This window comes from Lycorma delicatula, chromosome 1 (genome assembly GCF_047948215.1).
Source record: "Lycorma delicatula isolate Av1 chromosome 1, ASM4794821v1, whole genome shotgun sequence".
Lineage (NCBI taxonomy): Eukaryota > Metazoa > Arthropoda > Insecta > Hemiptera > Fulgoridae > Lycorma > Lycorma delicatula.
Genome location: NC_134455.1, coordinates 399,839,727 through 399,952,985, shown reverse-complemented (window position 1 = coordinate 399,952,985; position 113,259 = coordinate 399,839,727). Strand labels below are relative to the sequence as shown.

General features: G+C 30.1%; 2 protein-coding genes and 2 pseudogenes across 2 annotated transcripts; 2 read left to right on the top strand and 2 right to left on the bottom strand.

Moving 5' to 3' along the window:
• Positions 1 to 6,419: 6,419 nt before the first annotated feature.
• LOC142318012 (T-complex protein 1 subunit alpha-like) lies at positions 6,420 to 27,096 on the bottom strand. Its single transcript, XM_075354543.1, has 4 exons — positions 27,064 to 27,096; positions 26,409 to 26,537; positions 20,992 to 21,089; positions 6,420 to 6,537 (listed from the first exon to the last, which is right to left on the bottom strand). The coding sequence occupies exons 1-4, from the start codon at positions 27,094 to 27,096 to the stop codon at positions 6,420 to 6,422; spliced, it is 378 nt and encodes a 125-aa protein (XP_075210658.1).
• LOC142318011 (fatty acyl-CoA reductase 1-like) lies at positions 26,421 to 73,250 on the bottom strand. Its single transcript, XM_075354542.1, has 12 exons — positions 73,143 to 73,250; positions 69,276 to 69,478; positions 65,774 to 65,943; positions 54,256 to 54,394; positions 53,229 to 53,286; positions 52,093 to 52,235; positions 49,862 to 49,971; positions 41,206 to 41,401; positions 37,789 to 37,998; positions 36,987 to 37,244; positions 27,077 to 27,161; positions 26,421 to 26,537 (listed from the first exon to the last, which is right to left on the bottom strand). Exons 1-11 carry the CDS (start codon positions 73,248 to 73,250, stop codon positions 27,098 to 27,100), a joined length of 1,659 nt encoding a protein of 552 aa, XP_075210657.1. The 3' UTR covers positions 26,421 to 26,537; positions 27,077 to 27,097.
• Positions 73,251 to 75,071: 1,821 nt separating this feature from the next.
• Positions 75,072 to 76,903, top strand: LOC142318546 (uncharacterized; annotated as a pseudogene).
• Positions 76,904 to 77,107: 204 nt separating this feature from the next.
• On the top strand, positions 77,108 to 77,888 carry LOC142317414 (uncharacterized; annotated as a pseudogene).
• Positions 77,889 to 113,259: the final 35,371 nt, after the last annotated feature.

Sequence of the window (113,259 nt, the reverse complement as noted above, 5' to 3'; positions counted from 1 at the left end):
GGCTCAGAATTTATTCCCGAAAGCTAAATTTAAGAGTTCACAAATTTCTGAGCAGATTTCCTCATTTCAAAGAAAATTTGGCACAAACTCTTTCAGTTTATCAAAATCAATAAACTGGCGAGAACCAAAAACACATATTCACTAACCACAATGCCACTCTAAACCGAACAAAAATATCGTAAATTTTTTCGGGATATTTAAAGAACAAAACAAGCTTTCCCTTTCATACCTGTGGGCAAACCTACCTCCCTTTATATTGAGCAGTAGTGTCAATTGTCTTAAAACTTTCCAATCGCCCCTCATAGATATTCAACATTGCTCTGTACATGGTATTTTCCTCCAAGTTTTAACACAATGCGATGCCACAATGCTACATTTAGAAATAAATATTTTAAATGATGTGACAAAAAAATATGCTGAATGTAAAGAAATTTAGACTTTAACTGTTGAACACAACAATCAAAATGAAAAAAAAACTACATTATTTATGGCAGTAGAAAAAATCTCTAAAATTTATTCTTGAATCATTTCCATACAAAATATTTTGCCCTTTACTTTGAACAATTCTTGTTTCCTTACTACTTTTTTCATTATGCTATTAAATTAAATTTTTTTTTTAAATTAAAGATCAATGTATTTTTATTAAATTTGAGACTGTATCACCACTATATATTGACGTGTAGTTATTATCAGCCAATTTTAGAAATACTACTAATTGTACTAAACACAAACTATAAATCTGCTTTTATACATAAGTCAGAATAACACATACGCTCACAAACTATTATAGCTGTTCATTTCTAAATATGATTCCATTATACAGTATCTTTCATAAGTTTAAGGACACCTTAGAAAAACTGTTTATGTCAGTTTGTCTTTAAACTTACAAACTACATACAAATATTATATGTCTGTGAGAAACAGCTTTAAAAAATACATCTTTTGGTAAAAACCGCAAGCTTCTAAGTTAGATGCTTCAAATTTTATGGAGTCATTTAAATATTTTAAATGAGCTAAAATTAGCCCGTATTTTTATAAAGAAATTACAATTTCTCGTAAAATATGTAACCTAGGCTAATGAGTGTGATATCATTTTAAAACTCTGTTTTAGATTTTTTCAATAGAGTAATAAGAAAAATTCTAAGAAATTTATTTGTTGAGCTAAAAGGGCTTAAGTGATTTTAAAATTTTCATGAAATTTTTGTTTTTAAGAGACTAATGTTCAAAATGTACAAATCACTTTAAAGTGTCCGGTACACCGACTTAGAGTGTCAGGCGTACCAACCGTAATTAAAAATGTCAACTTGGCACTATTATCAGCTGTTTCCCACCAAAATGTTGATGAATTAGCATTTGTTTCTTTGAGTTTAGGTTGGTGAAAAGTTTTTTTATTAACAACGGGTAAGAAAAGTGTTAATGTAGAAGTAAAATGGCAAGCAATCGGTCTCTGGAAAGCGAATAAAACATACAGAGACATTGCTGAACGATTAAAAATATCAAAAACATGTGTACAGCAAGTCGTTAAAAAATATCGTGATCAAGAAACTGTTATTGATCTTCCACGATCTGGTCGACCACGAAAAACATCAATGAGTCAAGACAGACCGATTATAAAGGTATCAAAACTTAATCGGTCTGCTCTTTTGCCTGATATAGTGACAGAAGTAGCACATAATCATGGAATTCATGTTAGTACTGCCACTCTTACTAGACGTTTAAAAGAATCTGAAATGGAATCGCATTTCGCATTAACAAAGCCTCTTTTAAGCGCTGTCCATAAGTCAAAACGTCGTCAGTTTTGCAAGCAAACGAAGAACCGGTTGAAAGAAGCTTGGCCAAGGGTTGTCATTTCTGATGAAAGCGGATTCCAGTTGTATTCAAACAGAAAAATTAGGGTCAGGCGAACAAAAACTGAAAAGTTTCTACCGGCCTGCAGTCTTGGTGTGGGGTTGCATAACTTCAGAGGGCGCTGGACACCTTAGAATAATGGACGGGGCAATGAACAGCATACAGAACATAAAAACAACAGAAGAATTTGTGCTTCCTAGTGTCCATAACCTGTCTGGTGAGAATTTCATCTTCCAGCAAGACAACGCACCTCGTCGTAAATCACGAGTTACCGAGGCACGGTTTGATGCAAATTATGTGGAACTTTTGGAATGGCCTGCTCGTAGTCCTGACCTAAATCCGATTGAGAATTTATGGAATCGGATGGCACTGCAACTTGCTAAAAGAAAACCTAAAAATACGGCTGAGTTACGACTTCAAATCTCAAGTCTGTGGCAACAGGTGACGAATGAAAAATGTCTGGAATTGATTGAATCAATGCCTGATAGAGTAGCAGCACGCCTAAAATCATATGGAGATCATACAAAATACTAAACATTTAAAAAATGATGTAGAATTATCTCTTATTTTTATTTTTACTTGTATAAAATAAAAATTTTGTCACGAAAGACTGATTTTTTGGTTATTTTTAACCTGTCCTTAAACTTCTGAAAGATACTGTAGTTAAAAGTGTGAAAAATATTGTAGATTATTAAATTATCTCAACAAAAAAAACCTTACGAAAGGCCTAGTTAGAGTAGTGAGAAAAAATTTTGTTTTAGAATTTTCGTAATTTTCATTTGTCAAAGTAAAGTATATTTATTCATGACATTGAGCCAAGTTTTAATTATTGTTAATTCAAATTTTCCATTAAAAACTTAACACACCAGTATTAAATTTTGAAACAAAAATATTTTTTTCAGATTTTTATTCGTTATAAAAATGAAAAGTAGAGCATATAAAACTTGTGTCAAGGTTACAAATTCAAACTCGGCCAGCACTGGAAGTTTATTCATTACCTTACAAATCCGGTATTGAAATGGAATGCAAAGTTGGCGGGAGTTTGCAAATTCTCCCTTCGGATTGCAGAGCCTGGACAGTGTCCCTTGCTGCTGGGTGATTCTATCGGGCGTGTTTTTAAAGGTTTATTTTACATGACGGGTCTAATTTTTCAATTTTTGTCTTTATTTTATATTTTGATTTTAAGGACGGATTTAATTGCATTCCAATCCGTTGTTAAACCAGCGTTATCGAACCCATTTCATGGGCCGACCGCTGAAGGCCAGGCTTTTGAAACCTGTCCTCCCGACGTAATTCCCCTTCAGACCGTCCACTGAAGTCCTTTCGGTGCTAATGCTACATAGGCTAGTAGGAATACGCCACAACGGGGGACTAATTATATGGAGGCAGCAATTGCTGATTCGGTATTGAAAGAATTAATTCATACCATTCAAAATAATAATGTACTAAGTTGAAATAAACTAATATAAACTTTATATCACAGCCGACATAGTCCTAAATTTTCAATTCGGTTGTGGATATTTCAACAAAAAATGAAGATTAACAACAACAAGCCTTTTTATTTAATATTGGTAGAAAAGATGAAGAATCGATTAGAAAAATAAACCGGCAGTTTAAGTCAGATGTAACAATATGAAAATGTCGGGAGAGAATAGAATGAAGGAATTTAAATTACAATTTAAAATTAAACCGGAGAAAGTATAAGAAAAGTAGCAGTTGGAAGGGAAGGGTAAATAAAACCGATGAGATGCATGTGCCACCGATGCAAAAACGAAGCAGATAAAAATGCGATTGGATTTAAAGAAGTTTGTTCTTTTAATGATGTAATCACGAAACAGTTCTCTGAGGGTTTAAGAGGTAAAAAGTAGGGTATAAAGATAAGGGTTTCGACGAACAGGAAAAGTTTTACTGGAATGGAGATTAAGAAATGGGTAATGTACAGTGGAAAAAGAATAAGGTTGAAAAAAGACTTGTAAATTATTATAATCTTGCTAATTAATTACTAATATAATTTAATAGCACATAGGAATAATATGAATCTGAAAAACATTAATTTCGGCAAAATAATATATATATTAATATGATCACAAATATTTTTTTTCATTTTTATTCACCACCACATAGGATCACTTTATTCAATTCATTATTAGCGTGAAGCGAGTGTTTTTGTCTTTTGATTTTTTTCATTTAATTTTATCTTGTTTGTGATGTCTTCTGGTGTAAGGCAAATTTCCTTCAGATCCTCTCTTTATTTCCATCTGCATCCTGTCTTGGTGTTTTTCAAGTCGAAATTGTACTGTACCAGCTGTTTCAGAAGTCTCAAATCATGCATTCTCACAAAGTAACCAAAAAATCCTGTCTCTCTTATGCAAGGTATCAGTGAGCAGTTCTAATTCTAGAGTGTATAAACACTACTTTGTTGGGCACAATTCACCACTGCCCGTCTTTCTCATACTTTTTGTTGACGCAGGTTCTTCTAATTCTTCTTTAGGTTTTCTGGAGTCTACAAGTCTTTGATTGTTCGTTCAGATGGAAGAGTGTTTCTGCTGCATATGTGGCTTCTGGTTTTTATAACTCTGTTGCAGTGTCTTGGTTTTTGCAGACAAAGTGTGTGATTTTGGACAAAAACTTTTTACTGTTTATGTACAAGGTTAATTCTTGTGCTTCAGCTAGTTTGTTTGTAATGAATCTTTTCATTTGGGTTATTAATCATTATTTCACAAAGTATTTAAATTGGGTTACTATTCTGACTTTATTACCATTTACAAGTACTTCTTTTAATTATATTGATTTTTTGGACATAATTTCTGTTTTTTCGAATGATATTTTGAGGCCAATTTTATTTGTGATGTTTTGAAATTCTAATATTATGTTTTAGTTTCATCGATGTCGTTTGCTAGCAGTGCCAAGTCGTCTGTAAAACCAAAGCAATTTTTTATATTTTTTGGCTTACTTTTATATTTGGGAGACATTTTTTTAAGCCATTCCCTCATTACCATTTCCACAGCGTTGTTGAATAGTAGTGGTGAGAGTCCATCGCCTTGGCACAGTCCTGTTTTGATCTCAAATAGTTCCAAGAGTTCATCTCCTAATTTAACTTTTGACTTGTGTTTGTGAGGGACAGTTTTATCATGTTGGGATGTAATTCATCATTAGCTTAAGACTCATGATTTGATCAGGGCAGCTCCTTCAAAGTCTGAAACCTCCCTGGTATTCTCCTAATTCTTTCTCAAGTTGTAAATCGATCCTGTTGAGGATGATTATTGAAAGAATCTTGTATTGTTGTGTCTAGGAGTTAAGATTCCCTAGTATTTGTTTCATCCTTCATTGGTAGGGTTGGGGTTTGTATTTTTTGTTGTTTTTTGAAGGTTTTGTGATATCTAGACTGTGTTTTGTGGAATTCTTTTATTGATTTCCAATGTGTCTATATGGTGTTTTTTTTTCTTAGGGTTCGGGTGGTTTCTTTGTTTTACTAGATTTTGAAAGGATATGTTTCTGATTTTTGGGATCAGTGTAATAGCTATGCTTGTTGTCTCTTCTTCAATTTTTCATGACATTCACAGTTACATCATTGATGCTTTTATGGGGTAAATTCTTCTGTGATTGGTTTTAGGTTATTGATTAGGTTTTCTAAGTTTATCTGTGATTAATTTTTTGGTAATTTTCATTCTTGATCAGTTGGGTAGGGTCTATTTTTTTTTTAGTTTTAGCGGCCTGGTTCTTTTTGGGGAGTGAATTTAATTTTGACTAAAAATGTACTGATCTGAGCCAATGTCTACTCCTCAGAGTGACCTTTACATGGTAGATTATTTATATGGTGGTGTTTGTCCATTAAGACACGATCTAGTTGATATATAAAAAAAAATGAAGTACTAAGCACTTTAGCTGTTATATTAAATTTCATAAATACGATTTTCTTTTATAATCTAATAGTATAAATTTTAATGTTCAGTAAAAACAAAATATCAGTCATTGAAAAGCAAATGAAATTGTTTCAAATATGATACAGCTCATATTTGTGTTATTAATTCGCAAAAATGTGATTCTGTAAAATTTAATACTTAGTTCAATGATGTCAAAATAGACTGCATTAATTCCATCATAATGGGGTTGAATTCAGATTTAATGAAACAGAAACATGCCACACTACGGTCGCACTTGAAGATGATTGAAGGGAATCTACTATAATAAATGTTAACTCAACATATATAAAAACATTACTTATATATTAATAAATACATTTAACAAAATGAGATTAAAACTAATATTACAGTCTTCTTAATCAAATGATATCTGCTTTCCAAATTCAGTTTGTAGCTCTGTTAACATTCTATCTCCTTTTATAATGTACATTAGAAGGCAGAAGCTAATAGTTGTCAAGTAGTGCAAACGGTAATTTAATTAATAGCTAAATAAACATAATTTATAAAAAATTGGTTTATCTAGGCATTAACTTCAAATGATAATTTTCTCAATACAGATGTTAACCTTCCAGCTCTCCTGATTCGTAAGCATTTCTATAAGATTTATCATCCTTATGCTCAGGATCTGGACAGATTGTGTCATCAATACTAAAACACTACAGCCTCTGTAGCAAACTTTAGTGACTTTATTTTGGACAATGCCGGTTCCAATACTCCAGCTATTTTGTTGTTTTTAATAATTCCTTCATATAAATAAAGTCCATCTCTGAAACAAAAATGTTACCGCTATTTAAACAACTGAAATTTACTTAATAAGATAAAAGTATACTCTTAAATCACGAAACAATACCGGTAATATTTTTATTAACGACGACAAATTTCAAAACTGTGAAATTATTTTAAAACGGCATTAACTTCATTAACCGCATTAAGTAAATAATGATGGACAATTAATCGGAATCACTAGATTTTAAAATAAATAATTTGCATTAGAAAAATTACTATTATTACACAGCAATTCAAAAAGTTAACTACACAACTATAGAGACAATTATATGTCGACAGATAATCAGTGAGCTGCACTTTGCTTCTGCAAGCCAGTCAGGTCGATGATATTGAGACAAGAATGTGTATCTGGTTCTTTGCTGTTCGTTTTGTCTTCATTATTGAGGTTGTGTATTTTTATTTGTGCTCAGAATAATGTTTACTTTAGTATAGTGAATATTTTTCCTTGAATACATATACTGTAAGCACACTAAGTAAACAGACAACGTAAGACAAATTTTCTGTTAAGATTTCCAGGTTCACCGGTAGTTAATCAACACATGTAACAGTGCTAATTGACAAATTTAAGGAAACTGAAACAAATTCAATGGCTACAGTGATTTAATTCACCGCTCACAGGAGAGCCGAACAAGAACAAGATTAATAATGTTTGGATTCAACGAGACTGTGAGATAATATATATAGCCATAGACTGCCTGTCCATGCAGTTACTGCAAGAGATTTTTGAAGACAAAGTCATTTCTAAGGGAGTATGGCCATCGTGTTCAAAAACTAATGTTTGTCACGAAAATCCCCACAGCCTTCGGGAAGTTAAATGCAAGCAGATATATATGAATTTTCACAGGGACCATTTCCAACAACTACCATAAAGTCGATGTTACATACTGTTACTACTACATGACAGGTGTTATAAGACCGTTATTCATTCAAACACAGTGGAGCAGAAAGATAATCATAAACCTTACCTACTTTCAAGTCAATTTAGTTTTTTCGGCACTGTTAACCGGTTTGTTAAGTTAAGAATGCCTAAAGAATTGTCTTTCAAGTTTTTTAATTAACCTCAATAAACAACCTTTCAGCTAATGTAGTATAACCAATGCGCAGACAAGATTTTCAGCCTTTCAGTTTTAAAAATAATATAATCTAGGAATTAATCCCTGCATAGGAGATATATATATATCTGGACATAGAAACAAGAGGTATTCACGGTCTTGACTAACTCAGCTGAGGGGTAATTTAACTATGTACATAGCAACAGGGTCATAAAAAAAGTCAGCACCCGAAGATCTTTTACCTCTAGAGATGGCTGAACAGCAATCGCAGGGAACTGTGATACAAGTAGACTCGGTTCCTGACCGGTCTGTAGCTTTGAAGCACATCAGAAAGCGTGGGCATTGAGACCCTCTGTTGAGTACGATTGCAGAAGGGAGATGACACTGGTGTACAAATGTGACAAACTGTTGCAGCACAGGGACTATGCCCGAGAGAATTTGGCATGCTTACATCATGCTGCAGAACAAATCGGTGTGGCATGCGAATATCAAGAATATCAGTAACAATCGTAGAAGACAGCAAAAAAGGTTTAGGGATGAATACTCCCTGCTTTTCCTTTTGGGCTGTGTTTGTAATTAAAGCAGCCCTGCCTCCAAGGAGAAGTAACAGAAAAATCCCCATCATAAACAAAATTTTTCGTTTAATTATCTATCCTGTGCGGTTTTCTTAACCGTTTCATTAGCAAGTTATCTGCAAGACAGAGGTTCAAAACAAGTTGAGATTTTTTGGAAATCATTATTTTCATATTAGTTAAATAAATAAATACATTATTTTTCTTGCTACTCAATTACTTAAATAAAAACTTTCAATGAAATAGATAGAGATTTCCTAATATTTTTTTTCAAATGAAACTAATATTTTTAAATAACAAGCTACTTTTAAGTGATCCCAGTATATATACACCAATATTTACGTAAATATACAAACCAAACTGAACCAAATGACATGAATCTACAAACTTAATGTAATCGATCAAAAGATAAGATTACACCGATGTTAAATAGAGCAACTGGTGCTAGTAACACAGCAAATAAACTTTTTTCCCATTATACAATATAATCATCAAAATTTTCTTTGTAAAAAGGCATAAAATTTCTTAGCATCAAACTATATTATTGAATATATCGGCTATTCAGATGAACTACAGCGCCATCTTTTCTGTTACTATTAATCATATGGTTAAACAATCTATAATTTTTTAATTAGCCATGAAAAACAAGGCAGATACTTCTATTGCCACTCGGCCAACACTTTCAAAGCCAATCTTTCAGCACTGAATGCTTTCTGATAATTAATGTTAATATATAAAAGTTATTATTTGCAAGCCACAATTTTCTGAAACTTTAAATTATCTTGTCAAAAAACTCATTTTAATAAAGATAACTGGATTATATATATTTCTCTCTCTCACTCTCTCTCTGTCACTATCCTAGAATATCAATATTTATCAACCTTTAAATTTCCAGATTGATAATCTCACCCTATTTTTCATAATTACATTCCTCTGGGCGGGTTATAATTGTTAGTTCACTTTTCTCTAAACAGGGACTTACAAGTAACCCGCTAGAGGTCGGTCTAGCGGTGAACACGTCTTCCCAAATCAGCTGATTTGGAAGTCGAGAGTTCCAGTGTTCAAGTCCTAGTAAAGGCAATTACTTTTATACAGATTTGAATACTAGATCGTGGATACCAGTACTTTTTGGCGGTTGGGTTTCAATTAACCACACATCTCAACAACGGTTGAACCGAGACTGTACAAGACTACACTTCATTTATATCACACTCATACATATCATCCTCATTCATCCTCTGAAGTATTATCTAAACGGTAATTCCCGAAGTGTAAACAGGAAAAGTAAAAAAAGGACTTAAAAGTACAAAAAATGCAAAATTTAGTTTTTCTTTTCTTGAAGATAAATATATTTCATTATTCACAATTTTTGAGAAATCATGTATAATACTTAAACCTCCAGAATTCTAAGTTACAAAAGCAGTAAAAACTTCCATTATTTTTATGTACTATAAGTAAATTATGCAGTACAGTAGTACTCCAGTAAGATTTCTTATTTTTGAAAAAAAAGAATTCCTATTCTTTCAGAAAAAGTCTTAATTTCTTGTGGAAAATATGTAAATATGTTTAGTTTAATTCAAAAATTACATTTTTTGTAATTTTTTTACTTACCTTAATATTAGAGTACGGCAGATATATATTATTTTGTTTCCAATTCTAAACTATAATTTTCATCCACAACAAAAAAGACTTTCATTTTCACATTTGTTAATTTCAACGTCCTAACTGACATTCGTAAGAAACTGTAAAATTTCTATATCTTCAACTACACTAAAACTAACCATTTTCAAACTGCACAAATCGAATATAAGCATATAAACATAGAATTTAATAATCTTTTGAAATAAAAAAAAAATGTTCAAAAATGTAATAACAGAGCATTAACAACAATAAAGTAAAAATAGTTGTAATTTGTAAGTATTTAAATAAATCGCTTTCTTTTAAAATTATATTACATTAATACTGCTGTTTCTACTAGTCTTTTCCTAGTCTTTCTCTTTGAAGTAGATCAATAGCAAGAGTAAATTAGAAAACATACCATTGGTATGTGTTTAATCCATTATGGAAGTTAACAGATGTACTAACTGGGAAATTTGTAATTCTCAAAAGATCAACATGGATATTCAACCAAAAGCTTTGCTTTTATTTGTTCAAGCAGCAGCCTATAGCAATTATCAAATTAAACTACTGGATACATTTTATACAGTTAAATATTGAAAGGAAACCAACCAAAATTTAGGAAGAAAAAAGCACCTAACTAGTCAGTACATACCATTTTAGATAAGCAAGTTCCTTCTCTGTGTGACTTAAATTATGGTGTGTACGCAGTTTAGCGACAAGAATTGTGCCATCTTGGGCCGTATTAACTGCTAATGTCTTTGGTATGACCAACAAACATTGAGTAAATTCTGCAACTGCAAACTTCTCCCCGGAGCTCTGTAAAAATTGTAAAAAAAATCCTCATTAAAGAGCAATATACATAAATCCAATTAGAATTACACCAGTTTAGAAGCTTCATTTAAATAGATAGTTTAAGCTTATATTATAATTTTTACATATTTATAAATGATAAGAGTGGAATAATTTGGAGAAGCGACCAGTGTGATAATTACGGTACAATATGCAATTCAAAAGAAAGGGTCGACGAGTTATAAACGGTGAGTGGCAATACAGATTGGTTCGTGCATGAGCAGTAGCTTTTTAGTGGTCAGCTGGGTATGTAATTACCACATTGCCGTCAGTTGATTGTTGATTACCTTTGCAAAAACAGCGTGTTAAAATTAATGCGGTAATATCAAATTCTGCAGATTGTGAAGTTCAATCGATGATTAGATTTATAAACACCAGAGAAAAAAATGCTGCTGAAATTCACAGTTAATTGTGTGAAACATACTGGTTTAACACAATGAATAAAGGAAAGGAAAGTGAGACAATCACGTACCAGTTTCAGAAGAGTCGTTCAAATGTTCACAGCAAACAGAGATGTGGCCAGACTAGTGTTTGTCCACTTTTCTGATGATCCTTTGTGACAAGACTGACGATCTCATTCTGTATGAATGCAAAGGTGAGAGAAAATTGTCATTTTACAATCTTTCTCTAGAATTTCCTTAAGTTTCAAAGAATTCTCAAATTGTAGAGAATCATAACCCTAGGCTATCGTAAACTGTGTGCTCGATGAATGCCAAAAATGTTAAAAAGTACTCACAAAAATCACAGAATGACATCTGTAGGTGCTTATCTTGATTGCTTTAACTGTGAGACAAATTTTTTCCCATAGCATCACTGGTGACAAAACTTGAATTTTGTATGTCAATGCCAAAATGAAACAACAATCAGTGCGGTACACACTCTAATTCATGCACGTCAACATACAGCTACATGCACAACAGAAACAATTAAAAAATTCAGATGGGAAATTTTTCATCCAGTCCTGATCTTGTTGCACCCACTGACTACAATCTCTTCCTACACCTGCAGAACTGGATTGCACCTCAACGATTCGAGGAAAGTGAAGAGTTGAAAATCTCTGTATTAAAGTGGCTACAATCCCAGGGGTTGGACTCATTTATGCAGTGGTTTGAAGAAGCTTGTTTCACGATATCAAAAGAATTAACAAAATTATGATTATGTAGGAAAATATAATAAGTATTTAAGTATATGAAACCATTATTAAATTTTTCATTTTTCCAATCGTTCTTATTTTGTTACCGATCAGCCCTTACTTTTGAACCATGCCGCATATTACATTATAGAATGACATGGATACTACTACAGGTCTGGATATTCTATCACAGTAATATGATTTAATTAATAGCCTTAATTAATAAATGACATTGTAAATGATATATTCATTTCAATCACTATTTTTACTACCGAATAATTCAGATCAGAGAATCAGTTTTATTCTGGCTTTCAAAAGAACACCATTTTGAGTCTGGTCTTTTGTTTTCCTTCTACTTTTTCTGATGCAAACAGGTATTGTTTTACTGTATAGTTATTTTTTTTTTATAAAAATGTTTCGTAGTTTTATAAATCATTCTAACAATTTTGGTTATGTGCGAGGTGAATTAACTTTAATTTGCAGAGAATATTACTACTTTGGTTAAAAAATCACAATACCTCTATTTTGGGAGTAAAATAGGAGACCAGGACAAGTCTTGGGTTGCTCATATCTGCTGTAATTCTTGTGTAACTACTACACAACTGGCTAAGTAGATACCAAAAACATATTCCTTTTGCTATTCTTGTTATATAGAGATCCTATGGACCACTCAACAAGCTGTTTCACAAAAATCAAAGGTATTTAAAATTCCAGAAATCTGCTGTAAGTGAAGTGTTCTTCACTTATACGACCTATTCCACACCGTGATGGTTACCTGTTCCAGTTTGCCAGAAACATGCAGTTTAGAAGAAAATGATGAAGGCTATATATACAAAGTAATGAAGAAGAGGAGAATCCAGATTACTAAGGTGAAAGCAATGAACCTCACAAAATCACTAGAGCAAAGTTTATTGACCTGGTTTGTGATTTTAATATGTCTAAAATGCAGTCAGAGTTAGCTGGCTTCAAGTTTAAAAAACTGGAACCTCTGAAAGTGAGACTAAAAATATGTTTTTTTACATGTTAGACAACGAGAATTTCAACACCTGTTTTTTGCCTATAAGATAAATAATACTGCAATGACCAATGATGCTAAACACTGTACAGGACATTCCAGAGGCTGGATATAAGAGAAATCTAAAGAAAATCAGATATTAGGAAAGATATCTTACTATAATTCCTTAATGTCTCCATACTATCACACTACTACCATAATTCCATACCATCTCCCTCTATGAATCATAAGACCTTGCCGATGCTGAAGGGGCTTCAGTGCTCAGTGATATAGAGTCTGGATCAAAGGTGCAACCATATCGGAGAGGTGTCTGTTGAGAGCCTGATTAAGGAATGATTCCTGAAAGAAGGCAGCAAATCTTTCAGTAGTTGTTAAGGGTGTAGGTCAGGAAGATTTAAAACGGCCATATCAACATCACTCAATCTTCTGAGTACTGCACAGCTGAAAGCAATGGAAGACTACAGCTATCTTTTTTCCAAGAGAATGTAGCTCTCTGCATTTTCATACAACAAAAATCGAGGCACCTAACTTGGTAAAATATTCTGGAGGTAAACTAGTCCCCTGTCTGGATCTCCGGATGAGAACTACTAAGAAAGGGATTACCAGAAAATTAAAAAAATAACATTCTACTAGTCGGAGCGTGGAATGTTGAAAGTCTAAAAAAGGTTGGAGGTTAGAAAATTTAAAAAGGCAAATGGATAGGTTAAATGTAAATTTAGTAGGAATAAGTGAGGTTCGATGGGAAGAGGAGAACGACTTTTGGTCAGGTGATTTTAGAGTAATTAACTTAGCATTAAAAAAAGACAGGCAGGAGTAGGTTTCATAATGAACAAGAAGATAGTAGAGTACTTCAAAAAGCTTAGCAATGGAATCATTGTAATGAGGATAAAATCAAAACCTAAGCAGACAATGATTGTTAAACAAATATATCCCTACAAATGCGCATAATGATGATGTAGAGTGTGTATACAAAGAAACTGACGAAGCAATTAAACACATAAAAGGGGATGAAAATTAAATAATAGTTGGAGATTGGAATGCAAGCATCAGAAAAGGCAAAGAATAAAATATTGTGCGTAAATACGGGCTGAGCAAAAGGAATGAAAGAATGGATCAACTTTTTGAGTTTTGCACAAAGTAGAATTTAGGAATTGCAAACACCCATTTTAAAAATCATAATAGAAGAATTTATTCATGGAAAAAGCCAGGTGATACTGCAAGATATCAGATAGATTATATCATGGTTAATCAAAAATTTAGAAATCAACTCGTTGACTGCAAAGTATATCAGCCCACATTGATAGTGACTATAATTTAATGATAATGAAATGTAGATTGGTATTAAAAAACCTGAAGAATAAAAAGGTGTCGGATGAATCAGTGGAATTTAGAGAAGCTTGAGGAAGAGGAGGTAAATATTTTTGAGGGCATCACAAGAGGTCTGAGTAAAAAAGATACGGTAGAAAATATAGAAGAAAAATGGCAGGAATGTTAAAAAGGAAATTCCTAAATCAACAGATGCAAACTTAGGCGGAACAAAGAGAAGTGGTAGAAAAACTAGGATATCAAGAGGATATATATATATTATATTGCAGCTGATGGATGAATGTAGAAAGTATAAGAATGCTCGCGATGAAGAAGGTAACATGAATTATCGACCAATAAGAGATAGTATACACAGGGAAGTGCAAACTAGCAAAAAAAGATTAAAGAAAAGTGTTCAGAACTGGAAAGAGAAATGATCATTCGTAAAATGGACAGAGGATACAGGAACGTTAAGGAGAATTTTGTGGTATATACATTACAATTTAATAATGTGTTAAATAAAGATGGTACACCGATTTATAATAGTAAAGAAAAGGTCCATAGGCGAGTGGAATATATTGAAGAGTTATAATGAAGGAAATGAATTAGAAACTAGTGTTATAGAGGAAGAAGAGGAAGTCGAAGAGGATGAAAAGAGAGACAATACTTTCAGTCAGAAATATAATTTTCTTACATCAAAAATTAATTTAGACATCAGGAAAACATTTATGAAAGTATACATTTGGAGCGTAACTTTATAAGGTGAAACTTCAAAATCGTAACTCAACTTTTAAAACAATGTAAAATTTAGTTGAAAACTACTTTTTAGGAACGGGTGTATTACAAAAAAATGATGTACATCCTTAACTTATTATTTTTATGTGACAATCAGATAACATTTTTTTCACAAGACAAAAGTTGTATAAGAGTAAATCTGCAGAATAATTTAAGTTTAATAGGTCGGTCCACAGAAATTTCCACGAGACCCCAAACTTTGGTACAAGATTTATACTTTTAGACACCTCTACTTTCAACAGATGAAAACAGTCAAGTCAAAAGCAGAATCATTATTATAACAGTCATAATCCTCATGAAGCGATTGAAAATTACCGACACACTTCTTCACTTTTGTTATCTCAAACAAATTTTTTTTCTCCATTATATAAAAAAGCAGAAATATAAGATCGATGAATGTAGAGAACAGAACAAGTGATTACTTGCATGTGTTCTTAACAGCAAAACATATATTTAAAATAGAAACAATTTTTTTTTTAAATCATAAATCATTTTCATTTATTTATTATTATTTCATTGTATTTATCAATTGAAATAATCGGATTTTTTCACTGTACAATTATTTTCTTTTAATTTGTTTTGTAGTTTATAAATTTTATTTTTATCAATTATTCAATTTTTATTACAAATTAATTTTATTAGTTATATCATTTTATAATTTTATTTATGTTATTACTTGGCAAGTTAAATTTAAATGAGTTTGCAATTATTCATTTTTCTTCATCTTGAAAAACAACTTTTGTAAGATTCACTAAATTATCATTTATATTAAATTTATCTGATTTTCTGTATATTATCAATATCTGTACAAACTATATTATATTTATTTATTTAATTGTTTAATTGTTTGTTATTTGATTTATATTATAAATGTTATCTGTTCTGCACTTGGTTTCTTCCTACCATTTTTCACTTTTGATCATCTATTTTTTTGTAATTTGTTTTTATTATTTCTTTTTTACATATATTAATGTAAACTTTTATAAAATCAAATGTGTAATTGAATATAATATCCTCCAAAATTTTTAATAAATTTAAATTGTATAATTCAATGTTTATACAATTTCTCTTGTATTAATATGTATATTTTTTCATTCTTGACTGTACAAATATTTGTTCTAATTTATTTTAATGTTTTTAAGAAATTTTTATTTTAATCAACACTTTTTACAAAATGTAAAAAGCTAATATAATAATGGGTAAATGTAAACAATCTAAAAATTTATAAAAAATATCACTGAAGATGGGCTTAGGCCTGAAAACGTTATGATAAAGTAAAAAAGTAAAGGTAAACAGTGTTTCTCTAATTCTGTGCTTTGCAGAGGCTGAAAAAATATTATACATAATATAATATATATAAAATATATATATATAAAACACTAAATTAACTTTTGAGAGGATGCCGAGTATATCAAACTTGTAGCATGCTAAACCGACTGATCAACCTTAATACTTGAATCTATGTGACTGAAAGATTACAAACTAATTAAAAAATTAATTGGAAAATTAATTACAACTAGAATCTTTTTGATACTTTCAGGGGTTATTCGCACTTTAACCCTCAAAACTCCCAAACAAAATTTGATACATACAAATTTTCCAAACCTTTATATTGTGAGAAATCTGTTATTCATTAACAATATAACAAAACATAACTGTACAAGCTTTTCTGAAATTATTAAAAAACATTATATTTTTATAAGAATTTATACATTTTAAAAATTTGTGTAGATGCATCATCCAAAAAAAAAAAAAAATTGCTGGTTAATAAAATTTCAAATTCTTACAACTAACAATACTTCAGAAATTTATAAAACTTACAAGCTGATGTAAAATATTTTTTTAGAACTATTTTTTAACCGTTTTTGCAAGTCTCATCTTGAAAATTTAACTGTTTTGTTCTAATGTTTTATGCGTATTTGTAAATACAAATTTTTATGTAAAAGGTTTTTATAAATCTTTGCATTGACAGATCAACCTGAAATAGTATTAAATGATATGAACTGCTACATTTATCAGTTGCTAAAACTTCTTTTCACTACTACTAAATTGATTTTTTCATCTTCAAAGTTAAAATAATTTTTTCTAGCATCTTTTCATGTTTTTCTTCATAATTTGACTGTTTCTTTCTCCTTTCTGGCCTTATTTTTCTATTTTTTGAAACTCATGACTATAAAGTAACTTTCTAAAGAGATTACTGTTTAAAATACATTGTTCTGCAACTGTGACCTCATGGAGATCCGTCTTAATTGCTACAATCAGATTTATTTTTTCCTTCTTAGAAATCTGTTAATTTTTTCAGTGTTCTATTATATATTTATAAAGGAGACTTTATTATAATTATTATGTGTTAGTCAATAAGCATTCTCTATTTCATTATCTTTTATATACGCTCTTTTTATGTTTTCCATTTGGATGTGTATTTTATTTTGCCCAGATACTTAAAACTATTTGATCTTCTTAAGAGAGCCACTAAAGTTAAGGGAAAAAATTGATTTTTCAGTAAAGTTTATAAAAGCATAAAGCAGAAGCCTAGATTTTACTGTGTAAAAACCCACAAACAATGTCCCGTGGGAATAAATTACTGCACCTTTTTAACAATTTGTTTAATCTTTACTTATTAAATTTAACACTCGGCTGGTGCTTGTTAAATTAAATTTGCCCACCAGGCTGCTGGTGTAGTAATTAACTCATAGTCGCAAATCAGTTGTTTAACAGTTGATTTTCAAAGTCGAAAGTGCTGAGGTTTAAATCCTACTTTTATACAAATCTGAATACTAGACAGTACTTTTGTGGTATGGGTTGCATTAACCACACATTTCAGGAACAGTCAGCATGAGTCTGTACAAGACCACACCTCATTTACATGTCATATGTATCACCCTCATCTCATTGAGCCATGGTGGAGGGGTTGCTTATTGTTAACCGATCAAACAAAATGTAATGTATACATTAGCCGGTGGTAATTTAATAATTTTTATTCACTTCTTGCTTCTGACGAACTTTTCGACAGTATAGCTTTTCACACCAATTTGTTTGCCCAACAAAGTCTCAAAACTGCAATACTGAAAATACGTTCTCGTCTGGATCAGTGGAAAGAAACGGATAAAGCTGAGATCAAACATTTTTTGGCCGTATTTTATTAATGGGTATTGTAAAAGTACCTAAATTATGCGATTACTGGTCTAATGACGACATGGTAGGGCAAAATTATGTAAAAAACAAAATGAGTCGGAATAGATTCGAAATGCTTTTACGTATGCTACATTTTGCAGACAACAATTCTAGTGACAAAAGTGATTGATTGTATGAATCTATTTGTGTTGACGAAAGCACGATGCCATTTCGTGGTAGAATAATATTCAGACAATATAACAAACAAAAAAGACACAAGTATGGAATTAAGGTTTTCAAGTTAAGTAGTATTCCGGATTATACATATAAACTTCAAATATATTCTGGTAAAAATTTTGACACTGTATACAATACTCCGACAAATGTTGTTTCAAATATTTGCCAGTCATTATTGAATAAGGGACACACATTTATATACCGACAACCGGTATAAAAGTGTGGAATTAGGGGAAAAGTTATTGTCAAATGAAACTCATCTGGCGAGTATACTGTGAAAAAATAGAAAGAATATACCAGAAGAAGTAAACAATGCAAAATTGAAGGTTGGAGAATACAAAACGAAAGAAAATGAGAATGGAATAACCATAATGAAATGGAAGGACAAAAGAGAGGTTTTGTTACAAAGCATTCAACAAAATTTGTTAAAACATCCAACAGAAGGGGGTCAAGAAAAATACAAACCGAAAATTGTACGAGATTACAATCAAACAAAATCTGCTATAGACTTGTCGAATCAGATGAGTGCCTATTCATCACCATTGAGAAAAACAGTCAAACGGTTTAGAAAGTTAGACATCGAATTGTTGCTAAACACTGCTGTTCTTGTAAATGCAATGATTCTACATAAAATAACAACTAAGAAAACAATTGTCTGCGGTAGAGTTTAGAAAAGCTCTAATTCCAGAGAAAGTCCAGCAAGGAAATCTAGAAAATGGTGCCAAAGTTGCTATAAGAAGAACGTGATGACACGTGACCGGAAATATGCCAAAAATAAAACAATTAAAGTTGCAACATTTTGTTCCGAATGTCCAGCTCAGCCACACTATTGTTTGCCGTGTTTCAATAGAGAACATCATTACTGAGTTTTATATAGGATTTATTTTACATAAGTTCTATGAAATTTTCCATATATTTTTATATAGTTCTTTACGACTTTATATATCATTATACTACATTACATTTAACATAAATTTAATCATATATATTCAATTTTATTGTTTATCAATGTTTATTTATTGTCTTTGTATTGCATACGTATTTTGCGTAATTTTATGATGTATTAATACTGGTATTTTTTGTTTTTATAAATACATATTGATAATTGTAGGCCTAAATGTAAACGGTGTGTGTTTTGAGGTTTAATTTTATTATCAATAAAAGCTTATCTACGTGTTGTATTATGTATTACTTTATTATACAGAATTGGTGTCTGCCAAATTTTAGGCCTCCAATTATTAATGAAGTTAAAAGTTTCAAAAACCAAACTGATAAACATATCAATTGGACCGCGTCGGGCACGGTAAAATAGTAAAATACATAGTGTTCATGACCGGCAATGTTGCACGATAGCATCAAGCAAGGTCAGTTTTGCCGGTCACGGGTGACCCCCATGGCCTAATGAAAGAAGCCGGTTCTGGTCACCCCATGGCGGTTAATGTGTTAAGAATAGTATGACTTTCGATAACATAGCCATATTTTTTTAAAAAATATTTCTGATGTTAACCCAATTTAACATTTCCGACACAATCCAAAAGGATGTGGTGTATTGTTAGTTAGCAGTTGCAGTTGACAGGACAGTATCCTTGATGTACATAGTTTATTATCTACTGTAGTAGTCCAATCACCTTGCCAGCATCTTCAAACAGTGTATTTAACAGAATTAATAAAATCAGCAGTAGTAATACGAGTGGTGAAATGACGGTTAGCTACATCGTCTTCAGCAACCTGTTAATTCTGTCAGAATTATAAATAACACCACACAATTATTAAGATAAATTCAAACACACCGCTATGGAATATTCATAAAAGATGTCGCTCTACACGACAAAATGTGTCCCCTCTCTTAAAATCAAACTTAGGTTTACTTAGCATTTTTTTTTTTTTAGTGAAAATTGCTTTTGTTATCTCCCGAGCCAAAATAATAAGAGAATATTAAAATATTCTCTTATTATATAATTCTTGAATATTAAAATATTAGCAAAATTGGGTTAAAACTGTGATGAAAACTAAGATAATAATTGGAATAAAATTGAAATGGTAAACGAAATGCAACAATTAGGATAATATATGTAACACAAATAACAAAATAATATCAAAATTTAAGACTGGTTAAATCTTATTAAGTATATTAATTCTTCTGAGAAGTAAACTAAGAATTTTGCATACGGTATGTGTATGTGCATGCATGTACATGCATCATACATCAAAAATACATCATTATTCAAAAGTATCTAAGAACCTCAATGACGTTAAGGGGGACACTGATCTCTTGATAGTAGAAGTTTTCAATTAATGACTTCCCATCTTGTAATTATAAAAATGAAAAAATGTATTTTTTGGTAATCTAAACATTAATTTTTAAAACTTCTCTAGCAAGATTAGTACTTGAAAAGATTAACGGGTACTTGTACATTAACCAACATATACAGCTACATATATATATACATGCTACAACATGTACATATACAGCTATTATATTACCATAGGTTATATAATTTGTATATTTAATATTAATTAGATGAGGTGAATAAAGTGAGTGTAGGTTATATTTGGTTATGTTGATATGCAGATGATTCATCAGTACACGTAATCGACATAACCTATACTTGCTACCCTTGTCTAATAATATAAATAATAACATTATGTAATATATAATAGCTATATTTGTGTATGTATTAACTGTATATGCAAAAAAAATATGCGTGCCGGTTAATACATTTTAAAAATAAAACATACTTACTTGCAGGCTATACGATAACCATTCATTATAGTTATCGGATGTAGTTTTTGTTTAACCAATTCATCAGCATTTTTTAATAACTCTGCTGCAATAATTATCTGCAACATAAAAATTAAAAGATAATCCATAAAAAATAAAACTTTTATAAGTTCATTTGCAACTACAAAATATATAATCAGCCCCAATTAACAGAGCATAAATTACTACTAAACTACTATTAAAGATCGACAGCCAAAAATTTCAAATACACAGTACCAATCCACAATAATAATAGGATATAATAGTCTGTTAATACAATTATTTTTAGTTATACTAAATGTATTATTAACAGGTTGGACCAAAGAAGTGGTAATTTTTCTTTGTAATATCAGCAGTTCGTAAAGCATAAGTATATACCACTGCCCAGCTATATTTCTGCCATTAGTAAACACGAAGTAGTAGAGTAGATGTATAACTTGTATTCTGTGTAAAATCATATTATAAAGGTGGTGGTAACTGACTAGGTCCAAACCAGTCATTCATAGGAAGTTTATTTAGCACTTTACTTCATCAATCCTGTACCATCTGCTTTTCCAATAAACACTGAGTCACAAATTTTGAATAAATATCCTCACAAAAAAAAAAATCTTTGTCATGTGGCAAGAACAGTTCGCACAATTTACACCTTAATAAACTGCTACAGTTACTATTTTGCAGACTCTGGCGTGATCAGCCCAACTCATATAAGATCACTTAACAGATTGCATACACGTTTACGAAGAATATTCTCAAAAGATTTGAATTATCATCCATATAAATTGCAGTTTGTTCAAAAACTGAAGTTTCAGCACTTGAAAAATTGTAAAAAATTTTATGAGAATCTAGATACATAAAAATATAAATGTTCATAAAGTTCTTCACAGATTGCTTTGAAGTTTCAACACAATGTTGAATTCAAATACGTGCATGTTTCTATATACCTACTATTTATATACCTCAGATGTCATACCTGTGACAGGTAAAAACGTGCTTTTTTTTAAAACAGTGCTATCTGTTGGACATAAAATATTTATACTAATTATTTTACTATTCAATTTCAATGTTTCCGATATATGTCTGCTCTTGAACAGACCGATTTACACGCAGGGGAAAAGGGAAAATTTGAAAAGGGAAAATGGTGAAAAGGAAAAATTGTAAAAATGAAAACGGGAAAAAGAAAAGGGAGAAAACGAAAGGGAAAACACAAAAGGTTAAATTTTGTGAAGTTCCGTACTGTTAATTTTGTTAATGTTTTAATCAAACTTTCAATGATGTACATTTAATCTACATATATACTCAAATCTAGCAATAGTGAAGCATTGCCGGGTACGCTAGTTTGAAATAAAATTAAAAATTACCAAAATTTTTTCCCATTTATGGATGTCAGATGAAGCAAATTTTTATTTAAATAATTTTTAAATAAACAACTTTTCCAATACTACCCATTACAATATCCTAAGCATCTTATCTTCACATGTAATCTCTTTACACAGAAAAGTAGTAGTTTGGTTGATGAATTTCCAATCTCTGGAAATTATTGGACCATAACTTTTAAAAAAAAATAAAAACAAGTCATGCAATAACTGTTACTGCAGTTCAATATCGATATAATTTAACATTTTTAACTGATCCCTTAAGAAAATATGATGGATTAGATTGTTTTCAATAAGATGGTGCAATAGCAACAAACAAATCAATAACATCTGTGGCCAATAACATTCTATGGCCAGCACAATCTCTATTTAAATATGTGTAACTACTTTTTGTGGTATTTTTGAAAAGTAGGTTCTAGAACAATAAACCTCAAATTACTGATGAACTTGAAGGGAACATCGGTAAAGATATCGCAAATATTACAATGGAAATGTCGCACAGAGTTGAGAGATGCTTCAAAAATATATATATTAGAGGCTTTAAAAATATATCCCAAGAGAAAGAAAGTATATTTGAAGGGTATAATTTTAAACTGCAACAGTCAGGCTTGGATTTACCAGGGGCAACATGGGCCATGGCCCAGGGTGACAAATTTTCGACTTTTTGAAAAACTCGAAAATCGGTTAAAACTGTTTGTCATTTTGTTGTGTAGCGACTATGAATCAATTCATATTCCAAACAATAGCATTATAGATATTCATTTGAGATTTTACTATTGTATGGCTTTATTGCCATCGCCGAGTTTTCATGTATTCATTATTTTCTTTATCTCCAGGATTTCTTTATCTTTAGGAGAATAGCAATTTCAGACAGCTTCAAATTTTATATGTATATGGTCACTCATTTTTGTGCATTTTGTTTATTACTCCCTATTGTTCAGGGTTTGAGAGCTATTACCTGATATTCACAGCTAGGATCGGACCTTGCCCTCTCTCCAAATATGCACCCTCAATTAATTTACCATGGTTAAGTGTGGAAATTGTTTTTCCAAACTCTTGCATTTGAGTACATCGCTTAGCTTGGGAAACAAGTCCTCCTCTATACGAGTAACGTGCTACCGTTTGAGTTGAAAATTGAAACTTCTACAACTTCGTAACCGATAATTGTTATTTGGGAGTGTTAAGTGAGCCGTTTTTCTTTATGTGTGTCGCATTTAAATATATTTTATCCTGCCATTAAAAAAGTTTCATCAAATTTATGAATATCAATGATTGAAAAGGTAAAAAATGAAAACATGTTAGCGCATACCAGTTACATATATATTTTTCTAATTCTTAATTTTGATTACAGATAGAACACTATGAGTGACTATCGAAAAAAGTGTAGTGGAGCTGCTAACAGAAAAAGGGCGGCGGAAAAATTACAAGCAGAACAACAGGTGTTATCGAAAACACCAAAACTTCAAACATTCTTAGTTAAAACTAAGAAACATTAGATTCTATCTATTTTTATTAATTTCATTATTGGGTATCCCGGATGTAATAACACTGGACAAAATAGTACCGGACAAAAATACACTGATCAAAACAAAATTTGGACAAATTAGGATACGGACAAAATAACTTTCTTTTTCATTCTTCAAAATCCTATACAAAAAAATCCACCGCTTACTGACATCATAATCTTTAAGAACTCAAAATTCGTGATTGGATGATTTTAATTAGTGTATTGAAAAGGTAAAGCTCGAGATCTTTTATACCTGAACCTAATTAGGAAGGTTCAAACAAGATATATTAGTTTTAAACAAGATATATAACTTTTCAATATTTGGATCGGTCGGTAGACCAAAAAATTTTTATAATTTTTAGTTTTTTTAATTTCTTAAATTTAGTAATGAACTTTATTTTTGTGTGCAAAAAACAGACTCACTGAGCATGTAGCGTGCGTTTGACGCTAGTAATAAAGCTGATATTCTTTTAAAACTAGACTGTGAGCAGATTATAACAGATTTTGCTACAAAAAAAGTAAGACGAAAGTGTTTCTAAACAAGTTACTATACATGTGGAAAATGATTATATTTCTGATTCAATTTGTAAATATATTATTATATATTAAATAAAACATTTCAATAAAGATGTAAATGCTTATATTTCATTTATACCAATTATCAAAAAATGCACATGGTTTTAAAAAAATTTTGAAAAGGGCGGCATTTTTGCTATTGCCCAGGGGCGGCACTTGTAATAAATCCGGCCCTGGCAACAGTTAAGATTGTAACAGTTTGTAAGTGGCATATCTTATCCTCAAATATGATGTAAATAAAATTAAACAAGTTTTTTAAATTTTAATTTTTCTCTTTAAATTTTCCAATTCTTTGGCCAACCCTATGTTACGACAGTAAGGCAAGGTTTCCATTACTGCATTTTCATTCAGAAAGAAATGGTTTTTATGATTAAAAAGAAAATGTTAATTTTATGGGAAAAGGCAGAATTGAGTTTTTAAGTACAAAACAAGTCATAATCAAAATCAAGTAGTAAAGGCAATTCAAGCCAAATATATTTTGTGTCTTTCTTAAATAATAAATCAATGCTATACATAAAAAGTATTGAATAAAAGTATTAAGCAACATCCTATAATTTTGACAATAAAAAATGAAAACTTATAAAAAATATGATGGAGAATTTAATGGTGGTGTCAACCACCTTTCTCTCTCTTTTTCCGTTTAGCATCCGGAACCACCGAGTAAGGTATTACTTCAGAAGATGATATGAATGAATATAAATGAAATGTAGTCTTGTACATTCTCAGTTCGACCATTCCTGAGATGTGTGGTTAATTGAAACCCAACCACCAAAGAACACCGGTATCTATGCTCTAGTATTCAAACCTGTATAAAAGTCTTTGCTAGGATAGTTGCGTCAACCAACTAAATTATTTTTATAGTAAATTGCTACCAAACTTGAATTGAGATTAGGTTTACAATTTGACAATTTACAATTTAAAATGTGCACCGATAGCATTAAAAAAACTTCTAACAAAAGATAACAATTTTGAGACTTAACTGGTAATATTTAAATGCAGAAAAAATTAAAATGCTAAAGGGCAGGTTCTGTATGCATCCTTATTCATAATAAAGTATTTTTTTACAGAGCTTCAAACATTAAAAATACATAATTCATTAAAATTTTTAAAATTTAATGAAATTTATAAAACATCTCTTCGCTTTTTCAGATTGACTCATTACCCAAAATCTACAATAAATAAGTGCAAATTTATATTGAAGATATTAGAAATATATTAAAGAGAAAAAGAGTATGTACAGGAGGATAAAAAATAAGATGCATAAGGTTTGCAACGTATACCATATCTGATGATATGGTAATTCTAGCCGATACACATGCTCTTCAAAGATTGTTAACAGCCCTGGAAGAAGAAAGAAAAAGTATGGAATGACAATAAATATAGAAAAAACTAAAGTAGATAAATAGAGGATTTATCAGTAAAAGAAAACGCGAAGGAAAAACAGAAAGAAATAAACAATTATACATATTTGGGGTTCTACAATGACAAGAGTACAATGGAAATAAAAGGAAGAATAGCAATGGCAAAGGAAGCCTTCAGTAAGAAAAGATTTTTACTAGGCAGTAAAAATCTGGACCTTAAGAGTTAAGGAAAAGGTTAGCCAAATGCTATGTGTGGAGTCTTTTGTTGAGGAAGAAAGGAATCAAAGAAGAAGCTAAAGGATGAGGTGAAGATTGAAAATTATAAGGTAGATGAAGAAGAAGGCTTGGGATAAATGGATGGAGAGAGTGGTGGTACAAGGGCCCTGCTGCCAAGCAGAACACCAGTTAATGATGTTATTCATAAAGAAATTGTATGTTAATTTTTAATGAAATTTTGTGTATGTGGACCAAACAAAATACACCTCTGTTAAATTTATCTCTCTTATAGAGATAGTTTAGTTCTCTTTTAGATAGATATTTTATTTTAATAGTAAAAATAAGGTCTTGCTTGAAATTTCCTACCACAGAAGTGGTCCCATCTCCAACTTCTTCATCTTGCAATTGAGCCAGGTCAACTAACAGTCGGGCAGCAGGATGCTCGACTTCCAACTGAAGAAGGATTGTCGCACCATCATTAGTTACAGCTACATCCTTTAAAAAAAACAACACACTTAATAAACAAATTAATTTTTTTTTTAAATTCAGAATTACATTACTATAAAGCAAACAACATTCAGAAAATTTTTCACTGAGGCCTACAATTATATAAATAGAGGGGAATTACGTCAGGAGCACAGGTTTTAAAAGCCTAGTCTCCTGCGGTCGGACCCAGAAATGGTTTGAGAATGCTTGTCCAAACGGATATGGGATTCTATTCACACATCCGTCCATAAAATTATAACAAAACTTTAAACTTTAGACCCGACATTAAAATAAACCCTTGAAACATGCCCGATTAACAGAATCATACAGCAGCAAGGGACACTGTCCAGGCTCTAAGATTCGAAGGGAGAAAGTTGTGAAAATCCCGCCACTTTTGCGTTCCATTCTGTTCCATATAAATATCTAACTTAAGGTAATTCAGAATCTAACATATGTTACAAAAATTACTTACTTTTAAACCGTCATAAAAACAAAGACAAAATCTACAATATAACTTATCTAATTGAGTAATAACAGTAACACTCAACCCAATATCATCCACAAGCATTTTATCCAAACCAATAGATCCCAATGAGCTTTTTATGATATCGGCAATTACAGCTGCAGCCATAACTGAAATAAAAAAAGCAATTATTTAACAATGCTGACTAAATCTCCCATAATTTTTCAGAATGATTTAAAGATCGAATATTAAAATCATTGAACCAATGCACAATGTAAATTATGTGAATTTTGTATTGTGACATGCCAAAAATGGCGGGTTTTAAAACACTATGTTTGAATTTAAAATAATATCAATTAACAGCAATAACAAATAATGCAAATTTTAAGCTTAAGAGATACATAACGAAAATAGTGTACGAGTTACTTAATTTTGTTGCAATCAATCCAAACATGAAGAGAGTTTTTTTTTTATAAGGACAATTTGAGGGCAGGGGATCTTATCAAAGTTTAAAAACAGTTTTTAATTTTTCAAAATTTTTTTAAAATGGAACTGTCAAATTATTCACCACAATTGTTAGCAAACAGTAATTTAATTTTATAAATAAAAGTTCTGTAAGTATTATTTATTTAATAATTACTATTAGAGTTTTAACTGTTATTAAGCATTTTTTGGGACGATAATTCATTCACTATGTAGGCATTAAAAGCTTGTAAATTGGAATACAGAACGTAAAACTTTATAACACATGAAAAATGCTGTGCCTAATTGGGATTCACAGCCACAAAGATTGGTTAAACGCAATTATTCAGCATCTAGCATTATTGTTTTCCAACAATACAATTTATTTTGAGCAAATAAAATAATTTCAATTATAAAAGATTAAATTCAGTTATTTTGTAACTAATTTGCAAATAGTAAAAATTAGGTATCACTGGACTACCTAAATCAACAAATACATATTTAAGATATTATGAAAACACCTTCTTGGGAAAAGTATTTACACTTACTTCATTTTGATTAAGTAAACAATGTACTCAATCCATGAATCAGCAAAAAGCACAATAACATCAATCCAGGATCGTTCGCACATTTGATAAAATCTAACATTTTGAATACTTCTGTATTAAAAACTTAAACTTCGTCACTGCCTCGGCAGGACATTTTTAAGCAAGTGCTGATGTTGGATGTTGTTATGGGTGACCTGGTGGTGGGGTCCGAAGGTCAGGAGTGGGGTGTGCATGGTCTTTTAGTTGTAATCTAACACACGAGTGATCATGTCGGTTTACTTATTAGAAAAAATATCTAACGTAGAAGTTTTCTGGTGACTTCTATAATTTGTGACATAGTTTTATTGAGTATTTATTTTTTGTATCTATTTTTTTTAAATTTATTTTATTGAGTATTTTGGAATCTGATAGTTTGGTTGTCCCCTAAGAATAATGGAACAGGACAATGGACTTTCATATTCTGGCACGATTGGAAGAGGACCGAGTCCACATATAGTGAGACTGATGACAAAGCTGAAGTTGCTTTTGAGTTACAAGCAGAAGTTTTTCTGACACTAATGCTGAGCCCGAACATCAGGAAGAAAACACAGATTCAGAACAATCATCAGTTAAAGAAGATAATCTGCAGCCTGCCAACGTCTTGTCACATCAACAAACACCAAGTGCACGCTCAAATCAAGGAACGACTAGTGGCACCGACAGTCCGATCTTCCATGGTAAGGATGGCATAAATAATTGGTATGTGCACAATCCAGCATCGTTATGACCTACCCGAACAGCTAGAGAAAACATAAAACTAGATTGCCAGATGTAAGAAATGTGGCTAAAGAAAAAATATATGTATGCTGGAGTTTTTATTTTCCAGATGAGATAATTGAAGATATCGCTTGCTGCACTGCACAAACCAGTAATTGTTGCTAATGAGCCAATCATAACGTGATATCAGGGATGTACCACAAACCAATATAATTGAATTTAAGGTTTTCTTGAGAGTACTTTATTTAGCTAGTGTTAAAAAAGCTACTCACCTAGATATTGACAAGTTATGGACCAACGATCAAACATGCCCAGAATATTTTTTTATTCTCCTTGACAATATTGTCAAGGAGACAATTTCAAACATTTTCTAGCTATACAATTTGATGAAAAAATACCAACGCTGCTAGAAAACTTATTGATAACTTAGGCCCAATTAGGCAGGTTTTTGAAGTTTGTTAAAAATGTGAAGATGGTTATTCAGTAAGTGAATATGCCACTATCAATGAAATGCTGGACACATTTCGCGGTCACTGTAAATTTCAGGTTTATATCCCAAATAAACCAGCAAAATATACAGGATAAAAGTATATGAACTTGTAGATGCTTGTACTTTTTACTCAAGTATACTGGAAGTATATGCTGGGCAACAGTCTTAATGAACATATTTTATTCAAAATGATGCCAGCCATACAGTGAAACAACTTATTCAGCCATAGACAATACAGGACATAATGTAACTATGGACAAATATTTTACTAATGTTCCTCTAGCAAACGATTTAATTCTAAATCATAGATTGACTACTTGTAGGTACGATTCACATGAACAAACATCAATTCCCGATTGAACTCACTAATATTAGGGATCGTCCTCTGAAATCCTGTTTGCATTTGGAAAACGCCCCAACAATTGCCTGCTAACTTCATTTGTCCCCAAGAAAGGAAAAACGTTCTCCTACTTTCAACGATGCATAACGATGATGACATTGATGTAACTTCAGGAGACTTGAAACCATAAGTTATAACATTCTATAACACCACAAAGGAGGGTGTGCACATTGTGGATCACTTTAAAAAAGAGTACAATAAATTTCTAGAATCAGTAAACAATGGCTTCTAACTTTGTTCTTCTCCCTGTTGAACACTGGTGCTATAAACTCTCAGATAATGTTTAGATCAAATGCAATAGCCATGTCACAACTGAGTTACCTCACCCAGCTGGCAAAATCCCTGGTGCATCCACACTTCATGAGAAGGGCACCCCATCCTACACCTTTACATGAGCTTCAATAAATAAAAATACAGCAGATAGCAAAACTTCCCCTACCACCGCTACCAAACCCTTGACGACTAGAATGGCAAGCCACTCTGTGTCTACTGCCCCGTGCGCAAAAACTAATTTATGCATTATCAATGTGACAGCTGTTCATCCCCTATACGTAAAGAGCACACAGCAAAGACTGTACTTTCTTTTTCCCAGTGTAATGACCATGAAAAAAATGAACAAAATAAAAAAAGAAACATTAAAATAAATTCATATGTTGCAATATTTTTTTTTAATACTTTTATTTATAGTAATTAGAGACTTATCAGTGTAATGTAACAGTAAATTTGTAGTCTCACGCCAATCAACCATCTAGTATTCAAATCCGAAAAAAACGTTAACTACCACTACCTTTATTGGGATTTGAATCTGAGAAGTTCAACTTCGAAATCTGCTGATTTACGACTCCGAGTTTACCACTAGGCCAACCCGGTGGGTTATGTTGCCACACTGATTCAGTCAATTAACTAAATATTTAAATATATATACAAAAATTACATATTTTATTATAATTTTCGTTTTTACAATCATAAAATGTTAATAAACATTTTGTTCTCATGATTATAAGAACACATTTTCGTTATTTTGAAATGTTCTTTAAATTTTCAATTTTAATAATTTTTTTAGTAACTAGGTTATTTCATTTATATATCTAAGTACTAAGATTTAGCAGGTTTATCTTTTTTTAAACAATAATAAATTTGTTGCCACTATAAGTTGTGTATTGAGAAAAAATCTACTTTTATTCAGGAATACACAATGCTAAATAAAATCTAACGCACGAGTAACCACATGAACTTCAGACACGCTTGATCCCGCGAGTGATACTTCACTCGCGAAAATCGTTCCAAACGTAAATTATATAAATCAAAAGGAAATAATTGGCAAATATTACGTAAAACTTTTATAAATAGCATTTTGCGTCCTCACTGATGTTTCAGAAGTACGAGAATCTGCAAGCGAAACAGTACTAGGTACTGTAGACATTTTGAACACCAAGATAAAATTCTTGCAAATCCATAATGCAGCAAGAAGACAGTACTGCTACTACGATTTCGTAGGCGTTATGATCACGTAAGTAGAAATTCATAAGAAGTTTATATTCACACAAAGTTCATAAGAAGTAGGTATTCCGGTAGCATACTAATTAACAAATTAAATTGTTAAAGCTTCTAACAGCGTCAACTGTCGATATGAATATTATTTAAAAATTAATAACATTATTACTTGTCATATATTTTTTTCAATTTCAACCTACATAACATTTAGTTTTTTTTTTTTTTTAAGAAACGATAACAATCTTTAACAAAAATATGCTATGCAAAATAAATAATGATAACCGCAGAAAAAAGTAATAACTCACGTCACGATCAAAATTCAAACGTTGGTACTTCTGGTAACACTTTGAAATCGTGATATCCTGGAGCTTATAATTTAATTTTCAATGGTTTACTACACTTCCAGATAATAAATATTTTATTTTAAATACTTTCTTATAGACAAAATATTATGTTATGATATATATTTTTTGGGGAAAATTATTTATGAAAATAATACGCCAAAAAAGAAATTGCAACTTTTTACTATCACGTATTGGTAATATTAGTTTACTCTTAAATAATATTCATAGTAATTTTTTCACTCAAGAGTATATTTTTGTGTAAACAGATGAAAAAATAATTACAATTTTAAAATGGCAATTAGAGATCTGTTCCTTTTGTAACAAAAATATTATATGTTGCTGAATTTAACATTTTTCTAGTTAAACAAAAAAATTAATTTAAAATAATTTTTTTAATTGGTGCATAAATTAATTGGAAAACATGTAGATTAGATATAAATGGCTGAACCACAGTACATGTTTTTACTTCTTGTATGAAGTAAAGGAAATATTTTATATTAAAAAACTTCCCCTGAGAATAAGAAAAACAATTTTTCAGCATTTCATTAAATAATACCATAATATATGTTTTTAACAATGAATTATTTTTCTTCTTCTAAATTAATAAAAGCTTATTTTTTGTACAATAATTTAATAAAAAATGTTTGCCTCTTTACCAATTATGAATATCTGTCAAGTAACTTTTCAACTAGAGGGTAACTGTTAAAAACTTATGTACATACATATAATTAATAATTTTGTTATATAAATTTTTTAAAAACTTGGCATTTCTTTTAAAATTGTAAAACGTTTGCTGTATTGAAAATTTTCAACAATAAAGTTGTGAATAAAAAATTACTGCTTCTGCAATGAAAAACAATCCCCACCAGATCCTATAAACTCTGTGAGAACTTCTCCAAACACTGACTGGATTGCAATGATGAGCAGCCCTCAGTGCTCAACCAGAAAGCATGATGCAGCCCAATTTCTCATAGCAGTATCAGGAGAATTCTACACATGTATCTGAATTTTCATCTGTGTAAAAAATATGGTGGTGAAATATTTAAGTGAGCATGATAAAGCAAATTGGGTTGATATTTTGTGCAAATTTTTAATTTGTTAACCGATCATCCTTTTGAGTGACATAAATGATATTGCTAAGCACAATAACATTTATAGGATATAGTAAACAAACAAAATTTTTATTACTGATCCAATACAAGTCCTAAACTGGTTCTTACGCTTCTTTTGTAATATAATCCCTACTTATTTGAAGAGAAATGGCACATGATTTTAGCTAATTCTGATCAGTACACAAAAGTGGGTACTTACGTATTAACGCCACTGCAAAATAACGCCACGTTTTGTTTTTATTTAAAAACAGAGTAGTCAATCTGATTTCGGTGGAAAATCGGCCAATATAGAGTTTAACACTTTAAGTGCCACGTGAGTCCAACGTGGATTCACAGAGTTACAGATCTAATGGCCGCGTGAGTCTAATGCGTTAGGTTTAGTTATATAGCCGTGTAACTTCGCTCTGGATTCACAGTTCCTATTAAAACACATGGCAAGTAAAAGAGCATGGCCAGTATGTCATGAAACTGTTATTGGCCTGTTGATAGGGAGTCCACACTGGTGTCACATGGCTACAGGTCACAAGCCGACAGGTGGTCTCCGTACGCATTAACTCGTACTTTGAGCACTCATAAAGATCATGGTAGGTGTCCAATTGAAAACAGAATCTAATTGTCCACATTGAGGACACATCCCAGAATCTACCAGGCCGAATTTCTGGTCTGTCTCTAAAAGCATCATGGCCAGAAAGAAATTGCAACATATATTTATTAGGGTGCACCCAAGAACCATCCTGCAAACAAACAACAACATGGAGATAATAATAACTCATCCATCATTCAAAAAACTGAACTACCATAAGACTTGTGCAAGGTGGGTTTCCAGAGAGCTTACCGTTCATTACAAACCTGAGAGATTTCACGCCAAATTAAAAAAGAGTTTCACCAGACTCAAAAATTGTTTCAATAACGAAGGCGATGCATTTTTGGACAGGATTTTAAACTGTGATGAAACTTGGATACATCACTTTGAGCTGGAGTCCAAGCATCAAAGCATGCAGTGGAAACACCCTGAATCACCTGTCCATAAGAAATTCAAAATGCAACCATTGGCTGGTAAGGTCATGTTAACTGTCTTCTGGAGTGCCCATGGTCTGATTTTCTGTGATTATTTGGAGGAGCAATGCACTATCAACAGCCTGTACTACTCAGCCATGACTGAGAACAAAGTCAAGCCCATATTGAAGAGGAAATGTCCGGGATAGCAGAGAAATGACAAGCTTCTTCAAGACAACACTCGACATCATACGGCACAACTGATGCTGAAAACTATTGGCAAAACAGGTTAGGAGCTCCTCTTCATTATTCCTTACAGCCCTGACCTTTGGATTTTTATCGGTTTGGTTTGATGAAATAAGCTTTGCATGGCACAAAGTTCAAAAGAGGTAAAAAAAAAAAGTAAAAAACTGGCTTCGAGATCAAGATAAAGAATTTTTCATTGAGGGGATAAGAAGACTTTAAAAAGATGGGACAAGTGCATAGAAGTTGGTGAGGATTATGTGGAAACGTAGACAGAAAAAATTGTATTTATTTAATAAACCAGTTTTGCTGTACAGTTATTTGTTTGTTTAACTACTGAATGACCCTTGTATTTGAAGATAATTTGAATGATTATGAGGTTGCTGCATGGAAAACATTTAAAAAGGTTGTAAAAGAACAGCTTCTTTAATATAAAGCATTTGGGTCACTAAAGATCCAGTTCTTAGATTCTCATCTGGATTTTTCTCTACTAATTGTGGAACTGTTAGTGATTATTATAAAGAATGTTGGATACACCTACAGCAAACTATACCAGAAAATTCAAAAGAAGAATATTTTAGGCATTTAGAAATTGCAGGTATAATATTGTTGTACTATCATCACAATGATTCTTTCTTACAAAAAAAAAAACATAATTACAATAAAACTATGCCTGAGAAAGAAACCAGTTATTTATTTAAAATCAGCATCAAAAATACTATAAGATTCAGCTATTAACATTCTTGTAACGAACAAAAAAACAAAATTTTATTGTCCAGTGTTATAGAAGATTTGTAATAATTAAAAAATGATTTTAACTTTGGCTCTTCTTAATGCTATGAGCATTTTAGTTTATTATTATTTTAGTTTAAAATCTCTTTATTGGAATGAAAATACTACAAACAGAGCTTTTAGTCATCCACATTTTCATCATGTGGAATTGTCATCAAATGTAAACATCCCACTTCTTAAAGAAATTTACCCTTATATTTATAAATTTTCACAGTTATATTTATTTAAATATTTTTTAATAATGTATGCGATTAAAACTGATAATAAAGCTATCTTTACTTTCTTCACTTTTATAACATTTAAATACCTTTCATACCTTTAATATATTTTCATACATTTTACCTTAAATACATTTATTTAAATAACTTCTCTGCAGAATAATTGTAAAATAAATCAACCAAATATTTTAAATGAACAAATTGTAATCCATGTTATGCATCCAAACACAAAAATGATTATTAATAACAAGTAGTGTGACAAATGTAACCTAAAAAAAATGTATATATATATATATACACCCATACAAAAAAAACAAATTTATTGAGTCAAAAAATTATTAAAAAAATAATAATAAACAATAAATACTTATTAAATAATTTTTAATTATAATGATGTTATTAATTAATGCCTTCTTCAACTACTAAATATATTCTTTTAAATAAATATTCTTACTGCAATGCAATTAATCCATCAGTGCAGGTTTTTACTATATATTATAAAAAGGAAAGATGTTTAACAAATATCATTTACAGAAAACATAACAATCATCCACTAAAAACGGCTTAAGAATGTGAATAAATGAAACACACACACATATATATATATATATATATATATATATATATATATGAAAATTCATATTAATTATTGTGCTATACATGAAAAAGTATAGAAAAGTATTGCCTAGGAGGCCATGTTCTGTTATAATAGCATCTTGGTCCCTTGATTGTTTCAATTAAAAAAGACAAAAAATGTTGAAAAATATAATTAATTAAAATACACTCAATGTATTTTGCTTTTGTATATTAAAATGAAAATTGTTTCATAGAGTTTCACTGTAATGATGTTGGCCTCTATTAACTGGTAATGACTGTAACAGTCAATGATACACAAAATTTATTTCTTTAAAAAAACACTCCATATATAATTTTATACATTAGTTAACAAGGTTTTTTTTTAAATATTTGTTAAAATCTGCAGCTCAGAATTTGGTTTCATGATGTACTGTACTTATATTCATTCATTAAATTTAATAACTTGCCTTTGATTAAGAAAATTTCATTGAAAAGTATGTTTCGTTTTAATGATTTCTAAGCTTTATTTTCTGTTTCAATTTAAAATAAATAAATATTACTACTTACACAAGTTAGAGAATAGTATTTGGCATATATAAACATTATTACTGGTATGTATTCCTCGAATAGCGATTATTCTAAAAAAATGTTATGTTGAAGTCTTTGTTCTTTACTTTACATTCATTACTTTAGTAAAGTTTTAAACTCACTCTGTTGGGATGCACATCTGCCATTTTTTTTGGAAGGTATATTCAGTGTATTGATGTAGAAAGAATATCTATATAAAAATTATATTTTAATATTTATATGTAAAATGAAAGTTGTAAACTCACCTAAATAATTACAATAATATGAAATACTATTGACCATCATCTTCATTCTATTTAACTCTGTCCATAATTATTTTTAATTTGCTTTTGTAAGTTAAAATTAAAATTGTTTCATGGAGTTTCAGTGTAATGATGTTGGCCTCTACTAATTTATTATAATTTGTAATGACCGTAAAAGTCAATGCTACATAAAATTTATTTTTTAAAAAAACACACCATATAATTAATTTTATACATTAGAATTCCTAAAAAAATTGCTTACAGAATATTAAATGAAGAGCAAGCAATATAAGAAATCTTGGTGCACTGTTCATTCTTGAGGATATTTTAATTGTCTAACACACCAATGTTTCTCTGAGAAAGTCATGCCTTTCTTCTAATTTATAATTATTTATTTTTAGTTGATTTTATTAATTTACTTATTATAATAATAATCAGTTTACGGTATGAATGATCACACCAAATAAAATAAAATGTACGGGTAGGTTCTGCAACACAGAGAAAATAATAATAATTTACTGAATATTTGTAATTAAGTTATTACAAGAAACTCTGGAAATAAGTATTAAATAAATAAACACACGGATAATTTGAAAGTGTAATATAGTTTTTCAATAGTATTTTCATATAATTTAGAATGTAAATATTTTGAGATTATAGGATTAGCACAGAATAATAGAGAATAAAATCTAATGTAATGTCTAATAAAAAAAAATTAATTCAGCTGAACTAACCATCTAGACCTTTTCTTTGCAGCTGGAATAGTTGACAAATCATCTTTTAACATATATTGTCTTATTCCTCTCATATAGTCATATAAATATTCTTCCCAATTGATATCTTCAATATTAAATGGAAATATTTCTTTATCTTTTTGATCTAATGATTTCCACAGATCTTGAGTATTCTTGTTAGATAAATCCCATTGTCTTATACAGAAAAATGATATTGACTGTAAAAGTTTGTCAACTTTTTCTGATACTTTTAGCAGCCTGTAAGCATATCAATAAAAATAAAATGAGCTGAAGATTCATATTTTTAACATATTTTTTGTAATGAAAAATTCACCAAAACTACTGTAAATATATATAGTTGTTTTCTAAAACTTTTATTAATAGGGAGTAATTTATTTGAAATATAAACAAAGTGTAAAGTGAAAGAACATTTGTAAGGGTTTACAGTGAAGTGATGTAATTATTGAAGCTCATGTATTCAGAAAAGAATAATCTTTAAAATATTACAGAAATTATTCATGAAAAGTGAACAATTCTTAAATTTTCCTGGGGAAATTATCATATTTATATGCAAATAGTTTGTGTCTTTTTTTTAATAGTATAGGCAATAATAATTAAACTTTCAAATTATAATTTTAACTCCACCATTTTGTCAATTTCTATGACAAAATGGTAACATCTTGTGTGATACCTTTTCTTAAGTGGATAATAGTAATATTAAAAAAGTTAATCAAGCAATAAACCCTGGGCAGTCTTGGCTTAAGTTTACTGTGGTAAATTATCATTAAAAATAAAATCTTACCTTTTTTCTTTACCAAAAATTGGTGCAATGGTATCTATGAGTAATGCCGGTAGATAATGTAGAAAGAACTTAAAAATACTCAATTTTATTTTGTCATTTTCTACAATGATACTCGAATTGGTGTAGGCAGATATATTAAACCATGTGATTGGATTTTGTGCACTTGAAACAATATTGTATATTAGTGGATGTTCAATACTGTCCTTTCTTCTGTAACAATTTTTTTTTTTTTTAAATTCTACAACAATATATGAAAATTAATATAAGATTAGCTCTTATTTGAGATAAAAGAATAGACCTCATTAATATTACAATAATTATTGTCCCTCAGGGTTCTTAACTTTTGCAATTGTAAGAATCAATGAATCTGCAAAACATAATGTTTGTCAAGGAACCACAGCATCCAGGGAGTTCACAAACTGCTGTTCATAATTACATCTACAACACTACACATGAACAACTTGTGAAAGTCTTTGAGAACAAGAAGAAAGGTATGCAAATTTACCTGGATATTCATGGAAATCATTTTCAACAATTACAGTGTATTTGATAACAAAAAAACAAATTCACTGCATATAAATTCTTATGTACTTTACAACATAAGCATCTGTGATGAACAAAACAGTTTTTTCCTCAGTAAGCTAAACTTTAATGCCATCTAAAAGAAGATCCTAATTAAGTTGTAGAAGTTTTTTTAATTTATGCAGGCAGAATAAGTTGGGTGATAGTATTTTAAAATAATTAAATGATGAATAATATTAATACAAATTTTTTAAAAGTACATTTCTTTTTAAATTCTCATTTAATTTTCTGATCAGTCTTTGTTGTCTCCGGTTACTCAGAATTCCAAAATTCAGAATTTTATACTGTCATTTACAGTAAAGTTAAGGGTTTAAAAAATAACTTTATTGTAGCAAATTGGCAAATATAATATCTGCTACCTTGAGGAAAAAATTATAAAAATAGACCATAATTCACAAGCAACTTGATAATTTGTCTCTGAACAAGAATGTTGAGGCACCTCTCATTTAAATTTGGAAGAAACTGAACTGTTTTAAAAGCATTACAGCCGTTTTTGATTTAGATATTACCTTTATACTACGCTTTATTCTCTGAACATTGTCCAATTCTTTAATATAAGGAAATACCAGGAAATCCTACCAGGAAATGTTAATACTGCGCACAGCACTGTCAAATTTTAACAAATGTTAAAATGTGAATGGAAATAGAACAACAGTCATACAGCAAGATTAGTAGTGAATAGTAAAATGAATTTTTTTAGGAAATTGCATTCAAAAAGTAACAATACACCAATCACACACTAGAATAACAATATGTAACATAAACTAACAGTAGTTGCTGAAAATGATTTCCATGAATATCCAGGAAAGTTTGCACACCTTTCTTCTTGTTCTCAAAGACTTTCACAAGTTGTTCATGTGTAGTGTTGTAGATGTAATTACGAACAGCAGTTTGAAGTCCCTGGATGTGGTTCCTTGACAAACATTATGTTTTGCTTAACGAAATATGTAAAGATCTGGTGGATGTAAGTCCAAAGAATGAGGTCTTAGAGAAGCCCTCAGAAATGATTTGATCTCTGAAAACTCTTTAACAGTAACTTCATGGATTGCCTGGCATGGTCTTCAACAAGTGCCATCTTGTTGAATCCAAGCATTATTAATTTTGTCCTTGGTTAGCATTCCTATCAACTGGTAAATGATTTCGCACTGACAAGCTGAATTTATTGTTTCTCTGAAGAATATTGGGCTAACTATTTTCTCCTGGATACTACAATCCGCACCGCAATCTTCTGGACAGGTTGTGAAAATTCATGTGTGGCATGTGGGTTTTTAGTAGACCATAAACATGAATTCTGTGCATGCACATACTCTGATAAATAGAAGCATGTCTCATCAGTATAGAAAAAAAGTTCAAAATATGCATATCATCCACTAGAAATTATTAAAACCATTCATAGTATTGAAGTAGTTTTTCACAGTCTGTGATCTTTCATTTTATACAGAATAAGACTGAGCTTCTTATGAACTGCCTTGTCTGTAGTTGCTACATTCTTTTTCTGTTGTATCCATGGACTTGGTAGCACAGCAGCCAATATGTTTGAAATTTTTCATTGAGTACTGAAGGTTTATCACTTCTCTCATAGTTCTTTACCTATCATATCCCCTATATCCACGATTAGAGCTCTTACACAACATGATCTGCTGTACTAACGGAAGACTGGTCTTTCACTGTTAGTGTAAATTAATTGTGCTCTCAGAAGTGGAATTCGATAAGAAATATTTGTTGCTCTAATATTAACTTCATCCTGAGAGTGCACATAGAAAAGCACAGTCTCAATTGATCAACAAAAAGCACCAATTAAAAACAAAGAACCAAACTGCACACATGCAGAATTACCAACCTTTGGAGAAAATATATCTTGCAGCACACAGAATACAATCCCTCAACATATAATTGTTTTTATGTAGGTATCTAGTTATTTTTCAAATACAATGATTTTTTAAATTGTTAGGACATGCATACATATAATTTTCTTTATTAAGCATTCCTAACCTAAAAAAAAATATGTTTAATAGTTATTCACCAACAAAATATAGATTACGTAATCTCATTTAGATTATGAGATCTAAGATTTATTTATCTATTTTATGCAGGCTCAATAATCAATTGTGATTGGTAGGAACTAACATCTAAAATATGAGCCACTACATAACTGAAAAGATATAAATGCTGCTAAAAGTGATAACTTTTTGTAGCAAATCTTCTGTAAAGTAATTATTCTGATTTGGTAGGCCAAATTATGTGTTTTGCTAAGAACAGTACTTAAAGATTCAGAAAAATAGGAGTATACAGAAAAACCTTTAAGCTGGAATCTGCTTCTTCTTAAATTTAAATGTAAAATAAAATCTATATTAAGACTATTTTTAGGTATTGTAACCTTTTGAAGAAAGGTAGTTAAATTTAAGGTACATTTAACTTTATTTAAACAAAAATTCCTTCATTACACATGGATTTTCATCATCCATGAATACTTGATTTTAATTAACACAATGACAAAAATTTCTAGGAAATTAAAATTGAAAAAAAAAAAGTACTACTAGTTGATTAGCAGTGTGATAAGTAAAGGTGAAATTAGATCCAAAACGTGTATATATATATATATATATATATATATATATATATAAAGTTAATCTTTATGCTTTATCCAGCATTTTTGGTGCTAATTACATACAATGGAAAATTATAATGCTGGATAAAGCATAAAGATTAACTTTTTTAGTTGAACCCAAGAAGAAACTAACAGTAATTAAAACAAGGTGTATGCAGAGAATGGGACAGAAAATTAATAAAACTAATAATACAATTTAATAATTTTTATTAAAATTTTAAACTCACCTGCAATCTAAATTCCATGCTGAAGCAATTACTGTGTTAGGTACCATATCAACTGGTATTATATCTGCTATAGCATGAGGATTACATTCCATGGACCTTAAAACTCCAGTTTCATTTCCAATTAAAACTCCAGTAAGGCATATAAATTGTACCATATAAATCCAACCTGGGACAGGTTCTTTATTTGAAGCTGTGACTGAAAAATATAAAACAAAATTGGTTATTGCATTAACTTTTTCATAAACATATTTTATTTTCGTCTTTATTCATTTGTTTTTTAAGAGTTCTTTACAGACTAATTTAAATTAAGCCCACTTCTAATGATAGCATTTAAGATATATATTGGTGATGCAGCCAGTCTTGATGCTTGGTGCTATGGCAGTGAAAGCCGCAATTCAAATCATTCTACTATCCTTTTAGCATAACACATTTACTTCATTACCTAACAACGAATGGGCCTTCGTAAGATGTATTATGGTGTTAGTATCGGATTGCAGAACACAATTTTTTGAAATTTTAATCACCTTAAATGTGCAGCTAATACTTTGAAGATTATAATGTTTTTAAATTTAATTTTATATATATATAAAGTTATGTCAAATTTAATTGAATCAGTGAAAAACGTTTGATTAATATCTGACCATTTTCTGAAAAAAAATGTTACTATGCATTTTACAAAATGGTAAACATGACAAGAATTACAGAAGCACTTACATGAGGCTGAGAATTGCAGAATAGCAGCTCTAAAATAAAAAAAATAAAAAAACATAAAATAATAAAACATGCAAATCAAAATATATTACCTTCATTGAGTGCTGGTGTTACATTTTAATAATATAACAGATATTAAAAAATTAATGTAATACGATTAAATACACTAAATAATAGGATCGAAAATTCCAGTAGAAACTAATTATTTTAAATATAAAAACAAAACAAAAACTATTTTAATTAAAGAGGGAGACGTTCATTCAGTTTGAAAGAAATATTAGAATTTCTGAGGTTACTGTCATCAGAATCATCATTGTCACTTTTAATATCTTCTTTTAAAGAAATAATAAATGATTCCATATTATTATCAATATTGTGTTCTTGTTGCATATATTCATTCAGCTTCTGTTTCGGTAACCTTATCACTTTATACCTTCCAACTTTTTTCATTCATGTCAGCCTATTTTCACATAGCCTTTGAACATCTTTGATATCAAAAGTTTCAATATGATTTGCTACGTATCCTTTAACTTCTGACTAAACCATCTTGATAAGATTTAATTCTGGGTGGTATGCAGGTAGTTGCAGAACGTCTTGCCCTTTTTTTTTTTGTAAAAGTTCATCAAACACATAGACAGTAAACTTTTCCCTGATTGCTTTTATCAATTCATATAACTGTGATTTCAGCATCAAGGAAGAATGAGGAACAGAATGCTTCTGTAACCACTTTATCATATATTCTTTTCTTTTAGTGGAGATTGGTGGGTTTTCTAACATGGCATTGTAATAGGATGCGATGTCAGAAATTATCACAGAAATTTGAGGAAATTTGGAATTAATATCTCTTCTGTCCATTTAAAGTAATTTTCTGCTTTCATCTGACCTCTGCAATTGCCACTTTTTAATCTTGCTTGTGAAGTTAGTAAGGCGTTTGGTATAAAACCCATTTCTTCTTCAACCTGTACTTTGAAATAGGCTGCCTTTTGAAAAAGGAACTTTCAGCCCATCACCTAAATCACTACACCACGACCTATTTATAGTGTGAGAAGATAATATATATGACTCGTCAAGGTACACCATCAGCCTGTTTCCAGTTCTACATTTTTTTTTATGGCAGTGACTACTTTTTTTATGGCAGTATTGACTACTTAAACCTTATGTTGCTCTGTAAGAATCTTTCTGTTTTTTCAGATTTTCTCCATGTAAAGCCCAAATCTTTTAATATTTTTTTTCAAACTTGTCTTTTTTCTTGAATAACCATTGTCATCTTGAGGCGCTAACATTATTTTTTTCATGGTTTACAAATTTTGCGAAATTCATGTATAATCCATCTCAACTCACACTTGTCGGTCATCTAGTCCCACTGCAGGAATTTCATGGGGTTTGTAGTTTTTTGGAGTAGAGAAAGAAGTCTCTGCCGGATTTTTGGCTAATTTTTTTAGCAGCTACTTTTTCTTGCTCCTTGGACTTTTTTTTCCTGTTTTAGCCTCCGGTAATTACAGTTCAGGTATTACTTCAGAGGATGATATGTATGAGTGTAAATGAAATGTAGTCTTGTACAGTCTCAGTTCGACCATTCCTGATTAGTATGGTTAATTGAAATGCAACCACCAAAGAACAATGGTATCCATGATCTAGTATTCAAATCTGTATAAAAGTAACTGCCTTTACTAGGACTTCAATGCTGGAACTCTCGACTGAAAGAACTCTGTGATTTGGGAAGACACGTTCACCACTAGACCAACCTGTTGGGTTTGCTCTTAGAACTTGGGATTGTGATACCCCATACACAGCTGCTGTTCTTTCTTCACATTTCTGATTGTGAATCAGGAGTTTATCTTCTTTTTTCGGAAAATGATCACCTTCTTGTTTCACAAACTCATATACACTATTTATTATTTCCCAGGCCTGCCGCTTTAGTTTTTTGTAGTTTATGGTAGACTTAAGTTCACTCATAATTATAAAACACTAAAAATGCATAACAGATTAAAAAATATGATTACTCTCAATCAAAACTCGAATAAAAAGATGCAGAATTTGCACAAATGCTCTTACAGGATCAATAAATAAAGGACGCTTAGTAATTAAATTATATTCAAGCATTAAATAACATAGGATTATGGGTAATTATTTATTTTTATACTGGCCTGGCTGTATTTGAAAACTATGAAACCATAGCAAACAATACAGCTACATTGTTTCTTGATATTATTCTAAGAAAGGTGACTTATTTCCTGAGTTAAAATACTTGGCTTGTCCATGTTTATTTTTACGATAAATAAAATCATGATCCATTATAAACTATGTTTATATATGTCAGACAATTATAATGGTAGTTAATTATCATTTAGCTTTTGTCTGCTGATGTAATAATAATATTTGTTGAGAATAGGCCTACATTATTGAAATATTTAAAAGTTATAATATTTCTTTTTATGGCAAAATACTTAATCATTTATAAATAATTAACAGCAGAATTAGAAAGTATTTAAAAGTAATACATAATACCATCCAGTAACATAAAATAAGAAGTTTTGTTTACAAGAAAAGCAATTTAAAATTTCTGCACTTTAAAACTAAACTGAATGTTTTCAGTTTGGATAACAGGCACTGTACTAGCCATCATAATCCAAGCTTCAAGATTAATTGCGGGTATATCTTAATGACTTGCTTAAATTTAAATATGTAAAACGCAGTTAAGCAGGTCAAAAAACAACAGACTGTTTATCTATTATACAATGGTTTAGTAACCCACAAGACAGACATGAATTTCTTTTTTATTTATTTTTATTGCAGATTTATTCAGTCACTGAATATTTTTTTTTTTGAAAATAATGTCATCATTTATAAAAATGAAAATTCTTAAAATATTAGATTGCTGAGCAGATGTTCTGATTTCCAGCAGACTGACATTATTTTGCAGAATTTACATGTAGAATAATGATTCACGAGGTTTCTATTAAAAGTTTTTAAAAAATTAATTTAATACTTCAGTTTATAGATATTAGCTGTTATATACAAAAAAACTTCAATAAATATAGCTCCAATTTTCTATTACTTCACTAATAAAAATTCATCATGCTAATAAAAGCATATATAAACAAACCATTTGTTTTGTTTCAAGCTAATCATTACACACAGAAAAATATAACATGCACACCCATATCCATATGCACATTCACACCGACACCCACACATTTTTATTGGTCACTATAGGACTACGTTCAATAGTTAATTACCATCTAATTTCCTATTGTTCCAACTCTCCTTTATTTTCAATCTGGTATTATTTCTTTCTCTTTTCTAACTATGTCTGGATTCCACTTTCTGTTTCCTTTCCTGAATTTCTTCATAGTCTTGTACCTTCTTTCCTAAGCAATCTTTGTACAAATACTCTTATATAACCTCCTTTCTTTTTTCCTGTTTAGCCTCCGATAACTACCGTTTAGATAATACTTCAGAGGATGAATGAGGATGATATGTATGAGTGTAAATGAAGTGTAGTCTTGTACATTCTCAGTTCGACCATTCCTGAGATGTGTGGTTAATTGAAACCCAACCACCAAAGACTCTTATATAACCTAGTTTGACTTTTAAGTACAATTTGCTTGAAAATTTTTCTCCAGTATCTAATGAACTTTTTTAAGACTGCATCAAAAGATGCTTTTGATGCTTTTTGATGCATCTTATATATATTTTATATTACTAAAATAGCTTTTTTGATATTTTTGCATTTTTTTTAGTTACTCTCAATATAATTTGATAAATATAATTTGAAACTTTATATGTCATAGTCATGTATTTGGCCAAATTAAATTATTTGTATATTCAATTTTATAGTAAATATATAGCCAACTATATTAAATAGTGTATTAAAATAAAATTTCACCAAAATGATCTAACTCGCTATTTCATACATGTAATCTAATATAATTTATATGGAAAAATATTATACTTCTATATTAAACATTTCTCTTTTTATCTTTACATCTCTCTAATATACAGAAAAAGAATTGGACCACCTTTTTCTTATTTGTTAAAGATCCTACTTTTTTTATTTTTTTAGCCTCCAGGAATTACAGTTCAGGTATTACTTCAGAGGATGATATGTATGAGAGTAAATGAATTTTAGTCTTGTACAGTCTCAGATCGACCATTTCTGACATGTGTGGTTAATTGAAACCCAACCACCAAAGAACACCAGTAACCACGATCTGGTATTAAAATCGTATAAAACTGCCTTTACTAGGATTTGAACGCAGGAACTCTTGACTTCCAAATCAGCTGATTTGGGAAGTTCCGTTCACCACTAGACCAACCCGATGGGTTTAAAGATCCTACTTATATGTCTGTAACTGCACTTGATAATTCTCCTATGCATACTCTAATTAACAAATCTTTCCATTTTTGGTTAATTTATTGTTTTCTTTTCTTTTTATTGTTCTTTTATTTTAAAGCTTAGGTCTGATTTAATTTTGTTGACATGGCATACAAATTTATCAATTGCAAGTAAATTTTGCATACCACAAAACTTTATGGACCTAATGAACTAAAGCAAAGTAAAATTGATAAACACACTAAATTTAACAAAAATAGCATATTGAATATAAAACACAAAATTGATTAATTATATTATTATCTTAAAAATGTTTTCTAAACATTTCAATGCTTGGGACACAGTAATACCAACCACCTACAACTGATTTTTTTTATCAGCATCAGGAGCAATAAAAAATACAGAGCCATGCAATAGCTCCAAAAATCGTTTCTGGAGTACATTCCCACATTTTTAAAAACAAAGATGTTTTTTAAACCATATTATCTTTCAAAAATTTAATGGCATTTTGTTAGCTTAATCCAAGATGACAAGGCATTTTTAGTAATGCACAGGAGCAAGGGGGGCTCAAAAAATCTCCACACTTAAAATACCTCTTACCATGTGTTTATATTAATTAAGAAGTTTAATATTTACAGATTTGTTATAAAGTATGAGTTTAATATTTATAGATTTGTTATAAAGTATGATTTATTTAATAAAACAAAACAACTAGATTGTGATGAATACTAAATTAAAAATCTTAAAAAAATAATAATGTTCGTTTATCATCAGTAGATTTCAAACATTTTTACTAAACTATTCGATTACTTTTTTTTAATTCAAAACAAATGTTTCATCTTTCTTAATAGTTTCCACATACATATCCATTACACTCTGCATAAACAATAGTTATTTTACTCAATTTGTTCTGTTTTTCTTTCCTTAAAGAAGCTTCACTAAACAGGTATGGCATCAACCTTTCCACAACTCAGTTACTTTCTGTTTGGAAGTTGTTGTTGAATGCATATCCTAAAATGCATTCTATTGCTGTGATTATTGGATTTGTACTCCAAAAATACTGTTTGATCATTCTATCACAGCAGGTTTGATAAGGTATAATTCAAGTTCTGATAAAGATTCTTTTTCTATTTGTTTTACTTTTATTCCATTCTGGATAGTTCTGAATGTATAGTGAAAAAGCATTTATATATACAACATAAATTAGGAGAATAAAAAACAGAAAATGGCCACCTTTGAGCACTCCTTTTGTTGGGTACCCCTTTGGTATTTGATCGATTAAATACATAGCACCTTTTGTAGAATTGTAAAAGAGGGTTATATTAGATTTCATTTTTCCCTCATTAGACACATTATGTTGCGTAGACAAGAAGTTGAAGTACTTTTTAGGCTTTTCTTATAAAAGCCTAAAAAGTACTTCTTGACTATAAAATCAGTCGTAAAACTGATTTGTATGACTATAAATCACAGGAGGCTTATTAGATTCTGGATCTATGAATGTAAACATACTTAAATGCAATGGCTGGTTCCCAGTTTCTTTTAACTCCTTTGGTATGGACTTCCTGTTTGACTGCAAGGTTCCTTCCACTGTTAGATCATGTTCTTTGTAAAGCTACATAAAACCGATTAGTAATTACATTTCTCCCTGACTTTGTAGTATAAGTATCCAGACAGTTTATGACTGATATTGTGTCAGCAGGTATACCCGGTCTTTTTCCACAATAGATATCCATTTTCAGTACAAAGTGTTGATTACAATCTGTTAACAGTCTAATTAGAATACCATTACTTTCCAGTTTTTTTTTTAATTACTTTAAACGGACATCAACCTCTGAACAACATTTCATCATTAGCTGTATTTTCTGTTAGTGTGTAATGTTTGGAAAGATCGTTATCGAAAATTTCAAAGTGTTCCCTTACTGGAGTAAATTTGTCATTCTGTTGCCTAATTTTTCTTGTTTGTTAATCATCAAATCATGTAATTGTGAGCTAACCACGGAATCTATTACAACTCATAGGAGTGATATATGCTGCTCTTCTGAATTCATTTGACCACAAGTCATGATATCTAAGTTATTATCATTATATGCTCTTAATAAAATAAGTATTTTTAAAAAGCCAAGCATTTAAATTTCACAAAACTGCCTCTTCATTCGAATGTTTCACAATAAAAGAAAGTTTCCTGGAAAAAATCTCAAAAAAAAAAATCATAAATAGTAGTTACTATATCAGTATCCTTTAAATCTGGTTTTTCACAAAATATATTTTCTATGATTCTATGAGTAACCCTCTAACTTTATGAGCTAAACATTCTCGAATTTCATTACCTGATTTCGCTATATAATTCCCACGGTTATTTTCTGGAACCGAATCTAATTCTTGTTCATCTTCAACATTAGGATCTACTAAACCATCAGCATGAACTTCGTCAATATCATTAGCAAAGTCTTCTGTTTCACTTGAATTGCACAACTAATCCAGATTAATATTGTCAATTTCTAAATGTAATATTCTTTCTATATCATGATAGAAATATATTCACTCATTTTCAAGAAAATGAACCAGCAACCACTACACAAAACTCAAATAATAAAACTAGCCCTGTACAGAAATATCATCAACTACACACACACTGACCTATCAGCTGATTGGATATAAAAAGGCATGCTAATTCAAGATAACAAATTATATTCTCATTTAGAAAAAAATAAAAATAAAAATTTTAATGTTTGTAACACCTATCCCTTCATGTTACAAGGAAAATACATTTTATTTTATACAATATTTTCTTTTTAACAATAATGAGATGGGTTCCTTGTTGAACCAAGGGAAGGTTAAGAAGTATCCAATATCTAATTTTTGCTACGAAAACAAAAAACCTTAGAAATCTGAACGTGATTTTTCAAAAAACATAGAAGGTACCTTTAATGACAGAAATTAATATTTTCTTATTTTTTTACTGTACAGCATTTATTAGCACAACATTTTTCTAAACTGTGGACATTTTTTGACTCCCCTTGGTTAATCTAGGGTTAATGTATGAATTTATTGGTTAGTAATACACTCTTATACTTACAAGAGGAAAGGAAAGGAGAGTACCTCCTAAAATTCTTGGCTTAGCAGTATATCTCCAGTGTTGCTTAGCTTCATGTAGTTATTAGTACATGTAGAGGTTTTGACAGTAAACAGGCTGTTCACTATGGGTAGACATTGAGTTATTTAAAAATTATATACAACATTTATCTTGATTTCTGCTTTTTTTGTTTGTTAAGCTTATATCACAATTTAGTTTATAATATTCAGTCACAGGCCAATTATTTTTGGGTACTGAAAATAACTGTTGATTCATCTTACGTCAAAACTAATATATGTATTCAAATCCATACAGTAGTAATGCACATTTAATTGGTTTTGAACCTGGTTCCAACAACATTATGTGAAAGATTGTGGGCTATGACATTGATCACCCTATCACCCAGCAGCAGATCATTAAATATGACGAGCTACTGATGCTATTCTGTAGAAGATTAAGAATCTTGATATTTTTATTTTGTCTTGTAATTATTTTTTACTAATTAATATAAATGATTATAGAAATCGAGTACTTACTTATGCTGGGCCTTACGATAACGACAGGAAGCCCTTTACCATATTTATTAAAAACACTTTCAGCAACCCTCTTGGTATATATGTATGTATTAGGACAATTCTCTAAAAATCTGAAAAAGCAAGAGTAGTTTTTGATTAATACATTTTTAAACAGATTCCATTAGGAGATCTGAAGAGTAAAAATTGGAAAGGAAATACCAACCACATAAGAAAGTATATTAATTTACCCTAATTTAAAAACTATACTGTAAATTTTATCTAAACCCTACATATGCCAGGTGCATTTAAGCACATTTGTATTTGATACAGTATTTACTTTATTGACAGCGCTGGTTGTAATTAACAATCATGAAGTATTCATATGAGTACTGCTTCTGTAATACCATGTTTCCTTTCTAAAATGATCATTCTGAGGAAAGTAATGTTCTACCCTGAACATAATTGAGTGAAATCAGGTTTTTCTCCCATTTTAACTTTTAGAATTCTTAATAACAACATGTTTATTACTTAAAACAACCTCACAGTATTAGTACTTATATTCAGGTAAGCTACTTTCTTGGTTTTGCTTTAGTCCCCCAACAGAAGGGGTGCAGATTCTACAAAGATCAGATATTCCACTCATTTATGAAGTACATGGAAGAAGAAACAGATTAACTGATTGATTAATTTATTTATTGTTTTCTATAACTAGTAGTTAAAAAAAAATTCCAATGTACATATGAAATGCAGAAAGTAGAATAAGCAATTACAAAACAAAAACACAATAAATGAAATAATGAATTAATAAAAAACATTAAATAATAAGATTAATAGTACACTGAAAAATTAATAAATTAATAAAATAATTAAATATATAATTTAAATATTACACATAGAATCAGAGTATTGAATTATATATTTTAAGACCACGAAAAGAAGCAAAAAAATTTTTTTTTTTTTAAATAGCAGACATATTAGACCTTTTGCTATTGATGACTGTGTACATACTTATCATAGTTTAACAAAAAGCCTCATAGTTAATAAAGAGACTATTGGAATATAGTTATAACAGGCAGAATATTTCAAATATTTAAAGCAATAACTAAAAATTTAACTATTAAATGATATGAATTACAACAATTTGCATTACAAAACAAAACTTATAGGCTAACACAGACATGAGAAACTTCCTTTGTTTCTCAAGTTTTAACTGTATTAAGTATTTAATGTTGAACATAACATTTGATGTCAAATACTGAATATCTGAAAGCCATCAGCAGCATCCTCCAGCCCTAGAGTTAGATTATTATAGATTATAAAGCAATAATCAAAGTTAAGAACAACAAATTTCATGTTACGAGTTACATAAAGATAGACTGAAATAAATCATTTTCATCATTTAAATTAGCACATGGCTGCATAAACACAATCACATGTATATGTAACCTCAACAAACTACCTCAAGAACTCGTCAAAACAAATTCCAAGAATAATATTGTCTGTTCTTCAATCTACAACCATTCATGGAAACATACAGCAGAAAATATGAAATGTTGGTGTTACCAAGGAGCTGAGAGTAGCCTATCAATACATGTTTTGTTTTATCCATGTTTAATGATAAATGATTGAATTCAGCCCTAGCAGCTAAAGAAGCAGTTTCTTATTAATAAGAGCAAAAATTTTTAAAAAATTTCGGATAACAAAAATGTGATAAGCTGCATGGAGAAGAACAAAGGCCATATTAACTATAATTATATTATACTGCATAAATACTGCCACAGAAAAATTATGTTTTTTATTTCATTTAAATTCTGAGTATTACGAAGAATATAGTAAATGCTTTAAAATAATATTAGGAGAAAGTCATATGTCACTCATCCATTTGTTACACAGTTATAATTTAAAAAAAAATTGTATTTGTACTAAGGTGTAGCTGCATTCCATATTGATACTTATGAAAGAATTTAAAACATACATCTATACCTTTAACAATATAATTAAACATATTTAATATGCTTGTATGTGAATACAAGCATATTAAATATGCTTGTATATTTATTCAGTTATAGAATAAAATGTTTATTTGATTAGCAGAGATGTTAAATAAAATTAAACATAATTAATACCAAGTATTATGGATTAGTTTAAGTACGTAGATATGACACACACCGATGTTAATACTATTGTGTAAAAATTTCTTACTAAAAGTAGAAATTTGTTTTAAAAAATTATTTCATTGTTATAAGATTTACTTGGGTGTAAGTTGATCCGGCTGCTGATCATCAAGGTATTCAGTTAAAGTGATTAATTTGTCATCAATGATTGTTTCATAAACTTTTTCTTCAATTTTATTTAAATGGCAGTTTGAGAAAGCTGTAGATATATGTACAAATGCCTGGAACAGAAAAATTAATTATGGTTATAAATCTCTATTTGTTTGCAGTTACTGTGTTAAATTTGAAATAAAATTAGATTAAAATAAAAATAACTATCCTTGAACAATTAACAACCTCATGCACACCTATGTCAAGTGCAGATATTAGGCTATTTGGCAGTTCTGTCTAGCGTTATAATTATGACTAGTAGTCGTGTTTGACTACATGCCTGACATTATAGGATTTTTGGTGTGATCGTAAATTTAATAGCAATCTGTGATGTTGTACAATACTTTTATCATCAAAATTTCTAGTTCAGAAGTACTGACTGGTTAATTTAAAAATACTATTAAATAGTTAACGTATCATTGACAAGATCTAACACGTCTGATGTCATATGACATCACAAGCAACAATATGTTGGGTGCTGTTGACGGGTATTGTGAGTTGCATCAGGAATGAATAAAATGGTGCTATAGGAGCAATATCAGATTCAATGTGTAAGCCTACTATTTCAATACAGTTCAATCTCTTGACAAAGTCTACACCAAAATTTAATGTTGAAATATAGCAATACAAAAACCTTACTCATGATAAAACAGATGATCTCATTTCTGATCGTTATAAGTGAAGACATCAAAATTTTGCCTGTTGATTCGATTAAAAAGACATGCCGCATTACATTTAGACTGTACTAAATGTAAAACAGGTTTTGTACAGAAAATGAATGTTATGTCAGAGAAGGTAGACAAAGTACTCTGTAGCATTCTCATCCCATTGGAGAAGACACCCTGCGTTACGGTTGCCAGTTCACCCCTTCTGTACCTTGCTTTGAGGGTTTTACCGGAGGTCATCTTCATTACCTCAACAACAGACATCTTCCACCAGTCTCGACTGCCTCAGTCAGAATGCCACGAATGACATTCCCATCGGTGTGATACACTAGCCTAGTTAGCAGTACAAATACTTTCATAGTATTAAGTAAGACCGCCCCGATTGAGCTAGTAACTAACACTACACCTACCCAAAAATGGGAAAAAGCAATTACCACGTGCAACACCAAGCAAGACGCTAAAACAACAAATTATAAAATAACTTTTGATTTGTTATTTTAAAACATAACTTGAAATCCATAAAAATATGCAATAAAATAATATTTATTAAATTAACACCAAAAAATTTTATAAAAATAAATAAATAAAAACATAAATTTGTAAATAACTTAAACACAAAATGAAATCAACAACTATCTAAACACTATAAAACTAACAAAAACATAAACATAAACCCAATCATAACCATTACATATAAAACAGGAATACAAAATAATAACAGTACTAGATTAATAAGGGAAACTAACAGATACCAGAACATTAAAAAATCAACTATCTAAATATGAACTATCTATTTATCTATTTGACTGCTAAGAAAGTCCCACGCACAATTGTACGCAGGACATTCTTCTGACCTACAGTTGTGTCTAGCCGGCTTCGTTACACGAGAACTATTTATACACACAGGTGGACCCCCTTCTTTTTTGACCAAACAACCTGTATTACGATGCTCTTCATTACTGTAGTAGGAGCAGAGCTACTTTTCTTTGCATGATTTGGCTACAAGCCCAACCTTAAACAGTGAAACCTTTATGTAATTAACATTGGGTCATAACCATTACAATTATGTAACGGTTACATAACCATAATTTTGTAATTTAACGAATGAATCACCTTTATGTAATCTTTTACCCTACAAGATCAAAAGTCTATGAACAAATATCCATTTTCTACAAAAGCTTTCTGCAACTCCTTTTTGCATTCAATAACGTAGTGCACTTCACTGCTACCTTTCCTTCCAGTCCGAAATACTATTTTACAAAGCTAATTAAATTTCTCTAATGCATATTTAATGTTTTGAACTCAAATGGCATCAATAAAACCCTCCTCACCTAAATTCCGCGGAACATCATAAAGTATCATGTGTGGTTCCAAAAGCTTGTTAACAACAATGTTGATGGGATACTGACGTATCCCCTCATTTTACCGAATACTATTTTCTGTCTTACTATCATTTGTGACTATTCGTTCATCTTTAAGATTATCTGTAAAACTTATCTTTAATTCCTGTAACTTCTTTATAACTTCATCCTTGAAGGCCTCTGGAGTAATACCAACAGGCTTTTCTATCAAGACCTTTTGTTTTGACACAACAGTGATATGAACATCTAAATAAACTTCTTGGTCATAGTCGGCAAATCAGATTTTGCTCTCTCACCCATCAGAGGGGTATATAGAGGCCCTAAAGCCCTCTACATACCCCTGGAGTCTATCATTTCACTTAACAGTTAAATAAAAGTCAAAACCTTAATTGTAACTTTTTGCAGATTTTGCAGTGAAAAGTAATAAAAGTTTTGCAAAAACGTAATAAAAAATTACCATTCAAAACCATTAAATGCAGAATAAAATTATATAAATGATGGTGTGTTATTTTTTAAATCAGACTTTATAATGCTTTAAAACTTATACAACAAACTGCTTTAAAACTTTATAATGTATGTTATTTCTGTGTTGATAGTAGATTCCTATTTTCGGTAGATTAATGTAAAGGCATCGTAATCAAGGTAACGATTTATTTGAAATAAAATGAGAAGTTAGTAATTTTTTGATCAACCTCGATAGTTGCCGGCATCCGTGGCACAAGTGGTAGCGGTTCGGCCTTTCATTTGGAGATCCCGGGTTCAAATCCCAGTCAGGTATGGCATTTTCACACACTCTACAAATCATGCATCTCTCATTCTCTGAAGCAATGGCTAACGGTAGACCCGGGGGTTAAAAAAAAACTTTGATAGTTAATCTTATGTTTTTCTTAGATTAAATGAGATTTTTAAAACATATTTTAAATGTTCTTTATGCCATATAAAGTATTTATTTTTTAGCTTCTTATTACACTGCCTGCAAGATAACTTAAGTGGTTATAAATGTATAAGTAGTTGTTTATAAATGTGATAAGAGAATTTAAAAAATGCAGACATACTGCATGTTTAAAAACATTATATTTAAAATTTTTGAATATTTTATTGATATGAAAAACTAATCTTCAAGTTTTCTCTTCCAATTTTTTTTTCGAGTAGGGCCCCTACATTTTTTTTCATTGTCTCCTCACACCCACAATTCTTCCATTATATTTTTCTTCCGATTCCTCCCTCAACCGCTCATTTATTTTGAATTTTTGTCCCTCCTTTTTCGTTAAATGTAGATCTTTCTACAGAATACTTTCTACGGAATACCTGTAGAATTACTGCGCAGCGCAGGTGAGGAAGCGATTGATAGATTATACAAACTGTGTGTAATATTTATGAAAAAGGGGAATTTCCGTCAGACTTCAAAAAAAGTGTTATAATCATGATACCAAAGAAAGCAGGGGCAGATAAATGTGAAGAATACAGAACAATTAGTTTAACTAGTTGTGCATCAAAAATCTTAACTAGAATTCTATACAGAAGAATTGAGAGGAGAGTGGAAGAAGTGTTAGGAGAAGACCGATTTGGTTTCAGGAAAAGTATAGGGACAAGGGAAGCAATTTTAGGCCTCAGATTATTAGTAGAAGGAAGATTAAAGAAAAACAAACCGACATACTTGGCGTTTATAGACCTAGAAAAGGCATTCGATAACGTAGACTGGAATAAAATGTTCAGCATTTAAAAAAAATTAGGGTTCAAATACATAGATAGAAGAACAATTGCTAACATGTACAGGAACCAAACCGCAACAGTAACAATTGAAGAACATAAGAAAGAAGCCGTAATAAGAAAGGGAGTCTGACAAGGATGTTCCCTATCTCCGTTACTTTTTAATCTTTACATGGAACTAGCAGTTAATGATGTTAAAGAACAATTTAGATTCAGAGTAACAGTACAAGGTGAAAAGATAAAGATGCTACAATTTGCTGATGATATAGTAACTCTAGCCAAGAGTAAAAAAGATTTAGAAGAAACAATGAACGGCATAGATGAAGTCCTACGCAAGAACTATCGCGTGAAAAAACACAAAAACAAAACAAAAGTAATGAAATGTAGTAGAAATAACAAAGATGGACCACTGAATGTGAAAATAGGAGGAGAAAAGATTACGGAGGTAGAAGAATTTTGTTATTTGGGAAGTAGAATTACTAAAGATGGACGAAGCAGGAGCGATATAAAATGCCGAATAGCACAAGCTAAACGAGCCTTCACTCAGAAGTATAATTTGTTTACATCAAAAATTAATTTAAATGTCAGGAAAAGATTTTTGAAAGTGTATGTTTGGAGTGTCGCTTTATATGGAAGTGAAACTTGGACGATCGGAGTATCTGAGAAGAAAAGATTAGAAGCTTTTGAAATGCGGTGCTATAGGGGAATGTTAAAAATCAGATGGGTGGATAAAGTGACAAATGAAGAGGTGTTGCGGCAAATAGATGAAGAAAGAAGCATTTGGAAAAATATAGTTAAAAGAAGAGACAGACTTATAGGCCACATACTAAGGCATCCTGGAATAGTTGCTTTAATATTGGAAGGACAGGTAGAAGGGAAAAATTGTGTAGGCAGGCCACGTTTGGAATATGTAAAACAAATTGTTAGGGATGTAGGATGTAGAGGATATACTGAAATGAAACGACTAGCACTAGATAGGGAATCTTGGAGAGCTGCACCAAACCAGTCAAATAACTGAAGACAAAAAAAAAAAGGATGAAGAGAAAACAAAATAAAACCTTAATACAAAAGTTTTTATTTATGAAATAAAAATATACATGTTATTAAAAAGTCCATATTAATTATTTAAAATATAAACAAATGAAATAAGATTGAGATAAATATATAAGGAAATGAAATATAAAACAATTACAAATTAATTAAAAATACAGAAAATATTAATGAAAATTCTTTGAGCACATATTTATTGTTATTATCATTATTTTAATCAGTCCATTATCCAAGTCTCTTCGATGGGACTGTTTGAGCCTTCTAGTCCTCTCAGTACTTTTTCATACATTCCAATCTTTGTGTCCTATCTAGTGTTGAAAGTGTGAAGTGAGTGCTTTTGTTCTTCATTTTTTTGTTTAATTTTTATATATGGTGTTTTCTGATTAAGACCAATTTCCTTCATATCCTCTCTTAATTCTGTGATCCATCCGCATCCTGTCTGTGTTTTTCGAGTCGAGATTGTACTGTACTAACAGTTTCAGAAGTCCTCTTATCCTCATGATATGTCCAAAGAACCTTAGTCTTCTCTTATGCATGGTATCAGTGATGGGTTCTAAAATCTTTGTACAAGACTTCATTGGGCACAATCCACCACTGCCCGTCTTTACAGTACTTTTTATTGATGCAAGTTCTTTCAATTTTCTGGAGTCTGTCTGTCATTGATTGTTCGTTCAGGTGGAAGAGTATTTATATATTTATTTACATATTAAAATCTCTGTTTCAGAGTGGTAGCATCTCTTCCTTTCATCCGGAGTCCTGGGTTTGAATCTCTGTCAGGAATGGCATTTTTCTAATGTTCCAAATTTCATTTCCATATTCCCGAGTACAAACTTTAAGCTTCCACGGTTAATTAATTCATTAAGCAAAATATTAAAAAAAAAAAATGAAGATGAAAAATATTAAGGATTTAAACAATTTTTTTTTTAAATTATTCATTTAAAGGTAACATTTTTTCAGTGAAAAAAAAACACTTTTAATTATATTTTAAATAGATTGCTAAGAAGATTTTTTTTAAATGATTCGGAAATTTAATAAAATTGGGAACAGAAGCATAGTAAGGCACTTTCTAATAACCCAAAATTGTGTTGAATTACATGAAAACAGTTCTGGTGTTGGTTTGATAGATGTGAAATCATCATTTTTTAAAAATAAATGACTATTCTCAGTAAAGATTGTACATTCATAAATATAAACAAATGGATGGTTTCTAATTAATAAAACAGATTTTCTAATTTGGCTGAAAATAAGTTTTCAATGCTTTTAACCCCACTATCATCAGTAACTGCTGATATTATAAAAGAAAGGAATAACTTTCATAGGATAAACACAAATCTTAGATTTATTGAAAAAATTACATTATGAAAGATGAATTTATTATTAAATTTTTTGGTGAGACTAAAGTAATATTTATTTGACAGATTTAAATTTAAATGCGGTTTAATTTTTTTAATTTTATGGAAAATCAGTTTTGTAAACTAATTACTTATTAGTATGCTTATATTTTTGTTATGTAGTTACAATTCATATACAGTTTTGTATTACATATTACAGTTGATTTTTTCTTGTATTTGTTATTTTTATATATATTATATTTTTGATATAGCCAGTCAATTTATTATACTATATTGGTAATAAATATAAACAAATATAATAGTTTTGTCTTTCGTACAGAAATTTGAGGCCAATAAATTTCTTTTCAATTCTATTAAACCTTGTGAACTTCCTGCTATCAAAGTAATACTATTTCCCATCTTAGCAAAAAATATTTTTGCAGCACACAAAATATTCTTACTGATAATGAGCCCAAAAAATAACATACTGATACAGATGCGTTATTCACACATCAAGTGTTGTCTTAACAAGGTAACAAGATGATATGAACAACCAATTGTTTAATTTTGTGGTGTATTTTTTAACCAAATATATCAGAAAATTAAACTTTGTTGCTGATTTTTGTTTTGTTTTGTGGTCAATGGTCATTTGAACAATTTGATGCTACTCTCAATTTCTTTCTGTTGTGTTAATCTTTAATCTCAACATTATTATTAAGATCCTATATCATGTTACCTTTTGTATAAATTACAATCTTTGTATGCGAGTTACATTTTTAACGATTTATTTTGTTGCAGTCTGCCTTTTTTTGTTCTCTGGAGCCACCATAAGGTATTACTTCAGTCGATGAATGAGGATGATATATATGAATGTAAATGAAGTGTAGCCTGGTACAGTCTCATGTCAACCATTCCTGAGATTTGTGGTTAATTGAAACCCAACCACCAAAGAACACCAGTATTCACAATGTAGTATTCAAATCCATATAAACGTAACTGCCTTTACTTTGTCATTTGCCTTTAGATATTCAAAAGCAAGGATCATTTTTATGGAGACTGATTTTTATAATTTAGGTTATATCTGTTATGTTAAAATAAAATGTAGGATGGCTTTAAGTTAAAACAAATTTTATGTGAAAGGACAAATTTTTATTTCTCTAAAAAAGCAGTATCGTTCAGTACCAGTGCATCTCTGCTGAAAATATACACACTACTAAAGCCACAACTGGCAAGGAACGGAGGGGGTGGTGTAGCGACCGGACACGCTAAGAGGCAGGATCTTCTCCCCTTGGGAGGGAATTGAGATGAAGATATACACAGTATAGCGCTGTTTTGATGAGGGCAGTTTATGAATGAGTAGCAGTATTGCTCAGTGGGATGGTGTTGCACTGCCAAGGGCATAGTTGTCCTTGCAGCTGAGAGATGTAGCACTATCTTGACGAGGGTAGTTTGTTACACGATGAAGTAAATGTCCTATGGGACTCTGCAATGGAGCCAAGTGGAAGAAAGAGGTCTGTCCTCTACTCCCTGGTAGACCAGACCAGAGTCCGTGGTGGCAATTAAGTTTAAGACTTGGAATTGATCATATTCAGATCACTAAGGGAACTACGTCTAAATTTCATTGTTGCGATCAACATTTCTTCTGGTGTGCATTAATATTACTGAAATAGGCTCATATATTTATGAGACAATTACAATCACTTATAGCTTGTTTAAAGTATTGAACTATGTTCAGGGTTCGTGCTTCCGTGAACTCGGTTAACTAGTTCAGAGAGCAACGATGCAGGACAGAGATGTGCGAAAGAAGCCTACAACAAAGGCTGAGTTAAAATTCACTGATATAAATGTTTACAGAGGCATTTACATCAGCGGCATCTCAACTGAGGGCCGGCTGATGACTGTGATATGTTATCAGTAAGAGAGTCAAAAGACAATGTCCATTACAGCCCATCAGGAGGGCTAGGAACGGCGGGGTGGTATGACAACCACAATTGTCACAAGGTTGGTATCTTTCCCTACAGGGGTTGGAACGATGAAGATACACACAATTATGAATGAAAATGTGATTTAAATCTTTAAAACATTACATTTAATAAATTTGATTTATCAATAAAGAATTGATTATTTTAACATAAATTTACCGATCTCCTTGGCGGAGCGGTAGCGACTTTCATCTAGTGGTCCCGGGTTCAAATTCCAAACAAGCATAGCATTTTTCATATGTTATACAATTCCATATCCCACGCACAACCTTCAAGCTTATGTGACGATATCAAGAAAAAAAAAATGCAAATAACTGTCATAAAAAGTAAACAATGCAACTTTATATTTAATTTGTTTAATTCTTTATCGCATTAAGTACATATGAATATTTGCATTTTGTTGATATATAGAGCCTGAAATCATCAATCACTTTTTTTGGATTATCATAACTGAATTGTAATTATACATCCCATTAATATAAACATTTTAACATAAAATATTAGAAATTCAGTTCAATTACTCTTGTATTTTTCTTCATGCTTCATTATTCAAAAATATTTTTATCATTGAATAATATTACACATTTTTAAAAGTGTATTGTCATATTATATTTGAGTGAAATATTATTGTGATCATAATTTAAAGAGGGAATAATTTCATCTTTTTGTTCTAAGTGATTTCTGAGTTTAAAATATTTTACTTGTAAAATAAATTTTTTCACAAAATTATTCATGTAGAAGATACGTAATGTGTACTAAGGTAAGAAAAAAGAAATGCTATAAAAATAACGTCAAAATAACTAAGTAAAAACGTGATACTTTTTCCTGTTTCATTCAAATTAATGTAACTGATTACAAAGGTAATAATTTTTAGATTATTAAATAATCCATTTCTCAAGATTATCAAAATATATAAAACTAAATAAACATAAAAATTAAAGGCATAAATTTATTATAGTAATACACACTCTTCATAATCAGGTATTTCCATTGCTTTCAGTTGTAATGTCTGTATATTATCACCTCCATCACAAAGAAGTCTTGACAATCATATCTTACGTATTTCTGCAAGTTGCTCTGAAAACAAATATTTTTTATTAACGCCCAAAATTAATAATTAAATAATTTGCTTTTTAAAGTATATAAAAAAAAGAAACGAGAGAAAATGAAATGTGACAGTTTGAGACTTAATTACAAAAAAACATTGTCCTCGTTGGATACAATAATAAAAAAGGTGTTTGATTGTTAAAAATCTGAGATTCAGATTTCCACTTCAGTTGTTTTTAACTAGATAGAAATGAGGCTGAATATCTATTTACTTTCAATTTACCTAATTTGATTAACAAATTAAACTTATTGATAGATCTTTAAACCAAGAGGCCGGTATTTACAATCACTCAGAATTAAATCTGTATTTGATAATGATTTTTGCCAATTCGTCTTCATCTCTTGTGATTGAAACTGTAAATAAATAAGATTTTCTCACTCTTTACTGTTTCTGGAAACAACATGCGTTTTCAATAATTACTTTTGGTACTTACATATTAACGCCACTGCAGCTACAGCTTTATTTAAAAACAAAGTAGTCAATCAGATTTCGGTGGAAAATGAACATTCTCTTTATTAATTTTAATAAATGGTTATTTATATTTATTTATTTTATAAATATAATTTAACCAAACTTAACCTACGCTCGCTAACCTTGACTAATTAACACTGTAATTTTTTGAGTATTTATTTAATAAATTCAGTAATTATTGCAATTATTTATTAATTTAAATAATCAAAACACTCCTGTTAATTTGCGTTAATACGCAAGTACCTTACTTTTCAATTAATAAAAATATTAGCTATGTAACAGTATAATAACACTCCAATTAAAAAGTTGCTATATATGAATACTAAGAAAGTAGAACTGTATTTTTCCTTTGGAATTGTGAATATATTTTCCATCAATTTTTAAAAATAATTATGGTTTGGCAAGAAAAGAATAAAAGTTATCTGCAGAAAAATAAAAGTCATCCTAGGAACGTAATATTAATGCTATTACAGATATTTGCATTATTATGATGCCTACTTACTATGGTAACTTCACTACCTCATGCATACTTCAATTTACAGGTTTCAAAAGAAAAATTTGTGTTAAATTGATTTAATAAAATAATTGATACTAATAATATAAAATGTAAATTGAGGTTTTACATTTTAGTTAATGTAGTAATGTAAACTAAAGTTAGCATTTTTATTATTTAACTAGCTAGGCCCTCCGGGCAGGTGCCATCTCTGAATGCATTAGGTGTCAAAAATTGATTAAAAAAATATATTATTAATATATATGCTATATATCTATATATTAATAATATAACACTATAATAATATATATATATATATATATATATATATATATATATATATATATATATATATATATATATATACCTGATCACTACGAGATATACTCTTTGTTCATTCTAAGAAGTAGATATTTATTGCAGTTTGTAGGCTCCTGCTTAATCCTGAGAGAAATAATGTTTTTACCAATGTAACTGTAGTATCACACCAAATTCTTGAAGTGGTGTGGCCTTCATTTACCCACATCTCATTCAATAATTAGCTATTTTTTTTAAAAATAATGCTGCCAAATTATGATCTTTCGATCAACAATTACATTTTATTTCTTTTAATAAGTTTAAAATCCATCAACAACAGTACTTTGTATAAACTAGTGCGTCCAATCTTTGGTAAACTCTGTCACAGTTTATCATAGCCAGTAATTTTTTAAGGTTATTTCATTTTGAAAAATGAAATTATGTACATTCAATATTATTATATTTTTGTCAAATTCATCGAATTTTTCTAGAACAGGTTTTTCATGTTTTCAGTTTTTAACAGGAATTTTTTCCTTTCCTTTACTATTCATTTCAGTTTGTAATCTATTAATACTACTAACTGACACAGCATTTAGTTCAGAAGCAAGTTTCACTATTTCCTTTTTAATCAAAATTTTTCTCCAGCAGTTGACTGAATATATTTAACTTTTTTTTTTCACCACTTCGCAAATGTTTCCCTTTTTTATGCTTATTAAAAGATGTTCCTGAATTATCAGCCATATTGATAAACTATTCGAATACACATATGTGTAGGCTAATCAAACCACGAAATCTCACAATAATCAGTAATAATCGCACAGTAAATAGATTGCAAAATAATCACACAATAACCGAATACACACACATGCACATGTGTGTCATAAAAAGTACTGAAACACAGAACTATAATTAAAAGAAAATTAAAAATATCCAGTATGGAATAAGAGAATTTATACTGCAATTTGAAGGTGATGATAAACAACGATTTTTGTTTATAAACATTCAAGAGTTACAACAGCTTGGCGCATACATTAGTGTGCTGTATTACACACACTACCACAATCGCAGTTTGTTTATTTCATATCTCCTTCCTAGAATGAACAGAGAATATTAACATCCACTAGTGATTGGTACATTCCGGTGCTAAGATAAGGAGGGTGCACACACATACAGACACATGTACAAATGCCGTTTAATAGGGTAGTATAACATTATTATTTTAGCTAATATTTTTATTATTTTTTGTTAACTGCGTTTTATTAAATTTAAAATCTCATTTAATACACATTAATTATATTTTATGGTGCTCAGGTATGGGCATATAACTTATATGATAATATCAAGTCATTGCAAAATCTCTTAAATTAGTTTTTTAACTCCTAAATTAATTATATGAATATATTTTGCATTTAGAAGCCGGTTTACAGATCATTTTTTAAATACTTTGAGGATATATTTAATTTACAACCAAAGATGTTTGGACTTATTAAGAAGGAAATAATTTTAATTTGAAAGATGGATAAATGTTACCTTTGATATTCTTCTCAGAGAGTAACATAAATGTTTGTTTTTGAAGCTATTGCTGTTAATTATAAGTTCGTGTGAATTTCATTGAAATAATAATTGGAATTGTTTTTAACATAGGAAGTTAAGTTTATACAGTGACTATATATATATATATATATATATATAGTGATGAAAAGCCCACACTAAATATTCTTTACTTTTTGAAATTATTATAGTAAAAGTTTGAACTTGGAGTTAAGGAAGAGATTAGCCAAATGCTACATATATGCCGTGTGGAGTATCTTGTTTTTAGAAGTGAAACATGAACAACAAGGAAGAGGAGAAAACTGGTTGAGGCTTTTGAGATTTGATATGCAGAAGGGTGGATAAGATGGACAGATGAAGTGAGGAATGAGGAAGTAATGAACAGGATTAAAGAAGATAGAGCACTTAAATAGAAGGTTTAAAAAAGAAAAGGAAATAAGTTAGTTGATGTGATTAGAGGAAGTGGAATCTTAACAACTGCATTGGAAGGGTCAGTAGAAGGAGAAAGGAAGGGAGGAAGAAGAAGGACAAAGTTAATAGATGAGGTGAAGATTAGAGGTTATAAATGGGTGAAGAAGAAAGCTTTGGACAAAATGAATGGAGACAGTTCTATACACAATGGACAATATATGGAGATAAAGTGTTTCTATGTACAATTATTATTTTCTTTTTTGGCAAACTTTTCAGTTATTTTTTACTTATAACTACGTAAAATATCATTGTATTTTTTTGTTTTTATAAATAACTAGCTGATCGGCCCGGCTTTGCCAGACCTCCCGCCAGGCCTTGCTTCGCTCGGCACTTTTTTCAACTGGAAAATTTTGGACATTATCAACTTTACTCCAAGTTGAGCTTAATGTTTTTAGAAAAAATTTCATGTAATTTAGATACGTTATCTGATAACAGAAAATCCGTTTTTTTTATTTACCAACACGGGGGCTGCGCCCCCAAACCCCCTTCAAAAAATAACTCCTATATAACAACTGTGAAAACATTTTCGGTAGATAATTTGGAAAAAACAACGTGATTTTTAATTTTTTTTTAAATGAGGGAGGTTTCCCCCCTCAGTTAAAAAATACCTGATTACTTTAAAAGTAAAAAGTAACTTTAACGCTGATAACTCTCAACCGTTATGTCAGAGGTCCAAAAAAATTAGCCTATGTTCATCGCAGGGCTTCAAAGTGTAGGTGTGCAAAATTTTAGACAAATCTGCCTGGTAGATCTTCTTGAGTTAAGTTGGAACAGACAGACAAACAAACATTGATTTTTATATTTATAGAGAAGATATTATTATTATTATTGTCAATGTGTAATATAACCATTTAATACAAGCAGCATTTCGTTTTTTGATTATTTTTATTTTATCAACTGAAAATCAATAAAAATTTTTAAATAAACATAAAAAAAATATGACACAAAATTTAATGAACAACTTAAGTATTAATAAATAAGCATAATTCTAGAATAAAAAATTTCTCAAAAGTCTACATCTGATATTTTACTTTATGATTAGTTCATTAAGTTTAGTAGATATATATATATATATATATATATATATTTAATATAATGTATCTTAATCTTTTATAATACCTGGTGTGAAGGAACTTGGCCATCCTCTATTTTCATACCAAAATCTATCACCCCTTTTTAAATCACGAAATGTTTTTGCTATTATACAAGTGAAAGTTGGTCCCACCATGCTCCCCTTTTCAGGAACCTCTGCTACACCAGCTGACCACAGATCAATATCTTCTGGATGGCTGAAATAATTTTTTTTTAAATTTAAATCATAATTCAATAAAATATGGAGAAAATAAAAGTTTATTGAAAAATTATATGTGATTTTAAAAAGTTAAAATTCCAGAATTAATTAATGCATGGAAATGATTAAAGTATCAAAGTTAACAATAATTTTTAAGATCTAAAATTTTAGAAGGATTGTAAGATTTTTCATATCTTTATTGTATCGGTGTACAAAAAACATATTAGTGTTTCAATTGGAATAATATCTCTTCGTTGAAGTGTACATCTCGATTTCCCCCCGAGGGGAGAAGATCCCACCTCGTAGCGTGTCCGGTTGCTATACCACCCCCTCCGTTCCTAGCCAGTAGTGGCTTTAACGGAGGACATCTTCTCTCCCTCAAACTGATTGTGCCACACAGCTTTCAGTCCAGGCCCCGCAGAGATGCCACCGATGCAGATGCCCCGAGGGACATCTACATCGGTAAAAATTCACTCCGAGATAGATTTACGTGTTTATGCCTTCAGAATGAAGACAACGGACACCTGCAGCTACCACGTCGCCCTCAGGAACTGAGCTAGAAACCTAACCGCGGAACGAAGGCCCTGCGCCTAGATCTAACTATTAAAGAGCCACTTTCTGAATGTCTCAGATCCGTACTAACAACCTCAACAATAAACTTTCCCACTAAAGTCGTTGAAGTGTACAGTAAAATCAAAGAAAAAAGACAATTTTAGTTGCTCTCATGGCCGTAGATTGATTTTCTATCTCTCTGCTTGACAGCACCACTGAAGCCAAAGAAAGTGACTTCTAATCAGAAACCTGTGTTTTACAGTTTGCTAAATGTGAATCTGTCATAGTTCAACATACGTTCCATAAAAAGTTTAATTGTGGCCCTCCAGGTGACAATAACATTCAACAAAAGCATAATCAGTTTAAAACGACTGAATATCTGTGTAAAGGCCTTCATCTCGGTCTTTTGTCGGGTGTCCCGGGTTTGAATCCTGGTCAGGCATGGCATTTTTCATACACTACAAAAATTACTTTTCATATTCATGTGCACATATATGTATAGTGAATTTCATTATAGTAGAAAAATAAAAATAAAAAGTCTGTTATTAAGGCTGGCCATAAGCTAGCAATACCAGTGATTATATATTTGAAGGAAATGCTTAAATATGAGTTTTTATTATTTACAAATTTAAAAGTTGTCATTAAAGATAAAAGCTTAAAAATATCTTTTAAAATAAATAATGAATGGTTAATTAAAAGAATTAGTGAATTTGTTTTTACAAATGTTGCAATCTCATGATGATGGAGGTTGTGATTACAAATTCATCAGAGATGCTGATGGAATTCCCATATGTACTAAATGGTTATAATTTTTTATAAAACCTGAATATTATAATATATTATTTTTTATTACCTGAATTATTCAATGTCTAGTTCCTGTTTCATATTCTTTAATAAAACGTTATTAAAGGTATGCTATCGATTATATATTAACCTGTAGCAATGTTTATGATGATAATTTCAATTAATACAATATCAATAAATGTTATTTTGATTTCTATTGAGCATTTGATGTTCTAAAGAATAAATGAAAACAAAAGAATTTTTTGATTGTGAGCTAATAATCTACCGTGTGTTTAGAAATTTAGGATTCAAATGTTCTCTTATTGATTTTAAAATAAAGAATATACATATACCTATGTGTGTATAAGTGATTGATAAACTCGGTTGGGAAAATATTCTTCTGATGTATAATAAAGATAAAATGGGAGAAATCATCACAAAAAGCTATGGGATGAATTCAACAGTCAGGTGGATGAAAATGACAATATGCTTACATAGATGAAATAGTTGATATTTAACAAATATATTAAGGGATTGAGGTATAACAAAGATATGAAACCTATCAACACAAACAAGAAAAAATATAAGGATATAAAAAAAATGGAAATGTTCTAAACTTATTATTATGTCATCAGTTATGTTTTATGAAATTACAATAATAATTAGTGTTATCAAAAACACAATTTACAAATAATTAAAGATGTATTAAAAAAAAAAAATTAGTAATTGGAGTTTATGAATTAGTTATGTAAAATTATTTTCATTTTATATTTATAAACTTTATTTAATATAAAATACTAATAATGGAACTAACTTGACATTTGACACTTTAACAATGAAATTTTAATAATGTAAATACATTGTTCAATTACCTAATATCTACTTATCCTTATTAATGGTACAATGCAATCACCTTTTTTTTTACTGTATTTTATTTGTTCAATAATTTGTCCTATTTCATAATTTGTTGTCTACAAGATACAAATATGATGAATAACCTTGTTTTTGCTACAGAGAAATATAATTACTTATTTTATCTTGGTTAAAATAAATACTGCACTAACTAGTGAGAATTTATATTTTACTATAATTTTCTCTGCAGCTGGGAAAATATTATAGATTATAGTTAATGTAATATCTGTTTATTTAATGTCTATTGCACCTCAACATTTTTTTTCACTTTTTATAAGTAGGAAAACAACATTAGTCAATAGAGTATCTATTTGTAAATCTTTAAACAAATTATACACACAAAACTCTATTCAGTATCAATATGGCATTACAAACTATAGTTTAAGATTAGATAAGAATTTTTTTATATTTAATAAGTGTACAATATTTTATATTTAAAAGTTCAAAATAGAAAATTTATATTTTCTTTCCCAGGGACTGTTTAAATCAAAGTAACAGAAAAATCAATACTAGTAACAAAATAAAATCTGAGAATAATACAACTTGGTAATAAATTTAAATGATAACTTTGAATAGCTTTATTTAAGATTTATGCCCACCAGTGAACATACTTTATATGCAGGGACATCAAATTGATTCACTTTCAGCAAATAGGGCTACCTTCAAAGTAAAATATGTGACCCCTATGATAAAAGTGCAATTGTCTTTCAGTAAAATATGCTTTTCTAGAAGAAATAGTCATTTATTAAATGTATTTCTTTGTATTAACATCTATTAAACAAAAGTTTTATTAGTTTTATTGATTGTGTATATGAATATGATTGTAATTATAAACAATGGTTGGGTTACAGACTGTTAAGAGAAGATTTTTACAAGACTTACAGCAGTTTAACAGTATTTGAGTATTTTAATGTACAGTATTTAAAACAATGATGTTTTTTGATAAAATTTATTGTATAAAACCAATAGTAAACCTGAAAATAAGTAGGAATACAAAGAAAAAAAGCTTTTGTTTAAGTTTAGTAATTTAAATTAATAAAAGTTCACATATAAAATAATTTAATTTTATATGTTTTACACTACCTGTAAAGATCTAAGTAGTGGTTGATAGTAGAGTTTTGAAAATTAGGAATCATGTCGATCCAATCATTCATTAAGTCTAATCCACATAACTGACGATATTTATAGAAGCTTGGCACTCCATGTTCCCTTGCTCTCACAATGTTGATTGTTGCAAGATCTTTCCCAAAATGTTGCCTTGGTTCTTGAAACAAATGGTTTATTACCTGAATATTGTAACAGTTTATTCTATAATCAATGTAATTGTACTCACAACTATTTTTTAAATAAAGAGATATGTTTTTTGTTCAAAATTTGTATGAATTTACCACAAAAATGATGATTCTTTTTAAAATTAATTTTCATGAACAGTAAGTTGGTGAAATGTTGAAAATTTTTACTGTGTTACTGTATTAAAAAAACACTGGTTTTAACAGCCTACAATGTGAGTGGTGTTGGATATGTTTGCATTATATGAGATAAAAAGTGAAGGAAGTTTAAAAATTTTGTGATTCTATCAAGGAGTCAAGTAGGAATTAAACAAAAAAGCTTATAACCTTACCAATATGAACCTATTAAACTCTATAACTCATTAATTCCATAATTTGTAACATTGGACCTCCAAAAATTTATTAATACACCATAAATATGCAGGTATAGATACAAATATACTGTAGATAGTAGAAACTCAATACATTAAAACTGTTCGAAATGTACAACTACATTTACCAGTAGCCTAACAGTTTTTTAATATTCCAGTTTATATTAGATATCCTATTTAATTACAAAATAAAATCACAATGACTGTAAACATTTTTCTTCCCAACTACATTTAATACATTTACTTTCTTGAATATCTCTCGCTACATGGACATTTACAACTGTTTCCTAACCTAGTCTATGAATCATTCATAATTTCACTTTATTCATGAAGCTACTTACTTTTAACTGTTCTTATTAATAATGTGTCGTATGAAATGAATGATAATAATAAAATATTACATATTATTTTTATACAAAGAATCGGCTGATTTTTATAAAGTTATATATAATGTCAACTTTAGGTGGAAAAGACAATGTCTTTTCATTGACAGACAATGGTAAATAATCATGTACTTCCTTTTCAAACTGCATATGCTTGTTATGTGTAGATCTGTGCCAGTTTAGCTTGTACAAAAATTTGTTAGTCATCCTCTTGTGATAGTCGTACAAAACCATTTGTCATTATTACTATAAAACATTGAAAATGTACTGCACTAATGAAAAATTCATCTGCTTATTATGGAAAAACTAGTGCTGCAGAGAGTATTTTAATAAATTTAAATTTATTAATCATAATTAATCCAATGGGTTTATTAATGTTAAAATCATTATTTCAAATCAGCTATTTAACAATTGATTTTTGAAGTTGAAGGTTGTGTGATTCAAATCCTAGTAAAGGTAAATTACTTTCATATGGATTTGAATACTAGACAGCAGATACAAGAGTGCTTTGATGGTTGAGGTTCAATTAACTATACAATCTTGGTTGTATAAGTTTGTATAATAATAATTAATTTACTTGTCACATTTTATTCTCATGTTATTGGGCCAAAGGATTCCTTATTGATCGCAGGTTGAACATATTAATAGATTAACAGTAAAAAATAAATAAAAATTAATTAAAATTACAGTGCAAACAGAAAATCTTTACTTAATAATTTTTCATAATCTGTAATCTATATCTCAAAAACAAATCAGCAAAGATTTGTATAACTTTCTTGGCAAGCAAGGAAAGTTATGTAATTCTGGGTACTGAGGTTTCATGTTTGACAGATACTATTTAAGAGGAAAAAGTATAAAAAAGGAAATTACTCTGATATATGAAAATGAAAAAAAAATAGTTTTTTATCCTCGTATTTTTAATTTAGGGTTATTTTTAACTATACAGCAGGTTCCAAAAGTTTGCAAGTAAAGAATTATATAAAAAAAATTATTCTATTCTTTGAGTGAAATTTTATGATACAGGAACATTGATGAACATATCTTCCCATCCCTTAGACTGATTGTAATCAAAATTAAACAGCATCAATGACCTGCATTCAGAAGTTATCATACAAAATTTCCTAAAAATTGGTTAATCTGGTTGGTTTAAAGTTATCAAGCAAAGTGATAACTGATGAAAAAAGCAAAGAAAAAATAGGCTTATTATTTTCTATCTATGAATACAATTGCATAACTACAAGTGAATAAAATTGCACTTAAGTGAATAAAAGTAATATTTTATGGAATCATCTAATTAGTATAAGAATATGACTTTGGGCCCAGAAATTACAAAAAGAAGAAAAAAAACCTTTTTTTTTATAGAGGTTAGAATATGAAGAAAATTACTTATCCTTTGAGAAAAATTTTGAAATATGGGCTATATAAAGTTGGTATTTCCCTAATCTTCTTTATTAACTGTGACAAAAATTAAATGACATTAATGTCCTGTAAAGAAAAATCAGTTTGCTAAATTTCATCCAGATTGGTTCATCCAGTAGGGAGATATTAAGTAAAAAACAGAACATACTTATATGTTCATTTGGGTACATTCTTCTGGAATGCTACTATTATATGCACAAAATATCAAGATCTGCAAAATCCTAATATTCAAAATTAGGCCTGATTAGTAAACTCTTCCTTATATTGTACACTATATAGTACAGCTATATCATTTGTAATATACTTCATGTACTATTCTTTAGCTATATAACTATGCAACTGGGAAGGTAAAAGTTGTGTTAAAATATTTTAATATATTGCATTGATAATAATGCAATAAATGTATGATAATTGATTAATTTGTAATAGCCAGAGAGTTCTATGACAATGAGGAATGCCAACTAGGGAATGATACAGTATTCACCAAATAAGTAATTACGTTTTTTTAATATTTTTAATGTATACATAGGAAGAGTAAAATAAATGTTGCCCTGGTAAATTTTTAGTTGGATGATTGATCAAACATTTATGTGTGTACTGGCAAATGTGGAATTAATGGTTGTTATTTGTTACATTAGTATTCAACAATGATGATTTAGAATATTTCTAAATAGAGTGCAGTAGGAATATTTCAAAAAGAGTGTTGTAGTCATGATAACAAAGAAAGCAGGAGCAGATAAATGTGAAGAATACAGAACAATTAGTTTAACTAGTCATGCATCAAAAATCTTAACTAGAATTCTGTGCAGAAGAATTGAGGAGAGAGTGGAAGAATTGTTAGGATAAGACCAATTGGGTTTCAGGAAAAGTATAGGGACAAGGGAAGCAATTTTAGTGCTCAGATTAATAGTAGAAGGAAGATTAAAGAAACAAACCAGCATACTTGGCATTTATAGACCTAGAAAAGGCATTTGATAACGCAGACTGGAATAAAATGTTGAGCATTTAAAAAAAAAATTAGGGTTCAAATACAGAGATAGAAAAACATTTACAGGAACCAAACAGCAACTGTAATAATTGAAGAACATAATAAAGAAGCCGTAATAAAAAAGGGAGTCCGACAAGGATGTTCCCTATCCCCGTAACTTTTTAATCTTTATATAGAACTAGCAATTAATGATGTTAAAGAACAATTTAGATCTAGAGTAACAGTACAAGGTGAAAAGATAAAGATGCTTCAATTTGCTGATGATATAGTAATTCTAGTTGAGAGTAAAGAGGATTTAGAAGGATCAATGAATGGCATGGATGAAGTCCTACACAAGAACTACCGCCTAAGTTTATACTAATTACTTTTAAACAAAAAGAGAAAGATTAATTTAATTTTCTTGAGATATATACAAAACAAGAGTACAATTCTTATTTATTTATATCTTAATAATAAGCATTATGATTATTATGATTAATATATATGTTATATTTACTTACTTCTTCTGTGACTGAATCATTCATTGCTTGTGCTAACTGATCTGACATTCCAATAATATATTCATCAGTTAGACCTGGTTGGTATAAGTCGTATGGCTGCTGCAACATTTCGCTCAAACGACGCTCGCCTTGAACAAAATGTAAACGCTTTATGCCATAAAATTCTTGCCAAATCTATAAAAATTATTTTTATTTTTTAATCACTTAATAATAAGTTACTGGTCTTCTAACTGTAACTAATTTCTCTACATAACTTTAACTTTTATTTATCTAGGATCTTTGAACATGTACAAAAACTATTAATAACAAATTTAAGATATTGTGGTTTTGATGAAGTGTCGTGGCAGTTTATTGAGGTATATCTTGACATAATCCAGAAAGTTGACCATAATATTAATTAACCTAATTTGAACACTGTCTTTTAGATTACATAGTAATTCAGTCTGAATCTGATTTTAATTATAACTTATTTAAAAGTGATCGTGTAATTTAAATATAAATTAAATAAAAAATTACTAAGTACATTCTGAAAACACTTTCAGTATGTAAGACTTTCATCTCATTAAAATGTACCCTGTCAGTTATTAGCAGTTATAATTATTTGACTAAATTACACAATAAAAACCACATGATAAAAAAAGAAACACATATAAGTTACAAGATTAAGTATGAATTCATACTAAAGAAAGTTAACTACTCATTGTTTTGCCTATGCATGTTTAATTTGATATGCTAATCAGTGTATTAACTCAATGACAATTTATGTCATAGGAAAAAAATGATTAATAATGTTCATTAAAAAAATACTAACAATTCTGTATATATTTTACAAGTACATATTAAAATTATAAGTTATAACACACAATTTTAGGTGGTGATAACTTGAAATATGTTGTAACAGAATACTTTGGAACACTCATTCTGATTTGGTATGAAAAGTACTCTATAAAAATCCACTTTCCCATTTCATGCTAAAACAGTGTTTTAGCATGGAATAATACATAAAGTGGATTTAGTTATTTTTTGAGAATGATTTTTGTTTCACTGTATATGCTCTACTAATGTAGACTAGTTTGGGTCAATCATCAAGGGTAAGAATAAACAAACTGTGAATATTTTCTACTAAATTTAAAAAATCTGAAAAATTTAAACAAGAAACTGATGAAATTAAAATTTAAAATTCTCTAACTGCAAATAAATTATTAAGTATAATTTCTTTGCCAAACTTTTGTCAAATCAAAGTGCTATAACATTTTTTAGTGGGTTGTAAATTTATGTTGCAGGTTTCAAAAGTACAATTAAAATAATATTACTAAATTTATACGGTACCAATTTTCATCAAATATTTTACCTGATTATGTTTGTAAAAGTCTGTTCAATCAACATTTATTCAACGGCAATTAAAATGTAGGGAAATTTCATTTAACAATCTAATGAGAATTTGGTAATCACAGGGAATTTTTATGTTTGGTACTACTGGCAATATGGCTGCTGTATATGAGTGTCACAACTACATGTATCCAAAGTAATAAACTTTTAATATCCTCTTGCATCCACTCAATATTTTTTCATTTTGACTCTGAGACTCGGTGACTCTGTATGATTTCCTATACTGAAAAATTATGGGAATTTAATTGAAATAACTGTTTTTTAAATAATATTAATAAAACAAATCTTACAGCATGGTTGGTTTTTTATCATTATTATTATCTCTGCACCAGTACCCGACCAGCTGGTCGAATATTGGATCTTTTTATTTTTTTTGGCTGACACATTATTTGGTCTGGCTTTATTATAAAAAACATATGACTGTCACTCTCCCAACACAACACTTCCTTGTTCCAGTATCCGACCAGTGGTCAGGTACTGGTGTAAAATGCTGGTTGAAAATTGATACAGTCAGCTAATCCTTACAATTATTGGTTTCAGATGCTGAAAAAGTATACAGTTGATGATTTAGTTAATGCCATCAATGAAGTGCGAAATGGACCTAAGATTCGAGAAACAGAAAGGAAGTACAACATTCCTTTTGCCACAATGATGGATAAATTAAAAGAAAAAAGCACCTTAGATGCCAGAAAAGGTCCTTCAACAGTTTTAACAATAATGTAACTAGGGCTCAGGTGTTTATTATTATTATAGCTCAGCAATTATTATATGTATGCATGTTTAAACTTTTAAGTCATGTAAAGTTTTTTAACTAGCCTATTGTTCATTTTTTTCAGTAAGAAGAGCTTCTTTATCTCTGGCTAAAGGCAATAGCTAAAAGAGAAAGTCCAGATGAACCAAGACAGCTGGTTGATGATGTAGAGGAAATATTGAAAGAAGATGGGAGACCCAGCCCTTTCACCAAGGAAAGACCCAGAAGGAAGTGGTTAGAAGTTTTCTTCAAGCACCACCCAGATATTTTTATTCGAAAGCCAGAGGCTCTTGGCATTGCAAGATCTCTGATTACTGAAAGAGCTATTAAAAAATGTCATGATAATTTGAAGCAGCATATTATTGAGCCAACAGGAAATATTTATTTGTTAAGGGCCTAGTAGAATCATAAATGGGGATGAGAGTCAGGGTTCCAAACTAATCCTGTAACGTCATTAATAATAGGCCTAAGGGTTTTAAAGATTTATATGAAGTATGGGGCAGTAACAAGGAGTGTATAATGGTAATGGTGACTTTCGATACTGTGGTTAATATGACACCTCCTTGCATTGTTTTTCTCTATGAAAGAATACCAGCTGAAATAAGTCAAAATGTTAACCCTGACTGGTCACTGGGAAGATCAAAAAAAGGGTGAATGACTTCACCAGTATTTTATGGATATGTAGCAAATAGTTTGTTACCTTATCTAAAAAATAAAAATATTACCTTTCCAGTTATGAAGTTGCAATGCTCTGTAAAAAACGATATAATTTTCATTGCTCCCCAATGCCATGCATATTCTGCAACCAGCAGATGTGTCTGTTTTCAAATCTATTAAATGTGCTTGGAAAAAGATTGTTTCTGACTGGCAGAAAGAGATTGGGAGCATAGTAGTTACAAAGGCCAATTTTGCTTCTTTGATAGAAGTTACTTTACAAGAAGTAATAAAATATATTTTGCAGAAGGGATTTGAAAAATGCAGGATTTACTCGTTTTAGAAAGTATCGACTATAGCTAATGTTTAAGTCATGATTTTAGGGTAGTCAACAAACTATGCCAGTTCAAAACTAAACATTTATTGTTCCTAGAGTCTATGACATCCTCTTCATGCATTCAAGAGTACCAAAGCAGTGGTGAAGGATGGTGTGGAGACAAATTTGCAAAAGAGCTTTTTTATGTATTTGAAGAAAATTGAAAATTGTATTTGTCACAAGTCCACTAAGACAGTTGGACATTCTAGCTCTAATAACCTTGATGTTCCGTAAAGCAGTAACCATTTTGACCTCTTTCTCTTTTTCTGTTTAGCCTCTGGAACCATTGTAAGGTATTATTTCAGAGGATGAATGGGGACGATATGTACAAATATAAATGAAGTGTAGTCTTGTGTAGTTTCAGGTTGACCATTCCTGAGATGTGTGGTTAATTGAAACCCAACCACCAAAGAACACTGGTATCCATGATCTAGTATTAAAATCTGTATAAAAGTAATTGCCTTTACTAGGGTTTGAACCTAGAACTTTCAACTTCTGACCATTTCAAACCATTCTGACCTGCCCGAAGGAAAACCTACAGAAATTCCAAACACTTTCAATCTTGAAAAGCCAATTCTGTCAACCACTAACTGTCCTGATTCGAAACAAGGATATTCTACTCAACTTTTAACCTTAAATAACCTTGATGTTCTATCAAGCAGTAAGCTTCCTGACCTTTTTCAAGATGGGCCTATAACTGAAAAACTTTCTTTTTTTATTAATCTTGACATTTCAATAACTAGTTACCATTCTGACTTAATGATGACTGATTTCTGTCTGGGTAAAGTACATCAATTCAGCTTCGATGATGGTTCAATTGAAACCAACCAGCAACTAATAATAATCAGTCAACTAAACAGGTTGATCAACTTCAAGAAGCATCCCTACCTAAACCAAATATGACCTGTGTCACACCTAAAGCTAGTAGGCCTTCAACAAATTCAATCAGCCCAGCCTTTCTGACTGCATGGTTTGGCCTTCCCAGTCACCAGTAAAAAAGGAAGGAAGCCTCGCAAAAAAATCAAACTTCCAGATGCTATAGGGGCTGGAGCTTGGGTCAAATACTAGGGGAATCAAAACAAATTAAACTATTAAAAGAAGAAAATAAAAGGAAAAGACTTGAGAGAAAGAAACAAAGAAGAGGAGTTCAAACAGAAAAACAGAGAAAGAAGCAAAAATAAAGAAAGATAATGAAGAAAGAAGATATTGATTTGTTGGAGATTGAAGACCACTTGGACTTGAACAATGAATTAGCTGGCTTGTTGGAACCTAGAATACTTACACCGATTGAAGAGCTTGAGAAAGCTCGATTGAAGGATGATTACACTTTAATAAAATCCCCATTTGAAGCAGGAAACAAAGAAACTCATTATATTGGAAAAATTTTAAGTGTACAAGGAAGTGAAATTTCAGTTTCCTGTATATGAAAAGTTAAGAAATGTGACAAAAAAATCATTTTCCACACATTCCAGACACATAAACCGATGAAAGACACGAAGTAGTATACTTGGTACAACCTAGAGTTTTTGACAGAACAAGAAGGCAGAAATCTTTTGTTTCTTTTGATGTTAATTAAAAATAAAAAAGTTTTAATGTTCAGTAGTAAGCTGAATACCACGATAATTAACATATTATGTACCTTCATTTACATAAAAATTTAGTTTCATGAAAGTGTTGTTTTTAAAACCTTTATATATTACCTTGTGTTGCGTGAAATTATAGTTTAAAGGCTTGATAGATTATATAAAAATATCTTTTAAATATTAATGTGAATATATTTAATTCATGAAAGTTATTTATTATTGGTTAGTAACTGGTACAGTTATGGTCGGTAACTGGGGAAAGAGGTTGATTATTGGTGATTTTGTAACTTTTATAAAATCAAATCAGAAACCCAATTTCAAGCAATAATTTAATACAGAGTTTGCCATAATTTAGTATAAAGATAACACCTTAGAATTATATTATGAAATTTCTTTATAATTTAATTGCTAATTTACTACAAAATTTAAAAGTTAAAATAGTCTTAACTGGTTGGAAATTGGTACATTTATCCTATATGATAAAATTTCCTTCGTACTGTTTTTAATACCCAGTAATTATTAACTTTCAAAATGTATTAACATCATACAAACACCCACTATAATAGATATATACTTTTTTTTTGTCTTCAGTCATTTGACTGGTTTGATGCAGCTCTCCAAGATTCCCTATTTAGTGCTAGTCGTTTCATTTCAGTATACCCCCTACATCCTACATCCCTAACAATTTGTTTTACATATTCCAAACTGATTGATAACAGTAAATGCTTTTAATAAAAGAAACTCACTGCTTTCCAGTGATGTCAGCTGAACCTCATCAAAAAATCACTCCAGTAAAATGAAAATAAATTAAATGTAGGTTTAATTGAATTTAGGTCACCACAACCTAGCCCATCATCTAGTCTAGTAGTTAACTTGTCATTGTAAATCAGCTGATTTCAAAGTCGAAAGTTCTAAGGTTCAAATCCTAGTAAAAGCAATTACTTTTATATGGATTTGAATACTAGATCATGGATACCGGTGTTCTTTGGTCGTTGGGTTTCAATTAGCCACACTTCTCAGGAGTTGTTAACCTGTGACTGTACAAGACTACACTTCGTTCACATTCATACATATTCTAATTCATCTTCTTAAGTAATACCTAATGGTGGTTCCAGAGGCTAAACAGAAAAATAAAAAAGAAGGTCACTACAACCTCATACAATTGTTAAGCGAGGCTGAAGATGAAAAAATCATAATCTTTTATGAGGAATGCTTCTTATTACTGAACATAATAAATATTATGCTACTGGAAATAAACAGTGAAATTGCTAGTAATCAAGATGTGGAAATTCAAATTGTTTTTTTTAATTATTGTCTCTTAGGTAAGTTTTTCTATATTAATTGATAAACTGTTGAATATCTGTCTATATTGCAAGTAAGCTGTTGAATTGACAATTTATTATGAAACTGTTTAATTTATTTTAGCTGTTATTAAAATCTATGTTCATTAAATATGAAATATTTTTTGTTGAAGTATAATATGGTGATTTACACTGCGACGTTCAATTGATTGGGGTAATAATGAGTGTCCAAATCGAAAAGCAGCTGTAGCAAATGATGCCGGTATACTTACATCTACTTCAGGATCATAATCATTTGAATAACCCTGAAATAATATAAATAAAATACCATTTTATTATTAGTTAAAAAAAACAAAACAAAAATCAATTAATTTAAAAATGTAATTAATTTTTTTTTATAGTGAATTTTATATAGCTGTATCTTGAGTACCATAACTAAACAATTCTAAAGAATGTGAAATGTGATACAAATCACTAATGAAAGAAGTATAGCCATTTCCAAGAATAACAAGTATCCTACACTAGATTTCTCTGAAAAAAATGTGAGTGTTTCCAATTATGTTCTTTTCTGAGCCTACATAAATCTATGTAGGCTATATACCTATATATATATATATATATATATATATATATATATATATATATAGGTGATATACATCAGCCCTTTGAAAAGCAAATTTATTTATTATAGGGATTGGCTATATAATAATCATCATTACTCTCAGAGAAGCAACTTCAACTATTGCCACTTTTAGCTTAATGTTTTACCAGCATCAAAGCATAAGGAAGTATATAGTATCTCTATAGTCGTAGTAAGTAGTCATGATAATAATGAATTATTTTGGAGATATGCTAATAATTAAAATTAAATTTTCTTATAAATTTTTAACAATTTCTTACAATTTAAATGAATAAATAAATCTATTCATGAACATATTTCTCCCTGTCTTAAATTTAATTTTTCCTGTAAAACTTTAATTTTCAATCTCCGTTGCTTTCTCTCCATCAGCTTCCCTTTCCTCACTCAGCTACAAATTGTTTAGCAAAACTGGAACTTTGAAGAAGTGATGATAAATTTTTGTATATTAACTATTTCTGATGATAGTAATAGTAATATTAAGGCTATATTATAAGAAATGTGCCATCCATGATCTATAAATAGCTTTTCTTTGTCATCTCTCTTATTCTGCCTATCACTGTATTATTGTATCTTTGTAGTTTATCATGCACACACACACACACTTATTTATTTATTTAATATTATTTATTAAAAATTGCAATAGAAACAAAATAAAACTTTATCATCAGCTGTAGTTTTGTGTTGAGTTATACAAAAACCAATTCTGTTTTGATAAAAATTGTTTTTTTTTTTTTAAAGTAAATTACTGTTCTTTTTAGCAAAATTCATTCATAAATACATGTAAGGTGTAAATAATTATTTTTTATTTTCTAAATTTTTATTTTCAAGATTCACTTTTATTGAATAAAAAAGTAATCTGTAGCCCATTTTAGTAGTTTGTATTTTCCTGTACTTCAGACAGGAGTATATGTAAGTGTAATAAATATTTATTAATAATGAAAAGCTTAATCATTTTTAAGCATAAGAATTTGTTTTGATTTTATAATTACAAACAAAATCAGTCTGGTTGTTCCAAGAGAATTTATCATCTAATAAAACACCCAGAAATTTCACTTAATGGGTGGTCTTGAAAGCTCTTTGTAACCTTTTAAGAAAGTACCGAGAGATAATTTATAATTCAGATGTTAATATACATAAGAAGAATAGGTATTCAGTAATGATGGGAGGCTTATAATTCTATTAAGGCTCTTTACAAACTACTAAATTTGTTTCTACTATAAAATTTTATTGAGAAATTAATGACTGACAAGATTTAAAAGAAAATCTCAAGTTATTTAGACTTATATAAGACTTCTTGAAATTAAAGTTTTATAAATGCAGTTTTGCATGATACGTTAAAAAAATATACATTTTAGAACAAAATTACTTAATTTTTAGATTTTATATTAACGTTATTTTAATTAATTTGTCATTCTTGAAAACAAATAATTTCAAGTAGTAGGAATCGACATCCGATTTAAAAAAGATAAAATTTCATTTGTAGTTTTCTGTAACAGTTAACCTGTTTTGTAAATTAAAAAAAAATGATTATTTCACAATTATACATTATTATATATATGTCGCTGGCAGATGATAAAAATGAAGATTCGATCAAATCCTTACATGTTAAAATTACAACTCTGTGGGGTGATTTCCTTAAAGAAAGTAAGTGATTTGATAAAATTTCTTAACTGTTTTAGTGAAAAGATGAAATAAACAAGTCAAGACTCAAATAACATCAAATAATGAAGGGTAGAAGGTGTGACGACTTATTTATTTGGTAAACCATGCATTATTAAATGTATGGTTATAAGTATGTAATACAACAATAGTCATTTAAACACAAATTATTTATTCAAAACTAATTGAAAAAAAAAACTATGGAAAAACCTTATAACTTAATTAGTAATTAAGTTAAAAGTTATTTTAAAATTAGTTTTGAATAAATAATTTGTGTTTAAATGACTATTGTTACATTACCTACTCTACATTTAATAATGCATGGTTTACTAAATAAATAGTTTTAATATCTAAATAATATTCTTTCATCTTTTCACTAAAACAGTTAAGGGATTTGATCAAATCACTTACTTTCTTTAAGGAAATCACCCCACAGAGTTGTAATTTTAACATATTCCGTGAATTTATCATCAACTTTAGGGATTTGATCAAATCTTTGTTTTCATCATTTTCCTGCGACATATAAACTTCCTATAAGTTCAGTTATTTATTTTTTTCTTTGATTATTTGTTTATTTATTTATTACACAGAAACAACATTCTAATGCCTAATAACAGTTACTGATGGAGGATAATTAATCTTACAGAATAGAAAAAGCAATGTTTGAATGGCACAATTCTGCCATGGAGATCAGCATTATAAATAGTGTTTTGGTATTATTAGTCTATAATATTTCTAATTTCTCAATATTTAACTAAAATTGTTTAGTAACAAAAACCAAGATTAAAAAAAAAAAAACAGGTATAAATAATTATATACTAGCCTCATATTTTAAATTTAATCCATATCGTTCCATAGCAGTAGGTCCTAAAAGTCGTGGCAAGAATTATGTGTAAGTTATATGTTGTACAACAGCAGCCATAATATGTCTTGTTTCCTGAAAGATAAATAGATAACATCGCTGAATAAAGTAAGGATTTAATAAAACTTCTTTGTTGTTATTAGTGTATATATATTATAAGGAACGCAAGGATACTGGGGGATACATATTCTATAAATTGCAGAAACTGGACAACAGTTCCATGCTGTTGGGTCTTTCTTATTATCAGTTAGGTTTGTTTGATGATGGTTATATATTGGTTTTGTTTATAAATGGAATTGTGAGATTGTTATAATTTTAAAGTTTATTGAAAGTCAACAATTTTGACCTAAAACTGTTCAGGATATGACAACTCTAACCAAAGTGGTAGGTATTTAATGTTTAACACAACTATTTTCAAAAGTGTAACAGCTAATTAAGAGATATCTCTTAAATAACTGCTCAACAGTGAAATACAAAAAATTTAAATTTAAAAAATGTTCCTTTCTCAAAACAATCTACTTTTTTTGGTATGAGACTGGTACTTGACGTGTACTGTATTACTGTAGATAACTGTTATTTATAAAGAAACTATCTGTAAAAATATTATTAAATGGCTATATTTTGGTTAGGATTGTTATAGCCTAAAGTTTTATCCTTCAAAATTTTTATTTTTCAGTGCTCTTAAATTGGTGTGTCACAACTGTACATTTTCAATTTAATTTTTTTTATTTATTCCCCATGAGAGCTTGGGGATGTGGTGGTTTCACACAAAAAATACATCATTTTGCGAAAGAAACATTTGATAAATTTAATCTTTGTTTTTTTTTGTATTTCACTCTTGAACAATTATTTAAGGCTCGCTGAATTACAATGAGCATAATTACACTGAAAGAGAGTTACTAACATAAATTTTGAGAATATGAAAAAGAAATTTAATTTTGGATTGAAAATCTATCTTCATACTTTATGAACACTCATATGACATATATATGTGAATAAAATAACTAAATTACAACTTAGATAGCTAATTATAATAAATAGCAGCACTGTGGATATTAACTAGTATTAAATATTAAATTAGTATTAGGTAAAAATTAGTGTAATATTAAGAAAGAAGCTGTAATAAGAAAGGGAGTCTGACAAGGATGTACCTTATCCATTACTTTTTAATTTTTATGTAGAACTAGCAGTTAATGATGTTAAAGAACAATTTAGGTTCGGAATAACAGTACAAGGTGAAAAGATAAAGATGCTACAATTTGCTGATGATATAGTAATTCTAGCTGAGAGTAAAAAAAGATTTAGAAGGAACAGTGAACAACATGGATCAAGTCCTATGCAAGAACATGAAATTAAACAAGAACAAAACAAAAGTAATGAAATGCAGTAGAAATAACAAAGATGGACCATTGAATGTAAAAAGAGGAAGAGAAAAGTTTATGGAGGTAGAAGAATTTTGTTATTTGGAAAGTAGAATTACTAAAGATGGATGAAGTAGGAGCGATATAAAATGTCTAATAGCGCAGGTGAAACAAGTCTTCAGTCAGAAATATAATTTGTTTACATCAAAAATTAATTTAAATGTCACGAAAAGATTTTTGAAAGTATAATATGTTTGGAGCGTACCTTTACATGGAAGTGAAACTTGGACAACTGGAGTATCTGAGAAGAAAAAATTAGAAGATTTTGAAATGTGGTGCTATAGGAGAATGTTAAAAATCAGATGGGTGGATAAAGTGACAAATGAAGAGGTTTTGCGGCAAATCGATGAAGAAAGAAGCATTTGGAAAAATATAGTTAAAAGAAGAGAGGCCATATAGTAAGGTATCCTGGAATAGTCACTTTAATATTGGAGGGACAGGTAGAAGGAAAAAATGTGCAGGCAGGCAACGTTTGGAATATGTAAAACAAATTGTTAGGGATGTAGGATGTAGGGGGTTTATTGAAAAACTACTGGCACTAGATAGGGAATTTTGGAGAGCATCAAACCAGTCAAATGACTGAAGACAAAAAAACAGTGTAATATAAGTTATCCATTTATTGCACTTTTATACTGTTGCACATTTTCATTAACAGTAGATTCGTTTTTTAAATTTTCAATCAAATCATTACATTTTTATACAAAATTCAATAAAAAATTATTTAAGTTGCACGTCAGATTGTTCTCCAAACCATGTACGTGCCAGAAAATTTTATAATGTCCCATAGAATTCATGAATAAACCGTCTCCAATGACCTTATTTTAGAATATTAGTTGTTTTTAATGGCTATACCGACTGTTAAGAATGAGCGGTCTCTGCCAGTGGTTTTACTATTACCAAAATCCTAGTAAAACAAATGATGAAATTTTTATTTCATCACTTTTGAAAATATGAAAAAGAAATTTCCTATTGAATTGAAAATTTATCTTTTCTAACTATAGAAATTACTACTGGAATTATTTAATTTAATGATATTTAAAAATTTCATCTTATAAAAAGTAAAAAATTAAATTAAAACTATCTAATTGTTAAGGCATCACACTTTAATGACTCATACATCTTTAATGAAACTTGAAGGAATGATTTAGTCTAGATCTGATTCAAACTTAGACTACTCAGCATTTCAAATTAGATGGATTATTGTCATTGGGTTATTGTTGTTATTTGACCGAGGTTTAACATGCCATTGCATAATTATTTCTCTACTGCTACATCTACAATGTTCGTTCTCCTGAATTTTACTCACGGGTCTCTTCATTGTTTCCAAATTATTAATGATAATAAATGTCATTCCCTGACATATTTGTTGGATTAATAAATTCAGATAACATAACACATATGTATTAAATATATATAAAAATTCATTCAATATAAATTATTTGACTATTTTATATGTATAATTCAGTATAAATTTAAAAACACTTTGGTTTATTGTTGAGTTAAAATATGTCTAAAATAGCCTAGGAATATATTTTACAATTACATTTATTCAAGTATAATAACTGAGGATTTGAAACCTCAATTCCCATGCTGGGTGGATATGTTAAGCTGGAACAATGATGGGCTTCTTGCTACTATGATCTGTTGCAGCACACTATTCCTTCCACTGTACTGTTAGCAGTGTCAGTATTACTTCAGATGGCTTGAGATAAAACTACTGTGCATTTATATATAATTTTTTAAGCTTTATAAACTTAACAAATAAATGATACATTAATTTATATCAGCATTTAAATATAAATATTTCATTCTGATTGGTAAATAATAATACATTATATACTCATAGACCAGATTATGAATACTTGAATTAAAAACAAGAAATTCCTGTAGTTTTCCTGGATGAATCAAGGGAAACCATGATGATAGAAGCATCAAGAATTACACAATATTTATGCTATAGCTGCAGATTGTGAACTAAGGTAATTAGTCCAATTTGGGCTAAAGTGGTTTTCACTGGATTTTTTCATTTAGACTGGATGGAAGTTTTCCAGCTTTTCGTATGTACATGGGTTATGTTTGGGGTACTGGCCTCTAAATCACCTTATATCTCCATAACTACTTGACCGATTTTGAGTAAACTTTGTCAGATTACTTCTATACATGGGGCATTGATGCCATTAAATTTTCAACTTTAATGGTCAAGGGGGGGAGATTGTACAGAAAGGTCACCCATAGTATCTCAAGATGGTCTTATCATTCTTAGGCACATTTGCTAAAAATTAAAAAATAATAATATTTCCAAAAAAAAACTTTTGCAAATCACACCCCCACCCCAAAAAATGCTCTAAATAAACTAGTGACTAAGTGTATATAGTGCGTTATTAGTACCACTTCTCACCACAAGGAGCCCTAATGTAGCAATGACGTAAGTGTGCTATAGTTGTCTTTTACGTTAACCCACCGGGTTGGTCTAGTGGTGACCGAGTCTTCCCAAATCAGCTGATTTAGAAGTCGAGAGTTCCAGCGTTCAAGTCTTGGTAAAGGCAGTTATTTTTACACGGATTTGAATACTAGATCGTGGATACCGGTGTTCTTTGGTGGTTGGATTTCAATTAACCACACATCTCGGGAATGGTCGAACTGAGACTGTACAAGACTACTACAACACTTCATTTACACTCATACATATCATCCTCTGAAGTAATACCTGAACGGTAATTTCCGGAGGCTAAAAAGAAAACGAAATAAGAAGAAATTTGTCTGCTACATTGTAACGTTACACGTGTGCGGTAGAATTAAATAAAATAAATAAATAAATATTTAAAATGTAAAGAAATATTTAAAGTGACCGTCAGTACCACCAACCTGCGCAAATGAAATACGGTACTCGCGTACACATTAGGTAGAATCAGTGAATAAATTAAACAAAATATTAAATATTTAAATTAAATGATAAATATTTAAAATTAACTTCTGTGTGTAAGCCGTGCTTCAGAAAAAAGCCTTGTGGCGGGAAAGTCCTAAAACTGTGTTGTTACCTTATATAAATTTTTATACACATGTTGGAGATGGTGAAATTGAAATTTTTTCAATTTTTTATTAATGAACTTATTTTATGTGATTCTATAATAACATTGATTTATTATAATCAATTCAGAGTCTACTGAAGATTATAAAGCCGTACTCTAAGATCTCTGGGCATTTGATGAATTTTTTCAATAGCATTATGAAATTTTAAAAACCGGTACATTTAAAAATATACAGAATATTTTTAAAATGGTAGGCTGGCTATACTTTTTCGGATTCTACTTGTAAAACTAAACAAAAAAATATCCTTAGGAAAAATGGCAATTTCTCCTTAGTTTTCCCGCTGTCCACCATTTTATTTTTATATAAAAATTTATATCTCAAGTTCAGATAGAGGAATTAGATTAATATTTAGTAAGCGTCTTCATAATAAAGTTTTAAAATTAGCAAAAAATCAGGACTTAAATATCTTCGCAAATTAAAAAATGGCGGCCATGTTTATTTTTCAATCCGTTATATCTCAATAAATATTAGTTTTATTAACATTTATATTATTTGCTAAAATATTAAGCCTTTTATTTTGAACAAAATTACATTTTATTTTTTAAAATTGGTTAACAAATAGTCCAGTTATGACAGAAAATTTATATTGTAATTTGTTGGCCCTAAAAATAGGAGCATTCTTATTTGCAGTGACTCGTACAGTGCTCTCCAGGCGTTGGAAAACCTTTATTCCGGATATCGTCGTTGGCATTTATGATAAAATCGCTGAGTTAGATAAACGAAACAGGGGGATAGGTTTTTGCTGGATCCCTAGCCACGTTTGAATTCTAGGTAACAAGAGGGCAGATTCTGTTGCGAAAGAAGCGTGTATTCATCCTCCTTTCACCACCCGAGTTACTACCTTTGATTTTATCAATCATATAAAACAATCACTGCGAGTAAGGTGGAAAAAGTTGCTGGACGGCTGCCGTCGATAATAAACTTCGACGGATTAAAGATTCGGTGTTGCCGTGAGGCTCCTCTTGCAGGAACTCTCGTCGTGAGCAAGTGGTCCTCTGCCGGTTACGGTTGGGGCATACGAGGATCACACACGAATATCTAATGTCAGGAGAAGACCCACCCCTGTGCACACGATGCGACTGCCGCATGACTGTACACCACATTCTCGTGGACTGGATAATTTTACTCTCGTGTTTAATTTTACTATCCGGGGAGGGGATTTTTGCACAACCCATCGGAGTTAGGTAAGTTTTTATACTGTCTTTATTCTATTATTTTATCTTTTATATTTTATCAACTTTGTTTGTGATATTAGTTTTGGGTTTTATTTTGCTTTCTTGGCTTGTTTTAGTAAATCTTTATTATATTATTAATATTACGTTTACACCTTGTATGGTTTATTATTTTGGAGTTATTTTACCCTTTTAATAATAACTACCGGGCGATGATAACGCCCAGGCGTTTTTCGCCCACAAACAACAAAAAAAAAAAAATTGTAATTTTGTCTGTTTTTATTAGTAAATTAGTATCAAATTAAGGATATAATTTTCTCACAATAATAGAACTAATAATTAAAAAAATAAAACAACTGACTGTGATAATCCTTCCGTTAATTGTAGAACATTAGAAATACTTTTTTTTTTAAATTAATAGTTAACAATTGTTAAAAGTTATAAGAGATGTTCAAAGTGTCCACCATTAAAAATTACTGAAGTTTTTTCTGAGAGATTGTCTTAACCGTTCAAACATTCCAGGAGTATTCCTAATTTCTTGAAATCAATTTTGGATCGTATGTTGAAGATCCTCAATGTTGAGTTGAATATGTTTCAAATGGCCCACAGGTCAAGAGGATTTAAGTCAGGTGATCGGGGAGGCTAGGGAACTGGCCCTCCCTGGCCTATCCATTTTCCATGCAGGAAATCTGACACTGACTGATTAAAATGTGCTGGAGCTCTATCCTGGTGAAACCACATATTTCCTCTTAATTATAGAGATAGGTCTTCCAAAAAATATGAAAGATTTTCGATCAAATGAGCAAGATAATTTTCCCCATTTAAATGATTTGGTGGAATGACAGGACCTAAAAGATAATCATTAAAAATACCTGTCCATATGTTCAGGGAATATCTTTTGTCGATAGCTATTTTGGAAGGGACCATCAGAATTCTCCTCGCTTTAGATACACAGTTTTAAAGTTATGTGAGATTTTTTTTTTTTATATAAAAAATAAAAGGATTTAAAACTATTCTAAAAGATGAATAAAACTTACAACTAATATCACAGGTAAAAACTAATATAAAATCAAGAGTAAATAGAATTTTACTAAGTCCAAGATGGGTGTAAAGGGCCCATTCTTGGATAACTAAAAACCATAAAGGGTCTAATATAAAATTTAAAACTAGGTTAAAAACTAAAATAATAAAATTAAGTAAAACATTAAACTAACACAAATTATATAATTAAAACTAGGTTAAAAATAAAAATTAAAAAGTTGAAATAAAACATAAAACTAACATTACTAAAATCTTACAACTAATATCACAGAGAGTCTTTAAAATATAAAAAAAATAACTATATAAAATTTAACAAATTCCGATAAGAAGTGTAAAAGGCTCCTAATCGGATAAAAAAAAAATCAAAAACTCAGAAAAAAGAAACTTTTTAAAAACTCTTCCAGCATTAAAAAATATACGCAATGATATTAAATCTTTGGATTAATCCAGCACTACGCAGAAATAAAAACAACTGGGTTAAAATGTCATTATCATTGGACAAGACACCACGGATGTTTCTAGGTAGATTAAATTTACGACGCAATGCCGCATAACATATGCAATCCACGAGTATATGGTGCACAGTCATGGGGCAGTTGCATCGTGCGCATAGGGGTGCTTGTCCTCTTATCATCAGGTAATTGTGTGTGATCCTCGTGTGTCCTATCCGCAATCGACAAAGGACTACTTCCTCACGCCCAGTTTTTCTGTATGAGGAGTCCCATGGCAACACAGAATCTTTAATCCGTCAGAGTTTATTATCAACGGTAGCCGTCCAGTCACCTTGCCACCACGCTCTCAGTGATTGTATTACACAATTAATAAAATCAGAGGTAGCAATTCGGTTGGTGAAAGGAGGCTGCCAAAGAAGCATGTAATCTGCTTCTTTGGCAGCAGAATCTGCATGTTCATTACCTGGAATCCCTACGTGGCTAGAAACCCAGCAAAAAGTTACTTCTGTGTTGCGATTATTCAACTCAGCGATTGCGTTGTAAATTTCAATGACAGTAGGATGTTTGGAATAAAAGTTTTTTAAGGCTTAGAGAGCACTATACGAGTCACTGCAAATAAGATTTTTTCTATATTTAGGGTTAATGATGCGAGATACGTGCATACATACATACATATGTACAGACGTCACGGAAAAAAAAGAAAACTAGTGAAAATGGATTCAGTCATGGTCAAAATGGTTATTTTCGATGAAATCTGGTAACCGAAATTCTTTACGATCATATTACTTCCTTTACTTCGTACAAGCAAGTAATAAATGGTAAGATAAGCATGTACGAAGTATTAAGCTTAATTTAAAGTGGAGTTACGGTTTCCAAAATTTTGAGAACATTGAAATCAAAGAAACTATTTACGCCACCCCCGTGAAGAAACTGACACTAAAATTTTACTAAAAAATTGACCCATATACACTAGTCTCTGTGTCAAATTTCATTTAAATCGGTTTATCCAGTCATAAGTTATTAATCTGCAAACACACGCCAAAATATCTACGCACATACAAAACTTACCCCTACTTTTTTTATTTTTTGAGGTTCCCGGGTCATGAAACGTCAAGAAATGCTGGAAAAAAAATACCTCATTTTTTGTCTGATTACCGTACTTTCGTTCTTGCAGTATAGCTCTAGAGCTATTATTCCAGGAAACTAAAAAAGTGAATAAAATTTTGGTACTTTACAAGAAGATTCTTTGAATATTTGAAATAATGAACTGAAAACAGATGACTCTTCACATCACACATATTACTTTATAGGTATAGATAGGTGTTCCTATCTTTGGAATGGAATGGAATGCAAAGTTGGCGGGAGTTTATTACTCCCTACTTTATCGCAGAACCTGGACAGAGTCCCTTGCTGCTGGGTGATTCTATCGGGCGTGTTTTTGAGGTTTATTTTTAGTTAGCAGGTCTAATTTTTTCAAGTTTTCTTTATTATTATTTAGTATTTTAAGACGTATTTAATTGCATTCCAATCCGTTGTTCAACCAGCGTTATCGAACCCATTTCATGGGCCGAACGCAGAAAACTAGGCTTATAAAGCCTGTCCTCCCGACGTAATTCCCCTTCAGACCGTCCACTGAAGTCCTTTCGGTGGTAACGCTTAATAGGCTAGCAGGAATAAGCCACAACGTGGCACTAGCTATAAGGAAAGAGCAATGTGTCCCCTTTTCCGGAGGAGTCGCAATTGCTGGGTTATTTTATCTTTCTTGTAAGTTTTGAAAAGGAGAGGTTGTGTAGAAGCTCTTCATCCGCTTCTGGTATGGCTGCCCTTCAGGACGCATCTCTGCTGGGCTCTGTTCCGGACTCCAGTCCGTGATGTTGAGACGAGTGGTTGGTCTTCCTTCTTCTTCTCCCTCTTCTTCTTCCGAAGACCTCTTCGTTCTTCTTTGGCCTGCACTTTCCTCCTATCTTTGGTGTACAATGCTCAAAACATCTGATAACAATAGCTGGATTAAACAAACACGTCCTTGCGATTTCAACAGCAAAAAGTCTAGCTTTTAGAATCTAGGATGTTAACTCTATTAGATCCAGAGCTGTACTAGTTTTGATGGTATTCTAACATTTAGATAATCAAAGCTGTGGCGGAATATGTTGCTACTGTACAGCAAGTGCTATTTATTGTAAATTTAGCAAACAAAGTGTTTACCAGTTCTTGGAAGGACTGCTACTTAGAATAAAAATCATAGTTCTATATTTTATCAACATTTTTACTTTGAAACTTTTATTATAATTCATGGATCAAAGTTCCAAAAACAAAAAAGCATATAAAACATAAAACACATCATAGATTGATATTATACTTTATAACAAATAAAATATAAAAATTAAAATAAAAAAAAGGAAAACATTTATTGTACTACAACAAAATTATTTAATGAAGAAGGGTATCCCTCTTAAAAGTAAATAAGTTTGGCATAATTTTCCAAATAATACATGCAATGTGATCAAATGTTTTACAAATTAATAACTAATATCAAATTAAGAATTTTTATAATTGTAGTGTACATTTCATTAAATAAATTTTATGATGATGTTTTACTTTTATAACTTTTTATAGATTTTATGATTTTTTTCAAATTTGAACTTTAAAATTATCATATTCAACTTCATACAATTTGCTTTCAAATGCTTCTTCAGTACTGAAATTAAAAAAAAAAATATTTTTATAACAATATACAAACAATTAAAACCTTTTTACGTAAATACCAAATATTAAGTAGTGTTATAAGAAAGTTAATATAAACAACGAGATATCTATGTCATCAGAAATTGTCCTGTAACCAGCTTGGCATTGCATCACCCGAATTTAAAAAATTACTGAAATAACAATTTGAATATTTGAAATAATGAACTGAAAACAGATGACTCTTCGCATCACACATATTACTTTATGTGTATTGCTGGTAATTAATAAATATCTATCTTGTATTCATATAAATCGTAATAATTTTTGTGATTGCATTCATAAATTAATTACTACTAAATCTCCAAAAAGGAATGTTACTCATTTTTTAAATAAACTCTATATTGGTAGTCAGAGCACTAAATCTCACATACTTACTCAAAAAGGAACTTACTGACCTAGAAAGGTTTCAAAAGAGGCACTACCACGTCAATCATCAAAGATAATATAGTTAGCCTATACTGTGATAGAAATTCTTTATATTGAATATATTAGAAAACCATCACAATCCCTAACCCGCTATATTACAACTACCTCAGTTTACTAAGTAAACTTTTCTTTTATGCGAGTGGGCTTACACCTCATTCCTCCTCTATTTCGATCCTAATTATGACCTTACATTACGATAAGTATGAAACAAAGAATAGCAATTATTATTACTAGAGTACTTTTGTAAATAATAATCTATTGTAACGATAGGTTTATTTCATTACTAAAGAAACTTTTATCATACAGCTATAAAATTACAACGTGCCATCTTCTTATAAAACAAAGTGCAATTTCACTAACCTTTTTTTCCCCAAATTAAACACTTGATTTTTCACCGATAAATTTTAATTTAAATTTCCTTCACAAAGTAGAATAATTTATAAAATGTCTTATGCCCACGTTGCTTAAATAATATTGTTAAAAATTTTGATGCCTGTAAAACACAAAGAATAGTAAAATTAGAATGATTGAATGTTAAAAATAAAATAATCTAGAGTGTTAAATTAAGCATGCAAATTAATCCAGACAAGGAAGTTATTCAATAATAGTTCCAAATGAAACCATACTTGTACAATCTGTGAATATCTAATATAATTAATATGTTTATCTTTATTCTGAATCACTCAACGTACACGATTTGGCATCCATGCAACAAGTGTACTAAACATTTTTTTTTTCATTTCTCCATCATGATACCATACCAATATTATGGATTGATGACGTCAGTTTTTGTGTACGGGTTTTTGTGCCTCAACTTTTTAATAACAACACAATGCTTGTGATGTTTGTCGTTTGTTATTGTTTGTCCTACATTCATAGTACTATATTTGATAATTGCAAGAATAACTAGTAAAACCGTAAGAATGTTTCATCAAGTTATCTGTAAAACTTAAATTTGTCACCTAATGAAAATTTCATTATATTCAACATATATTTCTCGACTTATGGGTGGAAAATTAAAAAAAAAAAATTAAATCGTACAGATAAACAGATTAAATTTTAAAACCGATATAAACAGAGTACTGCGAATTAGGGGCGGTTTTGAACATTTCACCTCTCATTTTTACGTAAACTATCATTATATATAATATATCATAAATAATGAAAGAAAAAAAAAGAAAATGCAAAGTTTCACATACCTTTATACTTTTAATAAATATTTATTTCAAATTGTGTCCATTCACGAAAAATTTTGAAGGCTGTAAAATAGAAAGAAAATGAACATAATTAGACAAAAAAGAATATACCTAAAATTTAGAAGAAGAGTTACACCGTTTATAGTTTAATCTAATATTTGTTATTTCAATACATGAAACTTGTGGAGAAATTTATCACCTAAAAAATTTGAAATAATACTTAAGGAAGAATATGGCTTTTTTTATCATTAATTATTACTATTCAGGCAGGCAATATGATTCCTTTATATTTTTCACGTATACCAAACTGAAGATTAGTATTTGGCTCCACCTTCTAGTGAAAATGATTTAATAACCACCTCCTCATGTGAATGACATATTATCATTAAATTGAATTAAAAATTTTGTTCATAAGCGAAAACCACTTAAGACAGGTCACAGCACTTAACCCTAATAATTTACAGTTTTTTTCTAGTTTGTGATAGCAGAAGACATATGATATATGCTTTAATAGCTACATCATCAAATTAAAAATAATGTAGAATAGTAATTTCTATAGAAGTAGTTATTGCAGGATTACAGTGTAAAGTCATCATATTTATTATCATTTCAGTTTCAACACATTTTTCAATTCACTTATCTGGTGATAGTCCACTATTCCTATTGGATAACCGCCACTGGAATACTTTACTGATAAGCTCTGCGGTATTGCCATGTAAATTTAAACAAGCATAATGAAAGAATGAGAATAACATGTTAGAGTTATATATATGATTATATGATTAAACAAAGTTACGAAAAACAAAATAAACATCTAAAGTAAATAAGCTTTTGTACTGGCATGTACAAGGTTAGAAGCATCATGTACACCCAGACCTTCAGAGAACAATAACATTATACTTATACTCATTGAAATTTACTTATTCTTAATTATATTAATAATTTTCCTCATAATATGATATTATTTAAATATTATTAGCTTACCGTTTTTGGAAGTAAGCTAAGTATAAACTAACTTCCGCCTTTTTACCCAGCAGTTTACCTCCTTGCATGCAAGGCAGGTACCCACTGGATAAATTAATGGACGTGGACGTGGTAGACTCGGAGGTGCTTGGGGTTGTGATGCACGGCGACGTTTCGTTCTGCAAATAATACACATGAATTAAGGAATACACATTACTAAGAAATTACAGAATCTTATTAGATGGTCATAAAATTACAATTACTTTTTTTGTAATTAAATATTTACATACCGCCACCACTGTGCTGCTACATAAACAGCAAAGACAGATGCCAATATTAGTTTGCCTTTCATTTTATCAGTTATCAGTTATATTATTTATACTATTTATAATAGCTTAAATCGTCTGAATGTGTTTTTACTGTTAGTCACAGTATTAAAATAATAAATAAGAAAAAATATTGTTGCCATGGAAAACCAAAAACTTCTTTTTTTACCATAGTTACCCGCAACACTGCACTTTATGTTTTTAAATTATATTTTATTTTTTCTTTAGTTACAAATAATTTTAAAGTACGATCAAATATTTAACTGCATGCTACCAGTAAACATCGCTGTACCTTTACTTTATATATGGAACTTTATATATTTATACATGGAATAAAGGTAGCTGACCCACTCGGCACAAAGAAGAAGAATAAATTTGAGGGAATGTGCTGGGAAGAGTAAGACGAGAATCAATCAACAGGTCTACAGGTCATCAATCAATCTAACGATCATTTTATAAGATATCCTAATTTTATATGAAATTTATAACAATGTAAATAAGTTATATTAAAGAATATAAGAAGAATAACACATGAAATTGCAGACAAAAATAAACACAACCACTTAAAAAGCAATAATTTTTAAGTAGAGAAACATTCTATTAACATGCACTACCGAACATAATGTTATTTTCATAATCTACGCTAGGTTTAAGAAAATAAAATTCAGTCGAAAATATTCAAAATGAAAAACAAACAACATTTTTGAGATTAGTGAATACCAAAATTCAGGCAAGAATTCATACCGGACATATCTGTATAATTGGGACAAACAAGTGAAAATCAGTAGCTTCAGACTTTATGCGATTCATTACAAACTAATAAAAATGCAGTATTCTCTTTATTAAAACTGTAGAATTTGCAAAAGTCAACCTAATTGATGTAACTGTTGTCCTTACACACCTTGCTTATATGTCGGCAATAATAATCTCAAATGTAAAATACAAAAAAGATAAAATACAGTACTGAATACCTATTTAAACAGTATACAAACTTGCAAACATAATCATACAGAAAATCATTATACACAATAACCAATAAGTAGAAATGAATACTTTTTAAAAATAACAGATATATTAATACATTATCAATTATTATGGAAATATCCTACAAATCATTTCAAACCAGAGACAAACGTTGTTTCAAATATAACAGGCTGGTCAACAAGATTTCCTTTTTTCCTTTAATTATAGATTAACATCTTTCGAAAGCACTTGTTCTCAGCTTAATGATGTGAAGAACAAGCGGTCTCATCAAATCACTGTCCTTCAGAAAGGAAAAGTCGATTAATTTACTTTTTGAATTAGAAACAAAGAATACAGAAATAAATATGTTTATGAAACTTATGATTTATAATTAAACTTTTTAGGCCTAGATATCTTTTTAGATGTCCATGATTTTTTAACTTTTTAAATGTCCACCAAAAAATAGTATATTATCTTCCCATTACATGACCATTAGTAATTGCAGATTTTGTATAATAAATTTAAAATGACAGAATATGGGATCTTCTTCAATACTGTACTTTCCAGATAGCATCATAGTGTAATGCGACAGATTATCACTAGGACCTTCAATACAATGCCTTCCGTTGCTTTCTGTATTCTACTACTTATGATTTCTTGAAGAAGTTCTTCCGCTTATGGGTTCAGTTTCCCACTTCCTGGGCAAAACAGTGCCTTATACTCAGTACCATTCATCATCCCTTTGAGGAGAACGACGGCATATGTAATAGCAAAATCGATATATATATATATGATGAGTATTTCAGTCCCTTCTTTTGTCACCTGTTTTTATAAACAAGCAATTATTAATTTGTACAACCGTCGCCTCTTCTGTACCTTATGGAAGTCAGTGTCAGAATTTTCCCTTCACCAATTGTTGGATTTTAAAAGCATTTTGTCAATTGTTCTTTCAGAGAAGAATTGGGCACATGAGTGCAGAACACAAGACATTTGCTATAAGCCCAGCGCCTAATGGTGGCGATGTACTTTCACTGGAACCTCCAAAGCATCAAACTTTACTACTACTGAAATTCAACATGAGGAGGAACAATGTGATGTTTCTATATTTGGTATATAATCCTTTATAATCTTTGTAATAATCACCTTGACCTGTAACTACTTCAAAAGGGCCACTACAATGTCAATCACCAAAACTTTCAAGATAATATAGTAGCCTATAGTATGACAGAGAAATTCCTTATATGTTATAAGCCCAGTGCCTAATGGTGAACAAGTACTTTTATTGCAACCTCCAAACCCTCAAAATTTACTAGATGAATCTGAAAGTGGGATAGCCACTGAGATTCAACATGTGGAGCAAGGTGTTCCTATCTTTGGAATGGAATGGAATGCAAAGTTGGCGGGAGTTTATTACTCCCTACTTTATCGCAGAACCTGGACAGAGTCCCTTGCTGCTGGGTGATTCTATCGGGCGTGTTTTTGAGGTTTATTTTTAGTTAGCAGGTCTAATTTTTTCAAGTTTTCTTTATTATTATTTAGTATTTTAAGACGTATTTAATTGCATTCCAATCCGTTGTTCAACCAGCGTTATCGAACCCATTTCATGGGCCGAACGCAGAAAACTAGGCTTATAAAGCCTGTCCTCCCGACGTAATTCCCCTTCAGACCGTCCACTGAAGTCCTTTCGGTGGTAACGCTTAATAGGCTAGCAGGAATAAGCCACAACGTGGCACTAGCTATAAGGAAAGAGCAATGTGTCCCCTTTTCCGGAGGAGTCGCAATTGCTGGGTTATTTTATCTTTCTTGTAAGTTTTGAAAAGGAGAGGTTGTGTAGAAGCTCTTCATCCGCTTCTGGTATGGCTGCCCTTCAGGACGCATCTCTGCTGGGCTCTGTTCCGGACTCCAGTCCGTGATGTTGAGACGAGTGGTTGGTCTTCCTTCTTCTTCTCCCTCTTCTTCTTCCGAAGACCTCTTCGTTCTTCTTTGGCCTGCACTTTCCTCCTATCTTTGGTGTACAATGCTCAAAACATCTGATAACAATAGCTGGATTAAACAAACACGTCCTTGCGATTTCAACAGCAAAAAGTCTAGCTTTTAGAATCTAGGATGTTAACTCTATTAGATCCAGAGCTGTACTAGTTTTGATGGTATTCTAACATTTAGATAATCAAAGCTGTGGCGGAATATGTTGCTACTGTACAGCAAGTGCTATTTATTGTAAATTTAGCAAACAAAGTGTTTACCAGTTCTTGGAAGGACTGCTACTTAGAATAAAAATCATAGTTCTATATTTTATCAACATTTTTACTTTGAAACTTTTATTATAATTCATGGATCAAAGTTCCAAAAACAAAAAAGCATATAAAACATAAAACACATCATAGATTGATATTATACTTTATAACAAATAAAATATAAAAATTAAAATAAAAAAAAGGAAAACATTTATTGTACTACAACAAAATTATTTAATGAAGAAGGGTATCCCCCTTAAAAGTAAATAAGTTTGGCATAATTTTCCAAATAATACATGCAATGTGATCAAATGTTTTACAAATTAATAACTAATATCAAATTAAGAATTTTTATAATTGTAGTGTACATTTCATTAAATAAATTTTATGATGATGTTTTACTTTTATAACTTTTTATAGATTTTATGATTTTTTTCAAATTTGAACTTTAAAATTATCATATTCAACTTCATACAATTTGCTTTCAAATGCTTCTTCAGTACTGAAATTAAAAAAAAAAATATTTTTATAACAATATACAAACAATTAAAACCTTTTTACGTAAATACCAAATATTAAGTAGTGTTATAAGAAAGTTAATATAAACAACGAGATATCTATGTCATCAGAAATTGTCCTGTAACCAGCTTGGCATTGCATCACCCGAATTTAAAAAATTACTGAAATAACAATTTGAATATTTGAAATAATGAACTGAAAACAGATGACTCTTCGCATCACACATATTACTTTATGTGTATTGCTGGTAATTAATAAATATCTATCTTGTATTCATATAAATCGTAATAATTTTTGTGATTGCATTCATAAATTAATTACTACTAAATCTCCAAAAAGGAATGTTACTCATTTTTTAAATAAACTCTATATTGGTAGTCAGAGCACTAAATCTCACATACTTACTCAAAAAGGAACTTACTACCTAGAAAGGTTTCAAAAGAGGCACTACCACGTCAATCATCAAAGATAATATAGTTAGCCTATACTGTGATAGAAATTCTTTATATTGAATATATTAGAAAACCATCACAATCCCTAACCCGCTATATTACAACTACCTCAGTTTACTAAGTAAACTTTTCTTTTATGCGAGTGGGCTTACACCTCATTCCTCCTCTATTTCGATCCTAATTATGACCTTACATTACGATAAGTATGAAACAAAGAATAGCAATTATTATTACTAGAGTACTTTTGTAAATAATAATCTATTGTAACGATAGGTTTATTTCATTACTAAAGAAACTTTTATCATACAGCTATAAAATTACAACGTGCCATCTTCTTATAAAACAAAGTGCAATTTCACTAACCTTTTTTTCCCCAAATTAAACACTTGATTTTTCACCGATAAATTTTAATTTAAATTTCCTTCACAAAGTAGAATAATTTATAAAATGTCTTATGCCCACGTTGCTTAAATAATATTGTTAAAAATTTTGATGCCTGTAAAACACAAAGAATAGTAAAATTAGAATGATTGAATGTTAAAAATAAAATAATCTAGAGTGTTAAATTAAGCATGCAAATTAATCCAGACAAGGAAGTTATTCAATAATAGTTCCAAATGAAACCATACTTGTACAATCTGTGAATATCTAATATAATTAATATGTTTATCTTTATTCTGAATCACTCAACGTACACGATTTGGCATCCATGCAACAAGTGTACTAAACATTTTTTTTTCATTTCTCCATCATGATACCATACCAATATTATGGATTGATGACGTCAGTTTTTGTGTACGGGTTTTTGTGCCTCAACTTTTTAATAACAACACAATGCTTGTGATGTTTGTCGTTTGTTATTGTTTGTCCTACATTCATAGTACTACATTTGATAATTGCAAGAATAACTAGTAAAACCGTAAGAATGTTTCATCAAGTTATCTGTAAAACTTAAATTTGTCACCTAATGAAAATTTCATTATATTCAACATATATTTCTCGACTTATGGGTGGAAAATTAAAAAAAAAAAATTAAATCGTACAGATAAACAGATTAAATTTTAAAACCGATATAAACAGAGTACTGCGAATTAGGGGCGGTTTTGAACATTTCACCTCTCATTTTTACGTAAACTATCATTATATATAATATATCATAAATAATGAAAGAAAAAAAAAGAAAATGCAAAGTTTCACATACCTTTATACTTTTAATAAATATTTATTTCAAATTGTGTCCATTCACAAAAAATTTTGAAGGCTGTAAAATAGAAAGAAAATGAACATAATTAGACAAAAAAGAATATACCTAAAATTTAGAAGAAGAGTTACACCGTTTATAGTTTAATCTAATATTTGTTATTTCAATACATGAAACTTGTGGAGAAATTTATCACCTAAAAAATTTGAAATAATACTTAAGGAAGAATATGGCTTTTTTTATCATTAATTATTACTATTCAGGCAGGCAATATGATTCCTTTATATTTTTCACGTATACCAAACTGAAGATTAGTATTTGGCTCCACCTTCTAGTGAAAATGATTTAATAACCACCTCCTCATGTGAATGACATATTATCATTAAATTGAATTAAAAATTTTGTTCATAAGCGAAAACCACTTAAGACAGGTCACAGCACTTAACCCTAATAATTTACAGTTTTTTTCTAGTTTGTGATAGCAGAAGACATATGATATATGCTTTAATAGCTACATCATCAAATTAAAAATAATGTAGAATAGTAATTTCTATAGAAGTAGTTATTGCAGGATTACAGTGTAAAGTCATCATATTTATTATCATTTCAGTTTCAACACATTTTTCAATTCACTTATCTGGTGATAGTCCACTATTCCTATTGGATAACCGCCACTGGAATACTTTACTGATAAGTTCTGCGGTATTGCCATGTAAATTTAAACAAGCATAATGAAAGAATGAGAATAACATGTTAGAGTTATATATATGATTATATGATTAAACAAAGTTACGAAAAACAAAATAAACATCTAAAGTAAATAAGCTTTTGTACTGGCATGTACAAGGTTAGAAGCATCATGTACGCCCAGACCTTCAGAGAACAATAACATTATACTTATACTCATTGAAATTTACTTATTCTTAATTATATTAATAATTTTCCTCATAATATGATATTATTTAAATATTATTAGCTTACCGTTTTTGGAAGTAAGCTAAGTATAAACTAACTTCCGCCTTTTTACCCAGCAGTTTACCTCCTTGCATGCAAGGCAGGTACCCACTGGATAAATTAATGGACGTGGACGTGGTAGACTCGGAGGTGCTTGGGGTTGTGATGCACGGCGACGTTTCGTTCTGCAAATAATACACATGAATTAAGGAATACACATTACTAAGAAATTACAGAATCTTATTAGATGGTCATAAAATTACAATTACTTTTTTTGTAATTAAATATTTACATACCGCCACCACTGTGCTGCTACATAAACAGCAAAGACAGATGCCAATATTAGTTTGCCTTTCATTTTATCAGTTATCAGTTATATTATTTATACTATTTATAATAGCTTAAATCGTCTGAATGTGTTTTTACTGTTAGTCACAGTATTAAAATAATAAATAAGAAAAAATATTGTTGCCATGGAAAACCAAAAACTTCTTTTTTTACCATAGTTACCCGCAACACTGCACTTTATGTTTTTAAATTATATTTTATTTTTTCTTTAGTTACAAATAATTTTAAAGTACGATCAAATATTTAACTGCATGCTACCAGTAAACATCGCTGTACCTTTACTTTATATATGGAACTTTATATATTTATACATGGAATAAAGGTAGCTGACCCACTCGGCACAAAGAAGAAGAATAAATTTGAGGGAATGTGCTGGGAAGAGTAAGACGAGAATCAATCAACAGGTCTACAGGTCATCAATCAATCTAACGATCATTTTATAAGATATCCTAATTTTATATGAAATTTATAACAATGTAAATAAGTTATATTAAAGAATATAAGAAGAATAACACATGAAATTGCAGACAAAAATAAACACAACCACTTAAAAAGCAATAATTTTTAAGTAGAGAAACATTCTATTAACATGCACTACCGAACATAATGTTATTTTCATAATCTACGCTAGGTTTAAGAAAATAAAATTCAGTCGAAAATATTCAAAATGAAAAACAAACAACATTTTTGAGATTAGTGAATACCAAAATTCAGGCAAGAATTCATACCGGACATATCTGTATAATTGGGACAAACAAGTGAAAATCAGTAGCTTCAGACTTTATGCGATTCATTACAAACTAATAAAAATGCAGTATTCTCTTTATTAAAACTGTAGAATTAGCAAAAGTCAACCTAATTGATGTAACTGTTGTCCTTACACACTTTGCTTATATGTCGGCAATAATAATCTCAAATGTAAAATACAAAAAAGATAAAATACAGTACTGAATACCTATTTCAACAGTATACAAACTTGCAAACATAATCATACAGAAAATCATTATACACAATAACCAATAAGTAGAAATGAATACTTTTTAAAAATAACAGATATATTAATACATTATCAATTATTATGGAAATATCCTACAAATCATTTCAAACCAGAGACAAACGTTGTTTCAAATATAACAGGCTGGTCAACAAGATTTCCTTTTTTCCTTTAATTATAGATTAACATCTTTCGAAAGCACTTGTTCTCAGCTTAATGATGTGAAGAACAAGCGGTCTCATCAAATCACTGTCCTTCAGAAAGGAAAAGTCGATTAATTTACTTTTTGAATTAGAAACAAAGAATACAGAAATAAATATGTTTATGAAACTTATGATTTATAATTAAACTTTTTAGGCCTAGATATCTTTTTAGATGTCCATGATTTTTTAACTTTTTAAATGTCCACCAAAAAATAGTATATTATCTTCCCATTACATGACCATTAGTAATTGCAGATTTTGTATAATAAATTTAAAATGACAGAATATGGGATCTTCTTCAATACTGTACTTTCCAGATAGCATCATAGTGTAATGCGACAGATTATCACTAGGACCTTCAATACAATGCCTTCCGTTGCTTTCTGTATTCTACTACTTATGATTTCTTGAAGAAGTTCTTCCGCTTATGGGTTCAGTTTCCCACTTCCTGGGCAAAACAGTGCCTTATACGCAGTACCATTCATCATCCCTTTGAGGAGAACGACGGCATATGTAATAGCAAAATCGATATATATATATATGATGAGTATTTCAGTCCCTTCTTTTGTCACCTGTTTTTATAAACAAGCAATTATTAATTTGTACAACCGTCGCCTCTTCTGTACCTTATGGAAGTCAGTGTCAGAATTTTCCCTTCACCAATTGTTGGATTTTAAAAGCATTTTGTCAATTGTTCTTTCAGAGAAGAATTGGGCACATGAGTGCAGAACACAAGACATTTGCTATAAGCCCAGCGCCTAATGGTGGCGATGATGTACTTTCACTGGAACCTCCAAAGCATCAAACTTTACTACTACTGAAATTCAACATGAGGAGGAACAATGTGATGTTTCTATATTTGGTATATAATCCTTTATAATCTTTGTAATAATCACCTTGACCTGTAACTACTTCAAAAGGGCCACTACAATGTCAATCACCAAAACTTTCAAGATAATATAGTAGCCTATAGTATGACAGAGAAATTCCTTATATGTTATAAGCCCAGTGCCTAATGGTGAACAAGTACTTTTATTGCAACCTCCAAACCCTCAAAATTTACTAGATGAATCTGAAAGTGGGATAGCCACTGAGATTCAACATGTGGAGCAAGGTGTTCCTATCTTTGGAATGGAATGGAATGCAAAGTTGGCGGGAGTTTATTACTCCCTACTTTATCGCAGAACCTGGACAGAGTCCCTTGCTGCTGGGTGATTCTATCGGGCGTGTTTTTGAGGTTTATTTTTAGTTAGCAGGTCTAATTTTTTCAAGTTTTCTTTATTATTATTTAGTATTTTAAGACGTATTTAATTGCATTCCAATCCGTTGTTCAACCAGCGTTATCGAACCCATTTCATGGGCCGAACGCAGAAAACTAGGCTTATAAAGCCTGTCCTCCCGACGTAATTCCCCTTCAGACCGTCCACTGAAGTCCTTTCGGTGGTAACGCTTAATAGGCTAGCAGGAATAAGCCACAACGTGGCACTAGCTATAAGGAAAGAGCAATGTGTCCCCTTTTCCGGAGGAGTCGCAATTGCTGGGTTATTTTATCTTTCTTGTAAGTTTTGAAAAGGAGAGGTTGTGTAGAAGCTCTTCATCCGCTTCTGGTATGGCTGCCCTTCAGGACGCATCTCTGCTGGGCTCTGTTCCGGACTCCAGTCCGTGATGTTGAGACGAGTGGTTGGTCTTCCTTCTTCTTCTCCCTCTTCTTCTTCCGAAGACCTCTTCGTTCTTCTTTGGCCTGCACTTTCCTCCTATCTTTGGTGTACAATGCTCAAAACATCTGATAACAATAGCTGGATTAAACAAACACGTCCTTGCGATTTCAACAGCAAAAAGTCTAGCTTTTAGAATCTAGGATGTTAACTCTATTAGATCCAGAGCTGTACTAGTTTTGATGGTATTCTAACATTTAGATAATCAAAGCTGTGGCGGAATATGTTGCTACTGTACAGCAAGTGCTATTTATTGTAAATTTAGCAAACAAAGTGTTTACCAGTTCTTGGAAGGACTGCTACTTAGAATAAAAATCATAGTTCTATATTTTATCAACATTTTTACTTTGAAACTTTTATTATAATTCATGGATCAAAGTTCCAAAAACAAAAAAGCATATAAAACATAAAACACATCATAGATTGATATTATACTTTATAACAAATAAAATATAAAAATTAAAATAAAAAAAAGGAAAACATTTATTGTACTACAACAAAATTATTTAATGAAGAAGGGTATCCCCCTTAAAAGTAAATAAGTTTGGCATAATTTTCCAAATAATACATGCAATGTGATCAAATGTTTTACAAATTAATAACTAATATCAAATTAAGAATTTTTATAATTGTAGTGTACATTTCATTAAATAAATTTTATGATGATGTTTTACTTTTATAACTTTTTATAGATTTTATGATTTTTTTCAAATTTGAACTTTAAAATTATCATATTCAACTTCATACAATTTGCTTTCAAATGCTTCTTCAGTACTGAAATTAAAAAAAAAAATATTTTTATAACAATATACAAACAATTAAAACCTTTTTACGTAAATACCAAATATTAAGTAGTGTTATAAGAAAGTTAATATAAACAACGAGATATCTATGTCATCAGAAATTGTCCTGTAACCAGCTTGGCATTGCATCACCCGAATTTAAAAAATTACTGAAATAACAATTTGAATATTTGAAATAATGAACTGAAAACAGATGACTCTTCGCATCACACATATTACTTTATGTGTATTGCTGGTAATTAATAAATATCTATCTTGTATTCATATAAATCGTAATAATTTTTGTGATTGCATTCGTAAATTAATTACTACTAAATCTCCAAAAAGGAATGTTACTCATTTTTTAAATAAACTCTATATTGGTAGTCAGAGCACTAAATCTCACATACTTACTCAAAAAGGAACTTACTGACCTAGAAAGGTTTCAAAAGAGGCACTACCACGTCAATCATCAAAGATAATATAGTTAGCCTATACTGTGATAGAAATTCTTTATATTGAATATATTAGAAAACCATCACAATCCCTAACCCGCTATATTACAACTACCTCAGTTTACTAAGTAAACTTTTCTTTTATGCGAGTGGGCTTACACCTCATTCCTCCTCTATTTCGATCCTAATTATGACCTTACATTACGATAAGTATGAAACAAAGAATAGCAATTATTATTACTAGAGTACTTTTGTAAATAATAATCTATTGTAACGATAGGTTTATTTCATTACTAAAGAAACCTTTATCATACAGCTATAAAATTACAACGTGCCATCTTCTTATAAAACAAAGTGCAATTTCACTAACCTTTTTTTCCCCAAATTAAACACTTGATTTTTCACCGATAAATTTTAATTTAAATTTCCTTCACAAAGTAGAATAATTTATAAAATGTCTTATGCCCACGTTGCTTAAATAATATTGTTAAAAATTTTGATGCCTGTAAAACACAAAGAATAGTAAAATTAGAATGATTGAATGTTAAAAATAAAATAATCTAGAGTGTTAAATTAAGCATGCAAATTAATCCAGACAAGGAAGTTATTCAATAATAGTTCCAAATGAAACCATACTTGTACAATCTGTGAATATCTAATATAATTAATATGTTTATCTTTATTCTGAATCACTCAACGTACACGATTTGGCATCCATGCAACAAGTGTACTAAACATTTTTTTTTCATTTCTCCATCATGATACCATACCAATATTATGGATTGATGACGTCAGTTTTTGTGTACGGGTTTTTGTGCCTCAACTTTTTAATAACAACACAATGCTTGTGATGTTTGTCGTTTGTTATTGTTTGTCCTACATTCATAGTACTACATTTGATAATTGCAAGAATAACTAGTAAAACCGTAAGAATGTTTCATCAAGTTATCTGTAAAACTTAAATTTGTCACCTAATGAAAATTTCATTATATTCAACATATATTTCTCGACTTATGGGTGGAAAATTAAAAAAAAAAAATTAAATCGTACAGATAAACAGATTAAATTTTAAAACCGATATAAACAGAGTACTGCGAATTAGGGGCGGTTTTGAACATTTCACCTCTCATTTTTACGTAAACTATCATTATATATAATATATCATAAATAATGAAAGAAAAAAAAAGAAAATGCAAAGTTTCACATACCTTTATACTTTTAATAAATATTTATTTCAAATTGTGTCCATTCACGAAAAATTTTGAAGGCTGTAAAATAGAAAGAAAATGAACATAATTAGACAAAAAAGAATATACCTAAAATTTAGAAGAAGAGTTACACCGTTTATAGTTTAATCTAATATTTGTTATTTCAATACATGAAACTTGTGGAGAAATTTATCACCTAAAAAATTTGAAATAATACTTAAGGAAGAATATGGCTTTTTTTATCATTAATTATTACTATTCAGGCAGGCAATATGATTCCTTTATATTTTTCACGTATACCAAACTGAAGATTAGTATTTGGCTCCACCTTCTAGTGAAAATGATTTAATAACCACCTCCTCATGTGAATGACATATTATCATTAAATTGAATTAAAAATTTTGTTCATAAGCGAAAACCACTTAAGACAGGTCACAGCACTTAACCCTAATAATTTAAAGTTTTTTTCTAGTTTGTGATAGCAGAAGACATATGATATATGCTTTAATAGCTACATCATCAAATTAAAAATAATGTAGAATAGTAATTTCTATAGAAGTAGTTATTGCAGGATTACAGTGTAAAGTCATCATATTTATTATCATTTCAGATTCAACACATTTTTCAATTCACTTATCTGGTGATAGTCCACTATTCCTATTGGATAACCGCCACTGGAATACTTTACTGATAAGTTCTGCGGTATTGCCATGTAAATTTAAACAAGCATAATGAAAGAATGAGAATAACATGTTAGAGTTATATATATGATTATATGATTAAACAAAGTTACGAAAAACAAAATAAACATCTAAAGTAAATAAGCTTTTGTACTGGCATGTACAAGGTTAGAAGCATCATGTACGCCCAGTCCTTCAGAGAACAATAAAATTATACTTATACTCATTGAAATTTACTTATTCTTAATTATATTAATAATTTTCCTCATAATATGATATTATTTAAATATTATTAGCTTACCGTTTTTGGAAGTAAGCTAAGTATAAACTAACTTCCGCCTTTTTACCCAGCAGTTTACCTCCTTGCATGCAAGGCAGGTACCCACTGGATAAATTAATGGACGTGGACGTGGTAGACTTGGAGGTGATTGGGGTTGTGATGCACGGCGACGTTTCGTTCTGCAAATAATACACATGAATTAAGGAATACACATTACTAAGAAATTACAGAATCTTATTAGATGGTCATAAAATTACAATTACTTTTTTTGTAATTAAATATTTACATACCGCCACCACTGTGCTGCTACATAAACAGCAAAGACAGATGCCAATATTAGTTTGCCTTTCATTTTATCAGTTATCAGTTATATTATTTATACTATTTATAATAGCTTAAATCGTCTGAATGTGTTTTTACTGTTAGTCACAGTATTAAAATAATAAATAAGAAAAAATGTTGTTGCCATGGAAAACCAAAAACTTCTTTTTTTACCATAGTTACCCGCAACACTGCACTTTATGTTTTTAAATTATATTTTATTTTTTCTTTAGTTACAAATAATTTTAATGTACGATCAAATATTTAACTGCATGCTACCAGTAAACATCGCTGTACCGTTACTTTATATATGGAACTTTATATATTTATACATGGAATAAAGGTAGCTGACCCACTCGGCACAAAGAAGAAGAATAAATTTGAGGGAATGTGCTGGGAAGAGGAAGACGAGAATCAATCAACAGGTCTACAGGTCATCAATCAATCTAACGATCATTTTATAAGATATCCTTATTTTATATGAAATTTATAACAATGTAAATAAGTTATATTAAAGAATATAAGAAGAATAACACATGAAATTGCAGACAAAAATAAACACAACCACTTAAAAAGCAATAATTTTTAAGTAGAGAAACATTCTATTAACATGCACTACCGAACATAATGTTATTTTCATAATCTACGCTAGGTTTAAGAAAATAAAATTCAGTCGAAAATATTCAAAATGAAAAACAAACAACATTTTTGAGATTAGTGAATACCAAAATTCAGGCAAGAATTCATACCGGACATATCTGTATAATTGGGACAAACAAGTGAAAATCAGTAGCTTCAGACTTTATGCGATTCATTACAAACTAATAAAAATGCAGTATTCTCTTTATTAAAACTGTAGAATTTGCAAAAGTCAACCTAATTGATGTAACTGTTGTCCTTACACACCTTGCTTATATGTCGGCAATAATAATCTCAAATGTAAAATACAAAAAAGATAAAATACAGTACTGAATACCTATTTAAACAGTATACAAACTTGCAAACATAATCATACAGAAAATCATTATACACAATAACCAATAAGTAGAAATGAATACTTTTTAAAAATAACAGATATATTAATACATTATCAATTATTATGGAAATATCCTACAAATCATTTCAAACCAGAGACAAACGTTGTTTCAAATATAACAGGCTGGTCAACAAGATTTCCTTTTTTCCTTTAATTATAGATTAACATCTTTCGAAAGCACTTGTTCTCAGCTTAATGATGTGAAGAACAAGCGGTCTCATCAAATCACTGTCCTTCAGAAAGGAAAAGTCGATTAATTTACTTTTTGAATTAGAAACAAAGAATACAGAAATAAATATGTTTATGAAACTTATGATTTATAATTAAACTTTTTAGGCCTAGATATCTTTTTAGATGTCCATGATTTTTTAACTTTTTAAATGTCCACCAAAAAATAGTATATTATCTTCCCATTACATGACCATTAGTAATTGCAGATTTTGTATAATAAATTTAAAATGACAGAATATGGGATCTTCTTCAATACTGTACTTTCCAGATAGCATCATAGTGTAATGCGACAGATTATCACTAGGACCTTCAATACAATGCCTTCCGTTGCTTTCTGTATTCTACTACTTATGATTTCTTGAAGAAGTTCTTCCGCTTATGGGTTCAGTTTCCCACTTCCTGGGCAAAACAGTGCCTTATACGCAGTACCATTCATCATCCCTTTGAGGAGAACGACGGCATATGTAATAGCAAAATCGATATATATATATATGATGAGTATTTCAGTCCCTTCTTTTGTCACCTGTTTTTATAAACAAGCAATTATTAATTTGTACAACCGTCGCCTCTTCTGTACCTTATGGAAGTCAGTGTCAGAATTTTCCCTTCACCAATTGTTGGATTTTAAAAGCATTTTGTCAATTGTTCTTTCAGAGAAGAATTGGGCACATGAGTGCAGAACACAAGACATTTGCTATAAGCCCAGCGCCTAATGGTGGCGATGTACTTTCACTGGAACCTCCAAAGCATCAAACTTTACTACTACTGAAATTCAACATGAGGAGGAACAATGTGATGTTTCTATATTTGGTATATAATCCTTTATAATCTTTGTAATAATCACCTTGACCTGTAACTACTTCAAAAGGGCCACTACAATGTCAATCACCAAAACTTTCAAGATAATATAGTAGCCTATAGTATGACAGAGAAATTCCTTATATGTTATAAGCCCAGTGCCTAATGGTGAACAAGTACTTTTATTGCAACCTCCAAACCCTCAAAATTTACTAGATGAATCTGAAAGTGGGATAGCCACTGAGATTCAACATGTGGAGCAAGGTGTTCCTATCTTTGGAATGGAATGGAATGCAAAGTTGGCGGGAGTTTATTACTCCCTACTTTATCGCAGAACCTGGACGGAGTCCCTTGCTGCTGGGTGATTCTATCGGGCGTGTTTTTGAGGTTTATTTTTAGTTAGCAGGTCTAATTTTTTCAAGTTTTCTTTATTATTATTTAGTATTTTAAGACGTATTTAATTGCATTCCAATCCGTTGTTCAACCAGCGTTATCGAACCCATTTCATGGGCCGAACGCAGAAAACTAGGCTTATAAAGCCTGTCCTCCCGACGTAATTCCCCTTCAGACCGTCCACTGAAGTCCTTTCGGTGGTAACGCTTAATAGGCTAGCAGGAATAAGCCACAACGTGGCACTAGCTATAAGGAAAGAGCAATGTGTCCCCTTTTCCGGAGGAGTTGCAATTGCTGGGTTATTTTATCTTTCTTGTAAGTTTTGAAAAGGAGAGGTTGTGTAGAAGCTCTTCATCCGCTTCTGGTATGGCTGCCCTTCAGGACGCATCTCTGCTGGGCTCTGTTCCGGACTCCAGTCCGTGATGTTGAGACGAGTGGTTGGTCTTCCTTCTTCTTCTCCCTCTTCTTCTTCCGAAGACCTCTTCGTTCTTCTTTGGCCTGCACTTTCCTCCTATCTTTGGTGTACAATGCTCAAAACATCTGATAACAATAGCTGGATTAAACAAACACGTCCTTGCGATTTCAACAGCAAAAAGTCTAGCTTTTAGAATCTAGGATGTTAACTCTATTAGATCCAGAGCTGTACTAGTTTTGATGGTATTCTAACATTTAGATAATCAAAGCTGTGGCGGAATATGTTGCTACTGTACAGCAAGTGCTATTTATTGTAAATTTAGCAAACAAAGTGTTTACCAGTTCTTGGAAGGACTGCTACTTAGAATAAAAATCATAGTTCTATATTTTATCAACATTTTTACTTTGAAACTTTTATTATAATTCATGGATCAAAGTTCCAAAAACAAAAAAGCATATAAAACATAAAACACATCATAGATTGATATTATACTTTATAACAAATAAAATATAAAAATTAAAATAAAAAAAAAGGAAAACATTTATTGTACTACAACAAAATTATTTAATGAAGAAGGGTATCCCCCTTAAAAGTAAATAAGTTTGGCATAATTTTCCAAATAATACATGCAATGTGATCAAATGTTTTACAAATTAATAACTAATATCAAATTAAGAATTTTTATAATTGTAGGGTACATTTCATTAAATAAATTTTATGATGATGTTTTACTTTTATAACTTTTTATAGATTTTATGATTTTTTTCAAATTTGAACTTTAAAATTATCATATTCAACTTCATACAATTTGCTTTCAAATGCTTCTTCAGTACTGAAATTAAAAAAAAAAATTATTTTTATAACAATATACAAACAATTAAAACCTTTTTACGTAAATACCAAATATTAAGTAGTGTTATAAGAAAGTTAATATAAACAACGAGATATCTATGTCATCAGAAATTGTCCTGTAACCAGCTTGGCATTGCATCACCCGAATTTAAAAAATTACTGAAATAACAATTTGAATATTTGAAATAATGAACTGAAAACAGATGACTCTTCGCATCACACATATTACTTTATGTGTATTGCTGGTAATTAATAAATATCTATCTTGTATTCATATAAATCGTAATAATTTTTGTGATTGCATTCGTAAATTAATTACTACTAAATCTCCAAAAAGGAATGTTACTCATTTTTTAAATAAACTCTATATTGGTAGTCAGAGCACTAAATCTCACATACTTACTCAAAAAGGAACTTACTGACCTAGAAAGGTTTCAAAAGAGGCACTACCACGTCAATCATCAAAGATAATATAGTTAGCCTATACTGTGATAGAAATTCTTTATATTGAATATATTAGAAAACCATCACAATCCCTAACCCGCTATATTACGACTACCTCAGTTTACTAAGTAAACTTTTCTTTTATGCGAGTGGGCTTACACCTCATTCCTCCTCTATTTCGATCCTAATTATGACCTTACATTACGATAAGTATGAAACAAAGAATAGCAATTATTATTACTAGAGTACTTTTGTAAATAATAATCTATTGTAACGATAGGTTTATTTCATTACTAAAGAAACTTTTATCATACAGCTATAAAATTACAACGTGCCATCTTCTTATAAAACAAAGTGCAATTTCACTAACCTTTTTTTCCCCAAATTAAACACTTGATTTTTCACCGATAAATTTTAATTTAAATTTCCTTCACAAAGTAGAATAATTTATAAAATGTCTTATGCCCACGTTGCTTAAATAATATTGTTAAAAATTTTGATGCCTGTAAAACACAAAGAATAGTAAAATTAGAATGATTGAATGTTAAAAATAAAATAATCTAGAGTGTTAAATTAAGCATGCAAATTAATCCAG

Bases quoted from the DNA above. Each gene is read 5' to 3' on its own strand.
- LOC142318011 (XM_075354542.1), bottom strand. From the start codon at position 73,250: ATGTTGCAGCAGCCATACGACTTATACCAACCAGGTCTAACTGATGAA. The intron at 69,479-73,142 runs GTAAGTAAATAT...TACAATATTCAG, and splicing joins ATGATTCAGTCACAGAAGAA to GTAATAAACCATTTGTTTCA. The intron at 65,944-69,275 runs GTAGTGTAAAAC...AAATTATTTCAG, and splicing joins CACTACTTAGATCTTTACAG to CCATCCAGAAGATATTGATC.
- LOC142318012 (XM_075354543.1), bottom strand. From the start codon at position 27,096: ATGCTTGTGGATGATATTGGGTTGAGTGTTACT. The intron at 21,090-26,408 runs GTAGGAAATTTC...TTTATGTTGCAG, and splicing joins GAGATGGGACCACTTCTGTG to ATAATTATTGCAGCAGAGTT. The intron at 6,538-20,991 runs GTAAGTATGTTT...TTTTTGTTTCAG, and splicing joins GGTTATCGTATAGCCTGCAA to AGATGGACTTTATTTATATG.